Raw genomic sequence first — 141,558 nt, forward strand, 5'->3', positions numbered from 1 at the left:
AAACCAAACCAAACCAAACCAAACCAAACCAAACCAAACCAAACCAAACCAAACCAAATAAAAATGGCCATAGCCAACACAATGTATAAAAAAAAATGTTTATTTGGTTTACAGTTTCAGAGGGTTGAGTCTGACGACAGAGCTAAAGGCATGTCTGAAAGAACACTGAGAACTTACGTCTCAAAACTGCAAGCAGGAGGCAGAAACTGTACCAAGGATGGCCTGTGGCTTTTGAAACTTTAAAGTTCCCATCCCCAACTTCAGTGACACCCCTCCTACAACAAGGCCACACCCCCTAATCAGCTCTCCAACTGGGACTAAGCATTCAAACACCCCCCTTCAGCCAGAAGGTATAATGTATAATGGTCTTGATTTTCATTGTCCTTGTTGCTTTCTTTCTTCTTCTTCTTTTCCTTCTCCTTCTCCTTCTTCTTCTCTCTCTAATCTATTTTTGGCTATGGTTCCGGAACAATGCTTCTGTTTTGTTTTATTTTGTTTTTTCTATCTGAGACAGGTTTTCTCTGTGTCACCTTGGCTGTCCTGGACTCTATAGACAAGGCTGGCCTCAAACTCATAGAGATCCACTCGCCTCTTCCTCCCAGTTTGCTGGGATTACAGGCGTGCACCACTGCACCTGGCTCAGCACAATGCTTCTACGCTCATTTTCCTTTCCACTGTGATTTTTGTTGTTGTTGTTGTTGTTGTTTTTTATTTTCGAGACAGAGTTTTTCTGTGTAGCATTGGCTATCTTGGACTTGCTTTGTAGACCAAGCTGGTCTTGAACTCACAGTGATCCACCTACCTCTGCCTCCCAAGTGCTGGGATCAAAGGCATGTGCTACCATAGCTGGCTTATTCATTGTGATTTTTGCCTATGTGAAAATTCAGCAAAAATATCTTTTTTGTTGTTCTTCTTCTTTAAGTATGCTTACTCTGTAGACCAGGTTTGCCTTGTGTTTACTAGATAGCTCAGGCTAACTCCTCTGCTTATTGCCTGGAATTACAGGCATGTATCACCATACCTGACTTCAAAAATTACCTTAAAGGTGTTTCTATTTTTTTAAATTTTATTTACCTTTATTTTGTGTGCATTGGTTTGCCTGCATGTATGTTTGTGTGAGAGTGTCAGTTGTGAGCTGCCATGTGGGTGCTGGGATTTGAACCACCATGTCATCTGGAAGAGCAGCCAGTGCCCTTAACTGCTGACCCATCTCTCCAGCCCCTTAAAGGTGTTTCTTATAATATTAGTAAACGTTTTGGGTTATAAGTTGGTAGTTTCAATTCGCAAACACACACACACACAAATAAAATACAAATTAAAAAAATCAGTGAGAATTAATTGAGGGAGAACTTTCAGACCTAAGTTTTGTAATTTTACTTTAAAAGTTTACCAAATCTCTCCTGAAACAATACCCTCAGAAGTTTTCATGAGGGCTATTCAGTGATTATCTAGATCTTTCATAGATAAGCTAACCGCTGTAGATGAACTGATTGCTTAATAGAGATATAAACTTTCTTCTGGATTCCAAAACACAAACGTGTTCTGTTGGTCAGTAAACACATCCCGCTGCAGTTCAAAACCCCATAAACTGTGGGGATGTGGCAGTTCAGAATTACTTATTACCTAGATTTCTATAATAAAAAATGGGGTTGTTTGAATTAAAAGTCTTATACTTGTAATTAAACTTAATGAAACAGGGAATGTGTTTCAGTGTGCTATCCTGGAACTTTCTCCACAGACCAGGCTGGCCTTGAACTTGGAGTTCCTCCTGCCTGTCTCCAGATTGATAGGATTAAAGGAATGTGCCACTACCGCTGGCTTCACTTTTTATTTCTGGGCAGGGTTTCCCTGTTTCCCAGATTGGCCTTGTACTCAGCTTGGCCTTGTTCTGCAGCCCAGGCAGGCCTTGAACTTTCGATTCTGCTGCTGCCGCCTTCTGAGTTCATAGGATTCAGGCCTGCGACTCACTGGGCTGGTTGTGTCAATCTCCTTGGCAGCCTGCACTGTCTGTCACCTTGCCTTACTTATCTTCTCCACTAAAACTTAGCTTTCTAAACTAGTACTAATAGGCTTGAGTTCATTCGAGTAAACCAGTGAGGAAGAAAAGGAAAAGTGAGAGTAATATAAAAATGAGTGGGTCTGTGTTACATCTACTTAGTTTCTCGGGCGCCAGGGACATGGCTCAGGGGGTAAGAGCTGTGCAGACACGAGGGCCTGAGTGTGAATCCCCAGCGCCCATGCGAGTAAGGCAGGTATGGTAGTATACACCTGCAGCTCCAGTGCTCAGCTCCAGTGCTGCGGGTAAGAGGCAGGCAGGGGTTTGCTGGCCAGCCAGCCTGGCTGAAGGAACGAAGTTCAGGTTCAAAAAGAGACCCCCTGCCAGGAGAATAACACACACACATCCATACGCAGCCACACACACACACACACACACACACACTCACACTCACATAGATATACATTCACACACACACAGACACAGACACACACATACACACATTCATATGCACACACAGACATATACACATAGACATATATACATATTCACAGACAGACACACACACATTCATATACACTCATTCATACAGACACACAGAGACAGATGCATACACACATTAACACACACATTCATATATACACAGACACACACATGCACATATACATACAGATACACATATTCACAAATAATAACTTATTGTGTTTTTTCTTTATTAAGTCTTTGATTAGTCAACATTTAATGATAAAATACTTTATAAGTTGTTTTTCTACAATTTTGTGATGCTCCACATTTGCTTTTAAATCTTTATTCTTGCTTTTCATCTTTATTCTGATCAAATAAATGCTTTTCCACAGTGATTTTCAATTTTGTTTTTTATCACATTTTAGTGTGTGTGTGTGTGTGTGTGTGTGTGTACAACTTGTGAGAATTGGTTCTCTTCTTCCACCATGTGGGTCCCAGGGATTGAACTCAGGTTGTCAGGTTTTTGCATCAAAGGCCATTTCCGCTAAACCATCTCATAGGCTCTCACAGTTACCTTTTTATAAAGTGTTTTAACTTTTTGGTTTATCTGACAAATTTTCTCAAAATAAATTCTAAATTAAGTTTTTGTTTTATTTTTATTTATTTATTTATTATTTAATTTTGACTGTGCCCCAGGGATCTAGGTAGACAGAATACCTTAAGCCAACTAGGCTCATTTGAAATGCTGACTTCTGTGGCAAGCATTACCAAATAAGACAGAACATTTGACTTTGAGTCACAGTTCTACGAACACATTAGACACTCGTGTTCTAAACCTGAGTGAGATTCCCAGCGGGTAGAACATCTTGATGCATAGTGCCAGTCACGGTTCCCGGTTACTGTGCTAAGATGTGTGTCACAGAAATGGTAAGATGGTCTCGTCAGTTGCTGATTATAGCAGACTATATCTGACCTGGTCCGTGTTGCTCTATGGCTTGCTCATCTGCAGTGATTTTATTTCCACTGTAAAAGCACTTGGGGTCCTTGTCTTAGTTACTGTTCTATTGTTGTGGAGAGACACCATGAGCAAGGCAACTCTTATAAAAGAAAGCATTTATCTGGGGGCTTCCTTACAGTTTTAGAGGGTTAGCATTGATCATCATGGTGGAAAGCAGATAGGAACGATACTGGATCAGTAGTAACTGAGAGCTTTTCATCCTGACCTGTAGGCAACAGGCACAGGATGGGAGGAGAAACTGGGCCTGGCCAGACTTGTGAAAGCTCAAAGCCCGCCCCCAGTGACACATTGCCTTCAACAAGACCAATGCTAGTCCTTCTCAAGTAGTGCCATTCCCTGAAGACTAAGCACTCAAATAAATGAGGGCTATTCTCATCCATATGGGGTTGAACTAATGAAGTGTCAGGATCTTTGTTTGGAACATTGACTTTTATTTCCCAGGTTTAAGGAAACTTTACTGTTCTGAAAACTGTCCACAGTTTACAGCAATTTTGTAAGCATTAGACTTCAGTGAGCAGAATTCAAACATTTGGTCTCCTCCCACAAATTTTTGGCAATATTTTTAGTTTATGAAAATATATTTATACAAATAAAACAGGTACTTGTTTTCTTTCTAACAAGAGCCAGTCAGAAATTCAGGCTGTCCCCACCAGAGTTTGACTAGCAGCCGTGGTCTCAGATGCCACTAGATAACTTTAAGAAACTGAATTTGACTTCATGGTGTCAGTTAAAATCCCTTGGAACAATTTGCTTTGTAACCCTGTGTATTTAGTTCCTATAGTTGCCTTATGATAAAGAATGTCACCTTATGCTTCAAAATATTTTAAAAACCCCAAGAAGAGAGGAATTTAGCCAGATGCTGCAGATGAAGTGTGATGAAGAGCCCTTGGCTTGGTTTTCTAGTTTCAAAAGGCTTTTGAAAGCCAACTCTAAAGTCCTTTATGGAAGGTTCTCACAAATCAGATCGGAGACAATCTTCACCAATCACTACTTATAGATAAACTTATATAAATTCTCAGGCCAGGTTTAAAAAAACATATTTACAAATTATTATCTTGCTATGATTATCTTTAATAAAAGAGGAAAATTGTTGTGCATGTTTGGAAAAGCGAAAGTCACTTGGTCCCTACCTGCTTCAGGGCGTGGCTGGCATTTCCCACCCTGTACCCTGAACTTTCCAGCCCAGGGGCAGGGCCTTCCCTTCACTATATAATCCAGACACTTTGGTTCCCCACCCACCTCCTCTGTCCTCCTCTCTCTTTCTGTATCTCTCTTCTTCTTCTCCTTCTTTTCCTTCTCTCTCTCCTTTCTCTACATGTTCCTCCCCTTCCTCCCCCTGCACGGTGGCCAAGAGCGGCTTCCAAGAAACCTGCATTTATATATTATAACTTCGTCTCTGCAATGAGCTCGTTTTACCGTTTCAATCATTCCTCAATCTTTTCAAGACTGGGTGGTGACTCATGTCTATAATTCCAGTACTTGGGTGGCAGCAGGAATTCCTCAGGACCAGGCTGGACTAAGTAGTGAGTTCAAGGTTAGCCAGGGCTGTAGTGTGAGAGCCTGTCTCACCCCTCATTTACCCAACAGAGAACTTTTAGATGCTGGCAAGTCCACAGTCAAATCGTTAGCGGATTCGGTATCTGTCACTTACACGTCACTCGTTGCTGTTCCCTCATACCCTCCCCACTGCTAAAGGACTCCCATCACGGGGGCAGCACTCATCACCAACCTTTTCCTAAAAGGACCCACCTCTAGTGTCCCCCATGACGAGCACTAGATTTCAGCATAAAAACTCTGAGGGACATCAATATTCAGTCCATAGCGCAACCCAAGAGCACTTCTCCTACTTTCCCTCCTGAACAGTTAGCTCGTGGGCTCCATCTGGAAGCCAGGTACGTCACCTACGCTCGAAGGGCACAGATTTCTTGCCATGCTTGAGAGCAGTGATTTTCGAAGGGCGATTCTGGAGTTGACAGTGGCAGCAGAAAACGGCTCCACCCCCACCCTTATCTAATCAGAAACTGTGGGACTTGGGCTGCGGCCCATGATGTGATCTGCTTTAACAAGCTCTTCAGGTGCAGGCTCAGACTTGAGAACCTTCACCTTAGAGACACTTGGGGCTTGTCTTGGGAGTGTTCAGCCAAAACTCATGTTAGAAGACATCAGTTTCTAAATGCCTGTCTTGCAAAGAAGGTTTGCATCACGACCCTCTTCTAGGACAGTGTAGAAACTGCAGCCCAGACAGATGTGTGGCTAATACTAGGCCTAACAGATGCAATGAGAACAGACTTGCTAAAAACGGATGAAGCCAGCCAGGCATGGAGCTGTACTCCTGAACTCCTAGTGAGACAGTAGTTACACCCCCTTAGGCAAGGGAGTGGTGGCTTATGAGCCAGTCACATGCATACCCACTCTCTGGATGAATGACACATAGTCACTTCTCTGGTTGGGAGCATGCCTAAGGTGTGCGGACCCTTTACTGGCTTGGCTAGTGATGTGCTCTAAGATGACCAGTCTCAATAAAGATGGCCTCAGTAGCCAATTCTGCCTGTAAGTTTCCCCCACCCCCTAAAGGCCACTAGACAAGACAAAAAGGCAGTGTTTCTCCTCTGGAACATCTAATTTTGGGATCTCTTACTTTTTCTTAATTTATCTACATTCACACTTCTCACTCTTGCCCACATGTCCTTATTCTTCTTGGGAATGAGACAAAGAACCCTAAAGCCCATGACTTTGGTATCTGATTGCCTAGCACGTTAACTACAGAGTTAATCTCAGTAAAAGCCAAGACTGTTGCTCTTATCCAACATCACTAATATTTGGGAGGTTAAAGCAAAAGAGGATCACGAATTTGTGGCTATCCTGGCTTCAAAGCAAGGTCCTGGGTCAAAAAAATCAAACAAAAGTGCTCAGTGGTTAAGAGCACTCTTGCAGAGGGCCTGGGTTCAGTTCCCAGGACCCACAAGGTAGTTCACAAACATCAGTAACTTCAGTTCCAGGGGCTCTGACACCCTATTCTGACCTCCTCAGGCACCAGCACGCACGTGGAGGCAGACAGACAAAACACCAGATAAAGTAAATAAATACATCTAAAAGAAAGAAAAAAAAAAGAAAAGGAGAGAATTATTGGCTTATTGTGACTATGCATAGCATGCCACAAGGATGTCTTTAAAAAGATGAGAGTATTCTTCAGAATTTGTGACATATTTGGAGTTGGGGACACTAAGAGACCTTAGTATATGAGGGAAAAGAGATCAGAGAAATCAAGCTAGAACAGAGGAAGAAGTCTTGAGGAGTCCTCCTCAGGAGAGAAGTTGTGCAGAGCCCATGGCTGTTGACATCACTCCTTCTGATTGGCCACCGAGCGGAAGCTCTAAGCTGAGTTTGCTAGAATGAGTGGGTGGGTGGGCAGGGCACCCATGCATAACACTTTGAATTAGGTTCGTTTTGAAACCTCGGTGTAATAGTGGTTTGATGAAGGTAGCGACTGGTCCACCATTCATGCACTAGGAAGCTAAAGGTTGCTGGGTCAGAGAGACTGTTGTGGCAGTTCCACAGTCCTCAGGAACCCCAATGTTGTGTTCAAATATCCCAGCGTTTGTCTTCCATTCTGATGATATTACCTCATGGTCCAATAGGACAGAAGTCCCAACCATTGATAATGTTTTAGTCAATGAGAGGGAGGCAAAATGGGGCTCATTTTAAACAGCCTTCTTGAAAATCAATTGTAATATATCTTATTGGCCAGCACTTATGTTCTCTCTCTCTCTCTCTTTTTTTTTTTTTTTCACTGTGGGCCAAACCTCCCAATCCTCCTGTTTCCCCCTCCCAGGCATTGGGGTTATAGGCATGCACCACCATATCACCACACACAGATACATTGTTTCTCCACCTTCCTAATTTTTGCTGCCAGCATGAAGCGTGGGCACTTGTGTGTATGTGTGTGTGTGCATGTGTGTGCAGAGTTTCATATACCTCAGGCTGGCCTTGAACTCCTTATGAAACCAAGGGCGACCTTGAAATTCTGATCGTGCTGCTTCCACCTCCCAAATGCTGGGAGTGCAGACACATGCCATCATGGCCACTTTATGCAGTACTAGGGATTGAACCCGGGGTTTTCTGGGTTCAACCTAGTGAGCACTCTAGCAGCTTCTAGCCCTACACTGGCTATTTTTAGTTCCAGAGAAGACTTTGGAAATGTAAGCTTTGACATTGTACTGTCTTTTTGTTGTTGCTGTTTTTCGAGACAGGGTTTCTCTGTGTAGCCCTGGCTGTCCTGGACTCCCTTTGTAGACCAGGCTGGACTGGAACTCATAATCCTAACTGCCTCTGCCTCCCAAGAGCTGGGACTAAAGATGTGCGCCACCTCACCCAGCTGACACTGTGCTGTCTTATATAAAGATCAGATTCTCTTATTCATGGAGGAGCAAAAGGAGCATGAAGGACAGAAGGCAAAGAATGGGTTGCAATAGATTTGCTCCTATTTATTGGTCTTTCTTGCGTTTCTTCAACACTACCTGGAAGTCACATATTGCCAAAGTGAGTCTTTGGGTTGTTGCTTTCTTCTTCTAACGGTCTCCTCTAAGTGGGAAGGTGATTAGGAAGATGGGAGGAGAGGGAGAAAGAAAAGAGGAAAAGGTGAGGAGGGAAAGGAAGTAGAAAACAAACAGCAACTAAGCAGGGCAAAATGTATACTTAACTTAAATTTCAGGCTTCGGAGCAGGGCATGCATACTCGTGCCATGCCTGTAATCCCAGCACTCAGGAGGCAGAGGCAGGCAACTCTCTGTAAGCTTGAGGCCAGCCTCAGCTATAGAGCGAGTAAAGGACAGCCAAAGCTACACAGAGAAATGAACAAGCAAAACAACAACAACAACAAAATTTCAAACCTGGACTAGCTGCTGAGGTGCCTATTTAACATATCAAAATGGACCTGGACTCCAGGTTTTCCCAGCATCCCTCAGTCCCTATGTGATACAGGGTATAGCTGGCACACCCAGTCCTCTACCCTGAACTCTCCAGCCTAGGAGTTGAGCTGTCCTTTCCCTAGAAGCTCTTCCCTATGATCCAGACATTTTGGTTACCGTGCTCTTTCTTTTGCTCCTCTTGTACTTTTGGCCTCCTGGCTGCTGTACTTGGTTTCTCTTCCTCTCCTCTCCCTTCCCCTCCCCATCTATGCACATGGTTCAAGGAGTATTATCACTATGAACACTCCCAGATGCGTCTGGCTAGGCTCTCCCACATATCTGTAATAAACTTTCTCCCCCACCAAACCTAGGAGCAGTCATGGCCCTTTCCTCCTTTTTTTTTTTTTTTAAATTCGCTTACCTTATGTCAAATCCTAAGTGTCTCATTTTTCATAATTTTGAAAAAAAAAAAGACGTTAAAGACAGTCATTCTGTTTATTACATTACTTTAGAAAACAGCATCTTCCTTCCTTCCTTCCTTCCTTCCTTCCTTCCTTCCTTCCTTCCTTCCTTCCTTCCTTCCTTCTTTTCTTCCTTCTTTCCCTCAGTTCCAGGGTGCTGGAATGCCCACTGTGCCCAGCTCTACCACTTCCTTTGTGTGAATGCATGTACACTTGTGTGTGGAGGCCAGAGGATGACCTTGGCTGTCACTCAGGGGCCACCCACCTTGCTTCCATTTTCTAAGAGTGCTAGGCCAGCCTCAGGGCTCTGCTTATCTTTGCCTCCTCAGCTGGGGTTACAAAGGCTTGCCACCAAGTCTGACTTTTGAAAAGTGAATTCTGGGGATAGAACTCAGGTCCTTGTGTTTATATGGCAAAGCCACCTCCTCATCCCTGTATTATTTAAATCTCCAGCGTTATTATGGGTTATGCTAATTGTGAGAATTGGCACCGCAAGGTGCAAACAATAATCCTTAATGTGCTATGAACTGTATGGATGACGTGTTGCTGAGCATCACAGATTTTAAGCAAGGCATGAAGGAAGTAGATTCAGGCAGAGTGATAAGTGCAATCAAGACAGTCGGAGGGTTTAGCAGAGTGTGGCAGAGGTGTAGGGGCTGTAAAAGAAGGAGCTTTCCTCCAAGAACCGAGACAAAGCCATTCATAAACAGGGTTTATTACAATCTCTGCATGGATTTGAGCTTCTCTCACACAAATGAAGATGCAATTTTTATTTAAATCAAGCATCAACAAAACCCCTGGGTAAAGAGTCCATGAGTACTAAGGGTGAAATTGTCCTCAATATTAGATTCTTTTGAAACAGAAACTTCTTGAAGTGTGTGTGGCTTTAAAATGAAATGATTCCTGCAGCGTTCTTACTTAATCCCTATGCTTGTCAAGTCAGGAAATGGACTATGTGAGTAATCACACTTGTCTATTAGAGTACAATGATTCCTGGCAAGGAGAGTTCTGTTTACCAAATGAACCCATTCTAACTGTTCATGGGAAAGAACTGTTTCATATTTATCATCTGTGATCTTCTAAAGCTACTCATATGCTGAAAAAGAAAGCTGACATCTGCTAAGAACAAAAAAACAGAGACTAGCTGCTTATTACAACTGAAGTGACATCGGCTGGCAGCACACACAGCTTCAGATTTAAGCTCTGATCTAAGTATTCAGCAAACCTCCACCAAACCCAAGCTTGGAGAGAGAGAGTTTTTGAAAAATTAAACCTGATTCTCATTATAACACAATTATGTCACTAATTAGAGCTGCATATTTTGAAGTCTCTTGAAAACTGGAGGAGCTGAAAATAACAAAGCATATAGGAGAGGAAGTCACCAATAAGATAATTTCCCATCAAAACATATTACACTAACTTAGGAAGCAATGAACTTTAAAAACCAGCAGCGAGTGTGAGTAATAGTGTAGAGTCTGGTCCCAGACAGGAAATCTAGCTTCAGAAAGTGAAGCTTAAACAGGAAGTGGGGGTTGGCTAAAAGGGTGATAGATGTCATTAAATGCCTGTTTCTAAGCAACTTAAGAACGTGTTTCTTAGCTGTGTGTGGTGGCACACGCCTGTAATCCTAGCATTCTGGGAGTCAGAGACAGGCAGATCTCTGTGAGTTTGAGGCCAGCCTGGTCTACAAAGTGAATCCAGGACAGCCAAGGCTACACAGAGAAATCCTGTCTCAAAAAAAACAAACAAACAAGCAAACAAAGAATGTGTTTCCTATACCAGCTACACACACACACACACACACACACATATGCATATGTTTATATGACTATATGTAATTATAAAATTCACCCATTCTAAGAGTACAATGAAATAATTTCTTTTTGAGCCAAGGATCTATGTAGCCCAGGGTGTTCTCTAACTTGATATATAGTGAAAGAAGACTTTGAGCTTCTGATCCTCTTGTGTCTGCATTCAGAGTTGAGATAAGAGCCCAGTCACCACACTGGCTCTCAGCAGAACTGGGGTACGCCCAGGCTATCCTCCATGCTAGTTGAGCATTTTCTTGGCTAAACTACATCTCCAGCCGGGAAAGTGCTCAAGTCGTGTCTGTCACCTCAATCAAGCCTCTTCTTTTCATGTTACTTACGGGTCAGGAACTGTTACCAGCCCTAAGTATGGCCTGTGCCCCCAGCAAGCCAAGTTCAATCACCTGCATTTTCTAAGACAAATTAATAGTGAAAAGTAGAAAAAGGAGGTTAAATCAACGTGGGCACATTGAGGAGAGGGACAAAGAGATTCAGAGATGGTACTGGGTCTGTCTTTGGCAGGGAGATCCTGAAAGGCAGCTAAAATTTCAGTAAAGTGCCAGAGGCATGTGTATCCGGGCAGCCCAGGGCAAGGTGTGGTCGCCCACCCTTATTTTTGCAGAGTGGTAAATCTCTTTCTGAGAAGTTTCCCACTGGCCAGTGGTTCTCAACCTTCCTAAAAGCTTCGACCCTTTAATACAGTTTCTCATGTTGTGGTGACCCCCAGTTATAAAATTATTTTTGTTTAATTTTTATTTATTTACTTCACAACAACTGTAATTTTGCTACTGTTATGAATCATAATGTAAACATCTGTGTTTTCTGTTGGTCTTAGGGGACGCCTATGGAAGGGTTGTTCTAATACAGGTTGAGAACCGCTGTGTTAGGATTTCTCTCCTTCCAGGATGAGATAGATTCCTGAGGGGAGTTCTGATTTCTTTAGATCCATTGCTTTGATAGTCTGAGAAACAATTAGAGGGACACGTGTGTGTGTGTGTGTGTGTGTGTGTGTGTGTGTGTGTGTAAGACTGTCATTATCCCTGCCAGTGGTCTGGTTACAAAATTGTTTTACATTTTTAGTATATAGGTGTTACTAGAATTTTGAGGAGCCCCTTCATGGTATCTAACCGATACTGAGAAACTCCTCTTGGGTTTTTGTTTGTTTGTTTGTTTGTTTCATCAATAAAATAATTTAAAAATGGACTCAAATGGAAGTTAGAGGACAATTTTATGAGACTTCATATGAAAAAGTCAAGATTTCCAGGACAGGGGAACTGTAAATCTGAGCAGCTGCCCAGAGGAAGAAAATGGAGAAGATAAAGAAAAAAACCCAAGAAACTTTTAAGCCATCCTGGAGGTGAGATACATGATGGGGAGGGGCTACGTTTGGAGAACTTAGACTTAGGAAAGAGAATAAAAGGAAAATTTTGCTTTCCTGAATAATTCAGAAAAGTGGGCATACGCATTGAATTGTCTCATTAAAGAAAGAAGCATTCCACTTACTTCTTTAACATGGCTTCAGGTGAGCCGGCCTTTGAAGGGGTGGTGTCTTAGCCAGATGGGTTGACATGCCTCACAGAACTCTCAGTTCTCCAACCAGGCTAGAGATTGTATTCTTTTGAAGGAGTTTTCCCTTAACAGGCCTTCATGCTGCTGTGTCAAAGGTACTTGGAGACAATAACATCATTAAGCTGGTATCAAGGATGCCATGGTGAATCACGGGAAATGTGTGTTAATAGGCCTTCTCCCAGCTAGTCTGCTGAAACCCACAGGGAGAGGGAGGCTTGGCTCTAGGCACAGAGGCAGGCTATCAGCCAGCTGCCGCCGCCAGACTGCTGCCTTTCTGATTCAGGCGTCGCTGTTTTGCTTAGCTGCCTGACTTCAGAAAAGTGATTTAACCTCTGTGCTTCAGTCTACTCATCAGTGCCCCTCTTAGAGTGAGACAGAATATCCAAGGGTCCCAGCCCACTCCTAGCACATGGTTAGTTAAAAATTAGCTTGCTCTCTTTATGTTTACCGACTGACAAGCAGCATTTCATAAATCAGATATTGACTATGCAAATGAGCGATACAGCAAGGGGGGGGAAGGGTGATAGAAGTTTGGTGTCTGCTGAACACCGCAGAACAGGGACAGAAAAATTTGGGGGTGGTCTACATGGGTGGGGTGTTTTGTAACACTCATCAATTATGCCCTTAGGGGAATTTAAAATAAAACTGCCCCTCAACCCTAAAGTATGTAGTTTTAACTTTTCCAGTTGGATTACTCAGTTATTTTGCAAGTCGGAAGCAGGAATCAATTTCTAAATACAGTCAACAGATACTGGAAAAGGCACGCGAGGCATCGTTCTAGGTCCTGGGGATACAGCCTTGAAGGAGACAACACCCCAATCCTCATGGATAATTCAAGCACGAATTATATCTATTAGGATTTACAAAAGGGCTGAGGGCGAGACGCCGTCGCAGCAAGAATAACCTGGACCACCTTGGGAGATGTTCAGGGCTCTGAGCTACGCTGAAGCCGTTGCTTTGCCAACAGAGGCAAAAAGAGTTCTTGTCTCTTGAAGAGGATGCTCCTGACAGAGCCACTTGGGCATGTGATGTGTCAGATGCCTCTAGGTGACCAGTGACCCCTGGCTGTCCTCTAGCCGCATCTGCCGGACGCTCTGCCGTCTGGGCGAAGTAGGCGCACGGGTTGCAGACCAAGGGCCAGGTGGTCCACTAGCCACGCAGGGAGCGCAGCCACGACCCTGGGCTGTCAGCTCGGGCCGCTCCGGTGTGGGCGCCAGGCTCCTGCCAGCCCTCCAGGGAGGCGGGTACCCCGGAGGTCCTCTCCGCGAGCTCCCGCTGCCTCAGAGAGGTGACTCCGCCCCGCCGAACCCGATTGGCTGCTGTCTGAGGGGCCGCGTGCGGGGGCGGGGCTGGCGGGCGGGGGGGCGGGGCTGGCGGGCGGGGGAGGCGGGGCAGCAGCCCGGCATCCGCTCGGGGACTGGGTGCGCAGCGGGTGCCGCGGCGCCGGGGGCGGGGACCGCTCGGTCCAGTCGCGCGGGGCCGCCCGGTTCCTCCTCCGTCCGCGCTCGGCTGAACCCAGAGCGGAGGCAAGAGTCGGTTCTGAGTTCCCTGCGGGTGTGCGGCCGTCGCGGAGGGGATCATGGCGCTCGTGGACAGTCGAGTAGAACTGGACGCGGACGAGGTGCGAGGACAGGCAGAGCGGGCTGGTCCCGGCGCCGGCGGGCGTGGGAGGGATGCGGAGCCCCTCGGGTCCCGGCTGTCCCGCAGGGTGGGCAGGGCTGCCCTTCACCCCGAGGAGCATCCCGCGGGGCCGGGCAGCGAAGCCTGGAGCCGACCCGAGCCTCCCTGGACCCTCGGGGCGTTTGCGGAACCGTCCTGGACCCGACTGTGGTCTTCTGTGGAAGTTCCGCGGGGTGTCCGCCGGCCGGGCGGGGCAGGGCTGCCTAGTCACCCCGGGCCCAGGGCCGGAGCCTCAGCCCGGCGGCCGGTAGACCTCTCTCCTGATCCAGAAGCCGGCGGCCTCGTCTGGCTGGGCTACCGAAGGGACCCGCCGAGCCGGCGCGGCGTCGGGGTCTGGACGCTCCCGGGCGGGGGCGCCCGACCTGTTGATTCGAGCGCTTCCTTAGGCGCTGCGCTGCTGCGGGGAGCGCGCTCAGTGCTCTCAAGTTGAGGGTCAGGCTCCTGCCGCGGCTGCTGCCATTTTACCTGACTTGAATTTTACAAGTCGTGGCCTGAGAAAGCTTTGGTTTCACATGATGCAATAGATGGATGATCTGGAGGAGGCGAGTTAGGATTCTCTGTTTACTGCTAGAAGATCCTGGCAACCAATAAATACCGTGCTTTAAATGTTGGCCTTAAGAACCGACCACAAACCGAAGGACAGATCTTTAAGGTACTGAGAGTTAAGAAGGCGAGCTAAAGCTTCCTTACGACCCGCCTTGCAGTGAGGGCCCAAGACCACACACCAGGGAACTAGCGCTTGCCTAGCGCACAGATATGTTGCGGGACTTTCTCACTACACACAAGTCAAACCATGGGGTAGCATATTTGTCACTATTTTCTTCTTTGACGACTTTTATTTATAGCTTTAGGCTGTCTTTTTGGTATGACCTGTTCCCTGCCCTTTTAAATTTTACAGCCCTAGATATTTTCTGTAATCCAGTTAACAACATCTTTACAGTACTTTGACCATCCATGACTTCCTTAAAAGTTTGTGTGGCTCCGTCTTGTGTATCCGTTAAATATCCATACCCTTGGTATGGTAGACTGTCTACAGTATGGTCTCAGTTGCTTATCCCAGGCTTGTCTTCAGCTGCTTCCCTGTCCCTAACCATTTAATTGATTTTTATTGAAAAACGAAGGAACAATCTTGAGCCTGGTGATAAAGGTCTGTAATCTCAGCACTCAGATGGCTAAGACAGGAAAAATCACAAATTCAAGGCTACCCAGGACTACCTGGTGAGTTCCAGGCCAACCCAGACATAGAGAGACCCAGACATCCTCATCCACTAGTGTGGATTGTTTTTTTTTTTTTTTTCCTTCCCTAATAAAGAAAACAAAAAACAAACAAAAAAACAAGACTTAGCAGCTCATCACTGTGGAGTGATATTTCTGATCCTTTCATTGTTGGAGCAATGCATAATGCCATAATGACATAATGGTAGGTGTCAGCTAGGGTTGTCTTGGCATATTGAGACAAGTGTCAGCTGCTAATAAGGCAAACTCAAGAGAAGATAGCTGGTGAGGAGGGTTTCAGCTCATGTGGAACTTAGGTGTCAGAGCAACGGACAGTCTGGCACAACAACTTGATACATGTTTGTTGAGTGAATGTGTGGCTGTAGAAAAGATGAGGCTTGAGCAGGCCTCAGTTTTTGCCTTATTGTTGATTGACTACTAAGCTTCTATTTCATGCTAGGTATTAGTCTTAGGCAATGGACAAGGAAACATCCCAAATGTGCTCTTATCCCTCCTGGTGTACAGGTGTGTTGTCATAACTTCATCCTCCCTTTACCGGGTGCTCAAGGACTCTGTGCCTACATTTGGTACCTTAGAAAGGGAAGATACAGTTTTGATTGTCTAGGTCTCTCAAAGTGGGGTGTAGGGATAAGTCATGTGTGAAAGAACAATTTATGAACAATTTAGGGCAGGTAAACAGTTATGCATTAGGGTGTGGTAGGTAGTATTCTTGAGGTACTTGTAAACGGTCTCTAATTGTAAGTGGACTAGTGAACTCCACCGTGCTGGTCGGTGGTGGCACACGCCTCTTTGATCCCAGCACCTGGAAGGTAGAGGCAGGTGGATCTTTGAGGCCAGCCTGGTCTACAGTTCCAGCCAGGACAGCCAGGCCTATACAGAGAAACCTTGCCTCAAAAAACAAACAAACAAAAAACAAAATAAAACAATAACCCAAAAGCAAGCACAAAAAGAACTCCACTCTGAGTGTAGAAGGCTGTTCCTGTTAATTTCCCCAGGTGTGTAGCTGGGATGCAGTTTATTCAAGGTTCCGTTCCCCTAAGAACACTTTACTCTCTTCCTGGCCATTATTGATGCTTTTGGGAAGTAAAAAGGGACATAGCAGTGTGGCCCAGAAAGCACTAATCTCCTTGCCTTACCTATGTGTATATGTTTGGGGTTGACTTGCCTCTGGTCATTCAATCATTCAAAAGGCAAATGTGATTATCTTAGGTGCCAAGTCAGAAGGGCCCTTGTTCTTGACCTGTGGACCTTGACTAACAAGTCACTCAGCCCTGAGGGCTTATTCAGTTTTCTGGTCCTGAAGAGTTAGGGCTTTGGACATGTAAACCATCTAGTGTTGAGACAGAGTTTCTCTGTGTAGGCTGTCCTGGAACTCACTCTGTAGCCCAGGCTGGCCTTGAATGATGCTGGAAATACACACTTGAAGGAGGTCCTACAAGAATACATACCTTAGTAAATGATGGTTAGTTACCCAAGGAAGCAGTTCGCCTTTGGGTCAGGATGGGATTCAAGTAGAAGGATTCCATAATGTAGACTTCAGAGCAGGCGTAGTAAGACTGGGGTGCACTCAGTACAAGAAACAGGGAGTGCTGGCCACTCTAGTTTAGGATTAACAAAGAGGTGTATTGGGGCTAATCAGAACTCGACTTGGGAGGGGTTGCAGCAATTTATTAAGAGATCTTTAGCATCGATTTAAGTGTGGGGATGAAGAGAAACAGCTGCTCAAGCTACTCCTTAAGAGGTGCAAAGAATCCCCTCCTGGCTTTATAAATGACATCTCTGGAGATGCCTTGGATGGAGTTGTAACCTGATAAGGTAAAGCCAGGAGCTACTAGAGTCACACAGGGGTTGACAGGTGTCTTTTCCCTTCCCTCTTCTCCCCGCCTCTCCCATCCCCTTTTCTTCCTTCTTTTCCCTTGCCTTTCTTTAATGAGACAAGGTCTCATGGTGTAGCCTTGGCTGCTTGGAACTTGCTGGTTTCCAACTCACAGAAATCCACCTGTCTTGCCTTTCTAAATCCTGGAATTAAAGGCTTGTGCCACTATGCCTGGCAACACCTCTTTTTATTTTTAAATTAAATTTAAACAATTAGCTAACTAACTAATTAATTAATTTTTGAGGCAGGGCTTCTCTGTGTAGCCCTGGCTGTCCTGGAACACCTGCCTCTGCCTCCTGAGTGCTGGGACCAAAGGCATGCGCCATCACTGCCCGGCTCACACATCTTTTTATTATAAATAGTTACTGGTGAGATTTCTAGACAATGCCAAGGAGACGACTGTGGAAGGAGAAAGGCCTGAAGGAAATGCTAATTGTGCAGAGTTCTTGGTTCAGGCTTCGACCACATCTGAAGTGAAGGCTTCTTTCCTTCTCACGTCTTCTGTCTTGTCTCCTCAGCCTCAGGAAGATGAGATTGTGGGATTGGAGGCTGGAGGGGTGGCAGGAGGCTGTTCAGCAGTTCAGCAGTTCAGGTGGGTTAGGGCGAGCACCGAGGTAGAACAGAGGTGTGGGCTTGGAGAGGAGAGGCTGAATTGCAGGGTCTGATTAGGGAGAGCCTGGAGGAGGACTTGGCTTGGGGCAGAGGTGTGGGAGAAGGAACAGCCATGCAGTGGTAATTCTCGTTCCTGCGTAAGCTCAGGTGGGGTGGAGGTGATGGCATCTAAGCAGGAGGAGAAGTGCCCACTCCCATTCCTTTGGATGCTGTATACGCAGGGAAGGAGGCAAGCAGGATAAAGCCTGTGGCTCAGGAAGTTTATTGGGGGAGCCTGGGCTTATGACACCAAGGTGGTTTATCATCTGGTAATGCAGGTGAGTGGAAGGAACCGGTCTCAGTTACCATCAGTCCAGCTCAGGTTAACAAGCCGCCCGCCAGCTGAGATGTTGGGTGCAGAATGTCCTTTGGAATCCTAGCTAGTCTTGGAGCGCTTCTTTCTCAGCAGAACTTTCCTCCCTGTGCCCCAACCCTCCACAGACTTGGGCACCTCCCTTCCCTCTTTCAAGTTGGCAGCGCAGCCACGCTTGCACCCGTGAGCAGTGTCTGTCCTCCAGGTGGTGTTTGTCTCCTTAGCTCTCTGCCTGTGTCTGTTGCTAATTGTTTATAGCCAGAACCTGATACTGCGGGTCCCCGAGACTGCTGGTGTCTTTCTTTTTTTTTTAATTTTTAAAATTTTTATTATTAGTTACATTAACTCTGTATCCCACTCCCTCATTCCCTCCCAATCCCACCCTCCCTTCCTCATCTCCTCCCTGCCCCATTCCAAGTCCGCTGACTGGGGAGGTCCTCCTCCCCTTTCGTCTGACCCTGTTTTATCAGGTATCTTCAGGACTGGTTGCAAAGCTCTCCTCTGGCCTAACAGGACTGCCCCCTCCCTTGGGGGGTGGGGAGGTCAAAGAGCCTGCCCTTGAGTTCCTGTCAGAGATAGTCCCTGTTCCGCTAACTATGGGAAACCAATTGGTTACTGAGCTACCATGTACTTCATCCGAGCAGAGGTTCTAGGTTATATCCATACATGGTCCTTGGTGGAGTGTCAGTCTCAGAAAAGACCCTGTGCCCAGATATATTTGGTCCTTGTGGCGCTCCTATCCTTTCCACATCATACTAACTCCCCCTTCTTTCATATGATTCCCTGCACTCTGCTGAAGGTTTGGTTTTGAGTCTTAGTATCTGCTTTGATACACTGCTAGGTAGAGTCAAGGACATTTGCTCAACCATGTTTGTAGCAGCTTTATTTGTAATAGCCAGAACCTGGAAACAACCCAGATGTCCATCAATGGAGGAATGGATACAGAAATTGTGGTATTTTTACACAATGGAATACTACTCAGCAATCAAAAATGAGGAAATCATGAAATTTGCAGGCAAATGGTGGGATCTAGAAAAGATCATTCTGAGTGAGGTATCCCAGAAGGAGAAAGACACACATGGTATATACTCACTTATATAGACCTATAAGATATGATAAACATAATAAAATCTATACATCTAAAGAAGATAAACAAGAAAGAGGACCCAGGGTAAGATGATCAATCCTCACTTAGAACGACAAATAGGATGTTCATTGGATGTAGGAGAAAACAAGTAACAGGACAGGAGCCTACCACAGAGGGCCTCTGAAAGACTCTTCCTGGTGTCTTTCTTGTAGTCTTTGGGCAGTTCCCTCGAACCAGTGAGTCTTAGTGGAGTCTCCTGGACTTACTTCTATTCACTGTCACACTTGGGATGTTCAGGCAAGGAGGAAGACAGTAAGGGAAAGGCCCCTGTTGTCCATTGTTGCATCAGAACTCCTTTTCCATCCCCGGGCCCGGTGAGCCTGGGCTCCCTTCTAATGCACCAGACTTCTGCACCGCTGTGGCCAGACAGCCTTCTTGGTGAGGTCATCATAGCTCTCTAAAGGCACTCTTGAGGTGTGGGCTACCTGAGAGTTCATAATGCTATCGTGAACCCTTAAATTCTTCACTTAAAGGCCTAAAGACCGTGTGTGTGTGTGTGTGTGTGTGTGTGTGTGTGTGTATAGATGATGCTTTTTTGCTGTGTTCTGTGGACAGGTACCTTGGCATTTATAAATTATACTGACACCTGTATAGGGCCTACATATTTGAAAATATTTCAGTAAAGGATATTGTGCCTATTCGTTGAATCTCATGGTAACTAATAAGCGGTATAGTCTGTCTTGATGGGGAAATGCTAGGGATGTGAAACTCCTTCTCCAGGTGGGGCTCTGAAGGGTGGGTGTGGGCACACTGAGAACCACACTGGAGGGATGCCAGAGGCACTGGGGACAAAGGGCATCTCTCTGGAAGAAGGGTGAAGTTTTCATTTACAGGATGAATAAAGGTTAACTTTATTCATTAGGAATAAAGTGAATAAATTCCTTTATTCACAGGAATTGGTGTGAAGGGAGTTCAGTGTGGATGGTCAGCAGGGTGTGGTTTTGAAGGTGTGTCCAGCCCCCCCAGAGAGAAGGGAGGTCATGACTTAGTTTCCAGACTGAGACCCCCGAGGAAGGGCAATGACTTAATGTCCCTTAATCCTTTGGGCCTTGGGTTTTTGTTGGGGGGGGGAGGGTTGCTGGGGGGCTTGGTTCTTAATGGGCAACAAGCAGCTTGAAGTGCATGCTGTTCCTGTAAATTCTTTCTGGTTTTGATGTCTGTCATCTAGAAGGTGACGTTTGCACAGGCTTCTTCGGAGGTGGAATTCCAGTAGCCAGCGTGGTAGCCGAGAGCCTGCAGGAGGTGTGGCAGAAATGAAGCTGTAGGAGCAGTGTGTGTCTGTCTGTGGCCGAGGGCAATGGAGAACTGAGCTTAGGGCTGGGACTGTGTTTTGTCAGGTTTTGATAGGCCTTGAATAGCTTAGCTGAGGTGGTTGTTGTAGCTTCCCCCTCCCTCTTCCCCCACCCCACCCCCAATGCTATATGGGACTTTTAAAGTTTGTTTTGAGTCAGTACCCCTGTACAGTACTCCTCAGTGGGGAGATGTGCGAATCTGCCTGTATCTGAGGATTGTTTTTTTCTTTTCACCTTTTTGGGGCAGAGTACATGGGGTGTCTTAGTTTTTCTGAGACAGGGTTTTTCCGTGTAGCCCTGGCTGCCCTGGAACCCTGGAACTTGACTTGTAGACCAGGCTAACCTTGAACTCAGAGATCTGCCTGCCTCTGCCTCTCCAGTGCTGTGGTTAAAGGTGTGCACCACCACCACCCTGCTTTCTAGGGCTTTTAAAGTTTGTTTTGACACTGTCAGCCATCTACAGCATTAATACAGAATGTGTTTTCTTGTAGCAAAACATTAGCTGGAGATTCTTTACAAAAATACATAAATAATGAGCAGTGGTGGCCTTCCCATTGAGAGAGCAGCCAACATTGTAGGAGGCCCTTGTGGAATCTGCCTTTTTCATCTCTAGGAAAGTTCAGTAAGGTACTCAAGCTCTGACAGAATGGGAGGTGAGGCCCAGAGCCCAGCTACTGCTCCATGCCCTCAGAAGCCAGCACTACACACGTAGAGGGCAGCAGGTCTCATGAGCACCTGCTGGGCTGCTCTGCACTGAGTGGTCCCTGGGCTTCTGGGGAGGGCTTTGAAAGAAAGCCTCACCATCCTCCTCAGGACTCGTTCCTTCCTACTCAGCCTCATTTTGCCCACTATGTGAGGGTAGTTTCCTGGGTGCTCAGTGGCCTGAGACAGAGTGGGAGGAAAAGGAGAAACCTTGGCTGGTCCTAATGCCAGGGACTCATGCTGGCCCTGCCCCAGAGACTGAGAATCAGGTGACAGCCTGTTATTTCTCAGACGCGTCTGACCCTGCCTGGTCCTTGCTCACTACCTCAGGTTGTAGCCATGAGCCCTGCCTTGTTCCTAAGAAATGAGACTGAGGACTGGGAAAGTGAAAGTAAAGGATGGGGCAGTCATTTTTGCTTCCTGTTTTAAAAACAAAACAAAAAACTGGGAGGACAGCACAGGAGGTTGGAGGTGGTGTCAGAAAAGAACTTTTGTCTACACAGAAGGTTATACCTGTAGTTCCAGCTACTTCAAAGGCCAAATCGCTTGTGCCCAGGATTCCCAGGCTGGTTTAACCTGGACAGCATAGTCAGAAAGGATTGTGCAAGGCCCCCCGCTGTTGGAGGCAGAGAAAGGTAACTCTAAATCCAGTGCCCTTTCCAGTAGGCCAGGGGCCTCTTCTGTGGAAGGCCAAATGCAGGTGTTCACCCACCCCTCTCTTGCCTATTTTTGTAAGTGAAGTTTTAAGGAAATGCAACCAAGTCCATTTGCTTAGATACTGCCTGTGGCTACTTTTGTGCTATTGAGTAGTAGGGACATTGGTCGTCTGATTGTTAGTACTTAAATTTTGTAGGTCCTTTACTGGCCCTTGTACTGGGTGATTTCTAGGAATATAGTTTATATATGTTGAAGAGCCTGTCAATTATTTGCTTACTTCTTTATTACTTAGATAGCAGAACCTAGGAACAACTAATCTGTTGTTCCTAGAAAGGGTGTGTGTAGATCTGGAGTCTGGTTTAAGTGGGTTTGAATCCTGCTTCTTGTACAGAAGTGGGTAAGTTATTTAACCTCTCAGTTTCTTCATCTTAAGGAGAAAAGGGCTCATCCTACGTCATAAGATTACTGTGAAGGTGCAGGGCCCAAGGGGAGCCACAGTGCTGGGCATCAGTGCTGGCTCAAATGCTGGCTCCTGGCGCTGTCTTTAAGAGCAGTTGTTCGGCATTGTCCCCAGACCCTGCATGGCAGCCTTCTGCTGGGGGAGTCCCTTAGGACAATGACCCTGCATGGCAGCCTTCTGCTGGGGGAGTCCCTTAGGACAATGCAGTTTCCTTGAAGTTAATTCCCAGGACTCCAGCTGGGTAAATGGTGCAGATCTATAGCCCTTCAGCTTTTCTAAGGGAGAAGAGTGAAGTCAAAGGGCCATCTGTTCTAGCTCTGTCCACCCCGGAACAGTGTCCGAAGGGGAAGTGCAGTGTCTGTCGTTTGGAAGTGGCATCCATTCTTTCACCGACACAGCTAGATGACCGGTGGTGTCACCTCCACGTGTTCTGGACGTTGTGTTGTGCGGCCCCACTTTCCATTGGTGGATGTCATTGTTCTCATGGGGTTTTCATGCGGTACCTTTGGAAGGGGCTAGGATTTAGGAGAAGGCGTGTGTGTGGTCACTCTTTCCCGCTGTTACTGAGATGGTAACCCTGGCGAGCAGAGGTTCAGTTCTTACAGTTCTGAAGTCTGAGATTCAAACTTGTGATGCCACATCTGGTAAGGCCCTTCCAGCTGTGTCTTAACATGGCTTATGGCATGATGGAGGGAAAGAGCGTCCTTGCTTGAGTCAGGACCTCATGTATGCAAGGCAGGCATTCTACCTGAGGCCATATCCTCAGGCTAACAACCCAGGACTGCCAGTAAGTAAGCCACAACAATTGACATTAACCTGTCTTAGTGTTCCATTGCTGTGAAGAGACCTCATCAAGGCAACTTAGAAAAGCATTTATGGGGGCTTGCTTACAGGCAGCAGGGAGAGGGAGAGGTACTGAGCCTGGCATGGCTTTTGAAACCTCAGAGCCCACCCCCAGTGACACACTTTCTCCAACAAGACACACCTCCAAATCCTTCCCAAACATTCCACTACCTGGGGACCAAGCCCACTCAGACATGAGCCCATGGGGGCCATTCCCATTTAAATTGCCACAATCCCCATATTGTAATCATGTTCTACAGATCCTGCATCTCAAGATAGTTGCAGTAGAGACTACTGTGTGGCCATCTTAATCTGTGGCAGTTATAGTATAAGAGGTTAAAGACAAAGGAGGTGACAGTGTGTAAGAACTCTTGGGCACTGAAGGGCAGTCTGGGTTCTCACCTTTTTTTTTTTTAATTTAAAGAACCGTCTTGTTTTTATTTCTTTGTTATTTATACAGTATTCTGCCTGCATGTGAGCCAGGAGGTCAGAAGAGGGAACCAGATCTCATTATGGATGGTTGTGAGCCACCATGTGGTTTCTGTGAATTGATTCAGGACCTTTGGAAGAACAGCCAGTGCTCTTAACCTCTGAGCCATCTCTCCAGCACCCTCACCTTACTTCTTAAAACTTTGTGTAGGTGTCTCATTGCCTTTGAGATAAAGCATGGTCATTTTGTCATAGTGGCTCAGTGGTTCCCACACTTGAATGTGCATAAAAGTTTCCTTGCCAGGGAGCAGGTGGCTTGTTAAGATGGGCGTCCTGGGGTTTTCCCACCAGTGATTCTTACTCAGTAGGTCTGAGGCCGTCCTAGGAACTTGGTTTGCTCACGTGGACTTTTGCACTTCTGTTGCAGAGTGCTTATACCACTTGTCTCATGCCCCAAGGCTGATCCTTCCTCACATCCACTTGTTCCTCTGCAGTTCCCAGGCAGCCTTTCATCACCACGTCAAGCCCTGCAGCTGCTAGCCCTCCCACAGCTTCCCCTGCTGGCCCCTAGGTATTTAGCAGTCCTGGCTGCCACAACCAGGAGGAGATGGAGGTCCTGGGATTCAGCAGGAACCCTGGCCTTTCTTCCTAGAAGTTAGCAAATCCTAACAGCATGGTGTATCCTCTCAGCCAGGAGAGACGTTCCTTCCTGGAGTCAGTCAGACTTCTCTGTTATGGTAGTGAAGACACCTGACAAACAGCTTAAGGGAGGACAGCTTGCTTTGGCTCATTGTTGGAGAGGGTTCATCCTCTAGTCACTTGGCTTTGGCCCCCAGGCCTGAGACAGCACATTATGGCTGTGGGAAAGTGTTGCAGACTCTCTTTGGCATTCAGGAAGCAGAGAAAAGGTATACAGAGAGGGTCCAGGGCAGTAGGTAGCTCCCAAACAGAAACCCCAGTCACTTACTTCCTCTAATTGTGTCCTGTCTTTCACTCTTCACTACTTCCCAATAACGTCTTCATATGACTCCATAAAGGATTAACTTATTGATCAGGTCAGAGTCTGTTGGACCCAAATAGTAACTACACGCTCAGCAGCCAGCGGCTAAGCCCCTGAAACATGAGGCTCTGGGGGACATATCACATTCAAACCCCAATACTTGCATGGCCAGTAGCACTGTCTCAGGACAGGCCTTCTCACCTCTTCTTTCAGTTTACCAGACCTGTCTGTAGTCTCAGCACTGCAGCGGGAGAGACGGGAGGATAGAGTTCGTGGTCATCCTTGGCTACACAAGAGCAGACAAGCCAGCCAACCAGCCAGCCAGCCAGCCAGCCAACCACCTAGCTTTATTGAGCTGTGATTTACACACCATAAAGTTCACTCCTTCCTTTCCTTCTCACAGTGCTAGGAATCTAATCTGACTGGTAGCTCACTTCTCTTGTATGTGCTCAGTGACTTTTGTCTTTTAGTAAATTTAGAGTTGTGTAGCTATCACCTCAATTCTCCCTGAAAACATTTCTGTCATCTCATAAAGATTCTGTATCCCCATTTCTTAACTCGTTTTTTTTTTTAACGCTTTAAATGACTAGAGAAATTAAAAATCACCAGGAGAAAATAAAACATCCACGTGTATTGAAACTGAGCCTCTGTGCAGAGAACAAAGCAGGCTGGAGATCCCGGATGCATTTGGATTGGGCTGGGCTGGCCCAGATACTGTGACGTCATAAGGAGGCTTGAGGGCCTCATGAGTTACCGCTGCCCGCCACAGGAGAAATATCCATGTGCGATAAGACATGGATAGGTGTTGAAGATGATGGCCAGCCCTAGTTTTCCAGTTCCTTCCCAGTGACAGCTGCTGCTTATCCAGCTGTTTGGACCCTGCTTGGAGGGTCACACTTCAGGCCCTGGCCTAGTTAGAAAACTGGACTGTCCCAGCAGTGAGGAGACAGAGTCAACCCCCATCACCTGCATCTCAGACATGTTCTGTTTCAGGCAAGGCTTTCAGGAGGGAGGAGAGAACCTGGGTGGGGTAGCTTAGTGGATGTAGGTGGGATTCTACCAGTGGCTGAGTGCATCCCAAGGCTTTGCCTCTGCCTTGCAGGTCCCCAGTGTTTAGACCACTGGGAGCCCTAATGCTCATCTCTGGTTGCTGGGGGCCACTCTGGTGGGTCAGTAGGTGTCCGGCATGTTCACCCTCTTGACTGCACTTCTGGTTTACTTACTAGGTGTCCATCTTGCTCTTTATAAAGGCTTCCATTTGTAAGGATTTCGTAGGGTGGGATAAGCTGTAGTTAGCAGTGTTTTTCCAGAAATGCAGCTAGCCACATTGTGTCAACCTCGCATATTCATTCGAAGATAGTAATTTTAAAATGTACTTTGAAATATTTTTGTTTTTATATCCAAAAAAAAAAAAACCAAAACAAAACAGAAATCCTCTTGGAGAACTGGATTGTGTTAGTATTTATTTAAAAATGATGCCATGCACACAACAGATATTATACAAAAGAGATTTGTTGGATGGAGGTGGAGAGATAGAGAGGAAAGAGAGAGGCACACTGGGGGCCCCCAGGAATGAGCGAGGTGGAGAGAGCAAGAAAGGAGAAGAAGAGGGAGACAAAGTGGCGGGTTGCTCCTTTTACCAGCGCCTGCCACACTCTGGTGGGCCACATGTGCTGACATCACAGGTTACTAGGCAACCCAGAAGCAGGCTGCCTATACGCTAGCAGCTTATGCTGGTTAATTTTATACCAGTTAGGGTCATCTGGGAAGAGGAAACTTGTGGTGAGAAAATGCCTCCACCAGATTGGCCAATAGGGAAGTCTGTGGTGCATTTTGTTGATTAATGAAATGGGAGAGCACAGCCCATGGTGGGTGGGCCATCCCTGGGCAGCTGGTTCTGGACTGTATATGAAAGCAGGCTGAGCAAGCCAGTGAGTAACCCTTCCTCTGTGGTCTCTGCTTCAGTTCTTGCCTTGACTTCTCTCAGTGATAGACTATAACTTCTAAGCTGAAAATCAGTCCTTTCCTCCCTCCAGTTGGTTTAGTCAGTGTTTTATCATAGGATACCAGCTCAAGCCGGAGAAGTAAGGGAAAGGCCCCCCTGAGCCTGTTTTCTCCCTCATAGAGCTAAACGAGGCAGTGGAGTTCGAAGCAGCTCAGCACCTGGGGTAGCCATGGACCATTCACAAAACAAACATGACTGTGCTTTAGCCTAGGGTAGTGTAGAGGGTGCTTACTTATCTCACATCAGTCACACACAGGAGGCATTTCTCACAGCTTTTTAAGGTAGAATGGTGGAAAAGAGACTTTGCTATTTCCTCCCATCGTTCCTTAAGTATGACGTTAGTTTGCTTTGGAGTTGCATTGTGCTATGCTGCCTGAGTTTAAGAATTGCTATTTGAGTTGCTGGCTTTGGTTTCATTGAAAAACATGTTAGCTGAACATGGTTTGGAATTAGGACAGAATTTCCAAATATTTCTGAAATGGCCTAAACACATTTTTTGCTGTTTTATGCTATGTTTTTATGTGGTGTTCTTAACATTGACTGTTATAAATTCAAAGTATTTAACTCTGAAAAATGCTGACGATGTTCAATATCCTGCAATATCAAATATTCAGCCATTCCTTATAGAAAAATAAATGAGCACATCTTCCTTATTAGTATGCAAGTTTGCTTTCACCTTTATTTATTCATTTTTTTATACTTTAAAAAAATTCTTTTTATGTATATGAGTGTTTTGAATGTATGTCTGTGCATCATGTAATGCCTGGTGCCCTTAAGAGTTCAGAAGAGCATGGGATCCCCAGGGACTGGAGTTATAGATGTTTGTGAGCCACTGTGTGGGTGCTGGGTATCGAAACTTGGTCCTCTGTAAGAGTAACAACTGTTCTTAATGCTGAGCCATCTTTCCAGCCCCCTCATCTTTAATAAATCATAAAACTAGACGTATACTAAAGAGTGGTCTTTAAACAGATTTTTTGATGATTAATTATCAGTGTTCCATTTGTCTTCCTATTTTGTATACCTGTATATCTGGTGTTGCATAAACAGTGCTTGGGCAAAAAGAGCTTGTTAGTAGAGAAAATTTAACAGGCCTCCCATTAGAAAGTACAGAAGCCCAGTCCACTGGAGAATTAGGGTGCGTGTATGACAGTAGGTTAGATGTGAGCATTTTAAGGTTGCTTGAAGAACCCTTGTCCATGTGCTGAAGACCACAAAGCCCTGGCTTTCAGCGAGGCCACTGGAGACTGTCATCCTTTTGTTATTGTCTCAAGCAAACAGAGGGCATTGCAGATGGGTTTAGAATGACACCACATATCCAAAGGGATCCTGGCGTCAGCCTTCATCCTCCGTTCCCACCTCTGTTTGCCCCTTCTCTGCCATCAGTCACTGCTGTGGAGTCTGTAGCTCCATCCTGGTCCCCTTTGCTCTCACTGTGGCCCCCAACTTAGTCTTATACAGTGGTCTACATGGGCCCCACCCTCTGAGAGAACTCCCTGTTGGTGTCCTTGCCTCTTCTTTGCTTTCTGTGGTCTGCTCTCCACTCTGTGTCCCCACCAATCTTTCCCAGACATTGATTACATGTTTCTTCCTAGTGTACAGATTTTCACTGGCTGTCCATAGTAATTAGAAGAAAGCCACGCTCTTTGTGACCAGAATAGTCCGGCTTTTTGTCTTCTTCCAGCTGTCTCCTGCCCTTCTCTGCGCCCCCCCCGCCCCGCTCCACACTCCAGCTCCCATTCAGTTTCTTGGATGTGCCAAGTTACTCCCAACCATAGTGCTCTGTGTGAGTGCTTCCTGGCCAGACTGACTCAGCCATGGCCCGATCCTGAACTTCCATCGTCACCACAGAGGTCAAATTTCCAAAGAGCTTGCGCTGCCTAGTTTTTTGTCAACATGACACAAGTTAGAGTCATCAGAGAGGAGGGAGCCTCGGTTGAGGAAATGTTTCCCTAAGATCCAGCTGCAGGCTGTGGCCTGGAGAGATGGCTCAGCAGTGAAGGAGCACTGGCAGCCCTTCCAGAGGACCCAGCACCCACATGGCAGCTCACATCTGTCTGTAACTCTAGTTCGAAGCGATCTGACACCCTCACACATGCAGGCAAAACACCAGTGCACATAAATAAATAAATCATGTAAATAAATTATCTATCTATCTGTCTACTAAAAAAATCCGGCTGTAGGCATGGCTGTAGGGCATTTTCTTAATTAGTGATTGAAGGCCACTTCATTGTGGGTGGGGCTACTGGGTTCTGTAAGAAAGCAGGCTGAGTAAGCCGCGAGCAGCAAACCAGAAATTTGCACTCCTCGAAGGTCTCTGCTTGAGCTTCTGCCTTCCAGGTTCCTGCTGTGTTTGAGCTCCTGTCCTGACTTCCTTCAATGACTGACTATAATGTAGAATTGTAAGGCAAATAAGCCCTTTCCTCCCCACTTGCCTTTTGGTTGTGTGTTTCATCACAGCAATGATGGAACACACACACAGACAGAAACTTTACTTGGTTCCTATCTTCAAATCAGCTGGATATTTACTGCAGAGCCCTTTTGTTTTAACTCAGCTGTGGTCATTATCTGCATAATCTTGTTTGTTCATATCCTTTTTGTTATCTGTCTCTTCTATCTAATTTTCACTGAAGGAAACAGCAGTTGCTGCAGGCAGTTTGAGGAGGAAATGCGGTACTTGGAAGGGCCACAAGAGTGTTTGATCTAGGCTCCCATTCAGGCATGACCCCCAGTCCTAGCTAGAAGTGACCCACTTAAGGAAGACCTGGGCACTTTGGGCTGTGTTGGTCAGCTTTCCATGCAGTGACAAGATACCTGCAATAAATCACTTAAGGGAGGAAATGTTTATTTTGGTCTCAGTCTGTGGTCAACTGGCTCTATTGCTTTTTGGGCCCCAGGCAAGACCGAGCATTCTAGTGGGAAGATGTGCATGCTGCTGCTCTGGTGGTGAAAAGGGAAGAGAGAGAGAAGACAGGTAGGTTCCAGTATCCCCTACAAGGACATGCTCCCTCCTCCACAGGTCTCCACCGCTTACCGCTCCACCATAGCCCGGTAGGACTTTAGTACCAGCAGTCCCGTCCTGGAGGATACGCCTTCAATACAGGAGCCCCTGGGATATTTAAGACACAAACCATCACTGAGACTGGCTCACTCTGTAGTGAGCTACAGTAAATGCCCAGATGCTGCTGTTGACATAACCTGTTCTCACCTCTGCTGGGCAGCAGGAAAAGCCAGAAATGGAGCAAGATGGCCCCAGCCCTCTAGATGGCCAGTGCATACTGACAGAAGGAACCTTAGTTTTGTTCTGTGTTTTCATTGTTTAGCCCTGGCGAGCCTAGAAACTTAGGTTCCTTTTTCCTCCAGTCCACACCTCCAGAGTCTGGGAATACAGGTATGTGTGTACCTTAGCTGGAGGAACCCAATCCACACCCAGGCATTTGGAGGAGTTGAGAGATTAGCTAATGGCAAACAGACAGCAGCAAACCAAAAACACTCATAAAGTCCTTTTGAGAATGTACATTGCTGTGTCAGATACGAGAGTGAATGGCTGCATACCTCGGTATACATGAAAACCGTCGGTAAAATAATGCAAAATCAGATATACCTCAGATTCACACAGTTAAGAATTCTGATGCAGGAATTCTTATGACGTGCAAGCACTAAGTTTTGGAGTTTTCTCAAGAGGGAAGTCTGAGAATTTACAAGTTGTTGAGGCCATCTTTAGGACAGTGAGCACCACAGTGGTTAAGGACACTGGGTATATTGTAGAACATTCCATGCTGGTGATGGAAGATAAGTAGCTGGCTGTGTAGGGAAGGAGAAGGGGCTGGCTGTGGGAGAATACCACAGGGAGATTGGAACAGGGGCTGATGCAGTGTGCAGAGGCTGATAGAGTGCTTCAGGAATCTTCTGTGGAGGCCCATGATCCCAGAGCCTGGGAGGACAGGTCAGGTGGCACTGTCCTAGGTGCTGAGTCGGGGGGCACATTTGGGTGAGGAGTGTGGTAATCACGTGAGCTTACATGCTCTTCTAACAATTTTTTTACTTTAATTAATTAACTAATTAATTAAATCATTGTGTGAATATGCGTGGCAGGCAGAGGAAGGCTTGCGGGAGTCAGTCCTGTCCTGGTATCAGGGACTGAGCTCAGATTGGCAGGTATGGTGGCAAGCCATCTTGCTGGCCCTCATCATGAACTTCTTAGTAATTGCCAAACAGAAACAGTCATGGTGGAGAAATGGCCACTGTGTTAGATGATTAAAACCAACACCACTAGCGGAGGGGGGTGTCGGGGCAGAGGTTACAGGACCCTTGGTGTGGTACGGGAGCGCCTTACTGTACCAACAGAGGCCTGTGGGAGAACGTTAGTGATGAAGGCTGTGAAGAGGAGAGAAGAAAAGGAAATGGTCAGCGTTAGAAAAGATAATGGTGTCAAAATCCCAGATGGCAGGGCAATGGCTGGCTCTGGGCCGGAGGCCGCACTGCAGGATTCACAAGTGCTGTGGAGATGTTTGTTACTGGGCCAGATGACACATGGTAGCTGGACAGTGACAGAACCGGGCTTCGCAAGAGGCGAGCCCACGCTGCAGGCTGTAGACCGCACTTAGTTGTACGTGTGTCACGCCTTACTCTCAGGTGGCTCAGAAAAACAGAGTGTGTGGTTAGCTAGACAGGAAGCCAGGGAAGGAGGCAGGGGGAGAAGAGCAGGTTATGAAAGCAGCGTGACAAAGGGCCAAAGATGAAGGTAAGGGACACACAGGCATGCCCTGTGCTGGTAGCCTGGCGACTAGTGTGTAAGGTTGCAATTCTTTCCAAGTATGCCGTTTAAAAAGTTGCCAGAGTGAAAAGGAGCAGGTGAGTGGCACTATCCTGGCATTACTGCCTGAGCATGCTGGGTCTGCTTCTTAAAGAAACAGTGCCCCTTTTTATAGTCCAGATTGTTCATGCTCTGCCTGAGAGACACACAGGCATGCTTGTAAAAGTTTTCAATCACTCAGAAGTAAACATGGCTTTTCTCTTTCCTTCCCTCCTACCTCAGAAGGAACCTGCTGTGCCTCCAATTACTTTTTTTTGATTAGCATCTTCACGGGGGTGACATTAATAGAAATAGAAAGTTATGCTGTTTCTTCCAGGACTGGGATTTTCACTTAATATGTCTTAGAAATAGTTCCAGTCTTGTTTTTTATGTAACAACTGAAGAGAATTGAGTGACATAAGATGACTTGATCTGCTTTTTTTATTGATTATTTGGGACTCTCACATCATGCATCCCAATTGTGCTCACTTCCCAGTCCTCCTCTGTCCAGTCCCCTCCCTATGACTACCCCCCTACCCCCCAAAGAAAGAAGAAAGGGGGAAAAAAGGAAAAAGTTAATTTTGTGTTGACCATGTACTCACTAGAGTGTGGCCAGTGGCCAGCCCCCCTTCTCCTCGCCCAGGGAGGATGAGCCTTTCTCTGTCTGCATTCACACCAGAAGCCATGGGCTGAGGACAACAATGAGCAGCCTGAGAGGGGCAGGGCTAGCTCTCCCACCCCGAGCCATCAGGCCAGCTCACTTGATCGGAGGGAGCTTATGTACAAATATTTTTATTACATTTATTTACTCTGTGTATGTGCGTACATGTGAGAGTGAGAATATGAGTGCACATGTGGGCACCTTCATGCCACATGTGGAGGTCAGAGGACAACTTACAGGAGTCTTTGCCATGTAAGGCCTGGGAACTGAACTCAGGTCATCAGGCTTGGCAGCAAATCACCTTTACCCATTGTAGCACATTTTAATAATATGAAGTTGAAACATTATTGTGGTATGACTCTGTTCTGTTTAATTTAAAAATACTCCCATTAATGATAGTTTCAAAAACTAGAACTAAGTCTTTTGATTCTGCTTGTTGTCCTCTTTGTGTAAAATTATTCCCCTGCTCTTTGTTCCAAAAAAAAAAAAAAAAAAAAAAAAAAAAAGTAGGCCCTAGCTGTTCTATCAACTGTGGGTAGGTTAGGTATTGGTTAGCCCAGGAAGACAGGGGTGTTGATGTAACCAGTTATTTGCAAGGTTTACTTTGCAACCATAACAGTAATAGCCAAGTAATGTCAGTGAAAGTGAAATAGCTTGTTCATGTCTGCTACATAAATTCAGCATCTACAATTGTAAAAGACTTACCTTTTACAAGTGTACTTTGTTACATTCTGTGCTCTGCAGTGTGCATCTTTTAGAATATCTTTTATATATTCTTTCATAATTTCATACATGGCCATAATGGATCTTGATCATATCCCCCCTCCATGTAGAACACATTCTATACATGCACATATAGCAATTATAGATTATACCTAATATACATACATTATAACACATATATATATATATTATAGGTAATTTTATATTTTATAGCACATCTGTTATATGCTCATTGTTCCATGGACTCACTGTATGTACTGTCTTGGCAATTTAGAGTATTAATTTTGTGGTAATCTTGATTTTGAGTGATGTTTTAAAAAGCCCTGATGGTAGGACTTCTCCCTTGTGAAGCAACAGCTCCTTATAAAGTTAGCTTTCACTTTTAAAAGCTCATCTGTGGGTAATGGAAGCTAAAGCCTTGTTGTCCCACTCTTTCCATAAGAGCGACATCTGGTGGTTGGTTTATAATCTCTTTGCTTCCCTGTGCTTGTTAGAGATTCCAAAGCTTTGTGTGAACTGCTTTGTTGCTTGGTTGTCACGCCTGCCCGCCACTCCGGAGGGTCAGGCTGGGGTCACCGGTACCCTCAGACTCCCAGCAGCCCAGGGCTCCATCTGGATGCGTCACACTAGCCAGCGAGCCCTGAGATTCGGGTGCATGTTTGAGAAGGTTTTTCTGAAATGTAATTCCAAGAGTTTATGGCTTTGAAAATGTGTCAGCCTCTCCACTTTACTCCTGAGGAGGCTGGGTGTGTCCGCCAAGGTCACACTGCTCCCTGGGGACCTGGGGTCCTTGTGCCCAGGGGTTACACTTTCATGCTGTTTAAGAAGGGGCTGCAAGGGAACGATTCATTTGAGAAGGGAGGGCAGTGGCTGCTCACGTTTGGGAGCATCTCTTTGCTACACATTGTTTTTTCCTCCTTTCTAGGAGAAGCTCAGAATCTTGGGCATGAGAACTGTGGTGAGGGATTCCAGCTCTGTCTTCAGGAGTGAACTGACTTATCTGCTTTCTGAGGATGAATACCCACGTAACTGTCTCGCCAGATCCTGTTTTGGGTCAGGCCTGCTCTGTATGCATTGAGTCCCTGAATCCTTGCAGAACCCCTGGGAGGGCGTTGAGGTTCCCGTCATAGCATCAGGAAATGGAGGATTAAAGGGTAGACTTGCTTCAGGGAATCAGGGTGCACACCCAGACAGGTCTACCTCCCAAGTCTACCTCCTAAGTTGTATTTTCCACTGTTCTCTACTGGCAGTGTAATGAAGTCACTAATGCATATTTACTTACAGTGTTAGTGGTCAGAGACAAACTTGCCCCTTAGGGTTAGAGCATGGGAACAAGCCTGTGACCCATAGACTTTCCTCCATGAAGCCCTGTACAAACCTATAAGAGTGTTTTTGCTGAGTGCTGGCGGGGAGCTGGCTCATGCCGTCAGGCTGTGGGCACTGACAGTCCTTGGCTCCAACTCCGACCACTTGATGGTCCTAATAACTGTCTCCTGTAGGTATAGTGAGTGTATCCCCCACTCCCAACAAATGCTGACACTGGAATGGGTTAGGGTTTTCTGTGACTCGAGTGTGCCTGGCTTGTGTCTGACCCTTCTGTCCTGAGATGATGGACCTCGGGGCAGTGGGGGTGTACTTGACACATAGCTTCCGGCTCAGAGGACCTGCACACCACAGTGGAAGGGCCGGTTAATACTGTCGTCAAGTCCTAGTAAGTTACGTCTGCACGTTTCCTCCGTGTTCCAGGCAGTAGCAGTAAAGACGAGGTAGAAGGCTCCTCTGCTCGTCAGCACCGGTCTCCGAGGTTGGTGTTCCATGCTGTTGATACCGCAGCTGTATCTCACATGTGTGAAGGGAAAAACACTTCAGTGCTTTGACTTTTTTTGTTTGTTTGTTTTAATGGAGAACCTTCACATCATTGTATGTGAGTCATGTTTCGGCTGCTTTAGAAGATAATCAAATCATCTGAATAAAATAGAACTCACCAAAATGAAGCAGCTGCCTACTAAAAATGAACTCATTTATCTGTTTGTTTGGTTTTTTTTAGTTTTTTTTTTTTTTTTTTTTTTAAACTTTTTGAGACAGGGTATCTCTACAGAACCCTGACTGTAGATCTATTGAAGGCTGGCCTTCAATTCACAAAGAGCCAACTGCCCCTGTCTCCCAAGTGCTGGGATTAAATGCATGTACTTGGCTATAGTTCCTACATTTATAGAAAGTAACCATTCTCATCATTTCCACCAGAATGACTCAACCTATAACCCCAGATTTTTGCTATCATATCTGTGAGTTTTAAAAATGAATGTTATTTTAAAAAATGAAGCTTTAAGCATCAAGAGGCTTACACCAAATGCTTGTAGTCTCAGCTCTTGGGAAGCTGAAGGGGTGGGCCTGGTGGGCAGATCCCTTCAGCTCCAGAGTTCCAAATATGCCTAGACAATGCAGTAAAAAGTTGTCGGAAAGAAGGAAGGAAAGAGAGAAAGAGAGGCCAGACATAGTGACTTTTAGTTTCAAGTTCAAGGCCATCCCTGTCTACACAGTAAATTTTAGGTCAGCCAGGGTGAAACCTTGTTTCCAAATCAAACTGAACCAACTCTATAGAACTTACGTAGGTAATAAGAGAGCACTTCTTGAGAGTAACTAGAGAACAATGCATTATAAGGTCACCTTTGAAGAATTTGTGTTATGTTCAGTCACAACAGTGTCCACGGCACACTTTGTCTCGAGGGGGGTGATGTTGTTATTGCATGATTGGACTTTTGCTTTAAGGAACATTTTGGTTTTGAGATAGGGTCTTGGAGTTCACTCTTGAATCTTCAGTCTTCCCGCCTCATTCTCACGAGTGGGGGAATTAGAAGTGTCTGCCACCACATCTGACTGAGAATTTTTCCGAAGCCTGTTCCTATCAGCTGAAAGCTTTCATGTTTGTCTCTAATAAAAGTCAGATTTAAAGACCTGTGGGTCAGAGGCTCCACTGCGCTGCCTGCTTTTTCTTTTCTTCCTTTTAGTCTGCTCTGATTGAGAATTAAGTGTGTAGCCCTGAAGCCTTGAGAAGGCTGCGTTTTGTTCACTGCAGAGCTAGGAGCAACCACAGGTAGACGTTTGGAGACAGTCTGCAGAGTATCAGCTTCTATCGCTGCGACCAAGAGCACCGTGGTTCACTTCAGGCTCGGAAACGACTTGCTTTGATTTATTTCCCTTTATTTATTTTTTGGGACAGAATTTTGCCTTGGCTGGCCCGGAACTCACTTATGTAATAATGTTTTACATTAGATAATAGGATTTATAACGACTCAGAAAACCGGAGAACAGTTTTGGAGTTTGAGAGGGAAAACAAACAAAGAGACAGACAGGGCAGGCAAGCTGCCAGTCTGGGGTAGGTGGGTAAATAGGAAGTCAAGCCTTTTGAATTGCAGGCCAGAGAAGCTGCGGGCTCATTAACGGACATGTGCAGGCAGCTGAATAGAGCGTGCTGCCTGTGCTCAGGGAGTGAGACGCCTGGAGTGTCAGCCACACTGATTTAGGTTTGCCTGGTGTCTAGAAAGGAGATGGAAGGAAGAGGCCATGACTGAGTTAGAACATGGAACGTAGACCGTGGAGGTCTGTGGCAGCTGCGCTGAGATGGCGACCCTGGCCCGGAAAGTACATAGCTCACTGTGGGGATAGTTGTTCAAAGAAAATGTTTGTGTGTATCTCTCTGTGTACACATGCCTGGGTTCAGAGAGTGTTGGAACCCTTGGAACTGGAGTTTCAGGTGGCGGTGAGCTCCCTGAGGTGGGTGCTGAGAAGCAAACCAGGCTCCTGGCAGGAGTGGCACACACTCCTGCAGCCTCATGCTCATCTTTTCGTATCTTTCAGGTGTAACGGAGCGATTTCCTGCAGGTTCTTTTCTTGTACAAATGGTTGACAGGCCCGTGTGGATTACCTTTAAGGGAAGGGGAAGTAATATTTCTTTGTGATTTTATAATATTTAGAATGGCATGTCACCACCCAGGACTAGAGACACAACTAAGGTCCCAATCTTTTTACCAAAAGCCACAAAACAGAGCTGTTACAAAGCTTGAAAACAAAACAATACAAAATAATAGCCAGGCTTTACCAGAGGGAGTGGCCTTCCTTCTCTTAATAGACATCAGCAAGCCCCACCACCTCCACCTCTGTAATTGCTGTGTTGAGTGGATGCGAATGGAGCTGACATGTGGGAGCATGTGCCCGGGCACGGCGTCAGAGAACAACTTCGGAATTTTTTTCTCTCCTTCTGCCTTTTGTGGGTTCTGGGGATTAACACAGGGCAGGTTATGAGGCTTGCCGGTAGCTCAGTAGGGGTCCCACCCCGCCGCTCATCGTCCGGCAGACCTTAAGGTCTGTTTTCAGACCTTAAGGCAGGCAGTTGAGGTGCTTCCTGCTTTCATATGGTGTTTTAATTTAGTTATTTGCCAAGTGAACAAGGAAGGTGATTGTTGATTATAAGTATTGTGGATGAAATAAGTCAGATGATGACAAATTATAAGTTGCTGTTCTTGATAACTTTAGTTAGTGTGAGCAGAGACAGAACCTTGAGAAAATGACTTTCTGAGCTGAAACGGAACGATGAGAGTCAGCCCTGGGCCGTCAAGAGATACACGGGAGGAAGACATAAGTGAGCACAGCCTGTTAGAGGAGCAGAAAAGAAAGAGCCGTGCCAGGAGAGTGGGGAAGGAGCAGGGTGGAGCATAACCGAAGTTTTGGCTCTGATGTTGGGTTCTTTTATCTGCCTCCCTACACCATCCCTATCCCTTCCAGCCCCCCCAGTACTAGGTAGGAGAGAAAGAAGGTTGGAGGGGAAAGGGGCCATATCATTAGGCTACTTCCTGCTGATTAGGGGTGTGGGGTTCTTTGGGGTGAGTTTGCTCCTTCATCGGAAGGATATCTCCAACCAGCTCTTGTGTGAAGACTGAATGGAGATAGGGAGACCAGCAAGGGGATACTTTGACGTTGAGGTTTTTGGGGTGGATCCCAAGTAGCTGGCCGAAAGTTCCCACTTGACTTTTGCATCTATCGGGGAAGTTATTGTACATATGTGAGTTCTGTGTGAGGATGTGTGTGTCTGAGTGTGGAATGTATTGTGTGTGTGAGAGAGGGAATGAAGGGGAGAGAAAGGAGGGAGGGAAGGAGAGGTAAATGGATATTTACCATATTTTTGTTTTATGTTAATTTGACACCCCCTCAACTGGGGGCGGGGGCCCTCAGTTGAGAAAATGCCAACATAATATTAGGTTGTAGGCAAGCCTATAGAACATTTTCTTAATTAGTGATTGATGGGGAAGGACAGTTCTGGCTTCTATAAAAAGCAGGGTGAGCAAGCCTCGGGGAGTAAGCCAGTAATCAACACCCTTCTGTGGCCTCTGCTGTTGCTTCCAGGTTCCTACCCTGCTTGAGTTCCTCTCCTGACTTCCTTCAATGATGGGCAGTGATGTAGAACTGTAAGCCAAACAAACCCTTTTCTCTCCAAGTTTCATCACAGCAATAGTAACTGTAACTAAGACAGAATATGTCGATGCTTTTGAGCAGGCTCCTGGCATGCAACAAGGCGTGTTGGTGGTGGGAAGCCTAGCTCAGGATCAGAGCGTTGGCAGGTAGGTCCGAGACGAAGGCCTGGAGGAAGCTAACATGGCCAGTCATGGAGAAAATGAAGACTGTTTTGGGCATGTCTTTTCATTCATGAAGTGTTCTACATTTGGGATGAATGAAACTGAGGAGTATAAGCAACTGTGTAAAAGAAGCCACACTCTTGAATTAGGCGACTGTGACTGTGGCTGAGTAGTTTAAGCAGAAGGAAATGAATCTCACCTAAATATAGAGATTTCTGTGAATAGAACTCCACAAGGAGCTGTTACTCCACCCCCTGCTCATCCTCTTCCTACCCCACTCCCCATGCATAGACCTATTCCTTTTCACATTTGAAAGTCTTCATTCTTGACAAACTCACTGTATTTTTTACTCCTTTTCAGGACATCTTTGAAGATGCCTTGGAGACCATCTCTAGGTAAGTAATAATCCAGTAAACAAAGTGGAGCCTGGTGGTGGTTGCTCATGCCTTTAAGCCCAACACTGGGGAGGCAGAGGCAGGCAGCTCCTGGCCGACCTCCCATCTTAACCTGGTCTGGTGTCGGTGAAGTATGCTCTCTTGCACCGTCTACTGCTGAGGCAGTGTGGTTTAGGCAAAGAGCTGTAACACTGCTGTTCTGAAACAGCTGGCCCATTCACCTGAATCAGGTCGGGTTTCCACTGCCGCCTGTCTCGGCCTCAGACCTGAGCTTCCGATTCTGTTTAGTGTTGGCGGTCCAACTGAAAGAGCTGTAACCGGTAGCTGTGGAGGAATCTTATTTTCCTGCATCACGGGTCAGACCCGACATCACTCTTTGCTACTCTGCCTGGAGACTGGAGAAGCGCACACTTCCGGCTTGGTGCTCAGAGCCTGTCTGGGCTTTCCACACTCAATACTGCGAAACCACACTCAACTATATTTTATTTCATGAATTGTTAAATAAAAGAATGCTTTCCAGCAAATTATTTTGTTTATAGCTAATGTTCTAAACATTTGTTCCATATTACTTACACAATTAGCATTACTATAGACTGTTGCTTTTGGTTAATGTTTAATTTTAACTGCATGTTTAAGCCTGAATGGATTTTGTAATAATTTAAAGTAGTTAAATAGTATTAGATTAAGTAGGATACTGTAGTTAGCCATGTCTCTATTTTTAGATGTTTAAGCTGTTACTGGTTTAAAAACTTATTTTTTAAAAATTTTTATTTATTTATTTTTTTTATCCACACAGTTGTGGCACATGCCTTTAATTTCAGCAATTGGGAGGCAGAGACAGGTAGATCTCTGTGAGTTCCAGGCCAGCCTGGTCTACAGAGCCAGTTATAGGATAAACAGGGCTACACAGAGAAACTCTGTCTTAATGCCTAGCACTTTCAAAAGCATTTGTTCTGTTTATGTAGGTACCAGTCCTATGTGAGTGATGTAGACTTTAATATTACCACAGATTATAACCTGAAGAATAATCACACTCTGTCCTACTTACGGTTACTGCTGTCATGAAACACATGACTAAAGCAGCTTGTAGAGGAATCTTCCAGGTAGCAGCCGATCACTAAGGGAAGTCAGGACAGGAGCTCAGACAGGACAGGAACCTGGAGACAGGGACTGTTACAGAGGCCATGGAGGGGTACTGCATTTTAGCTTAGTCCCCATGGCTTGCTTAGCTTGCTTTTTTATAGAATCCAGGACCAACAGTCCAGGAATGGTCCTGCCCACAGTGGGCTGGAGAGGGCCGGGCCCTTTCCCATCAATCACTAATTGAGAAAATGCCTTACAGGCCTACCTACAGCCCAATATTATGGAGGCACTTTCTCTCTTGAGGTTCCCTCCTTTTAGATGACTGTGCCAAGCTGACATAAAATTAGCCACTCTACACTCCTTAAATGATACCTGTTTTAGTGCTCAAAACTTTTTTCTTCTCATTGAAAGATGTGCATAACTTCTTTGAACCTGTTTACTTTTATTGTTATTGTTTAGAGGCAGGACCTCTAACACTTGATCTTCCTGTCTCCGCTTCTAGAGTGCTAGAATTACAGGCATTTGTCACCAGCCTGGCCTTCTGTTGTGTTCTTATGGACTTTAAATTATATACATCCTAATCTTTATTTGCTATGGTGCACTTAATACTTTTATGTTAGAATTGTAAATTTTTATTTTGTCTACAAGTTTTAATGTTTTTGTTGTTGATTGCCTATGAGACTAAAAAACAAACAAACAAACAAACAAACAAACAAACAACTTTAATCATAATGAGGATTGGAAAAGCCCAATTTTGGGATGGCTTCAGATGCAAAGATTTTCTGAAAAGTGCACAGAGAGCTCTCAGGTACTCTGTACTTGGCTTTCCTCATTATTCATTTATAAACTAGCACATTGTATTTGCTAAGTCAACATGGACCGTGCTAGAATTCAGATCTGGAGTGTCCCCACATGGCTTATGTTGTGGGCTTTGTCATCAGCCTGGAGCTCTTGTAAAGTATTGGGAAATTTTACGAGGTGGGACATAGCAGGCTTTGGGTCTTTGGGGGTATGCTGATGGAGGAAATTATAGGTCCCCTTCCCTTTTTTCCTCCTGGCTACCACAAGGGAAATGGTCTTCTTTTGCCCTGTACATCTACCAAGATGTACTGCCTTGCCACAGACCCCAAAGTAATGAGGGAAACCAGCTGTGAAGTAGTCTCCAAAGTGTGAGTCCAAATAAATCTTTCCTTATTTCCAGCTGACTGATTTCCAGCATTTGTTGTAGAACAGAAAACCAATACTGATCATTTTTAGTAACTGTAGTCTGTCCATTGTTCTTATTTCTTTAGATTTTTACTTAGTGTCTCTCTTTTCTTGTTATCCCAACCAACATATGATACTACTTTAGTCAGCATTTCTGCTTTCACTATTCTATTATTGCTGTTGTTATTATTGTTATTATTACTATTGAGACAAGCTCTCACTGTGTAGTCTTGGCTGGCCTGAAGAAAAGTAATGGCACATGGACTGTGTCCTTGGAAGAAATTTAAATTGTTCATGAGTGTTGTGACTTGCATGGCATGAGGAGGCACGCTTTTAGGAGGTATGGTCAGTTAGGCCCATCTCAGAACATGTAGAGATCTTTCACATGTTTTACACACAGCTGTCTACCCGCTCTCCTCTGGGACTTTGTTACTTGCTTGAACCTTTGATGCTGGCATGTGTTCCTTGGCGCACTCATGACAAGCTATTCTTTCCCAGTTTGCATGCATACTGTTTTTGATGGTACGTGAAAGTTTGTTCATAAATCACCTTGGCATGGCATGGGAAGAGTACAGAAAATGCTCTGGGCTGGAGTTGATAAAGAGTGTGCTTAGGATGCGCACTGCCTGAGTTTTATCCCTATAGTCAGTAAACTAGGTGTGGTAGCACAGACTTGTAAATTCAGTACATAAGAGAATTAAGTTCAAGATCATCCTTGGCCACATAGCAAGCTTGAGGCTAGCCTGGGCTACATGAGAACCTGTCTTGAAAAGAAAGTCTTTGGGGCTAGAGAGATGGTTATGGATAAAGACCAAAAAATGGGTTAATTTTTTTTTCCTGGTAGTTAAAAAGAGTCTGTGGACATATCACATTTATATTCAGACTGTTAGAACAGTTGTGAGTTTAATGTGTTCTCAGCAATGGCTTCTCATGCCATAGCACCCTATTAAAAGTTTGAATTAGCTGGTGGTGGCACACACCTTAAATCCCAACTCTTGGGAAGCAGAGGCAGGTGGATCTCTGTGAGTTTGAGACCAGCCTGATCTACAGAGCAAGTTCCAGGATGGTCAGGGCTGCACAGAGAAACCCTGTCTTGAAAAAAAAAAAATCAGTGTGAGTTAATCCCAAAGTAGGAGTTTGTAGGTGTTTAATGGATGTATGAATTGGCGATGGATGTGTCGATGGGTAAGACCTTCTGAGAACTTGCCATCGTTGGAGAATGTGAAATAGGTAGGTATTTTTAGCTAGGCAATTAGAAGCTTACAGTGGAAATAAAAACATTTTTGTGGACATCTTTCCTTTCACACACCTGTTCTTTTATTTTTTGGTTTTTCATAACAGTGTCTCTGTGTAACAGCCCTGGCTGTCCTGGGCAACCTTTGTAGGCCAGGCTGGTCTCAGATTCACAGAGATCTGCTGCCTCTGCCTTCCCAAGTGCTGCCAGCACCTGTTCTTTTTCAACCATAAGCTGTCGATTAGTATGGGGTAACATAGGGCCATTGTCCCCCTTATTTGCTTTGATCAGTTGGTAGTAATGTGTTGTTATTGTCTGTTTAAGGTTTTAATGGTAAATGTTGGCAAATAATTGTTAGAAACTATTTAATTACTTTTTTCATATTGGCTTGGTTCATCAGGCACTCCTTCAGTGGCAGAGGAGAGCAGAGACTGGAAGTAAAGGAGGCACATGAAATGCAGGCAGGGACCCTACAGTTTGTTTCATGGTTCCTTTAGTTACTTTGTGGGTCCAAGTAAGGAGCAGAAGCCTGTGGAAACAAACCAGTCAAATGCACATTATTTCATAAGGGCATGAGGGTGGCGCTCTTAGGATCTAATTGCCCTTCAGAAGCCCTGGTGCCCAGGTTTTGGATGTCCATAGATACTCAGGTAAAGCATGCACTTTTGGGAAAATATACTCAAAGGAGAATGTAAGGATTTGCAGTATATTAAAAAAAATTCCAGCCAAGAGATAGTTAAATGGTTAAAAGACTAAACTGTTCTTTCAGAGGACCTGGATTCCCTTCCTGGCATCCACACTGCAGCTCACAACCCTCTGTGGCTCCACGGCCAGGTGTTCTAATGGCCGTTGGTGGCTTCTGCGGGCGCCAGCCACACACTTGAGGCACAGGCATACATGCAGGCAAAACACTAACACATGTGAAATGAAAACTCCTGCCAATGCTGAACATTTTCCAAGCACAGTATAAAGATTGACTAAAGGAATCTTTAAAATGTATACTTTTCACAAAATGATGATTTTTGGCGGCCTACGTGTGTCAGCCTGTACAGATAATCCGATAGTGTGCAGTCTGCCAGTGTGAACACTACCCAGTCCGGAAGGCATCATTTCTGCCACTTCTTAACCATTGGCTGACTCAGTTCTTAATCTAAGCTTTATGCAAATGACCTGTCAGTTCTTAAGTGATAAGATGAGCTCATTGCCCTTTCACTTTCACTGTCTTCTTAGCTGCCTTTCCCTCTGGCATGTCAATCCGTTTCCTTTTTCTACCTTTGATAAAATAGTCACTTAAAGTGACTAATAAAGATTTAAAAGCAGATACTTGAGAATTTAATTCTTTGAAATGTGTTGCCATTGCTGTTTTGAAAATTATTTCACGTCTCTCTGACTCACCCTCTCTCCCACCTTTTCTCATCACGCTCATAGAACATGCAGAACTCCTCAAAGGCTTAGTGATACTTGGCTGAGCATCCTCTTACTGTGTGTAGTTAAGTTAGTGCTGTGCATCGTACATATCTATTAAATCTGAAGATTTAGCAACCACTAACAAATCAGTTGCTGAAAACTGAAGAGGTCTTAGGGGACGTTGTATAACTTGTGCTGTTGTGCAAAGTAACTTCCCTGCTATTTACTTTATTTTGTTGTTCAGACTGGAAGCGTTGGGGGCAGCAGCGGGTCTTCTAGCCTGTGATCAGAGCGCTCTCTCGGTGTTTGCCTGCGGCGCCGACAGATGCCCTCCCAGGGCTGGACCCTGCAGGCGGTTCAGGCAGAAGCAGTGGGATTCTGTCTACTTTGGCAGCCTTACCTTTGCTTTTGTGCACTTAAAGAAAAGTTCTGTGGATCAGCTCTCCAGTGGACTTAAGGGATTGTTTGGCATTTAAAAATTGTTGGTCAAATCTGAAAGAAAATCATGTCCAGAAGAATGTATGGTTTGGTGTAGTTTCTGGAAGAGAGTTAATCCCTTGCTTAGTTGTTCAAAGCAGCACCTGAGCATTGAATGAGCCCTCCTGAGGCTCCAGCATACATGGATCCAAATACATGGATCCTGTATTTTCAATAGAACTTAGTCACTAAAATAGTAGGTGATACTTTCCACGTAATTCCCTATAAATAATTATTACTTATATTTTGTAATCATACCTTTAACCTATGAAATAATTGATTTGAAAGTGTTTTGTTAACTTGGATATAAAACACGCTTCACAAGCTAGCCAGTGTGCAGCCATAGATACTAAGAAAGCACTGCTGTTTTTAGAGAACCATTATACCACCCAAGATGTGAGACATTTTGATTATTTTAAATGCAGCTTCATAACGGTTCTAAAATTAAATGTTTTCATAAAAGGAAAAATACTGTTCTTCTAAATTTAACAAATGAGAACTTAATTTTGTATGTTTCCCCATTTACCTCATTAGACCATGGGTAAAAGAATGCCCGCTTTGCATGGTGGTGATGCCACTGCCCCCCCCCCCGCTCCTTCTTCTAGTCCTCCTCCTCTTGCTCCTCCTCCTGTTCCTCCTCCTCCTGCTCTTCCTCCACCACCTCTCCTCTTCTCCCATTACTAATGTTATGAATTAATAAGACACTAACAGACATCTGTTGAGCACATTCTCTATATCATAGGGCATTTCTAGTTTGGGGAAAGCTGATTGTATATGGATAAATGTTCTAAGAAGTCTCATCTCCCTTAGTTGCTTTTTGTTGTTGTGGTAAGATACATACTGAGGCAACTTATAGAAGAGTTTATTATGGCTTACATTTCCAGAGGGATGTCCACAGTGGTGCAAAAGGCATGGCAACGAAAGCAGGAAGCTGGCTGACACATCTCCAGACACATGCAGAAAGCAAAGGGAGGGAACTTGATGTGGGGACAAGGCTATAAACTCTCAAAGCCCACCCCTACTTCCTCTAGCAAGGTTCCTGAGCTCTCCAAACAGTGCCACCAACTGGGGCCCAGGTAGGGGACATTTTCCTTCAAACCACCACACCCTGATTGACATCCTCCTCCAGCCAAGCCTCAGTGTCAGCACTCCTGGAGTGATGCGGCCAAACACATGTGGGTCGGGTGGCTTGTCATGCTAAAGAACACATACTGGGACGTCTGTTGTGTTATGTGTTATGAGTAAACAGAGGCAAACAAGTGTCCTCATTGGGTAGAGAAGCATGTTTTAAGCCCGGCACCAGTGGGAGGTAGGGAAATGCTGCGTGTGTGAGGAAATACATAGATAAGGCTATTCAAAGGGGAACTGAAGGCTGGAAGGCTAGGGTCTGTCTCAGCGGTAAGAGCTTACCTAGCCCTTGTGGCTCTGGGCTTGACTTTTAGTGTTCTCTCTCTCTGTCACACACACAGCCATGTAAAAACGTCGTTTTAAGTTGTCATGTTTTTCAGTGTTCTTAAAGGAATCTTTAACCTTCCTCAGCTTTTGAACATGTCAGTTAGGTTTAAGTTGGAGGTGCTTAGAAACCTGTGGTCCCTGACTGCTGAAAAGATTCCTGGAGTTATGTATATAGCCTACCTCTTGTAATTTCTTAATTGTTAATTCTAATTGATTAAATAGGTAAGAATGTATACGCGTTATACCAATTATTCTGATATATATTGCAGTCACAAAATATAGTTGAAACCTATATTTAAGTTTTGGTGTAGGAAAAAGAAATATTAGTTGAAAGATATTAATAGTGATGAAAAGCAAAGCTGTGAATTTTGCAGTTGCATTGCTACTCTCACCCACATCAGCCTTTGCAAGAGCAGGTCTCTGATGTGTTCTTGGGTATCTGTAGGTTTTTTGTTTTTTTCTCGTAGTGCAGTATTGATTACATCTGGTGAGTATCCAGCTTCTCTTTTGCAGAGAACAACAATCGTGTTTGCCCTGCTCACAACACCATGTAACACAGATATATTATAGATGCACAGATATATTGGCTATCATTGTACGTACTAACTCTAGTGAGCACTTTTAGAAATCTGGTGGTTGAGCCACCAGGATGGCTCAGTGGATAGAGGTGCTTGCTGCCAAGCCCGACAGCCTTGGACCCACTTGGGAGAACAAACTCTTGCAGGTTGTTCTCTGACCTTCATATGTGCTGAGTGGCATGTGTGTGGACCTCCCTCCCCAACAAATAATAAACGTGTTTAAAAGAAAGAAATATAGGTGGTTAGCCATAGGTCACATATATGGGCAAATAATTCTATTTGTATGAAGCGACGTTGTGTATGTAGGGAGAATGGAAGCTGGTAAGATCTAGAAAGCTGATCCTGGGCACAGTCAGGATGGCTGGGAGATTCACATGGCCCCTCCTAAAGTAGTGTAAGCGGGAAACAGCTGCTAGAGGAAGAGGAGAGCATCTTCCATAGCGGCCTACAGGTTGGTCAGAAAGCCCTAGATACAGTCTCTCAGGGGTTTTCATCTACACTGGGTAGAGCTGTTAGGGTGACTGCAGTGGAGTCTTCTCCTATAATTGACCTGGGTGAACTCATTTGCTCACCAGGCAAGACTCAGTTGGAATGACTTCTTTGTTCTGTGTCAGTTTCTTATCTGGGATAAATTTGTTGACAGCATCCCAGGGAAAGTCATGCGACACAAAGACAATACATAGAAGCATGGGAAGCAATATTATTAAAGAAAAATATGTTACTGTTAAGCTCCATCCATATGACATAGGAAGGAGAAAAATATTTTATGTAAGATGTTACAAAATATTGGCAATGATTATCTCTTACTGATGGGATAGTGTCTGGCTTTAATTTTCTTCTTTTCTTAGTTATTATTTATAATCTGGAAATACCAGCTTATTTTGCTTGATAGCAACTTTTTAAAGAATATTTTCTGAGACAGTGTCTTATATAGCTTAGGCTGTCCTGGAACTCACTATGTAGGTGAGACTGGCCTTAAAATCTTGATTCTCCCACGTCTATTACAGGCATGTGACACCACATCCAGCTACTGATTTTATAATCAGAAAAAATAATGGGTTCCCTAAGAAGACAGTTTCAGTCCTACTGTGAACAGAAGCCCTTGTTAGAGGAAACTAAAGTCATGGAAGGCCTTATTTCCAGAGAGCCTTTGCTCTTCAAATTAAGACAGCGTAGTCCAGCTTCAGGATCTTGCTTACTTAGGGTCCCTGGAGTGGAGTTCTTTAAGCGCGATGTTTTTGGTTTTGGCTTAGCCAAATCCACTCCAAGAGCTGGGCTTGATAACACATGCCTATGTAAGCCTAGCATTTGGGAAGAGGAGGCAGAAGGGTCTTGAGTTTCAGGCTAGCCTGGGCCATAGAGTAGGACTCCATTTCAACCATCAAAACACAAAGATAAAACAACAACAGCAACAAAAACCACAACTCTAAACACAAACACACTTGAAATAATATTAAACGCCAGTTTGAAATTGGCCTTCCCAGCAACCGTGATATGCCTGTCGTGTGAGATGTATTTGTCACTGAAATAACCCACCAGACTGAAAACTCTAGAGAAACCGATTTTCCCTTATTCTGCGTCCCTCAAGTGTGTTTTAAGAAAGTCCAGGGTTAGAAAATGTGAATCACGCCTGGAAATAACAACTTGTTCTTTCAGCTCTCTTAAAGTAAGAAAGCAATTCATGCTATTCTTTGATAGATGGAGAAATGCCTAGGCTAGGTGAAAACTCATTGGAAGGTCCTATGATTTTTATAAACCCAGTCCATTTGTACCTGTCTTGCCTGTTCCTCTAGGATAATTAAACAGTGATGGATTAGGACTAGGCTGCAGCAGGGATTGGGGGAAAAAATCTCCCAGCATCCCTTCCTGCGGAAGCAGCCACCGCAGCAGCGAGTGTAGCTGCCACTGTAACTGACAGGTCTTAAATTCACCCCTGCAGTGTGCTCTGGGAGGCTGTCAGGGTCTGGCAATTGAAAGTCTCTTTGGAGACCGGGGGTTCAGCAGATGTTGAAGAACTCTGTTGGTTTTTATAGTGAGGAATGACTCTTTATTTGGCTGTTAAAAAGATTTTGTAGAAGAGAGGGAAAAGCATCTTCACAGCGGAACCCTGTTCTGTCCTCCGAAGTTACAGCTGCCGTGAGCCCGTGAGTGTTGTATTTATTTAGCAGTTCCAGGGGGACGTTTGCAGGGTTCTCTGTAAGCCTGTGAGGAATTATTTCTGGAAAGCTTTAGGGGTAAAAAAAAGAGTTTAGTTTCACTGTCGACCTACAGGTTTTGTTAGATGACATTGTCCTCTTAGCGGCTTCCTGTCAAGCTTGCCGGGGCTTCCCTCCCCCGCCCCCCTTTTTGAATCTTCCTGAGGGTGTGCTGTAATTGCAGAAAGCAGCTCTGTGTCTGTGTGTGTGTGCCCTGCCTGCCCTGCAGAGGCTGTGGTCTCCGGTGCCATGGCTGGCTGACCACTGCTGCTAGGTGTGCCCTGGGGTTCCCGAGGCTCCCACAGCAGAACAATGGCAGCAGAAGGAGGCTCACTTGTGCTTTCTGTGTTGTCTGAGGTCCTCTGCTGCCTTCTTCCTAGCCGTTTTTTGGTTTTGTCGTTCTATGGTAATTAAGACTTTGAAGGTGAGTAAAGTGCTGTTCATTGAGAAACAGCTTGTGCGGTTTATCCTAGACCTCCGCCTGGGTGGTGCCGGCTTCAGCCAGCCTCCGCAGCAGATCACAGAGAATGTGAGCTCTGCTTCATGACCTTTCTAGGTTGTGCACGGGAATCAGTGCTGACTTGTGTGTGTGTGACGCAGATCCTGAACTCAGAACATCTGTCCTGAGTCATCATGTCCCTCTTTCCTGGCTGAATTCACCGAGGCTACCCTGTTTCTTTGCTGGGCATTGGTGAAGCACAGAGGTTGATTTTGGATTCCTCCTGTGACCCCACATGTGCTTGATGGGTCTTGTGAGCTGATTCATATCAGCTGGCCATTGATACCCTCCCGGTATCTTAAAACCACATTAAAGTGATTTTTAGAAGTGATATATTAGAGGCTGGTAGTCAAAATACTTTTAAACACAAACTGGTAGCAGTCATCTTTGTATACGGAACAGGCTTAGGCGGATATATGCATGAGCTTTTGGGTGCTGGTATTTGGTTGATTTCCTGCAGAGTAAAAATAAATGAAGGGCTGCTTTTTTTTTTTAAGAAGATATCTCTGCCACCTAGAGATCAAACATCTGCTATTTTTATTTTTAAACATTTTGTCATACCTAAGTACAGTGACTTGAATTTAATTAGAAAGGGTTGCTGAATTTACGACACTCTGCTTTTAAGCTTGCAAAGAGCATCTTCCATTCATTCATTCACCAATGTTTGCATTTGTTGCAAAGCTTTTCCTAAGCTCTGGGGATTTGATGTTGAATAAAGTACTGTATTTGGACTCTGGGAACATATATTTTTAGCAGGGTAAAAGAGGCAGTTAAAAATGAATTACCAAGTTATTTCATTAGAGCGGTGGTGAGATTTTCAGCTACATAACCACAGGCTACTTTGTGAGCAGCCTTACATGGGACACATAAAAGCTTGGAACTAGGGCTGCCCCGGATGTCAGTCACGGAGTCTTTGGGTGCTTAGCCGGTGAGGGATGTTAGAAAGATTCTCAATAGTTCAACAAGCACGCTATAGGTACTGCAAGTATAGGGTTTAGATTAGAAAGAACTGGCTTCTGCTTTGGTTAGTCCACTGAGGAATGGAGGAAAATTGGTTATTATGTACATTCTGTGCCATCATTTTCCTATCTCACAGGAGAAGATAGAACTAGACCCTTCTTCAAGTGTTTTCAGGGCCAGGCCCAATCCTTCCTCCACCACTTCCTCCTTCTCTTTTTCTTCTTTCTTCAAACTTATAGCAACTGTCCTGTCACTGTAAATCACTAATGAGGAAAATGAGGTACACAAAGGTCAAACCCATTGTCCAGGGTCAGTTAGAATGCTGATTATAATGACATGGTTAAACCCATTGCCCAGAGTCATCCAGAGTCCTGATTATAATGACATGGTCAGACCCATTGCCCAGGGTCATTCAGAGTGCTGACTGTAATGGCATGGCTTGTAAGCTGGCAAACCTGTGCTCCTTGGGGTGATTGCACTGTGTCTCTTTGCTGGAGATTGATTGTGGGGAGCTTCCCACAGTTTCTTCTTCAGTATAAACTTCAGTGTGTTTCTGGAAATCATGCATCATGAAAAATAAAAAGTGATTATCTCCTTTGGCCCCAAGCCCAGATCTTCCTATCATTTATACTTGCTTTCCTCTTTCGGACATATGCTTATGTCCTCAGCTCCTTTTGGAAAGGCAAAGGCTGTGAATGGACAGACTGAGCTTCAGGAGTGGAAGAGGCTCATCGAGAAAAGGAATGGTAGTGGGAAGAAGCCAACATTTCTTGCCCTGCATGTTCAGACTGCTGTCTGTCAAGTTCAGAGAGCCATCAACCTTAGCGGTGCTCTCAGAGTCCCACAGCTGACACAGCAGCGTGTCAGCTCCTGCAGTGCGGTGACAGAGGCAGAGGGTGACTTTTCAGCAGAGACGTTCTCACAGGTCTCCCTTGACCCGCCGCAGTCTCTGCTTCTTGGTGGGAGCTGTGACAAAGAACTTGTGACACTCCACACAGCAGTGTCCTCTGTGCTGCCAGTTAATTCCCCACCTCAGGCCCCGCAGCCCCGGCTGGCTAAGTTGGGTCTGTTCACCCTGCAGGCGGGTGGTTCTCAGTCTACGTGTTCACAGTCTGTGCTTCCAGAGTTCCTCCTGGCAGCGCCTGACTGCTGTGTCCCGTCCGAGGCACCGCCAAGCCTTTGACTGTACCCACACTGCCTGCACACTGAGGACACGTGAACAGGTTGGACAGGTCAGGCCTGTGGATGTTGGAGACCCCTCTCCAGACCCACACCCAGGCATTAACCTCAATGCCACGTGGCCCGAGTGGGAGTGGAGAGGTGGCAGTGCTGTTCTAATGGAGACTTCGTGCTTAGCCTGTGGATTTGTGTGAATTTCACGTGTGGTTTCCTCTTCGTTTGCTATTTCATTATCCCACAGGTGTGGATGTCCTTAGTGATCATTCACATGGCATGGATTTAGTGATTATTTTAGATTCGTGCACTATAGAATACTTTGAAATCATTACAGGTAACTGCATTTTAGAAAAAGAAGATCCTGGAGCTAAGACTTGAATTTCACCCGCGGTTAGGGCTGTGGTCATTTTCTTCTTAGCGAGTAAGGCAGATTTTGAGCCTTTCAATTATCCAGGACCTAGCATAAAACATTTACCTGCTGTTCACCTCTTAATAGCTTAGGGCTTTTCTTTTCTTTCTACGCCCTCCCCTGCTCCCCTGCTCCCCTCTTTCTCTCAAAGCAATAGCATCAGGTTACAGAAGCCATTCTATTTGATAGCTTTGTATCACAGGCTGAATAAATACAGCATATCAGCTAGGAGAGCATGGAACTGTGGGAGGAGAGTAAATGCTGGTGCTTAATCTCTTAAGCATTTATATGCCTCTCTTCCCATGCTAACACACCCACCAGCATCTCTGCACTAACATATTCCTGTGTTCACTTCATAAACTGCTCACTGCAACTGAAATACAAGTCATAGAGCAGACATGAGGTAGTCTGAGAAAATGGTTTTTGTATGACCTTTATTTTTTTCTCTCCCTCCTGGATTATGAGGTAAATGAAAGGTAAACTTGTCTTTGCAATTGTTTAAAGACACTATTTATGCTGTGTTTCAGTTGTAAGTTTCTTCTTTTTAAAAAAGTGAACAACTTCTTCCTAGTCAATTGTCACACCGAAAACCTGTATTTGCTCTGCACCCTGCAAATATTTGCTTCCATGTTGGGAGGGGCATGGTAATTGGCCGACAGTGCTTTTAGCAGCCTCTGCCCAGGACTGCCGGAAACATTAGGCCGAACTGCTGAGTAGCAGGAACGCCTTGGTCTGTGTAATGGGAGGCCCTTGGCTCCCCTCACCTTAAGTGGTCCAATACCATCCCCACCACTTACAGCCCCTCATCGTGTTTATGTGGTGTCTCAGTTCAAAAGGCGATTTTACAGATGGAGTGCCTCTCCTGCGGGAACCTCCCGTGAAGTAGACTGAACTGGGAATGGGCTTTTCTCCTCTTGCTGAGGCCCATCATCAAAATTGCTGACACACCTGGGGTGGCAATCCAGTTTTGCCTTGGGTCCCAGCACACCATGGCCTCCTCTGTCTCTGAGGTATTCTGATGAGAAAAGACAAGTCAGAGATGAAGGAAATTTACTGCTAGGGCCAAGGCCTCCCATAGAGGAGAGATTTTTTTCTGTTAAAAGAACGAGCAGAGGGACCCAGGGAAGCAGCACACATCTCCTGCCAATCTGCCACCCTGTTGTCTTTTGTTTCAAGTAACCCAGGAAATTTGATTTGCTCCGTGTAAGGACAGAAGTTGTAAGGTCTCGGTTCCTGCTCTTGGGAGTTTGCAGCATCTTGGGCCAAGGAAAACAGCACTCCTTGGGGATAGCTTCTTTTCAAAAGGTAGTGGTCTGCTTTCTGTTCCCTTAGTGAGTCAGCTCTGAACTGGTTTTTACTCTATGTGGAAATGAACTTTTATTCTTTTCAGATGGTCTCACTTTGCTTGTAAGGGCCCCATTCCCACCAGGAACAGAAAACAAACCAATACGGAGCCGGCAGCCAAGCTGACTTTCAGATCACCAGTACTCCTCTTTTGGAAGGATCATATCTTGGGGTGTGTTGGCGAGGGAGGGTGGCTGCCTAGTGAAGAGGGAACTGAATCTACCTCCTTTCTCTCCTGCCGGGGATAAGTGGGAAGTGACTGGGGAGGAACCCCTGGGTGGGAACCGCTGTCCGGCCTTCACACTGGCTGCTAGTGCTGCTGTCTGTCTGTGGCTGTGGGAAGGTGGAGGCCGGGAGGCGGTAGTCATAGGCCCTGTGGGGCTGAGTGGACACGGCCTGGATCCTGGGGTTTAGCATTTTCTCTTGGTACTGCTTGGTTGGCCCACAAGAATCCTGGATCCTGAAGAGCTTTTCACACATTTTCACTAAGCTAGTCCGAAAAAAAGCCTTAATTTTTAGTAATTCCAGACATAGAGAAAAAGTTCAGTAATCAAATAAAGGAGCTAATGAACATGCTTAATCTAGTTTCAGTATTTCGTTATTTATTTTATTATTTCCTCTGTAAGCCTGGTGGTGGCACACATCAGTCCATCCTGACTGAGGCAGGAGGATTGCAAGGTTGAAGCTGGCCTGGGCTGTGTGAGAATAGGATGCTCTCGAAGGGTGCATGTGAATCTTCTGAGTAACACAGCTTTTTATGTGCTTCTGTTTTCTCAGTTTTCTGCCTGTGCTTCTTGCTGTGAAGTTAAAACTTTATATCCTTGAGAAGCAGCCATGAGTGCAATCTTTCCCTGGCTGTCGGGTTTTGATTGAATTTCCCATAGCTGGTCTTAACGCAGTGAGCCTGTCTAGGGTGGCTGTTCTGCTCGGGAGGGTGGTGCCACCCTTTAGTTGTCCCCTGGTTTCTCTATCCAGTCAGCATAATGTTAGTTGAAGCTTCCTACCTGCAAAGGCAGGGCTGGGTGCAGAGACACTGGCCTTCTTCAAGATGTTTGCTGTTCCAGGAAGAGACAGTTATATACAAGTGGCTTTGCTCATCCTAGATGTTCCATCTTTGTTGATACCATTTAAGCGCGTCAGTTAGCATTCTTCCCTGTCATCAGCTCTCCTTTAACTAATTCACAGCATCTTACTACCATGTTGCTAAGCCACATAGCTCTTAAAAATTATTTATTACTATCATGCATGTGTGTGAGATGTCTGTGAGTTCAGGTGCACAGTGTGCATGTGTGGGTCAGAGAACACTTTTGGGAGTCAGTACTCTCTTTTCACCTTTATGTGGGCTCCAGGGATCAAATTCAGGTTGTCATGCTGTGTGGCGAACACTCTTACCTGCTGAGCCATCTCTATGGATGCCAAGTCATTCTTCCTCCTCCTTTTGAGACAGGGTTTCTCTGTGTAGTCTTGGCTGTCTTGGATTGCCTTTGTAGACCAGGCTGGCCTGGAACTCAAAAAGATCTGCCTGCTTCTGCCTCCCTGAGTGCTGGGATTACAGGCATGTGCCACCGCACCTGGCACGTGTATAAGTCATTGCTTCTTTATACATTTGGATTTTGTTTTGTGTGTTTTCAGACACCATTTCTCTATAGAGTCTGAGCCAACGTCAAATTCAAACCTTGCTGACATTTACATAGTCTCAGTGTACAAGGTTTTCTGGTCTCCAAACAGAGGAAATCAAGGTTGCTAGTGTACCATTGCTTACTGTCTCTCCAGGACTACTTCCCTCAGCTGGGCCCTGGGGAAGGGCTGGTCTTGGGAAGAAGACTGAGAATTCAAAGGCCTGACTGGGCAATTTAGTGTAAACCTGTCTTGGAATATTTATAGCTTGGGGACATAGCTCAGTGGTAGAGTGCTTAGCATGGTCCGATCCCCAGCACAAGTAAAGTGGGAATAAATTATAGTACATTTTCAGCAGAGGCAAACAACAGTTAAAGAAACCAGGTTGAAGTGGTACGTTAATAAATTTGAAAACAGTTCAGAAGTATAAAAATGAACTATTTTAGTTTGATTCTTAAAATAGTGATGAAGCCTGTGATAGTGGAGGAAACAAAAAAGGTCAAATTAGAAAAAGCCACAAAGTTTAAGAATTTTGCCCCTTTAATGGAAAATTGAAAGGTTTCTGAATGGTCTAAAAGGATGAGGGAAGAGTCATTGGGACTTCACCTGGGAAGGGCTAAAGCAACACATTATACTGTTCTGGCCTATTTCCAGCTCCATTTTGAGCTGTGTGTGATGAATGGATGTTCAGAGTTTTTTCCTTAAATTAATACTTGAATGTTGTTTTTCTGTGATTTGAGCCTACATATTCCTTTTCCTGATTATGAAAACAATGCATGATTATGTCTGAAAATTTGGAAAAGACGAGACAGAATGAAGCCTAGCTATGTCCCAGAGATAACATTAAGATTTTTTAGTTTTGGTTAAGGAGATTTTGAATTAAGTCGTAGAGGAAGGATATCTTGGTTATCAATACATTACTGTCATATCTAATATTTTCTTATTTCAGGGTATATTAATTATGTTCTTGTCATCCTGTGGCTTTATCAATATTACTTTCTTATAAAGAGTCAGGGTGAGAAGGAGGGGAAAAAGTTGGAATGATGCTTTTCTGATTCTGATAGCAGTGGTGCTAGGCCAGGTGAAATGTGAAGGTTGAAGGTAATGAAAGCACTGCTGATTGACATACTGAGTTATGGGTTCCCTTTCCTCCCCCCGCCTGCCCAGCTGTGTGTATTTGCTTCTGGTTTAAGTGAGAAGAGTTTGTGTATATTCTGTGTCTGTGGTACAAGCTTAGCCATGTGTGTGCAGGTGCTGGGAGAGGGTGTCGGATCCCTGGAGCTGGAGTTAGGGGCAGGTGTGGATTCTGAGAACGGAGCTTGGGTTCCTGGAAAAGCAGCAAGTGTCCTGAAGCACTGAGCTGCCTCTCCAGCCCGTTTTTTTGATTAAAAACATTACTTATTTGTGTGCGTGTGCGCATGTGCACCACACCTGCCATGGCATGTGTGGAAGTCTGAGGGGCTTCCGGAAGTCCAGTTTCTCCTTTCACTGCGTAGTTTCTGGGATGGAATCCAGGTCAGTAGGCCTGCTGGCACGTGCCTTTACCCCCTGAGCCCTCTTTGAGATTTTGAGATAGAGTGTCATGTGGCCCAAGCTGGCATTGAATTAACTATGTAGCTGAGGCTATCTGAACCCCTGATCCCAAGCACCAGGATTACAGGTCTGTGCTACTAAGTCTGGCTTTGCTCTTACTTTCTCATTCTCATTACCAGCACTGGCCTCTTTCATTCATCACTGGCCATGAGCTTGGCTATTTGAAGAGCCCACTGTTGGGTCGACCTTGGCTTGTGAGCAGTTTTAACTGTTCTATGGTCAGCAATAGGAAGTAATGGATTTCCAGGCAAGTGTGTGTGTGTGTCAGAGTCCTCTATACTATGTCTCTGGAGGACGTTGTAGGCTCAGGACGCAGCATGTATTGCTGCCTCCTACAGTCTATCAGGTGGCCTCTGCTGGGGAGAGGCTTGAACACTGATAAAAAAGCTCAAAGAATGCTAAATATGTTTTATTAATTTTTGAAATGTTATTGTTTTCTTTTTAAAATGGTCTAGCTTTTCTTTCTTTTATTTCCCCCCAGGAATGTAGCCTATTGTTTTGGATTTGGAGGGGGGCAAGTTAAATTTAAATTGGTCCTGCAAATTTTTATTTAAGAGAAAAAGCATAAAAATATAGCTGTGAATTTCTTTGAAAATAGTTCTTTGTAGTATTTGAAAATTAGAGTGGTACTAAAAATCAATAATAAAAAGATAACTCAATTAGAAATAGGAAAAGAATCTAGAGAGTTCTCAAAGAAGATACCCCAAATGGCCAACCAAGTGCCTTAAAAGATTCTTAATGTCATCAGCCGTTAGGCAAATGCAAGTCAAAACCACAGTGCAAGGGCTTGGCACAATTAAAGTGTCTGCTGGGTAAGCATGAAGGTTTGTGTTTTGAACCCAAGTACCCCAGTGTCTACTTACATTACACAAAACCCCAACGCACAAACAGTTACCACACTTAACCAAAATGACTACCATTAGCTAAATTGTAGAGAAATTGAATCTTTTTCCTCCCTGGAGACAGGGTTTCTCTGTATAGCCCTGGCTGTCCTGGAACTTGCTCTGTAGACCAGGCTGGCCTTGAGCTGAGCAATCCACCTGCCTCTGCCTCCTGAGTGTTGGCCTTAAAAGTGTGCACCACTACCACCAGGCTTAAGCTGTCATATTTTATTGGTTATATAATAAAATCATATAACCACTTTGGAAAACAATTAGTGGCAATTCTTCAGTATCAAATGTGGAATTATCACATGACCTAGTCTATTATATTCACATAAATCTTGTACATGAATATTAATAACAGCAGTCTCCATGATGCACAAAAAAGTAAAATTAAAGTCCATGCAGTATGAACAAATGAAATGAAAACCAAATCCGGCGTATCTCTACAGTATCATGTTACTTAGTATTGGACATGATGAAGTATTGTTAGCCGTTCCATACAGCATGAGTGAATCTTGGAACACGGAAAGTGAAAAAAGCCTGTCATCTAAACAACACGTATGGTAGTTGATACTCATGCAGAAAAATCAAATGCAGATGCAGAAAGATTAGTGTTTGCTTAGAATTTGAGGTGATACAGGACATGAGTGATGGTGAACAGGTTGCCCTTGCGTGATGGGATGTTGTGAGTTAGATTGTGGTGATAGTTGGATACCTCCAAAAAATCTGTTTAAAACATTTAAAAAAGAAGAGTGTCCAAAACAATGCAAAATAAAGGCACATTTTTCTTACACACCTTTAGTCGAAATATAATCTGTGACCCTTAGTCACTGTCAGTGAAATAAGAGTGTTTTTTTTCACTATTTGAAAACACACTTTCTAACCTGAGTATAGTAGTATGTAAGATAAAAGGAAGCATTCAGGTAAAGTTTAAAAGCTGTGCTAGTTGTGGTGGTAGATTTTAAAATGGAGCAGCATGAAGTTTTAGTGTTGTTCTTTTACAGTACGTGGATATCAGCACCATGTTTATATACTGCTAACCTTTATTGACGGAAACAAGCAAAGACTGAATAGTCTCTGTATTAGTCAGCTTTACATTACTTCAACAAGACACCTGAGGTAGCTAATTCATACAGATAAAAGGTTACTTAGTTCAAGGTCCTAGATCAGGAAGTCCCATTAGCCCCAGTCTGTGGTGAGGCTGGCACGTGGACAGTGTTTCACGGTGGCAGTAGGAACATGACCATATCCTGAACAGTGGTAGAGAAAGGGGGTGGGCACACCAGGCTTGCTCCTTTTATGACGTTATCACGAGAAACCCAAAGGTCGCAGGTGAACCACCTGACACCTTCAGTGATCTAAGGACCTCCCAAGGGTTCACCATTTGCTACTTGGAAGCAGGTCTTTAATCACAGTGGACTTTGGAGAGGGCAAAGCAGACTGGAACTTACCAATGTATGTAGACATAAAAATGCAATATTGTGTTCTCTAGTAAGGGGAACAAGGACTGTCTCTGACATGAACTCAGTGGCTGGCTCTTTGACCTCCCCACCTCCGAGTAGGGAGCAGTCTTGACAGGCCACAGAGGAGGACATTGCAGCCAGTCCTGAAGAGACCTGATAAGCTAAGGTCAGATGGAAGGGGAGGAGGACCTCCCCTATCAGTGGACTTAGAGAGGGGCAGGAAGGAGGGTGAGATTGAGAGGGAACGAGGGAGAGGGCTACAGCTGGGATACAAAGTAAATAAACTGTAATTAGTATAAAAAAAAAAATTAAAAAAAGAAAAATGCAATATTATAACAAAATTTTTGGGGCAGATTTCCATAATAATATAATGAAACCTGAATTAAAAAAATTCCAGCAAGACTTTTTGTGAAACTTTATAATTATCAAAATCAAAATTTTGACAAAATTTATAACTGTCAAAATCACATAAATGAGAATGACAATATAATAAAAAGATCCTCAAATACCAGTTAGAGAAGCAGATGACTTATTTCTATCTCTCTCCACTTCTCAGAAAGCTGAGGTAATGGTAAGCGTGTGAAGTGCAGGTGCACTGGATACGGACAATAAAGGTGTGTTCAGAACCAGCCTGAACACATGGGCACTTGCTCTCCGTTAGGGGTTGCCGCATAGTGCAGCACTGTCAACAGATGATAACTGCAACATAACCCATGCTGCCGGCATGGTGGTCAACAAGGGAGGTCATCGAGGTATAAAATGCTTCCCAAAGCACTTGGGAGACTGAAGACAAAATGTTGAGATATCATTTTTTAAACACAAAACTGGTTTATTTGTTTATCACTGGCTATGTGATAAAACATAACGTTTTCATACATTTGTGTATTTATTGTAGTAAAATAGCTTCAAACTAATGTCAAGTTTAAAAAAAGATTTATTTACTTTACGTGTATGAATTTTTGCCTGTGTGTATGTGTGAGCCTGGTGTCCTCTGGGGATCAAGTGGGGACATTTGGTACCCTGGGAACTGGAGCTGTGGTGGCTGTGAGCCATCATTTGGGTGCTAAGAATCGAACCTGGGTCTTCTCTAAGAAGAGCAGCAGAATAACTTCTGGCCCATTTCTCCAGCCCCAGTGTCACATTTTCTGGAATATAATCTTAGTAGTAACTGGTCAGCCAAGCAAAGGCAAGCAGATCTCCAGAGGGTGAATATTCCTGTGTGCCTGCCAGTGCTTTAGGATCTTGAGAGGACTTCAGTCTTCTTTTTGTCTCATTTCCGAGCTAACAAATGGCTGGAGGATGAGTTATTGATTGCCTGTCTTTGGAGGACTTGGGGATGGGAGTTAAATGTAGTTCACACTGTTCCCAAAACCGTATTCCAGATATAATGTATGCGTTCTTTGCTATTCTTCTTCTTCTTCTTCTTCTTCTTCTTCTTGCATTTGAAACATTTTTAACATAAAAAGAGGGAGAAAATAGGTTCTTCATGCTTGTTTGATGAGAGCTTTGGTTGGGAAGTGTCATGCTGAAAAGGATGTGCGGAGGCCACCCAGGTCCTGAGGGAGGCAGGATTCTGCACCACAGCCCAGTTTCTTGCCTGGTTCTCCAGAGAGCCCTGCTGTTCCATCATCAGCCTCCTTCTGAGAAGGCAGCATATCCTGATTCCTCTGCCAAGAAACTGTTCTAGAGAGCAGTAGAAGAAGCCCTAGAGGGAAAGCTGGAAGAGAGAGGCCAAGGAGCTGTAGGTAGAACTGTGCCTGCTGGCCGTAAGAACAAACAAGATGACATGGCCCTTGTCAGCATGTTATGACCAGAGCCCCAGAGCAGCCCACACAAAAGAGAGGTGGCAGGCATGCATATCTCACTATTGATATGTGCAACTGACGTTTGTTACAGAACACACAGATCCTATCCTAGAAAAACAAATGCTCCTGAGCAAATACTGTTGGTTAAAACTGTAGTTTGTGGTATGATGTTGTTATATTAATGTAAAACTTAAAACAATTCTGGGACCTTCGTGTGCATAAAAAGATAAAGGGTGGGAAGGATGTAACTTAAATGTTTGTTATCAGACTCAGCCAAATGTTTGTTGGCTGCTCACCTAAGCCAACACTTAGGATATAAGAGGGAGGAAATTTCAATTCTATTGAGGAGCTGGAATTCAGGGCTGGCATGGGAAAATACACCTCCAACCCTGGCACTCACAAGGCTGAGGAAAGGGTTGTGTTTATAGCCAGTCTGGCTGTAAAGAAAACCTTTGTCTTTAAAAACAACAAACAAACAAACTTTGGGCTGGAGAGAGAGCTTACTGGTTAAGAGCACTGGCTGCCCTTTCAGAGGACCTGAGTTGGATTCCCAACATCCATATAGCAACTCCTAACCATCTGCAACTCTATACTCAAGGGATATAACACCCACTTTTGACTTTCTGGGTCTCTAGGCTCTCACACATGGTACACAGACATACATGAAGGCAAAACACTCATACGCATTAAAACAAAAACAAACCCAGAATCCTAAGAAGATGGATAGCTGTTGCCTCAGAGCTTCATCTTACAAATGTAATAACTATTTTAATAATATTCTAATAAAAATAAATATAGCTTTACTTGGGGAAAACCTGAGCCATGCTGAGCTTCCTCTTACAAATATAATAACTAATTTAATAATATTCTAATAAAAACAAGTATAGCTTTACTTGGGGGGAAAATCCGAGCCATGCTTGGTGTCTTATATTTTTAATCTCAGACTTGGGAGGCTGAAGCAAGAAGATGCTGTGAGTCTGAGGCTGACCTGACTTTAGCTATAGAGACAGACCCTAGCTAAAAACAGAAACAGAAATATCTGGAAGACTATACATATAATGGCCTTGGTCAAGCACAATGACACATTCTTGATCCCAGCATTTGGTACACAGAGTCAGGAGGATCTCTGGACATTTGAGACCATCGTGATCTATATAGTGAGTTCCAGGCCTGTAGGACCACGTAGCCAGACCCTGCCTGTCCTGCCCTCTTTCTCAAGGGATGGGGGTCGGGAAGGGGCAGAAGATAGAAGGCTGTGGGCCAGCAGTTCTTAACCTGTGGGTCTCAACCTCTGTGAGGGGGTTGAATAGCAGATATTTACATTATGATTTATCACGGTAGCAAAAGAACAGTTTTGAAGTAGCTACCAAATTATGGTTGTGGGTCATTACAATGTGAGTAACTACATTAAAGAGTTACAGCATTAGGAAAGTTGAGAACCACCGCTGTGGCTTAATTTAATATTTTTTTGTATGTTAAATTATAAGGAAAAACAGTAAATCTCCCAGTGGTTTTATTTCAGAAATATTTAACCCAAAATAGAATTATATTACTTGCTTTTCAAATTGAAATAGAGGTGAGCCATATAAAACGATTGATGGATGTGTATTGTGCTCTTATGTCTGTGCAGCTCTTTCTCACAGAACAAAGAACTAAAAATCTCACTGTTTTTCAATCAACAGATCTCCCTCGGACATGGCAACAAGCAGCTTCCCCTTTGTACCAGGTGACACTAAACGGGCATCCAGACAGCTTGGAGCATCTGCTGTGGGAAGGTCAGAGGGCGTGTGGGGACTTTGGGGACTCTCAGGAGACTGTAGTACACCAGTGAGGTGGGGGTGGGCCCAGGCAATTAATAGAGAAGTCAGAGAAGAAGGTTCATGCCAGGGGATTCACTGGTACAGTAACAGCAAAACTAAATTCAACTTTGGGGACATAGCCTCTGCTCCTGAGAAGCCATTAGCATTATTTTGTGTATGTGCATGGCGTGAGAGTGAGCGCCGTAGCACACGTGTGTAGGGCAGAGGAGAACTTGCAGGAGTTCGTGCTCGCCTTTCACTGTGTAGGTCTCAGGAACTGAACTCACAGCCTCAGGTTTGGCAGCAGCTACATTGTACTGGCTTATCTTTAAACTTTAAAACTTTCGTCTTATTTGCTTTGCTTGTTTGTATGTTTGTTTATTTGTAGCCTGGAATTAGCTATGTAGCTGAAGATAACCTTGAATTCCTAATCCTTCTACATGAAGTTCTGGAATTACAGCAACCATACCTGACCCACAAGAGATTTTAAAAACTAATGTGTTACTATTATTTCTCTTTCTTATATCTTCTCACGTCCTTGGCTTAAAAATGCATTTTAAGAAATATATCAGTTTTAGAAACTCAAAAGCCACAGAAAGTATAAAGAGAGTGAGATGTAATACCGGAACCTTGTATTCTTCTTAGTTACTAAATTGTTTAATTGGGATCATGCTACATTGTTATGTAGTCAGCTTTTTAAGCTTACTTATCATTATATTTTCCATTCTTAATAGATGTCTTCACACCATCACATTTAGTTGCCAGTTATTGTCCTTTTCAATCATTCTGAATGTTTGTGTGTATGCACGTATGTGTATGTTTGTGTGCATGAGTGTGGGTGCGGGTGTGCTGTGGTATGTGTGTGGCGGTCAGAGACACGCTCAGGTGTCAGCTCTTACCGTCCACTCTGTTTGAAGCAGGATGTCTTTTGTGGGCTGCCTACGTCAGGCCAGCTGGCCACAAGCTTCTAGGGATTTACCGGCCTCTATAGCAGCACAGCAATTCTGGTATTATGAGTTACAGTGTCTGGTGTTACGTGAGTTCGGGGGAGATGAACTCAGCTGAGTGCTCTAGCCACTGAGCCATTTCCTTAGCCCTGAGTTGTTTTTTTATGAGTTTTAAGGCATTTTGTTAAAGGTGTCTTAATACCCATGAGAAAGTACTTTATATTCTGAGCTACTGGCTTGTGGAGCTTTTAAATTTACATATCGGGTCTTCATTTTAGGTTTTAATTGGAGTTAGTTATTTACAAGCGTGTTCATTGTACTCAGGAATTTGGCGAAACTGTCATAATATGGAAGGGGTTGTGAGATGGAAATGAAGCTGGAAATAACTTGTAAGAATCTTAAAGTTTTATTTTCCACATTACTTTTTAAAATTCTAAATGCTCCTGCTCAAGGAAATATGACGTTTCTTTCTTTATTTTTTCAAAAAATATTCCTTTCTCATAGTTATCCTTTAATTCTGTTTCCTAGGTAACTACTACATCAACATTTATAAAGCTGTGTTTGAAAGTTGTAGTAAAATAAAAATAATTGAAAGCAATAATAAAAAAAGGTCACAACTTCACTGAGGTTGTGGCCCAGGAATCTTAACTTGGAGGCCCAGACTACAAATGCTGTTTCTGGGAGACAGCATGATAAAAGAAGGAAGAGGTGGAATGCAAAAGAAGAGGTGGACCTTTGGGAAGAGGGAAGCATGGCAGAGGGAATGGGTGTTCAGCCAGAGCCGCAGGCTTGCCGAAAGATGGACAAGGATTTGAGGGTGGTGGTTGAGGTCTGGAATCTGGTCTGTAAGGCAGGTGTTCTAAAGAGCGTGGGTGGATGCAGGCTGGAGAGTGTCCTTTGTATTTTGTGGTCGAGTTTTGAAGAGAATGGAGGAAGTTGGGGGAGGAATCAGGCTATGGTGACAGATACCAACCTTGGAGTTCTTGCAGGAGAGAGGGAGGTGTGCTACTTTTGCTACTATAAAAACTACCTGAGGCTGTCAACTTAGAAAGGTTCATTTTCTCTCACAACCTCAAGTTTGGCGTTTCTCGCCTGTGATGGGCCAGCCCCACTGCTGCTGGCTCTGTGGTGAGGCCGCACATTGTGGAGGGAGTGTAGCCTGCGTGGCAGGACAAGGCTGCAAGTACATCATGGCCAGGGAAGAAGAGAGGAGGAGGGAGCCAGGCACCACAGTCACCTTTAAGAACATCTGTCCATCACCCAAGGGTCTCCCACCTGTTAGAGAGCTTACCATCCCAGATAGCACTTCTGGAGACGAACACTTTAACACATGGGTCTTTGGGGACATTCCACATGCCCCCATGTCATGGCCAGCAGAGAAGCCACGGTAGGAAAAGAGAAAGGCGAGGATAAGTTATTTCCCTGTTTAGTTTGCTTTTAAGTACAGGTGATTGAGATTTGTGCTTGTGTCTGAGATGGGAAGAGGAAAGGTTGGAGATACACATCCAGGAATATATGGAGGTCAAATGTGGGAAGTGATGCAGAGATACTTTTGTTACAGCATTGATGCTTGCAGATTTCATAGCCCTAGCAGTGCCCCCACCCCGTCTTCATCACAAGGTGCTCTGCTGACGCCAGTGAAGCATCAGCCTCTCAGAAGTCTGTGGGTGTCTTTGGGGGAATCCTAGCACCATGAAGGAAATTTTGGCCTTCCTACTGAGGAGGTAGAATTCCAGAGACTGTTCAGTAGGATGAGGCTCCTAAGTGGCTTAGTCACTGGTTGTGGCAGAATGTTGAGTTGAGGGGGCTGTGAGAATAGGGGCTTCATTTGCATTGCTTTGTAAAGAATGCAGGGCAGAGAGCCACTACTGGTCAAGAACATGGGCTCAGTTTTGCAGGTTGTTAAAGTTCTAGAGAGTGCACAGTAGTGTGGCTATAGTGGGTATTGCAGGACCATACTCGAAAGTGGTTATGAAATTTCATTACAGATTTATTTATTATTTACTTATATTGTAATTTCTAAAAAAAGAAGGAATAGGTTGCTTAAGCAATTGAGTGCAACCTAGCTCCTCCTTTCCTTTTAATAATTAATAATCTAATTAATTAATAGCATGCTTGTTGGGGGAGGGGTTGCACGTGCTCACAGGACAACCTCAGCTGTCTGTCTCATAGAGCCTTTCTAGCTTTTGTTTGAGGAAGGGTCTCTCACTGGCCTGGAGTTCCACTGTGTAGGCTAGTTGGTCCGTGAACTTTCAGGAACCTACCCCTTTCCATCTTCCATGTGGATTACAGGTGTGTTCCAACGTCCTGCTTTTTCAATGGTTTCTGGGGATCGAGTTTGCAAGGCACTAGCTTTACTGACTGAACTGTCTCTACAGCCTTTGTCACCTTGGATAGCACATCTCACCATGTTGTCCAGACTGGCCTTGAACTCACTGTCGAGACCAAAGTGGCCTTGAGCTCTCAGCAGTCCTCCTGTCTCAGCTCTCTTATTGCTGGGATTACAGGTGTGCACCTGCTTTGGATTAGAAGGTGGTGTATATGACATTTACCTTCCTTTCTATTGGAGGGTAGAATGCTCACCAGTGCCGTGACAGAGCCCACCCATATGCTCTGGGAAAGCCCCTTTCTAGTTTAAGAGGGGAAGCTTTCTGAGCTCAGGGAAACAAAGGCAGGCTCTTGCTATGCATCTCCTCTTCTCCATTCACTTCCCCCATTCCAGTTGTTCCTTCTCCGTGCTTCTTCCTAACTCAATTGGCATTTACCCAAGGCACTTGACTTATCAGTATCTAGCATCTTCACGCATAGGCTAAACCAGGTAGTTCCCAGTGTTTGTCAAAGAGCCATTTCAAAATAAGTTAATTTTATTAGTGACATATTAGACATTGCAAAAATAGCATCATCACACTAATGAAATATTAAAGAGCAGCTCACTGCTCCTTACACTTAAATAAGCCAGGAGAGGAAGAGATGGCCGTAAAGCAGATCTAATTTACAGGAACCTGAGCCATCCTGCCTCTCCTGTCAGTGCGCAGATCTTCAAAATAGATACGCCATGAGATGCTGCAGCATAGCGGTGGCTCTGCACTGGAACTCTGCTCTCCTCTGGGGTCTGAAGAATGAGCATACTATACTGTTCATCGTTGCTTCATCACTTACTTTTGCTGCTGTCATGAATCGAAATGTAGCTATCTGGGCTTTCCGATGGTCTTAGGCAACCCCTGTGAAAGGGTTGCTTGACCACAAAGGGGCCCACAGGTTGAGAGCCTTGGGGATAGAGGCCCTTGAATATCAGTGAAGGGTTCAGACCCAAGAAGACCGAACTCTTAGCTTTTTGATTCACGAAGACCGCGTGAGAGCATGTAGGCTTGGTCATGTGGAGACCTGCTTTGGAGATTATGTTTGTTTTGTTTTTGCCAGGTCCATGTGTGATCTTAGGCTCAAAATTGAAGGCTTTGAGGGCGATAGAGCCTGCTTTACGTAGTTCATTGTCTCACAGAGAGAATAAATTCCACATGCCTTATTTTTTTTCTTAAGAAAAGGCTGGAACAGAGCTGAGGATGTAACTGGGTGGCAGAATACTTGCCTAATATTATGTAATCTTGGGTTTTAATCTCCAGATTCGAGAAGGGCGGGGTGGTGCTAGCAGCTGCAGCGACTGTGCCAGTCACACCCACTCACCCACTCACTTTGCCTTCTCGGGTCACCAATCATCTACTCACTGGATTTGAACTTGTGATCCTTCTGCCTCTGGGCCTTCATTCTACCCTGGGGAGGAACTGGGCAGAAAGCAGATCAACAAGGTCCCTCCCCAGGGAATGTAGGAGGAGGAAGTGCTTGTCTCTTTCAGATGTTAACATAGGAAAGGAAAGAGTGTCTTACTGTCCATAGCTAGGGTAACGGTTGAGGAATCTAGGAGAGAAAACCAGATAACCGAGGGTAGAAACATACCCAGAGAAATGAAGTGGTGCTGGGTGTTTGTGATCTGGTTATTTAGGGCCTTAGTCTGACAGAGTTGGTGTCGTGTGGGAAATTGTGATATAGCCCTTGAAGCAAAGGAGCCCGTGAAACTGGAAAAGTGGAAACTTTTTTAGCTACACGTGGTGAAGACTCCAACGTCCACTTTTCTCTCTGTCACCCTGGACGTAAGCCTTCATTCCCATATGCTCACACTCTCACATCTTCACAAAGGCAAAATTCTCACACATCAGCTCCACTCTAGGCACCATAGTCTCTAAGTTCCAAATGACGAGTTTCTACTGCTAGTGGTATGTGAATCCAGCAAGGTTTTCACTGGGGAACTCCTCAGATTTTCTGAACTTTTGTTCCTCTTCTCTTCCATGTTTATATTTTATTCTGTCTCCACTCTGGCATTAACTTGTCTGGTATTACACACTGGCTGGACCCATGAGCAAATGACTCTGAATTACTGAAAGCAGTTAACGATAGTAACGAAAGAGTGGCATGAGTAGTTGGCATTATCCGAGGAATTCTGCACAGACACTAAGCTAATCCTGTCACATTGGTTAACAAGCAATTTAATATGGTCATTTTTACTAGATGTATCTGTGGATTAGGAAAACTGGGTACTGGGGAAGAAAAGTGTCTTGTCATGGTCGTATTTAGGATTGGGGTGAGGTTAGGAAAGAAGCCAAAGCGTCTGGCTCCAGAGCCTAGGTCCTTATTCACTACAAGGCACACAGCATTTGCAGTCAAGCAAATTAAGTGATTGTTAAAGGAAAAAAAAAAAAAAAAAAAGACTTGGGATGTAAGGGATACCATTATATCATTCCAGATATTTGTTATAACTTAGTTAGAAATAGGAAGGAATCTTCACTTCATTGAAGGTATACAGCAAGAAATGGGAAGGGCTGCAGCAGGTCCAGAGTTGCGACTGTGTGGGCTGAGCCCCCGTAGCTTTTGCAAGATACACAGCTGTTAATTGACATGGAGCAGGGACGCTCACAAAGCATGCCCATGGCAACTGCGGCCTCTGTTTCTTTCAAACAGGTTGTGGTTTGTGAAAGCACCGGGGTGTAGATGGGCCAGGGACTCAGGGCACTCTCTGGAGAATGTCAACATTGACTTTTACTTCAGGTTCAAGATTCTTTTCATTCTGTCATGCCAGGCTTGAGGGAAATCCTGTGTGGATTCCTCTGGAGAGATGCCTGGTTGCTTTTAAGGCCTTGCTCATCCTTCTTGTCTAATTGGACGGGCTTAGTGGGAATGTGTTTCCTGGGCTTTGCTGAACTTTATGTGACAGCCATTTTATGGTTCTTAATTTGAGGAGACAGTGTTGAAGTCTGGGGGTTGTATAGAGGACAGATTAAAGCAGAATTGGGCTTTCACTTGAGACAATCCCAGGCCTACTAGGTCAGAAGCTCTTGAGTGTGGGGTCCAGCATTCTGCATTAACAAGCCCTCAAAGGCATGTCTAATGCCTGCTTAAGATTGAGCATCATCAAGTCAAAAACATTTGTCATCAGGAAGGCCTTCTTGGGAGAGCTTTAGAGTGTAGGTCTGAAGGGATAATCGTCTCCACTCCTGGGATGGCTTTGGAAACTGAGAAGGATGAGTGTCTCCAGGATGACTACTGACCAAGACAGAAGCATTAGAGCACTTGGTAGCAGCACCAGCCGTCTGCTGGTCTGCTGGGAGGAACCAGGTTCAGCTCCAGGCAAACAACTTTGAAGAGCTGTGGCTTTTTTGTTTGTTTGACCTGGGCTGGGACAGGTGTAGGGATCAGATTGCAGCTGTTTGGCAAGGAGAGCATCCTGGTCACAGCCCATTTCCTGATAGGAACTGGGGGAGTGGGATGCAGAGCAGGTGAGAGGAGCCTGGAACACAGAGGGGCAGGGAAGGGAAGGAGCCTGCTTTTGTTTGTTTGTTTGTTTGTTTGTAAAGGCAGGAGGGAGCTACAGGGGGGATACAAAGTGAATACAGTGTAATTAATTAAAATTTAAATAAATAAATAAACAAAGGCAGGGTAGCCCTGGCTGGCCTGGAGCTGCCTATGAGATTAGGCTGGTTTCAGACTCACAGAGGTCTGCCTGCCTCTGCCTTCCCGAGTGCTGGGACTGAAGGTGTGCTCTACCACATCTGCTGGGGACAGGATTTCTGAGACAATGCACTTCCCTTTGTTCTTAGAATAGAATCTACCTCCTCCTACACTATGCTCTCAGACTGTGGCCTAGTTTTTGTCATTTCTGTCATCTTCTTTATTGCTTGCTGTACATGCAGCATAGAATTCCTCCTCAACCTAGATATTCCCCTGAGTCACTGTATAACAGGAACATCTTTCCATCACAGTGCTTCTCAGAATTAGGCCTCTGAGTGTGTGACCCCTTCCCTCCCAAATCATCAAGTTAGTGGCTACTATGGGCAGTGTTTGTAGGTCAGTCCCTTCCTTACAACAGCCCCAGGAAATAGATTGCCATGGTCTCATTTTACAGGTAAGGAAGTTGAGGCCCAGCTCTGTTATACAGTGAGTTGGTGTTGTTGGGACTTAGAAAATGATGCCCCAGAACATAGGGGTGATGGTGCACGCCTGTAGTCCAAGCACTTAGGAAGCCAAGGCAGGTGGATTACCATCACCAGGTCTAGGGCGGTCTGGGTGACAGTGTGAGTTTTAGGCCAGGGCTACAGTTCAAAAAGAAAGAATGAAAGAAGGTAAAAAAGGAAATGGGAGGAGGTCAGAGAGACCTGGGTTCTGAAGCTCCTTTAGTAATCAGCATGTCAAAGCTTGCACTCTGGGGTGTCCTTTCCTCTTTGTTGTTCCCTCTGAAGAACAAGGAGGAACCCGTCTTTGAAGTGCCCCTGACTGTAGAGAGAATGCAGTACTATGTGCCCTCCTTGTATACGCATCACTTAGGAAGATGAAGCAGAGGACAGAGGGCTAGAGTAGACACTCTCTCCACAGTCCACAGGATCCATCTGTAAATGGAGTCCAGAGGTTCATGCCTGTAGTTATAGCTCTTGGGAGGAGGCTAGGGCAGGAGAACGGCCTTGAGTTCCGAGCCAGCCTCGACTATAGTGTGAAACCCTGTTTCAAAGAGCAAACCTTAGATGAATAAAATCATTTGTTGTCTCTATGGCTCTACCTTCCTCTCTCCTCTGCGTAGGTTTATCTGCTTTTCAATCTTAATGAGAGTTTTTGGGCACTCACTGTTCGTCCTTGCCGTGCACCTGTCTGAGCAGCATAGGTGTGTGCCTTTTTTTCCTGCCCACCTGTTTCCTACAGACTCAGAGCATTGGCATTCCGGAGGGTGGGGGAAGCTCCTTTGAGAAGTGACAGTTTCTCAAAGGCGGAATTTCAATTGGTCTCCATCGTCCCCTCCCCTTACTCTTTGGGACAAGGCCCTAGTAATAAAATGTACAAAAATTCTATGTGTTTTTCTTTTTTCCTTCAGTTCATCAGCCAAGGTGGATCTCAAGAGTGGCCTGGAAGAGTGCGCAGAGGCACTGAACCTATTTCTAAGCAACAAATTTAAAGATGCCTTAGAGTTGCTTCGTCCCTGGTAATTAACTTTATTTCTCATCAGATAAGATATTTTCATGTGTTTCTCTGATATCATGTTTGTATGTTAATATGTCTGTATCTGCCTCAGTATTTATAAGTTAATTTGATTGAGGCCCCCATCTCATCAATCAGCTTTCAAGAGATGTCTTTTCAGATTTAATCAATAGAAAATTTCTGATGCTTTGTTTTAGTCTCAACACTTGCTCAGATGTAGTATCTGTGGTTTGGGAGCTGTCATGTTTGTTTTCTTAAGTGAAGTCTTCTCGTGAGCACTCTCTCCAAACATCACTGAATTAATTCCCTTTGAAACGAGCTGGGGAATAACTAGAGAAGCCTAATACCAGTGCCAAAAGTCAAACTTAAGATGATAAGAATATGGGTCAGGGCGCCCTACTTCTGTCACAGAAGTTACCGGCACTGAGTTTTCAGGCTTGGCAGCACCCTTGCCCATAGGGCCTGCTCAATGGCCTCAGCTCTGCACATGGCAGGCTTTGCAGAACTGATCTTGCAGTGATCTCCAGACTCTGTTACTAGAGGAAAATTTGACATCGAAGTTGGGGAATCCAATTCCTCATGTCATGTGTCCAGTAATGTCCCTCTGACTTCATCTGTCACCTCTGTCTGCCTGACTTTGTCACTCTTCAGTGCTCTTGCCTTCTGACTCAGCATCTCTACCTGCGTTCTTTATTCCTTTTTAAAAACAGATCTCCTTTTTCATCTCTACCAATGCTCATAAAATAGGATACAAATAAATTATTGGTTTCATAGTCTCTGAACTTTATACATAGTCACTGTTAAAATCCCCTTGTCACCCCACTTTAGTGTGAGGTTTGCGCAGTCCCCTCATTCAGGACAAAGGCTCTTTAGACTCTGTCCAAGGTGAATGAAAGGAATGATGTTGGATGTGTTCTGTATAGCCACAGGATGTTGAGCCACAGCACTTAAATTAAAACATTCATATTTTAAACATAGTCAGCATAAGCTTTACAAAGAGCTAGCAGCCTCGGGCAGTTATAGAAAGCTTGATAACTGTAGCTATCAGATAACTGAAAGCTTGATAACTGAGCTTTAATCAGGGTTCTCTGATAATAGATCCTAAGGGTTACTTTAGTCAGGTCTCTGTGCTCAGGACCTAATTTATTGTAAAAATCCTGTTTCTGCTTGGCCTTGAGCTGGAGAGGAAAGAAGAGTTTTAAAGCAACTTTTCTCTGCATCGCACAAAAACTCCAGAGTCTCTGTCTCTCTTTTGTCTTTCTTTTTTCTTTCTTTCTTTTTGTTATGTTATTTTTTATTTTTATTTTTTAAATAGGGTTCATGTAGCTCAGACTGGCCTCAGACTCACAGAATTCCAGACTCACAGGCCTGGAATTCCTGAACTCCTTTTCTCTACTTCTCAGGATGCTAGAATCAGAGTTGTGTGCCTCCAAGCCTCACTCATTTCAGATTTTAAGGTGGTACAGTGTCCCCTATTCAACAGGAAAAAATACTGGTTTGCTTTCAAACTTCTTCTTGGAAACAAGTCCACAGGCTGCCCCCTTGTGCTGAATCAGGGAAAGGCACATTGTCCGCAGCACTTTTTTCTGCTGTGTGGGTATAAATTTAGTTTTTAAAACAGGCCTTTCAGAGCTTGTGTCGTTTCAGTAACTACGGAGCAGAAGTTGAGACAGGCACAGTGAGAACTTGGTATTGCTGGTATCAGAAAACACCTGGGATGTTGTTTCTGTCTTTTTCTTTCATCGCCCTCAGATGTACTCACTGGCTGTGTTCTTTCCAGGGCCAAGGAGAGCATGTACCATGCCTTGGGCTACAGTACCATCGTGGTGTTGCAGGCCGTCATGACCTTTGAACAACAGGACATCCAGAATGGCATTTCTGCCATGAAGGACGCTTTGCAAACGTGCCAAAAGTACGACTGAGTAGTTCATCTCTAAGTTTCCTGCAGTAGTGCCAAATGAATGCAGTCTGCTGAGCTATGGTGTCAGTGTTGGAAGCTGTGCAGAGCTGCGGGACAGGACTTCAGCTTCAGAGTTTCTTGGCCAGTTCAGTTCTCTGCGGTGGAATTCACCAAGTTGTAATATGGGAGTTGTAATATGACTCCCATTCAGCACCTGTACCCTCTACTGGATACATGGGGTGTGAGCCATGGTGAAAGTCTGAGGGAGGCCTTAGAAGGGTTAGCAGAGTGCATCTTTGTAGTTCTTTTGAGGGAGGTCAGTTAAGAATTGTCAGGTCAAGCAGGGAGTGTGCTTCTTCTATGTGGAAGAAACCACACATTCGGGCGGGGGGTATTTGCCTAAGGGTGCCATTGAACACTCTTGGTTGATCAAAATGAGTGTCAGTTTTAAGCTTTGTTCTCCCTGTAGAAGCCCTTAGTGAAGGCTGTTATTTGTATGGTGAATTTTAATGTGGATAAAATGAATCTTCGTATAATTATGCTGTGAATTCTCAAATGAAGAGCATTTTCTTCACAGTGCACCTTTAGTTCATCTTTCCCCTGTAGAGACACTTACCACAGAAATTCTGCTTTTATCCAGAAAAAAGGAAGGGAGGTTTCTGCCAGGTTTTTGCCCGGCGTGTTTGTGGGCTCCTCTCCACCATGCTGGTTAGGTGGAGTGCCCATGGTTGGCAGTGCAGGGCTAGGCACTGTGTGTGCAGCATGGGGAGGAGGGCCTGGCCCTGCAGGGGGCTTGGAGGCCCAGTGTGGTGACTTGTAGCTGTGACTGAAATGATGGTCAGTGACAATGAGCTTTGTCTGATGGCATCTCCTCCTCTCTGTTCTCTTTCCCCTGGCCTTCCTCAATGCAGATACAGGAAGAAGTGCACAGTTGTAGAATCTTTCTCAAGTCTTCTGTCCCGGGGGTCGTTGGAACAGCTGAGTGAAGGTAGGAGCACATTGGAAGCTTGGCTCTTTGTTTTAGAGGTTCAGGCCCCCAAATCCATCACAGAAGCATGGAAAATGAGTGTCAAGTGTCCTTTTCTCTTCCCAGACCCACCCTGGTTAGTGGTTCACCAGGAAGCTGTGGACACATTTGGTACATCAGAAATGTGTGTTAGGGACACATGGACTTTCGTTTTTCATTTGTCTTTTGTTCTCCTGCAAGCATTGAACCACACACATGTGCTACAGAGTGATCTTGACCCACATCAGTGTGTGCACGTGCGTTTTGCATGTTTGGAGCTGTGCAGTTATGAATGGTCTGGTATCTCAGTGTACTTGTTTGTTCCTTATTGAAGGACAGCTACATGTCTTTAATTTCTTCACTGTTAGCAAATATTGCTGTTCTAAAATTCTTGTTCATATGGGTTTTTTTCTTTTATTCTTTCAAGTATTTCATGAGACAGTTTCCTAAAAGTAGAATTACTGGAACTTAGGGCTTGAAATTTTACAATACTTATGTATATTGGCATTTTTTTCCCCTTAAAATTATATTCGATCATCTTGGAGTGATCCATTTTTGACAGACTATTAACCCTTTTCCAACGTAAAAGCATTTTTTGTTTTTCACAGAGGGTCTTCCTGTGTACTCCTCACTGGTCTGAACTCACTATGTAGATCAGGCTGACCTTGAACTCACAGAGATCCACCTACCTCTGCCTCCCGAGTACTGAGATCAGAGGCGTATGCCACTATATCTGGATAATTATTATACCTTTAAAATAATGCTGTCTACACAGCTGATGAAGGTGTTTGGTTTGTTGGCTTTAAGAATAGTCAGGAGTCCAGGAAAGTACTTGATCAGATAGATGGGAGGAAACATTGTCAGTTGCTCTATATTCCCTCTGTGAGGAGGGCAGAAGTGGCCCTCATCAGCCCTCTGCAGAAGGGTGGCCCACCACCAAGGGGCACCTAGGAAGTCCCCAGAAGCCGCACTGTCTCTGGGGAAATCTGTGTCTGTATTGTCATTTCAAAGGCTGTTCCTGGAGAGGTGGTTAGTACAAAACGCTGGAGCGGCCATGGCTGGGGAAAGCCAGCGTGCCCTGAGCTGGCTGTCAAGCAGTCCTGATGACAGCAGATGTTGCACGACGTCAAGTGATGTTTACCACAGGGCTTTGTGTGTCCTGTAGGTATGTTGTCAGCTTGTTGGGGATGTTGGAGCAATTAGGCACATTTGAGTGACTCAGCTTTGAGTGTTGATTGTGAGGACTGAGACACATCACATGTCTTTAGGACTTCCTGAAAAGGGGTGTAGTGTTGTCTCAACCGTGACAGAAACATGGAATTGTGTTGGTTACTGCTCACAGTTGGAAAGCCATCTACTTTTTCATCAGAAACTGACCTCCAAGTACTCGTAAGGAAAAAAGCTGGTACTAGTAGGCCTAAGGTGTTCCAGAGACAATCCATGAAAGATTAAATTGGCGTTAGTATGACTCTTGCATTTGTAGTTTTCTTCCTGGGTACCAGTAGCTTCTCCCCTGGTCCAGTGACTCCTGCTTCCCTTTTTTTTTTTTTTTTTTTTTTTTTTGTAGTATGAAAGTGACATTGGAGAATTTTAAACCTTAGTTTTAATAAGAATGATATGGTATTTTTGATGTGAATATAGAAAAAAAATTAAAATATAATAATGTTCTATTTTTTTAAAGTGTCCTCTGTGTGCCAGGTACATTTTTCTGCTTTCCTTAACATTAACCGACCTAATTAATGTGTTTAACTGATGTTCACAGAGAATAAGAGGCCAAGGTGACCCAGCTCTCAGCAGCATTTAAACTGGTCTGCTTCCCCTAAACCACTAAATCACTGCTCTTCCCCCATTCCCCTGCTCTCCTGTAGGGGGCTAGGAAACATCTTACATGGCTGATGGAAACATTGGATTATCTGGAAAATCAATGACACTTCTGGTTTTTCCTCATTGTGTTTAAACATAGCACTTTAGGAAATCTGGACTTTGTACCTAGTTATTAAAAAATTAACTAGCCCATGTCTGTAGTTTCCCTTGAACTATAAATATCTTTAGACTTACAGAATGGCTGTGCTTAGCCAGGATTTGGGTGCACTGTGAATTTTTTTTCATGGGCTAAGGAATTTATAATTAGGAAGTGCAACGGTTGAAGAAGTTATCCAATGTAAGTCAGAAATGATGAAGGAATAGAGCTCAAAAAATTAAGTTGTATGTTATTCCCAGGGCCTTTGGCTGTACTGCCCCCTCAAAATACGTTTTGTATTTGAGGGGTATATAAGTCTTTATGTTGGTGTGAACAAGGGCATATTTGGCTTATATATTACAGACCATTAACAGGGGATGCCAAGGCAGGAACGTGGAGGCAGGAACTGAAGCAGAGATCATACTGTAGAGGACTGCATACTGCCTTGCTCCCCATGGCTTGCTCAGCCTACTTTCCTGTTGGTTAGTATGATGGAGGTTATTTCTGTGATTGAATTTCCCCTCCATGGATAACTAGCTCATAATAGCTCATAAATAGCTCACAAAAAAAACTAACCAGATCAACAGGCCATGGCGAACGCTGTGGCTTTAGTATAGGCATTGTTTACCTGTTGGTAAGTTTTGTTTACGTTGCCAAGTTTCAAGCTGTGTTCAGGAGTGAGTATACTACATGAATGTGGAACACACCAGCTCCTCTCCTCCCATGGGTCACGTGGCTGGATGGCTCCAGGTCGACTGACTCCGAGAGTGTAATGCTTAGGATGTGAAAGAGATTTGATAGGAAGAATACTTACCTGTGAATTGCAGAGTTCAGATCTCTCTGCTTTGTGTTGTAGCCTGTCTGTCTTTGGTCTGACTTTGGTCTAGTTGCCCTTCTGCTCAGATCTTGATAAGGACCTGCTTGTTTAGTCTACCGAATCAGACCAGCTGTAACATTTGGCACTGCCCTTGTGGCAACTTGACCGGCCTTTCTACCCTGCTGCCATCTCCTTTCTTCGCAGACCTCAGGCAAAGGAACTCCGGTTGCGCTTTAGGGAAGGGTGCCTGCACCTTCTCTCCTTTCTTCTGGTCCTATACCAGTGCTGACTTGTCCCCTAAACCTGCCGCAGGCCAGTAGTCTGTTCCTAAGGTGGCCTTTGGCATTAACAACCTCAGAGGGTTGCCGCTGTGGCAGTTACCTAGGAAGAGTCTAGTCAGGTGACAGAAAATAATCTGCCTGTTCGAATTCCCCAGGAGGTGCGGAGACAACCAGGAGGCACACTTTGAGGGAAGCTGTCCTGGAGACTGCAGTCTTGACTGGTGGCAGCGCCAGGGCGCGCACAGCACGATGCCCTGGTGTTGTCCTCCACCCCATCTGCCTGTCTGTTGCTGGGGAACTTTGTGTGTTACTTCTCATAAACTGAGCATTTAAGTGACGTCTGTAAGAGCCCGTGAGTTATGCGTGTGTAAATGAAGAAAAATATACGTTCTTACCTAGTTTGGTCAACACTGTTGTCAGTGACACAGGTTTCCCCAAGTTGTCCCATCACTTGTACTGAAAAGGCCTGTGCATTCTGAACCCTTACCAGGAAGCACAGACGTGGGCCAAAAGCAATGATGGTGAAAGTTGCCAGCACTCATCTAGGCTTCCTGTGCCTGATAAGCATTACAGGCAATCCTCATTTCATCCTTGGTTGCAAAGTAGAGGCATTATTAGTGGACCATATAAATGAGGAGACCAGCAGAGAGGGAGGGCAGCCCTCACAGTGCTCCACAGTAGCTCATGGCAGAGTGTTTCCTCCAAGCTCATTTACTTAAATAACCCAATTGGCATCCCATGGAGAAAGGAATCTGATGATTTTGTTTATGTTGAAACGTCAAGATCTCTTTCCCTGATCTCTGCAAATATAGTGGATTGTGTAGGATGCCAGGGCATGTTTGGGGGGCTGTACACGTCCCTGAGCTGGCATGGCCATGGCAGCTCTTTTTTGAGAGCTTGTGTTCAGGTCTGAGAACATTGGTAAGTTGGAAAGTACAGCCCCTTTTCTGTTGTTTCTAAGAATCCCTGCTTTATGCACACTGATGTGCTTTTCCTACATCTGTAGGGAATGGCTGCTTTCTGCCTGATCAGTGTCATGATACCCAGACCTTCACAGTTTAGAAGATTCATACTTTTAATGAACTTTTTCATTCTGTCCTGCTAGAAGTTTATGCTACTATTTTTTTAAAGGTAGTTTTTCTTCTCTCGAAAGAGCTTTTGCAATTTCTCAGTCAGGCATGGTGATTCATGCCTATAGTCACAGTATCAAGATGCTGAGGCAGGAGGATTGCTATGAGTTCAAGGATAGTCTGGGCTACTGAGTGAGTTTCAGACCTACTTTTTTGCTCCAAGGTCTCAAACATACAGTTGTTTTCCTCTTCTTCCTGCTAAGGTTGAATGGGGCTGAAGATGGCCCCAATAGTTCACTCGTTCCAGGAAACTTTTACACCAGGAGTAAGAACAAGTCATCCTGTTTCTCTGGAAGCACGGAAGCCATGTAAGCCCTTGGATCTCTCTGGGGCTCATTTGGCTTCCAGCCTTTCCAGCATGCCGTGAGCAATGCGGTGTCTTAACATAACTGTATCTGTTTTTGACAGAGGAGATGCATGCCGAGATCTGTTATGCCGAGTGCCTCCTACAGAAAGCGGCGCTCACATTTGTGCAGGTAAGGGGCGTTTGCCCGGGCGTCGGCGCTGGGTGGGGAGCCTGCCGACACTGTACAGAAAATGGCGGACATTGCTCAGCCTGTTTTAGCACTGAGACTTAGAGTGGTAATGAAAGATTCTGTTATCCCGATATCATTTGCCTGAAAGAAGGCTCCAGAGACTTGTGTTCCCATTCAGATATGCAGAGTGTCTGTTTCAGATAACTTGTAGGATGCTTCTTGTGTGAGAACAAAGATGACTCCAGGCTGAGGAGGCCCTCAGACCTTTGCCCATCCCTTACTGTGTCACCTGCTTCTGCGAAGCTCACTTCCACACGCATAACCACTCTTTTTTCAAGGACCCTTCACATTTTTACCCACTCCCACCCGTTTTTTCCTCATTCCCCTTTCTTGTTTCTGTTGTAAGACAAGGTCTCACTATGTATCCCTGCCTGGCCTGGAGCTTTCTATATGACCAGGCTGGCCTTGAACTCATGAAGATCGCCTGTCCCTGCCTCTCAAGAGCTGACCACTTTGCCTGGCCAGAACAGTTTTTATAAGACAGGAATCCTTTTCTTATGAGGTACTTAAATCCTGCCTGCTGCCTCCATGTGTGTGCTCCAGGGCTTTTAGAGGTGTGAATTTTACACTGTGGCCCAGTGAGGGATAAGAGTAGAGATGATAAGCAGGCAGAAAACAATCTCAAACTTTTAAATTAGTTTGAAAGTTACTTCTCTGTTTTTCTGGGTGATGGTATTTTTGCTTAGTTTCTGGTTCAGTAAAATGAAATCAGTGTGATCCTTTTGTCTGATTCTCTGAGGCCCTGTGCATTACAGCAGCCTTATCACATCAGTAACATCTTAACATGAGTCTTTAAGACCCCTGATTTTTTTTCTTTTGTATTTTCTAAGTGGGGATTTGACAATCAGATGTTAGGGTTACAACTTTGTTTTATAACTGAGGATTTGTCCACTAGCTCTTCCTCATGTCTGCCTCTGGTCACTTCAGTATCTGTGCTTTGGCTGTTAAGAATCTGCAGCTCCGCCTTTCCTCTGTGTTCCTCTGGCTCACCATTGTCTGGTGATGCTCACTATTGTCTGCAGGATTGATTGTACAGCAGCTGAGGGACTGTCCCCGGCCTCTCTTTACTTTTCGCTCATCTTGCATTCTGTGATTGAGGACTCATTCAGAAATGAGCCTTTCCACCTTGTTATTTTCTGCTTCTGCATTTCATGGCCCTCTCGGACTCTGTCAGTGTTCTGTATCAGAGTGTCATAAATGGGGAAGGGGTTTCCAAGGTGCACTTGTGCCTCCCCCCAAGTCTGCCACTTCTCCCTTATAGTTGTCCTCCTGCTCTGCTCCTTTCTTCTCTGCAGTAGCTGCTTTGTTAGCTCTCGTCTCTGGACTTGCGGCTGGCCCCACGTGGTCTTTCATGCTTCCTGGTACGTCAGCTGAGGTTTCCTTTGCATATAACCTCAGGACCGCTTTGCCTTCTTTTACCTGGTCTTTGCTTGTCCTTTCTTTGTGCTAAAAGCACCGATGCATCCAGGGCGGTTTTCTGGCTGACGTCATGCCCCACTTTGTGTTTTCATGACTCCCCGTGCATGCCCCCATCACTGTGCATGTTAGTCACTTAGCGCCATGTTGTCTCTGCGTCCAGGTGTCCAACACAAAATAAGCATTTGCATTATTGTTGGGATTATAGTCAAGTGCAGCTACCTCACTAGGATTGGCTTTTAAAGTTATTCTTATTCTATACAATTTTGCTCACCAAAATTCTTAAGAGCTCAGTGTTTGCTGAATCATGGAATAAAACTATTAGACTTTAATCGAACCCAAGACATTTCTTTTTGGCTTGTGTAAATATAAGATTTCTTAAAATAAGAAATTTAAGTTTCATAGTGAATTTTGTACTTACTGACTTGTATAATAATACAAGTAGCTAACGAGAATATTAAACTAAAAACAGTTTCTCTTTTGCTTCAAAAGCATATGAGATCCTTAGACTAGCAAATCTTCTTAGGATAGTGAAGCGAGGGCCTGTCTCTTGTCATTAACATAATGTCCTTCAGCTGGTTATTTGGTGCAGTTTATTAGGATTCTCGTTTAGAATGCTGGTCTTGAAAATGCCATTCATTTTGACCAACTGTCTCAGTCTCATGATTGAGAAACCTCAAATAAAGAGAAGTAAAATGGTCCCTTACCCCCATGTTAGTGACAACCACGTCAGAATTTTTAGATCAGTGACTTTTGGTCTGTAAATTTTTAGAAATGAAATTTATGCTGTCCAAGCACTACTGAAAGAAGAGCTGGGTATGGTGGATGAGAAAGCTTAGCCTGAGAACAGATCTGTGTAGCCAAGTGTTCTGTGTACCGCTGATCCCAGAAGAGTGTTACCCAGTAGATGATGCTTATTGAGGTAGCTTTGGACTACATTTGGCTCCAAAGTTTTGAGGATTATTTTCTCAAGATAGTAGAAGCGTTTAAAAACGTGTTTTCACTACCTTCAAACTTCTATGAAAATTACAAAATGACACATTTCAAATGCAAAGTAAGAATTATGTATCGATTTTAAAATTATGCACTCAAAATTTAGTATTTGAGACTAGGGATGTAGCTTAGTAGTAAAAGTGTTTGTTTACCCAGCATGCTCTAGGTTCCATTCCTAGAAGCACACACAGACACACACACAGACACACACACACACACACACACACACACACACACACTTTTCTCTCATTATTCAAATATATACTGGTTTTTTTCCCCTAAGTGCTCTAATTATTTAATTGTATTATTTTCAGGATGAAAATATGATCAACTTCATCAAAGGTGGACTCAAAATTAGAACAAGTTACCAAATATATAAGTAAGTTATAAAGTAAAATGTGACTGAAAGTGAAATTAAATACTTTTGAAGACAGGCTCTTATTCTGTAGCTAGGCTAGCCTGAAACTCGTGATTTTTTTGCCTCAGCTTCTCAAGTGTTGGGATTATAGTCAAGTGCAGCTACCTCACTAAGATTGGCTTTTAAAGTTATTCTTATTCTATACATTTTGCTCATCAAAATTCTTACGAACTCAGCATGGCTGGATTTCTTCCTTTGGTGTTAGTAAGTGCACTTGGTTCCTTCCTGAGTATACTGGGTGCTGCTGGGCAGCAAGGCTTAACTTTACCTTCACTTCCAGGAGCAGATACTGGAAGAGAAAGGGGCAGACACAGTTTCTGGTTAGATAACCTTCATTTAGCTCTCCTTAGAATTATTTGTATATTTTGTATTTATGTTGTTATTTGTGTGTGTGTCTTTTTATTTTTTTATTCATTAATTCGTTTGTTTGTTTATCTATTTTGAGACAGGGTCTTACTATATAGCACAGCCTGGCTTTAAAGCCCTTTTCTCTTGCCTCAGACTTTGGAGTGCTGGGATTATAAGCACATGCCACTACATTTGGCTTGCTTTAATAAAAACTTTAAAAAAAAACCTACTATAATTTTGTGTCTCTAGTTTTTATGGATAATGTAGTGATTATAATGTCTTTCTTGGTGTATTGCAGTTAGCTTACTAATACAGTACTATTATGTGTAAACTGTAAGAGCTTTGTGAAAACATAGTTTCATTTGCTACCAGTTGGCCTTTGTTCTAGCTTCCTTTTGTTGCTGTGATAAAACTCTTAGACCAAAAGCAGAATAGGGGAGGAAAGGATTTTTTTGACTTACACTATAGGCCACAGTCCATCATTGAGGGAAATCAGAGCAGGCTATCAAGCAAGAACTTGAAACAGAAACCCTAAAGAAACAACGCTTGCTGGCTCACGGGTATGCTTGTGCTCAGCTTTCCTACACAGCCCAGGACCTTCCCAGGGAATGACGCTGCCCACGGTGGGCTGTGTCTTCCTATAGCCCAGTAATCGAGACAATTTCCCACAGACTTGCTCACAGGCCAATCTGTTCTTGATAATCCTCAGTTGAGGCTCCCTTCACAGGTGACTCTAGGCTATGTCAAGATGAGCATTTATAGGACAGCCTTCTAAACTATTCTTGTGTTCTATGTTACCATTAAACCCGTGATACAGGATCATCTTGTTTTAAAGACCTTTGCCTTACTCTGCTCTGCTTACCATTGCATTTGACATTGTTTCTGTTCACCTTTATGCTGATGAACTTCTTCTAACATTTCTCATAGTATCAACTTTCCATATTTTCTTCTGTTTTCACTTTTTTGAAAATCGGTTTATTTTGGCTTTTACCTTCAAGGATATTCTTGCTCTGTATAATGTTCTGAATTGATAGGGTGTTTGTTTTTTTCAGTCCTTTAAAACCACCAGTGTTTGTAATTGTTTAGGACCACAGCTGTTTGTGTAATTGTCTCACATATTTAATATGTCATTTTTCTCATCTCCTTGAAGAACGTGCTGTATCTTTGAATTCAGCATTTGGAGTGTGGGCTTAGACTTTTGTTGCCATTATTTTTCTCAAAGTTTTTTTTTTTTTTTTTTTTTTTCCTGAGTCTTTTCTCACTTATTCCCTCTAAACCCACAATTACACACTAGTCAGCCTGGATTGTGTTCAGTAAACTACATACATACCCACACCCACTTTTTTATTTTAGCCCAACATGTGGGCCATCTTGGAGTCAATTTCTATTCATTGCTTTTTTTTTTTTTCTTGCCTGCTTGTCATGTTCTCAAGTGGGATAATTTTAAAATCATATCCTAGATATTGATGCATTTGTAGAGATGCTGGATTCTGTCATCCTTTCTCTGAAGCGTGCCAAGCTCTGTCCTGGGAGCATTTAATTTGCTTAGACTTGGGCTCCCAACTCTGACACTGGAGGGGCACGGCACCTGTAGCTCTGCTATGGCTCCTGTTCTTGATAATCCACATTGTCTTACCTTGGACCCTCTCCTAGTCAGTGAAGACTTCTGTGTTGTTTTGACACAGATTTTGCTGTTCCCATTAGCATGGTTCTCCCAGCTGTGTATCCACCCAGCCCCTCTAGCTGCCTCAAACTCAAGTCTTCCGACTTTTCAACCCAGCGAGGCTGTGGCTTGCCAATTGTTTTGTGCACCCATATGGAGTGGAGCATGCTTTCAGGCACATGGACACGTAAATATAAAGTTAATTCATGAGCTACTTCCTGCTTTCAAATTTAACTCTTCTCCTGTTTCTGCCTATTCCCCCAGCACCTTCAGTTTCCAAGCCTGCAAAAATATTTTAACTATATATTTTTTGTGTATTTTTCAGGGTTTATAATTGTTATGTGTGGGAAAGCAAACCTAACATAAGCTTCCTGGCATTACTGGGAACAAATCCCACTACCAGAAGCAGAGCACAAATCAGTATTTTAATAGGCACTTTTACTCATTATGAAAACCTGGAATTCATTTTTAAAAAATCTTGAAAGCGGGAGTAGATTTGGGAAACGCATCCTAATGTTTTTAGATTTCCTTTCCAGGTATTTTTAAGAAGATTAAAAAGTTGACTGCTTTTCTAGTCATTAGAACTTTAAAGATGAATTTCGGTAGTCCCGTGGTGGCAGCGACAGCATCAGTGCAGTGGCAGGATTGACAACAGGGCTTCAGTGTGTTGGGTGTGTGCGCATGTACTGGTACACTCAGATACTTAGCCAGAAGTTCACACTATCCCGAATTCCTATTTGTGCATGAATTCTTTTGAAATAGTGCCGAAAGAGAAATACTTTAGGTAAATCCTCTTTTGAAAACTGTTTTAAAGTAAAACCACGATTAATCAAATAATTTTTTTTTCCTCAGGAGGCAGAAGCAGGCGAATCTCTGAGTTCAAGGCCAGCCTGGTCTACAGAGCAAGCTCCATGACTACCAGGGCTACACAGAGAAACCTTGTCTTGAAAAACAAAAAACGAAACAGACAAAATTTTAAGTTATTAGGAAAGAAGATAAGGAACTATTTTATGATCTCAAAATTAAAAGCCTGGGGCTGGCGACATGTCTCAGAGGTTAAGATTGTCACAGGACCAAAATTTGGATCTCAGCACTGGGATTCACATCAAGCTGTCATGTCTCTTTAATCTCTATTTTGAGGCATGTCTCCTTCTGTAGCCCAGACTGGCCATGAACTCATTCATAGCCCAGGAAATCCTGGAAATCCCTCTGTTTTCAGCCTCCTGAGTGCTGGGATTTTAAGCATGTGCCACCATGCCATTGGTTTTGGTTTGTTTGTGTGTGTGTAAGAGAAAACAAATATGATATACTGGTGGTTTAGGGCAGATGACAACATGGGAGGGTTGGAAGTTGGAAGGAGCCTGAACCAAATTGGCTCCACTGGTCAGTTAATCCTGCTTATAGAGCAGGTTAGCTCTGAGCTTGCTAGACTTGGCTAGAAAGCATCATAAGGGAAGCTGTGTGCCTTACAGACTTGTGTTCTATTGGTGACGGGTGATTGGTGCTCTTTGGCACTGGAGATGGAACCTGGGAGGGGGACAATATGCAGATGTCTTGACACTGAGACACGCCCCTGCATTACCTTCTCAAAAGGCTGTCTCCCAGTTCAGCAAGCAGTTACCACTTCCTGCCAACGTCCACGCCTTTGATTATTGTCTTTTGAGGATGGTCTGAAGTCCGGGGGGTGCAGCTTAGCAGTAGAGAGCCTTCCTAGTGTAGGAGAGCCCTGGGCTCGGTCACTTCCACCACCCTCTTTGCTTCTGCAGAGGGACAATATAAGACAGATGACCCAGTTGTGATGGGAATAGCCTCAGCAAGCTCTGCTGTATCTGTGTGAGACTGTGGCAGCCGCATGGAACTGAAATCTTTTCGCCTGTAGTGTTCGAGTTTGAGGGTAGAATGCATGGCTGCCGAGTGCTCCTAGTACCCAAACTCTCCTGAAGTCTCCTGGAAAATGCTCCAGGGAAGCTGAGATCGAAGCCCTGAGGTTCTGTGGCTCCTAAGCTGAGCTGATGCTTGATCCCTCTATCCTAAACTCTGTAGAAACTGGTGTTCCCTTTCTCCTTAGTCAGAATTGCTCAGGAGCCTAGGAACAGACTAGCTTAAAATCAAAATTTGCATTTTTGTAACATTTTAGGTAATGACATTTATAGTGTACTAGTGTAAAATTTGACTAGCATGTATTTGTCAGAGTCATGGAAACTTATTCTCTACCATTTTTCCCCCCTCAATCCAGAGAGTGCCTTTCTATCCTGCACGTAATTCAGAAAAACAAACATGAGCAGCACTTCTTCTATGAGTTTGAAGGAGGAGTCAAACTTGGAACAGGGGCCTTTAATTTGGTAAGGAAACATTTATATAGAAACCAGAGTCTTTTTGTAGGTGAGACCAAATGTCCAGTATCTCTCTGCTATGTTTGAACTTCATCCCAAGCCTCTCCTGGCGTTTGGTTGAAGAGCCACTGGAGTGAACTGGTTTTCCTGTGCTGTCAATGTTACGAAGTTCTGCACGTGCCCGGAGTAGCTTTAGATCACACAGGGCAAGGGACGCATGTAGCACCCTGGTTGAACTAGTAAGGCTTTTAGTAACGAGGAGCCTAGAACCTAGTTCTATTTCTGCATCGGAGATAGTTGTTGTGGTGATACTGGCTGTGAGTTAAAAACGGGAGGGAGTGAATACAACCTGAGGAATGATTGTTGATGGTCTCTGGGTGAGATGGAGAGTTCAGTAAGACATCAGAGTACAATGTGTTATTTAGAGATTTGGGCATTTTTGAAGATTTAACTCGTTGGAAAATGAAGTAGTGAAAAGAATCATATTTAGGAGCCTATAGACCCCAGGGCTGTGTTCACGAGCCCATGTGCAATGCAGTGTCTGGGGTTAAGGTGGACTGACTTTTCTCCATGGACTGCCATTCTGTCTGCTTGGCTGTGAAACCCTCATCATTCACCTGGGACACAATGTCTCCCATTCAGAGAGATATTTCCAGAACCCCTAGCTCCAACCCATTGCTACAGCCATGAATTGGTCTATCACCACATAGATGGCCATTTCTGGGAGACTGTTCTCTCTCCACTGTCCTTCAGGGATGTCCCAGGAAGGAGCCGCACTGCTGTGGCTGTCTACTTCCATTAGTGCTGGTTCATTACTCACATCTCCTTAGCTTTGTTACCTTCCAGAAAGGAAGCTGAAGAAAACTTTGCCTAAGCCAGGAATGGTGGCTCATGCCAGTAATCCAGCACTCGGGCGGGAGGAGCTCACTGTAAGTTCAAGGCCAGCTTAAGCTACAGATGAGGCCCTCACCCAACAAAACAAAAATGGAAAGGAAGAAAGAAGCCTTACACATGATTGCTTTTGTGTCACCTCATTTCACACGAGAAGATCCAAGTCGGCGTTTAGAGCCTCATGGGAAAGCCAGGCTTCATTGTCTCCTCACTGAGTTGTAATCAGTTTAGACTTGGTTTGGCTGCTGGGGGCTTTCAAACAGTTTAGGGATAACCAGTGGGCTGTCTATAGTCAGTCTCTCACATAAGCACACTCACATTGCTATTTTTTCCCTTACAGATGCTGTCTCTTTTACCAGCAAGAATTATCAGATTACTGGAATTTATTGGATTTTCTGGAAACAGGGTACAAATGGCATTTTGTGTTAAAGTTGCAGAAATTTCTGTTGTTCCCTGTAGTGGTGTTTCTTCCCCACCCAGCTTTTGTCAAACGATGTTCTCTCAAGAATGCGTCATTTCTTAGGTTTGGGATAAGCACCCTTTCACCCAGTGCTCCCTCAGACTTGCAAACGAGGCTCAAGCGTTTCTAATTTTGGGACTCATGTATTCATCTTTCTGATGGTGCCCACTTTGCTCCCTGCCCAGGGATCACATGGGCTGTCTTCTTTCGTCAAGCATGAAGTTATGAGCTCCTGCTCCACCTTTGCTGTTGAGTGGCAAGGACTCTGCAGGGTAGAATCTTGTATTCTTGCCCATCATAGTGCCTTCAGCTTGAACCTCTGTGGTTTTCTGTGGAGTAAAGCCAGGTCGGGCTTTACTCATGCTTGGTTAAGTGCTCTACAGTTGAGACAAGTCCCTAGCAGCTTAGTGTGTATATCATTAATTTTATCAAAGAAATACAGTATTTCTTTGAAACGAGCAGTTTATTCTTCTTGATAGAATCATGTAACGGGTATAGATTAGTTTGATATCTGTTGCTATGATGAAACAATATAGGGGAGGAAAGGATTTATTTCACCTTATGCTTCCAGGTTGCAGTGCATTGTTGAGGGAAGTCAGGGCAGGAACCTGGAGGAAGGAGCCGTGGTGGAAGCCTGCTTCCTGCCTTGCTGTCTTGCTTGTAGGATCGTGCTTGGCCAGCTTCCTTCTACAGCCCAGCAGCACCTGCCCAGGGATCACAGTGGGCTGTCTTCTTTCGTCAAGCATTATCCCCAGAAGACATGCCCACAGACCAGTCTAAACTAGGCAATTCCTCAGTGTAAGCTTTCCTCTCAGATGACTCTGGGCCTGTGAAATGGACAATTAAAGCTAACTGGGGCTATTATAAAAAGACCTACCAGATTGTCTTATGCCAGTTTAAAACGTGACTTTTTTTTTTTTTTTTTCTATTTAAACAGTAACATTATTCCAAGCTGGTGGAAAATAAAACCCTAAGTTCATAGAGGGCAATACTCAGGAACAAATATTATATTTTCGAAATATAATCTTTTTTTCAGTTAGATTTTTTTCTGTCTGTGATGCAATTGCTCCCTGCAGGACCTGGGCCTTCTGCAGCTACGGGAAGGCGCCTCAGGGAGCAGCATGCGGTCCCCGCTCTGCTGCCTTACCATCCTGGCTTTCCATACCTACATCTCCCTGATTCTCGGTAAGAGCTAGTCGTCTCTGTCTGTTTGCTTCTGTTTGTTGTTTTTGAGTTAAGATGGAAGATAGTGGGGTTTATCAGAGTGATCCTTGGCAGAGGCACTTGATTGTTTCCACCGAACATTTTAAAAGTTGCTTATATGGGGCTGGAGAGATGGCTTCGCAGTTAAGGCACTGTCTGCTCTTCCAGAGGTCCTGAGTTCAATTCCCAGCAACCACTTGGTGGCTCGCAACCAACTATAATGGGATCTCATGCTCTCTTCTGTCATGCAGGCATACATGCAAATAGAGTGTTCATATGTATAAATAACATATGAAATCTTTTTAAAAATTGCTTATATGTATTTATGTATTTTATGCATACACATGTTTTGTCTGCATGTGTGGACCACGTGCATGCCTGTTGCTCACAGAGGCTATTAGATCCCCTGATACTGGAGTTCCAGATGGTTGTGAGCTGCCATGTGAGTGTTAAAAATTGAACCTGGGTTCTCTTCAAGAATAGCTAGTGCTCTTAACTACTGAGCCAGCTCTCTAATCCCTTATTAAACATTTTAAAAATCTAGTCTCAGAAAAGATTTATGCATTAAGTTGTTGTATTTTGCCATATTCCTGTTAGATTTTTATTATATTCATGTTGGATTTCCATTTTTTTTTGGTAGAAATTAAATTTGGAGGTAAAGTAAGTTAGCCTTGAAAAGTAGAAATGTCAGTGGGAGTCTGAGATAGCCACCTCTATTCTTAAGAACTCATCTGGCCTAGAGCTCTTTAAGTCAGACACTTCACAGATGAAAACAAAATAATCAGTGCCCTTCCTCTTGTCCATGAGTGTCTGCTGGGGGTTAGTGGCATCTGGGGAGTTGATTATAAATACGCGCCGTAGCTCCTGAACACTGAGCTGTGTTTGTTCACTTCCAGGTACAGGAGAGGTCAATGTTGCGGAGGCGGAGAGTCTCCTCGCACCCTTCCTGCAGCAGTTCCCAAACGTATGCTTCCTGTTCTGTTGTCTGTTCCAGCCGAGACTCGCGGCCACCACTGTCTGCTGAGTGTGTCCTTTGCTCTCTCCGCAGGGCTCCCTCATTCTGTTCTACCATGCCCGAATTGAGCTGCTGAAAGGCAATGTTGAAAAGGTAGCCACTTTAGCAAGGGTTACGTAGGGGCGGTGTCTGTGGTCAGACGGCATCACATGGTCATTCAGCATGAGGCAATGTGGTGACACGGACTAGAAAGAATAAACTGGAATGTAATTTGGAAAAGCTGAGCCTTTACTTTGTGCATATATGCTGTCATATTTAGTAACTTACCTCAATGCGTGTTTACACAGAAAGTACATCAAGTGTTTCATGGTGGAATGTGTAACAAATACTGAAAAAAAGAATGTGTAAGGCAGGCACAGTGTTGCATGCCTTTAATCCCAGCACTTGGAGAGGCAGAGGCAGGCAGATCTCTGTGAGTTCAAGGCCAGCCTGGTCTACAAAGTGAGTTTAGAGCAGCCAAGGCTACATAGAAGAACTATTCCCCCCATAGAAAACAAAATAATATATAAAATAATACATGGGCAAATTAAGAGGTTTCAGAAAACTTTGGCCATTATCTATTTCTCCTTTGATTTTGGAAACTATCTTTAACCTTTGTTGCAAGTGCTGCACTGTTGTTTTTTTTGAAGAAACTAGTTGATTAATTACATTGAAGTAGAAGAGAAAAGTGTGTGTGTGTGTGTGTGCTGTGTCTATGATATCCCTCCATACAAATGAGAGGAAACATGTTTTTGTGCTTTTAGTGAACTCTAGGTCTTCCTCCAGGTCTTTATGTTTGAGTCTGCCTCTGCTCATTTTGAAGGCTGGATTTTCTTCTGTGAGGTGGATATTTTATACTTACTAAAGGGATCTAGTACTGGTGACGGGCCACGAAGCCGTCATCCCTGTGGTGCCCATATATACAGGCTATAGGCACTCACACATACAAATAAAAAATGAATCTGTAAACACATGGGAATCCATATTTCTAGTGTTCTTTGTTAACTTGGGAAATCTCTGTCCTTAAAGTTTTTTACCCATGTGATGGGTGTTAAAAAAAATGAGGTTTTTTTTATTTTTTATTAATTACACTTTATTCATTTTGTATCCCCCCATAAGCCCCTCCCTCCTCCCCTCCCGATCCCACCCTCCCTCCCCTTTCTGCATGCATGCCACTCCCCAAGTCCACTGATAGGGGAGGTTCTCCTCTCCTTTCTGATCAAAAATTGAGTTTTTGACTTCATATTATTATTACTATTATTATTTGTTGTGCTGGTCAAGTCTAGGGTTTTGTGTATGCTGAGCAAGTGTCTTACCACTAAACTATGTTCCTAGCCCAGTTTCAAGTTTAGGTAGTCAGTTTCTGAATTTGTTATATGTTTATTTATTATTCTTTTCTCTGACTTGTCTGGCACATCTTTACCAGATTTTCGGACAAGGGCTTGGTTAACCTTTGCCTGTAATGTAAGCAGTGATACCTTCTCTTTGCCTGTCCAGTGCCTGGAATTTTGTTTAAAATGTGTTTTGTCTAATGGAGTTTCTTACACTATAATAGTCTGTGTTTTAGGAAAGAACTTTGGCATTTCTATCTTACTTGGAAATGGGCTTTTCCATTTCTGTCTTATAAAGTACAAGGTCCTATCACAAAGTGAAATAAAGCAGCAGAATCTAACTGTGTCATCACACGGAAGGGAGAGAATGTAATGTCATATTGAGTGGCTTAATGAGTGATGATATTTGTACAAAGTGTTTTATGTATTTTTCCATTAGGTTATTATCTCCTTGTCTAATATCTGGATGATCAGCTTTATGCAATTGACTTATAGGCTCAAGAAACATTTCGAAAATGCATTTCAGTTCAAGAAGAGTGGAAACAGTTTCACCATCTCTGTTACTGGGAATTAATGTGGATTCATATCTACCAACAAAACTGGATGCAGGCGTATTATTATTCAGACCTGCTTTGCAAAGAGAGTAAATGGTCCAAGGTAAGTGTCCTGCTTTATTCAGTGTCCTCTGTCTGCTACATGGCCATGGTACTTTGTCCTTTAAGACTGATTTTTCAAGAATGTGGCATAGACACTTAGAAGGAAGTGGGCAGTGAGTAACTAGTATGTAATTGCAGGTACTGACCTCAGCATTCAGGCTTTAAAAATTTCCCCAAAGTGCTCTCCAACAAAGGCATTTTACCTCCAGCATAAACTGCATGTGTGATTACAGTCCTGTGGATCAATACTGGAATTTTGTGGGTTTTGTAGTCTTTTTCATCCCTAGTAGTCAAGTTTTTGGTGATAATTAAAGTTAATCCAGAGCCAATTTTGAGAAGTTGGGAGGAAGAGATCATGATCTTTTTTGCTCATTCTGCCCTCTTTCCCACCTATGGTGGCACAGGGGAATGGTCACATTAACTGAAAAGTGTTGCTGTCATCTGAAACAGACTTAAAAAAAATAGTTATTGATATTTTTATTCAGTTTTGAAAATTGTGTAGTTGTGCAATTGTGCAATGTATTGGAGCATCTATTCCTTTTTCTTTTGTTTTTGGTCTTTTGAGACAGAATATTACTTTGTAGCCGAGGCTAGCCTGGAACTCACTATGAATCCCAGTTTGGCCTTGAACTTGTGGCAGCCCTCCTGATCAGCGTCCCAAGTGCTGGGATTATAGACATGTTGTTGGGCCCAGGTACAGCAGAGCTTTTTAATCACTTCAGTTAGAGCAGAGAACTAACGCCTGTGTTTGCGTCATTTTTAAAAAATTTTATTTTTATACAATGTAGTGTTATCTAGTGTCCCCTCCCCTCAAATCTTTCCTAACTTTATGTTCTCCCCCTTTCTCTCTTTAAACAAACAAACCCATAAATCACAAAAATGAAAATCAAACACGCAGAATCAATAAAGCAAATTTCAGAACAAAACAAATGCCCTCCCCCACCAAAAAAAAAAACAAAAAACAAAAACAAAAACAAAAAAAAAAAACCTACAAAACAAAACCAAAACCAACTAAACGACCAAACAAAAACCAACAAAAATGTTGGCCAGTTTCTCTTAGGCATGAGGCTACATCCTGTCTGGAGTATGGTCAATATACCCAGTGATGCTTCTTGTAGAAAACTGATTTTCCTATTCCCAGCATGTATCAATTGCAAATAGCTTCTTGGTTAGGGATGTGGTCCCATATCCACTTAACCCTCTTGGTATTGGGACCTTGATGAAATAGACAGTCAAACTTTATACTTTCTTATTTTTAAAGATTTATTTATTTAATGTATATGAGTGTTCTATCTGCATGTACACCTGTGTGCCAGAAAAGGGAATCAGATCACATTATAGATGATTGTGAGCTACCGTGTAGTTGCTAAGAATTGAACTCAGGACCTTTGGAAGAGCAGCCAGTGCTCTTAACCTCTGAGCCATCTCTCCATCCCACTTGATACCTTTTAACCTGATATCTGGATGGTTTCTAGATCACTTCTGGTTTGCAAGGTTAAAATGTCATGTTCCCATGAATGTTCTCTCATGAGCCCCTTGTCTTTTTTCCCTCAAGGCAACATATGTCTTTTTGAAAGCTGCCATTTTGAGCATGCTTCCAGAGGAGGATGTGGCAGCAACTAATGAGAACGTGGTGGCTCTGTTCAGGTGAGCACAGCGCTGTTTCTGTCACAGAGACCTTGGGGGTGTTAGACGCATCTGAGTTTTCCTTTCATGCTCTGTTTCCATAGTTTGTTATTTCCCTACTCACTGATACAGACACATTTACTTAGAATAATGCATTTAGCTGAAAGCCAGCATGTCATTCATTTTTTGAGGCAGGGTTTCTCTGTGTAGCCTTGGCTATCCTGGAACTCACTCTGTGGACCAAGCTGTTCTCAAACTCACATAGATCCACCTGCCTCTGCCTCCCGAATGCTGGGCTTAATGGTGTGTGCCACCACTGCCTAACTAGCATGATTTAGCATGATTTTCAGATGTGTTTGCATGTCTGGGAATCATGAATATGCACCGTTCTACTTGTTTCCTAGAATTAGGATTTAGATACCAAGGCTCTGCACCTGCTCTCTCATATTGGCCTTCTTTTCCTCCTCGTTTGGTTCTTTCGGTGATGTTATTGGATATTTGCTCCAATCCTTTTCCTTGTTTATGCATTCATAGAATTATACATAAGAAGCAATACCAAACATGTGGTCTTCTCCCCACAAACATGTAGTCTCTTCATCCAAGTTTCATTTTCATGTGCTTAGATTGTGTGTGTTGAATGTACATAGGGGTGTGTGTGTGTGTGTGTGTGTGTGTGTGTGTGTGTGTGTGTGCATACCTGTACATGTGCAGAGGACAGAGGACAACAACAGGAGTCCCAGTCTACTCTCTCTGCCTTACTTTCTTTCACAAGGCCTCATTGAACCTGGAGCCATCCTGCTGGCCAACAACTCCCAGTGACCCTCCTGTCTCTACCTCCCCATTTCACTGGGGTACAGGCTGCATAAACTAGCCTGGGTTCCCAGCACTTGAACTCAGCCAGCACTCTTGCTTGCTGAGCCGTCTTCCAGCCCAAATTCCTTAGCATTTTGAAAATACTAAATCCTAAAATGATTACTTACAAAGTTACCTGTGCTTTCTTAAATTACGCGTATGAATGGCTGTCTTTTAGACGTTATAGATGTGTCCGTTCCTACAAATACTAACAAGAAATGTACTAATTTATAGTGTTCCCTCTGGATGGGTAAATACTTGGGGCTCTTTTCTCCTCATTTATGGAAATTAACAATTTTATACCTAGATTATCCTGGACTATGTTTGACAGACATAAGACACTAGCTAAGCAGACTGGAAGGAAATGTGTCAGTTAGGGGCTCTCATGGACTTGTACATCCATATTACCATCCCAACCCTACACTGCCAAATTCAGATCTGGGTAGAGCCCAATAAGGTGCACTTGGGGCAGGTTCCCTGCTGCTACTGGCCTGTGATACAGGTCTGAAAACCTCAGTTGTGAATAATATGTGTGCTCACTGGCCTTTCCATGGGGATCTTCACAGACAGGTTGATGGCTTGAAGCAGAGAATCGCTGGGAAATCTCTTCCGACTGAGAAGTTTGCTGTGAGGAAGGCGCGGAGGTACTCACCCTCCTCAGGTGCCCCAGGAAAGCTAGTCCTGCCAGCCCTGGTATTTGCTTTTATTCACCGTTTATGTGCTAGAGATAAACTCATGGTTGAGAGCATCAAAGAACGTATTTGCCTTTGCTTATGAACCTTATAGTTCAGTTAAAAAGTATTGTATATTTTTATATTTATTCATTAATTATTTAAAAAAAATGAAAATTTTACCTGTTGTGCCTTGACTAGTTAGTATGTTCTAGACATTGTAATAAAGGCAACTTCAAAAAATCATGTGATTTCATTATAATTGAAAGTAATCTCACCAATTCCATGTTTCAGATGAAGTTTGAACATAAGTGGAAAAGGTGATGTTACTAAAATAGAACTGAACAACAAAACAAATCACAAATTTAATTTTACATTTTTTAATAGTTATGTGAAAAAGTGAAAGGAAACCTTTAAAGAATAATTTTTCAAGAATACAGTTTGCTTAATCTGGGCATGGTAGCTCATACCTGTAATCCTAACACTTGGGTGGCTGAGGCCAGAGAATTGCTGCAAATTTGAGGCCAGCCTGGGTTGCATAGTGAGTGCTAGACCAGCCTGGACTACAAAGTGAGACACTGTCGTATAAAACCAGCTGCTTCCCCACCCCTAAAGTATTATTTCTAACCCATGTAAACAAACCTTTGCCATTTTGATGTGGAAGTGTAAACAAGGCTACTCGTCCCTGAGCCGTGCCACGCCCTTTGCACCGCAGCCTTCCGTAGACATGGGTTTCCTACCAGGGATGAACCTCCCTTTGGACTAGCATGTTGTACTGCGGAGGAGCCTCCGGGCTGGAGGCCACTCTTGTCCACTGGAGCTCACCCTCCTAATCACCTCACTGTTTTGGCAAAGCCCCTTTGAAAAACATGATTTGATTTAAAAATTTTAAAAAAGCTATCTTTTGAGAGTGCTGAATGTGCTATGCCACCATGAGTCCAACTGTTTTCCAACCGGAAAGATGTTGAGTGCACACTGGTGTCCCAGTCCTCCTAGGTAGTTATCTGAGTGATTATTTAATCATTCTCCTTTGAACTTCATGTCGAGTTTTCTAGTTTTTACTGTCAATAGCCATAATACGGTGAACATCATTTACATGTACATGTAATTCCCTGAGAGTGTTTTCAAAGAAACGGAATTCTTAGTTTAAGGTGTTGTATGAATGTTTGGGTAGATAATGCTAAGTCTCTACCTCCCCCCAAAACAATTGTATCAATTGAAATGACGGATAATACTTTTCTCTTTTAATTTGCATTTCTGGGCTGACACTTGAGTGTCTTTCTGTGCTCATACAATTTTAGTCTTTCTGCATTGTCGTTTGTGTCCTTCTTTAGTTTCATTGGGTTATTTTTGTCTTGTTGCTGACAAAACACAGACGTTCTTTATGTATTTTTAAGAGGAATAAGAACATAGCCCCTGGCAGGGGTCAGAGAGGAGCTAACCTGCAACTAGCCTGGAACCCTGAGATTAGACTGGGTGAGAAAGAAATGTAATGGACCTGTAATCATGTCCTGAGCACAGACAATAACAAGAACACTGTGCTAACACGGAGACCTCCTCTCCCAGACCTGTTGTTGCCTAATTAGCTTTAGCTCTGTTTCTCATTCATTTATATCAAGTGGTCTGCACTGAGGCTTTTCTATGTCAGAGAACTTTGCAGAAACTTTACTGAACCATTCTGTTTCTTTTTGTCTACATTAGTGCTTAGACACTGTTGTGTATAAGACTTTATCATGCTTTGAATCAACTGAAGGTTGGGTATAAAGTGACAAAGAATTGACTGGAATTGGTCACATGTAGCCTGTTTTTCATAAAAATCTCAAACCAAGCTTGCCTCTCCTTTTGATAAATACTACATCAATAAAAAATTTAAATCATCACAAGGTTAAAAATACTGTTATTGAGTTGTGTTCTTAGCTTCCAGTGCCATAAAGCAAACCTGATGCCATCATTTCCTGCCTCATTTCCATGGATGCTCTGCTAAGAGAATTATCAAATAATATCTGTCATAACTTAAAATTCATGCTCATCGTATATCCTTTAAAACGTGAACTACACTATCTGGACATTAGAAAAATATTTTCAAGCAAGAACACATTTGCTTTTGATCCAAAAAAAATTCTCATCTGTTAGCCCATTAAATAATCTGCAATGAGAAGTCATTAGTTTACATTTCAGGAGCTGTCATTCAGCCATATGGCCTTTAAACAAACGTGTTTTCTGCATATTGGATTGCATTACTGGGCCGACACATGTTTTTAATGATATAAAAGAACCTGAGCCCAGTAAAATAAATATTCCAATGATCATTTCTAGTGATATGCTTGGAAACATTTTATGTAAACAAGTAGCAGACATTTTAAAATATTTCCCTTTACTTAAAAGTAACAACAAAAATTTACATTAAACAAAGTTGTTCCTGGTGTCAGTTTAAAATATTATTTTGCTTCTGTATCTATTTTTCTATCCAAAGGATTGTATGCTAGCAGATAATTAGTATGTGTTTGTTGAATGAATGAATGAATTTTTAGTAGGAGTATAAGATACATGAGTACTTACCTCAGAGCATAAAACACAAAAGGCGTATGGTAAAACCAGGGGCAATCGTCACTAAGGTCCAAACGAATAAAGGTTAGACACAAAACACCTCACATGTTGCCAATGAAACCCTCCTTCTTCCTTAGGAAATGATGTACGTCTGGAATGGCTTTTCAATAGTGAGCAAAAGAAAAGACCTTTCTGAAAGCCTCCTGGTGACAGTAGAGAAGGCTGAGGCGGTTTTACAAAAGCAAAGTAAGTGTGCAGGGTCCTTATCTCTGCCTCGTCTCCTCCCCTCTCTCCCTGGTGCACATCTGCCTGTGCTGATCTGTGTTCATCTCAAGAGCAAGGCTTGAGCCTGTGGTTGTCATCAAGGTAAAGGACATCTCTTGTTATGCCAGTGAGTTTTGAGATTGTTATTCTGAAAGGACAGCTGCTACAAACATGCACGTAGGCTGTGACTCCATATTTTATGGCATAGCTGTTGTGGGCCAGTAGTTAGTACTTTTGTTGTTAAGGAACTGCCCTTTTTATTCCTGCAACTGTAACGGAATATCACAGGCTGGGTGATTTATGAAGAAAAGGAAGTATGTCTTCCACAGATCTGGAGACTAGGGGTTTGCAGGGCAAGATGCTACAGCTGATGAAGACCTTTTTCCTGCCATAGCATAGCAGAGGGCATGGCATGGAGAGAGAGGCACACTGCACACATTACCACCTCTTAAAGTTCCTACCCTTCAACACAGTCTCAGTGACAATAGAGTCTCAGTATGTTTGGAAAGGAACACTCCAACCATTAGCACACTGTGCTGTGTTCTGAGTGGCCCCTTTGCTTTATATTCTGACCCACAGTGCAGTCTGTGCTCTCTCTCACATGGGCACCAGGCATACACGTGATACACAGACGTACACAGAGGCAAAACACACACATAAAACAAAAGAGAGTAGTAGCCAATCTAATGGACATAAGGCAGTCTTTGCTATTTTATTGTGAAACTGTTTTAAAAAGAAAAATGTTTTATTTTGTATGGAAATCAACACAACCACATCATTTTGAAATTGAAATAGAGTGGAAGTTTGCTTAAGCTTCCCTTTAAAATAAGATTTCGGGGCTGGAGGGATGGCTCAGTGGTTGAGGGTACTTGCTACTCTTGCAGAGGACCCAGGTTCCACTCCCATCATCTATGTGGGAGCTTATAGCTGCCTGGAACTTCAGTTTCAGGGCATCTGACCCCCTCTTCTGGCCTCCATGGGCATGCATGTGGTGGTATATATTACATGTGGGCAAAACACTCCTACCCATAAAATAAATACGAGTATTTTTAAAAACGAGATGTCGTAAGATGGCCTGCTGCAAAAAGTTTAAAAATTTGAACAAATTCAGTAGCTCTCACTGTTGATCAGTGAATTTGACTAGTTTATTGATTTGCTCATTCAAACTCCCTTAGTATTTCCATAGCTGACATAGACTTAGAATAGGGAAGAAAGATAGCTCTTGCTGTTACAGGAATTTTCTAGAGTAAAGCCTTCATGTCCGCAGATTAATTGGATGAATGAATGTTAATGTGGAAACTGGAAAGTAAAGGAAGCCTTTTGGGAGTTATGCAAAAACAGTTGCAGGGTGCTTTCCCTACAGAAAAATAGCCAGCATTCCCCTCTATTTCCTGCTTCCCCCAGATTCAGTAGGGTACATTTCCATGCATGAACCCCCAGGCTCTGTGATGTGCTACTGTCTCCCTGCCCAAACCACAAGGCCCGGAATCAAAGGCCCTGAATTTGCAAATCATTGTCGGGTTCTTCTCTGAAGAGACCCTTGACCCTTTGGTTATTTTGCCCTCTATTATTGGAGAAAAAGAATTAGAGGAGTAATGCTTGCATCGTGTGCTCATACATAGGAAGTGCTCAGAAACCCAAACCACAGCCTTTTCTGTTTCTGTTTCTAATGGCATCTTCAGATGAGAGGCCTGAGCGAGTTCTGGGTAAATGAGCTGAGACCTGAGCTGGTTCACCAGGCTCACCCACTGGCCTGTCCTTCTCTGTTTTCCCTCTGGGTAAAAGAATTTGTTTATTGTCAGCATTACCAGATACTGCATACTAATGGTTTAGTGTTTTTTAGGACCATTGTTTTATGTAGGAACATTATCTTCTCCTCCCCCCAACTCCTGACTCTTATTAATTAGGCTCTTGTTCTTCAGAGTGAGGGTGGGGACTCTGTGATGGGCAAGCTGAGCAATACTGAGGTGTGAGGACTCTGACCATTGTTAGATATCATATCGAATGTGGTTCCGGTTTTTGCTTTGTCCATTGTGGCTCGAAAACACAGGGGAGAGGGTACTGTTGACCTGCTGTAGTGCCTGGCTCTGGTAGGTAAAGGTTGGTCACCTTCGTAAAGGGCACAGCCTAGACACAAGAGCACTTGGTGACGTGCTTAGAGTCGGCACGTGGTATTAATATCTGTACAGTTTTTCTTGGGAGTCTAACCAAATTCATCCCATAGCCAGAAGTTGGCAGCACATCCACTTTGTCTATCATTGCGGTTAATTTGTGTGGCGACATTATATAGCAAATAGAATCAGTTACATAAGGGGTAACTCAGTCAGTCTGGTGGCCTTTCACGTTTTACTTGGTGTTCATGTTTCCCTCCTGGAACATTACAGCAAGTTCCTAAAATTCTCAGTAGATATTTTTGTAGATTTCAAACCTCCCCCTCCACATTCAGGACATCCTGCAGCCTCGCTGTGCCGCACACGAGCTGGAGCATCATTATCGTGATTACAAAAGCTTTTCAAACATTCTTTCTTTTTCTCTGTGTGTGGAGGTAAGGGGCCATCTTTGTGGGCACTGGTACTTTCCATCTGCCAGGTGGGTTGTTGAGATAGAACTCAGGTCATTGGGTTTAGTAGCAAGCGCCTTCACCCGCAGAGCCATCTCCCCTGCCTTGCTGCAGTGACTCTCTTGAGATTGTGAATAACGACAGGGAGTGATCCTGTGGCAGATGGCATGCTGTGGTCAGGGGAAACGATGGCTTTACTTCTGAGGTTTGTGGAGGAGGTGGACTATGAACCCCTCTGTCACATTGCTAAGTTAAGATCTGCACAGAGTGACTTCACTGGTTTTTCAGTGGCAGTTGTCAGTGCCAGCTCAGAAACCATCACTCACTGAATGAGCAGATGTTGTCAGAACACAAACTGTCAGGAAAATGTTTCTCAAAGTTCAATAGAACATACAAAAATGACACTAAAAACTAGCATCCAGTGTGGACCTTAAGGCTTTGGGCTCAGGCCTGACTGGCCTGCTTCTCAGCAGACACCTTTGACAGAAGCATGGATTAGGGTAGGAGGGTGTTGGGAGGGGGTTCTAAATAAGTTGTAGGAAAGGTTAGAGGTGGTGTATCAGCACCTGACAGAAGTTGGAAGTGCTCCTAGGTGGGTCAGCGGCACTGTTACCACCCTTGGGGGGTAAGGCTCTACAATCAAAACACCAGCACATGTCACTGGGGACGTCTGAAGCTTGAACCCAAGGCTTTCAGGGTCTAGTCAGTTTCCTTTACCAGCCCTCCACACTGTTGTCACAGCGCGACACGTGTAAATTAGCAGTCTGTCTTGCAATGACTTGTTCGCATGTCACTTGCAAAAGAAAAAAAAAAAACAAACAGAAAAACCTCACGCATGGAACATGTGGCATGGCTACCTTTGTCACATAGCCGTCACACCATGCGGTTCACTCTGCCTGATATGTACCCAAACTGAGCTGTGAAGGCGGGGTTCCACGTGGGGAAAGGAAATACTTGACATTCTCCAGGAGCATGGAAGTCCGTGGGGACTTAGGTGCCTTTCCTGTATTTCAGAGCCATTTCATGGCATAATTTCCCCCCAAAAGGACATAACCTGGGAGAATTGATAGGTTGTAAACATAACGATCTGGAAGAGAGGTTTCTGCTTCCTGCATTTTGAACGGGTGGGAGGCCATCTGCTTCTCCATATGGAGGTGCTATCCTCCCCTGCGCCCGCGCCAGCATAGTTAGAAGCCAAAACAACAGGAGGAGCCTGCCTGCTTCCTCCTCCTTTACCTCTGAGAGCATTAATGAGCCCGTTCTTTATTTAGCGTTCAGATTTGCTGTCGTAGCTGAGGTCACAAAATTCAGAATGGCCACCTGAGAAATCTGCCCGTGAATGCCCCGGTAATAAGGGCTGTGCTGCGAGTAAGCACCACATTTTTCTCAACGATTGTTTTCATTGTGTCCTGTATAGTGAGTTTTAAATTGTCTCCCTAAAGCCCAGCATCAGTCAGTTTCCCTCTCAGTTAGAATTTCTTTTTGAAAGTATTTTTGGGCCAGAGTCACACCTCGGAGAGTTTGCCTCATGTGTGTGAGCATGACACCACAAAAACTTGTCCCGACACCACAAAAACTTGTCCCGGCACCACAAAAACCGGTGAACTTTCCTCTTTTGTTTTTGTCTCGTGTTTCAAGACTTTATTGACTACTCTGTGGATGATGAGTGCTTGGTGAAATTACTAAAAGGATGCTGCCTCAAGAACTTACAGCGGCCCTTGCAAGCTGAGCTGTGTTTCAGCCATGTGGTGGAAAGGTAAGAGGCATTCTGAGTACAAGTCATAGCTTGAGGGGAATCTCAGGGACAGTGATGTGCCAAGCCTTCATCCTCATGAACAAAGCTATGGTTTGCTCGGAATATGGCTTCACGTATTTCTGCTCAGTGTTGAAAGATAACTCCAAAATGTAAACTTAGGGCCAGGCTGACAGTTGGTAAGTGCTTCCATTGAACTGCTGAGCTTCCCAAACTCACTTGGTCTCTGCCCCTTCTCCTGTGTGTGTTTGTGTGTGTGTGTTGCATTCTGCATGTGTTCGAGCTCCCTGGATGACAGAGACAGTACAACCTAGAGATTGAGTGTTCCATCATGGCAATTTGGCGGGGAAGAAAGACATGATAAATACTGCACTAGTTTTTTTGTCAAAAGCCGTTTCTTCTTTTATAGCAATGGTGGTGCTTCCTCATACTTTTCAGAGAGTTAGAGCAAGGGAGAATGCCTGTCTGAGCTGGTAGCCACAGTGCTCTCTCTGAAGACTGTAACCACTCACTTTGCACGGTGTAGGCCCAGTAGCAGTAGTCTCACTACTTTTCATTAAGAAGCTGAAGCTACATCTAACATCCGATCTGATTTTTCTTTTCCCTTTTAAGTTAATTAATTGGTTGATTGATTAGGTCTCCTGATTTGTAAACACAGGCTCAATGTTTTTGAAAACCGTAAGCTAAAGAGATAGAGGCCGTATAGTGTGCCACTTGACACCCTGCTTTCCATGCCATGTGCCTTTCCATGGACAGCCACCTGGACCCCTTCCTCATGACAGTTTTTATCAGAACGTGGGGCACAGTATCTAGTTCCCAAATAAGGTAATATACTGTGTTTGATGAACACACTAAGGAAGTATATGTGCAGTTCTAGTTTATTGGTGTTTTCATAAGGCTCAAGGGCCAGTGACAGCAGTGACCATGCTACTTGCTTTGTTTTGTTGAGTCTCATAGGGAATCCTTTACTCCTGTGTTTTATAAGTTTTGAACTGTGAACTCACCTTCAGTGGGGCTGAGTTGAGGAAGGGTTTTCCTATACCACTTACCTAGGCCTCTGCCAAAGCTGCTGTCATGTTAAAACCATTGTTCAGCACAGCTTAAATATGAAATGCAAGTTCCTGTGAGAGCTGGCCTATTTGTTGTTTATGTCCACGGAGATGTGTTTTGTTTTTTCTGTATGTCAAAAGTGCAGGCGAAAGGAGTTGTTGTTCCTTGCCAGTGAGTGAGTTTCTTCTAACCTGCCCTTTCTCCAGAGGACAGATCCTATGTTCTAAGCTTAAGGGGTCTCAGCTCCAGCCACCTGCTTCTATGGGTGTAGGACCTCATTTCCTGTGAGTCCATTGAGATACCAAGTCTGAGGGCTCTGCTGAACCCAGGGCTCACACGCCAAACGAGTCCTGCCGTCTTGATTTTACTTCTCTTTGGCATCTGAGAGTAGTTTGGGTTATAGCCTGCTAACCTGAGCTATCGATTATTGTCATTATGTTTATTTTAAACTTCATTATAAAAAGTTGCAAATAAAAATAAAAATCATACACTGAAATTAACCTGATACAATACTATACAAGTCAGTGAATAGTCAGAGTATCCATTCAGAATGGAAACTGTGGGGTCTCACCTTGTATTTTATACTTTTGTTAATGAATATATTTTTATGCATTTATCCATCATCAAAAATGAAAAATCCATTATTGTTAGAAACAATTCGCTCTAGATTTAAGAGACTGTTTGTTACTTGGGCTTTTTTCTGAGCTTCTCGTTCTTACAATGATGCTGAAACAGGACTTCCTGCCACCTACTCATTGACATTTTGAAGAATTCTCAGACTTAAGTGTGAAGGAAGTTGATGCTTAGTTAAACACAAAACCAATGCTACTTCCTTATTCTTCAGCTTAGAATCACGAGCCTGTGAAGATGGTCTTGGTGACTCTGGGTTCATCTTGTTGCAGGTCTGTGTGTTGATCTGCCTGAGAGGTCATACCATAGCAGTGTTGGCCTTACCGTAAGGAACAAAAGAATAGTGTGTGAAAGCATACTTTGTCCTGTAGGTCGCTGAGTACCATATCTGTGTGGCAGTGGCCTTCCTCTGATAGTCATAATGCTGTCTGGAAAAGGAAGACTGGTGTGTCCTTCAGATGATTCTCTTTGTGTTCTCTTAAGATTTCCGTTGATTTTCCTCTGTTCTTGTAGTGAAAAGCTGCTGAAGTACGACCACTATCTGGTACCATTCACTCTGTTTGAGTTGGCATTTTTGTATAAAAGCCAAGGGGAAATTGACAAAGCCATAAAGGTCCTAGAAACTGCAAGGTGAGTACTGAAGGTAACTCGTCCTGGTGGCGTGGAGCGGGAGACATCAGTGCCATTGCGAGTGCACCGGTGCCTTTGCACTACTGAAAGCTAGTGAGCTCATGCAGGTTCAGGGTGCACTTTCACTGACTTGGGCTCATTTCTGCACGGGAGATTTTGCCACATTTGTGCTGTTTCCAGCCCCTCAATCCATTTCTCTGTGGCTACCTAGAGATATGATTGTGACCACCTAGTTGACTGAGCAGCTTCAGCTTCTCTGTATCTGGAGTTGGGAAACTTTGTCTGCAAATGGTCAAGCAGTGTGTATTGGCTTTAGAGTGTAAGGGGTCCACTGACAGCACATGATATTTTGTAAGGAGCTGCAGTGTAGAAGATAAGTGAAAACTGGTTATGTTCAGAGCTGGTCTTTATCTGACCAACCACTGTTCTCCTGTAAGGCATGCCTGCCATTTCCTTGAGGGCCCTCTGATCATGTGAATTCCTTCCCCCACATTCCCGTCTTTCTTCTATGGCAGCTTTAGCTGTCTCTTGTCATTTCTGCTGCACAGTGACTCAGACTTGTGATCCTGGCTCACTCTCAGCAAGGCAGACCCCTGTGGTCTATTTGTCTGGAACACTTGGGGCAGAAAGAATGCCCACTCTAGTTAGGTTGAGTGCAGTAGCTCACACACAAGTGTAATCCCGGGCAGCAGGATCTTTGCCACAAGTGTGAGGCCAGCCTGGGTTACAGAGTGAGACCTAGTGTCAAAAACAAGCAAACAGAACAAAAACCAAAGCAAGACAATATAGGTCATAAAGAGCTTCGTGGTCACTGTTTATTTTTTTAGACTCACTGAATGCCTGCCATGGGCCAGATACAGTGAAAGCCATGGAAAGGCCGCTAGGAACTCAGCCCAGAATGTTCTGCATGTTAGCTGGAGGGAGAGCTCAGAGAATCAAGTGCATTCTCCTGAAATGTACAGTGTTGATCTGGGCTGCCTCGACGTTGATTGAGTTGAGTCTTGGGAGGAGGTGATAGTGTAGCTAACACCCGCAGAAGTAGGTAGTTCTGGAAAGGTCAGTCATCAGGTCATACTGCGCAAGGTGTGCCCAGGCCTCTGGGTTGTGCAGTGTGGTTAGTAGGTGGACAGTGCTTTTTTTTTTTTTTTTAACTGAGTGTGGCACTCAGAAAAGAGACACACCTCTCTTAGGGCTGCAGTATTTGGAGGTGGCCGCTAGGTACACACATAGAAGGGTGAGCTGGCCATGATGTGTGCAGCTGTGTTCAGTGCTAAAGTCAGGGCCACAGGGCCTTGAGCCAAAGTCCCCAGCACAGAGAGAGAGCGACTGATAGCCAAAGCCCTCGTGCTTGAGGTCATTAGGGGAAGCCAAGAGCTGGAGATGGAGGTCTTGAACAGTGCCTGGAACATTCCAGTCTCAGGAGTAAGCTGTAAGACTTGGACGATTAAGATCTTAATAAGATTAGGTGGAGTTAAGAGGATGTTGTTAAGTTGTTGTTGTTTAATTTTCTACATATGTCAGGATTTAATTAAGGTTGTTTCGAAACAAGTTCAGAGAGTCAAGAACTTGCCCACAAACCCAAAAACCTGAGTTTGATTACTAGAACCTACATGAAGCTAGACAGAAAGAACCAGCTCCACAGAGTTGTCCGTTGACCTCCTCTCAGGCTCTGTGTCATGCGTACCCCATGACCTCCTCTCAGGCTCTGTGGCATGCGTACCCCACCAATACATGAAATAAATGTCCAGTAGTAACAGTGATAAAATCAACCTGGAGTCTCTGAATTTGTACAACTGGTTATCAGCTAAGAAGCATTCAAGTAGGAAGAGCCAAAAAAAATTGGAAATAGTGAGAATGGTTGCTTATGAGTGCAGCTACCAAAAAGTCAAAGATAAGATCAGAGCTGTGGAAGTCATGCGTGACCTTGACAGGGAGATGAGGCGAGAAACAGACTCAGCTACTGTAAGGTAAGATGTTAGGGATGTTTGCTGTAAATAGAGTGTCATAAGGAGGAAGAAGCTTTAGGGACGTGGTGTCACCAAGTACTTCTTAAAAGAGAACTGGACGCTGCAGGAAGAAGCCGCTTTCGAAGGTAACACGTTGGGCATGAGAACAACTGCTGTTTCAGCTGTGACGTCTGTCTATCTTCAGCTGAAGCCACGAGGGCGCTGCACAGCAAGCGCTGCTGCGTCAGGCGTCACTGCTGGAACACAGTCAGCACCACTCAGGGCAGACAGAGCAGCAGGCGATGTGGAAGGACAGCTCTCTACCACCAAAAAGCTCACGGTGCTGCCACTAACCCAGACAGTGTTTCGGGCAAATGGAAACACGCTTTCCCGGGACTTCAGGGCCATCTCTGTCTGCAGTTCCCCTTTGTAGGGTGGGCTTTTCAAAGTGGCCAGAGCCTTTGGCCAGACACTGAGAAAATACTCAGTTTTTTGATACATCTAAGTAACAGGTTTATTTTAATTTGTGAATATCAGAATATGTCATACTAACACTCATCAAAGTTACCAAGAAAGTGTAAAAGTAAAAAGATAGAAAGAAACTACTTCAGAGTAGGCATCGGCTGCTGACCTGCCAAGGCAGTCTATGAAACCAGAGACCTAAATCGAAGTGTCGTATCCACTTTGCCAACTCCTATTTTATCAAAGAGAGGTCAACATGAATGAGTGAAGTCTTTGTCTTAGGGGGCTCCAGAAGTTAACACTGGCTCTTCTTCCAAAGGTCCCGAGTTCAATTCCTAGCAACCACACGGTAGCTCACAACCGTCTACAGTGAGATCTGGCTCCCTCTTCTGGTGTGCAGGCACACATTCAGACCAGAATGTTGTTTAAAAAATAAATAAATAAATATTTAAAAAAGTCTGTGTCTTAGGGTTTCTATTGCTGTGAGGAGATACTATGACCATTATGATTCTTACAAAGGAAAACATTCAGTTGGAGCTGGCTTACTGTTTCAGAGGTTTAGTCCATCACCATCATGGCGGGAGGCATGGCATGCAGGCAGACATGGTGCTGGAGAAGGAACTTGAGAGTTCTACATCTGGATTGCAGGCAGTGGGAAGAGAGACCGTGGGCCTGGCTTGAGCATTTTGAAGCCTCAAAGCCCGCTCTCAGTGACACCCTTCCTCCAATCATCCACACTCCCAATAGTGCCATCGTCCATAGGCCTATGGGGGCATTTTAATTCAAACCACCATAGTCGGATTTTTCAAATAATCTTGGGATTTTGTGCCCCCTGCTTTTCTTTTCCATGGTTGTGGGGACTGACCCCAGGACCCCTGTGTGCCCAGAAAGTTCTCTGCCACCTTGTTCCACTCCTTGTTTCTTGCTGTGTTTTACCCCTTTTCTTCTGTGGCCCCTTCTGACACTGGTATAATTGAGATATTAGTAACAAAACCACCAATAACTTGCATGAGAACTGGAAGAAATGGTATTGGGGTAACAGGGTAACCCTGCTGTCTGTTTTAGGGTAACTTCATATGGGCTTCAAGGTATTTTCTGTTGAATAATGGATTGTTCATGATCATTGTATTATATGAACCTGCCTTAAAATTTCCCCTTTAAATATGACAGTTGAGCTGTTTAGCAGTACTTAACAAAATGTGCCCTGCCCTCATGACCTTGCTATAGTTGTGGTTTGGTAATTAGGGTGTTGCTACTCAAAGTGTGACCTTTTAAGTCACCACCAGGGAAGCCTCTGGAAGCCAAGCGTGCAGACTCACTGTTCACGTTGCGCGACAGAAAGAGTCTGCTCTTTACTCCGCTCCACTGATGCATGTTCAAGTTAGAAAGTAGACAAGAGATCAGAGGGAGGCAGAGGAAGGAAGGTGGTACCTTGCGAGACAGAGAACTAAATGCTCACTGTGCAATTTTATCATTCACTGCCTTCAGAAACAACTACAAAGACTATTCCTTGGAGTCCAGACTACACTTCAGAATTCAAGCAGCTCTTCATCTCTGGAAGAAACCATCCTCAGAGTGATCAGGAACCCAGAGGAGGCCACCCTCCCCCCAGTTAATGCAGACTGTCACTGTGGAGCTCAGTCCCCGTGTCAAGGTGGAACCCTGATCCTTCAAATAAGAAACAGAAAACCTATTGTCAGGCTTTTCCTGTCACTGAAGTGGCTACTGTTGGTCTATATATTTTTCCCTATGGAATGACAGTCAATACTGTATAGAAATTCTTAAACTCTGCCTTTAAAAAGAAGTTCACATTAGATTTCAATTGAGAGGGAAGTCTTTTAAAGACTGGCAGGTCCAATAAAGTCTAGTTAGATTATTTATTTTTTTAATGTGAAAATTAATATTGTTTAAATAGCAAAAGGCTCTATCAGCTGAGCCATTTTTAGATTGGCTTGTCCTTTAAACTTCAGAGATGTTTTATTGCTTCATATTTAATTATCACAGCTAGAATAAAATAGCAGTGGGTTTCTGAAGAGGCTGGAAATGTGAAACAAATGGCCTGAGGTGGATAATGTATTTCTAGGCTGAAGGGACCCGTATCTCTACAAGATGGTGCAGTTCTAAGTTTTTGGGTTTCCACTCCTCTGGATGGCTGAAGGTGGTGGCATTTTTCAGAAACTGTCTTGTATTTGAATGTACTCATATCTGATCAGTAATAGCTTTCAGTCATACAGACACATTTCTTATGTGTGTAAGAAAGAAAAGGCTGTATTTTAGAACTCCCCAACCTCAGTGCTGAAGCCTGAAATGTAGACTTTGATTACTTACAGGAAGGAAGACTTCCCGCTGCTTTAAATGATATGTAAACTATCAGTCATTTTCACACCTATGTCGCCGCTGACCCAGTGCTGATGGTCCCTTTTGAATTTCTGGGCTGCATTTTGGTTCTGAGTAGGAAACAGAATCAGAGCATGAACAGATGACCTTTCTGGAGTCCTCACACCTGTCAATCACCCCATCTTCCTGTTTGTGAAACAAAGAAAGAACGGGTGGATTTAAAGTTATCCTTGAGTGTTATAACCGCGCATCTGTGTATTAGGCATTTTCTACAATGTTTAGCATTTAATCCAAACTCTTTCCATTTAGAATGTTTCATAGTATTTTTCAACTCCCCCCTTCCTCCCCAATCAACTGCCTGTCATAGGTATTATAGCCAAAGGCCAGTGATGAAAAGCAGTTCATGATTCCATGAATCTGGGCTTTTGTTCCATTTTTCTTGTTTCAAAGACCAGTAACTTGTCTAGACCATAGACAGCTCCATCTTTCCCAGACAGAGCCCCATGTTGTAGGTACGACCCCCTCTCTGTTGGTTATTAGTTAACAATATAAAGCAAACCACTTACCCTTTCTAAGACCTGGATTTTCCAGTGGGAATGGCAGGTAGCACTCAGTGCTCTGAGGCCTCAGTTAGTTCATGTACTTGGTAGGTCTCTGTGAGCTGCAAAGGCTGTACACAGGAGTGAGTCTGATAATTATGGCTTTGATCATGGATTACAGTCCCTATGCAAGGGTCTCAGCTGAGTCTTTGTCTCTGCTGTATAGTGAAATGAATATGAGCATTCAAATACCTTTCAGTTTAGCGATGCGTTTAGCGATGACCGCGGCCCAGATTGCTGAGTTGTTCCCGCCGGCCTCTACTGCAGTTCCCCATGCTTAGCAGGCATTGGTGTTGTGTTACTTCCTGTACCATTTCTTGACCAACATTGAAGTATTTTTTAAGAAAGATGATTAATACACTTTGAGTCAGAGGACCATTCCTTCAGACAGGGGCAGATATCATTATATCACATTTATATGAATTACATTATTAGCTACAGATAGAAGGGGAAAATTGTCATGATACTATGGAAATATGTTTGATAATTATATATATCCTTGGAGAAAAGTGTATAAATTATTTAGAGAGCTTTGATAGCATTTAAAAAACAATATATTCATACTATGAAAGAATGGTGGCACAAGCCTTTAATCTCAGTACTTGGGAGACAGAGGCAGGCAGGTCTCTGAGTTCAAGGCCAGCCTGGTCTACATAGTGAGTTCCAGGCCAGCCAGAGCTACACAGTGAAACCCTGTCTCCAAAACCAAAGCTAACCAAACAAAAAGAATATGTACTCATATTTTGTGAGAAACTGTCAGCTTATGGTCTGTAACAGTAAATTCCCATTCCGGTATAAAATGAAAAACAGTTACACTAAAATGCCTATTTGAGGGGCTAGAGAGATGACCTAGCAGTTAAGAACACTCTTCCGGAAGGTCAGAGTTTGTTTCCCGGCACCCGTGTCAGGCGGTTCTCAACTGTCTGTACTGCAGAAAATCTGACCACGCCTTTCTGGCCTTTGCAGACACCCAAACACACAGGGCAAACAATCACATAGAAAAACACACATTCGCATAAGTTGATAATAAATCCTTTTTAATGGCTATTTTCACATTATAAAACAAATTTATCTATGCTATTATATTTTGTTTTCTTTCTTTTGTTTCTATTGTTCATATTTTCTCTGTCATTTAAGACTCTACCCAGTAACTTCATAAATACTGCAATAGAATTAATTCAGTAGACACTTGCCTATTTACTGTCATATTCAAGATACTGTATCGGCACCAATTTCTTAGGATGTTTGTAAGAATCATTTTGTAAAATCTGTTTTGTGATTCAGGATGCTTTGTGAAGATCAAGTGCCTGAAAGAACATTTTATCAAATCCTGTTTTTGAGAGGCACATGTAGTGGGCTGGGTTTCTAGTATGTCTGATAACAGTTTATATAGCCACTGGCAAAATTGCCTGTGTTTATTTTTAGATAGTGAGGCAGTGTTCTGATTGGTGCTTTGTAAATATAAAAGTTGTGTTTCAGAGCCATGGCGAGAGGGATAGCCTGATTTCTGTTCAACAGTTAATGGAAGGTTAACTCCACCAACTCCTGTGGATATTTGAACACTTGCTCTGCCTGTATGTAGAAGATGCTCCCAAGTCACACAGCGGACACTTGAGTGGCTTTCTGCTTGTTCTAAGGACGGGGGAGGAGACAAGTAGGTAGGAGCTACAGGGAGAAGAAATTCCAGATTCCTAGGTGTGAGGGACAGTCATGAGAGCAATCCAACAGTCTAGCCAGCTCCTTGGGAGAGGGTTAGTTTAGCAGTTCTGTGTGGCTGTCATTCCTCCCTGGTGGAGTGTCTGGGTTAGTTGAATTGGAGGTCAGGTTAGTCCATAATTCTCTGATCAGGGCCTAGAATCCGAGGTGTGGAGGGGTGAAAAGCAAGTGCCCCTTCAAAGAGAAGTGCAAGTTCTTCTGTCAGTCGTTCTGCTGTGACAGGCACCAGCAGCATCTGCTGTTGGTGCTCATGATTCTGTCTCGTCCGTCCTCGTGATGTCTATTGTGGCTGTATCTTTGTCAGTAGAGCGCTCTCCCTTTAAATTATTATAGTAAAACTAATTTAAAAGGTCTTTATGACCAAGTGGAAAAATTAATTCGGGAATTATTCTGGTAAATTCTCCAGACATTTGGTTTTTCCTATTTCTTTTCTACCACCTTTTTGTAGTCCCTGTATTCCTGAATCACCAGTTCTGCATTTAGTTGAAATCAGTTAATGAAGTGATAGAAATCCTGAGTGTTTGTGACTTCTCAGGCCTGGGATGGATCTGAGGAAATGCTGTCGTCCTCCTCAGCCTCTGAGCATACTGCTTCTCCTGACCTCTCTGTCTGGTGGTGTAGCCACTTGTCATTGGCGGTAACACCCTACAGAGATGGCCATGGCTGGGGCCTCCCTGCGGCAGTTCTCAAAGGTATCCTGGGTTCTTGTCCCTGGCATTCTGGCATTTACCCGCTGTCCGCTGTGACTACCCATTCCGCATCTGTTATATCATCTCTTTCCAAATACCTCTCAGTAGTTTAGTTTCTCTGTCCAGTGTATTCGGCAGATGCTATAGCTAGGTGGCTTGTGTGAACATTGGTCTCACCCACCTCATGCCCCTGTGAACTCCTGGTGTGCCAATCTAAAAGTCCTTAATTTTAGTCTTATTTTACAAACTATCTTTGCATGTCACAACTGTTAGGGTTTCATAGATTTCATGAGTAAGATACTTTCTGAAAAACTTGGTGAACCCTTTGTGATACTTTTGCATTATCAACATGCTAACGTTGATCCTCTTAGCTAGCCCAATATATTATTTAAAGATTTTAGGCACAATTTATCCACTTTGGTGGTAATGTGGAAGGTGATTTGACTAAATTTAAATATTTTATGCCTTCCAGTAGTTTACTGTGAATATTTTGAGTGTGTGTGCCTAAGGGATATACATAAATATAAATACTAATCTCTTTAAGCACCTCTTGATTAGATACAGTGATAGATCTAATGTATCAATAAACTGGTCTATAGATAAGTAATATAAAATAGCCCACATTGGATAATCCTTCATGCCCTTTTAGGAGTGAAATGGTCTCTCCAAATTGCTCTCTTTCCCAGAGCCCAAATATTTATGTGTTTTTCTTTATATTAGATTTCTAGAACCCTGCCCCTCTAGTTAGTATTTTGGTCTGTCGTATTTGCTGTTAGCTTTTGTTATTTTAGAATGTTCAACTTGAAATGTAATGTAAAGGACAATCAGACTTTATCATCAAGGAAGCTCTGGGCAGACTTTCATATGGGGGACAATTTAGGCCCATCTTAGTCCATTTATCAAACTTCATCACTACAGAAGGAAGCGATAGAAGAACGGTTCTGTGTATTAAGATGGCTGAGCAGGTTCTCAGCCTGAACCATGCAAAAGGAGATGTAGATTTAGCATCAGAGGAAGCCTAAGCCCCATTTTCTCTGATTGCAGTATAAAGTGATGTGTGTTCAGCTCAGCGATACTGCAGAGATAAAGCAGCTGCCTAACTGTATTTAAATAATAAAGGATGTCTACACATGCCTACAGGCTGAATTTTATTTTGTTTTATTTTTTGTGGTGCTAGAAATGGACCTCGAGGGCTGGTGTATGCCTTGTAAATGCTCTTCAGCTGAGCCACATCCTCGGGTCCAGGTTGAATACTGAATAGGAGAGGTACAGTAATAATATACTTACTGACAGTAAACTCACAGTGCACCTTGTATGCTAACCCAGTAGTTCTTAGAAGTGTGTAATTTAAAGGATGAATTTAGGGGACGTGCATATTACATTGGGTGGATTTGTTTTATTGCACCTTAACTTTTTTTTTTTTTTTTAACTTTGGATTGAAATTCTTGATAGTTTGGGCACCAAAAGAAAATAAAAAGAAGTTGTTTTCAGTGGACCAGTACTGAAAATGAGGGTATCTGAATAATTGAACACATTAAAGAATAACACTTACATTTATTTTTGAAGGAATTGCATTGTTCTGAGTCTGAAATATACTTAGTTTGAAAGTGTGGCCCATTCTGCTGAAGAGAGTATACAGGCATCTTCCTGCAGTCTTACCTTTAATGGAGCAGAATGCCCAGGCCACAATTTTGGAGATGGTAAATGAGTAGAAATGATTTTCACAAACTCCCTTTTTCTTGAAGTGCTTCCTCCTCCTCCTCCTCCTCCCTCTTCCTCTCCTTCTGCACAGTAGACAGTTAGATGCTTTTAGTACATCTCTCCTCCTGCCCACTCCTGTGCTGGGACTTAAGCCAAGGGGACCGGCACACATGCTAGTGGGCACTGAGTACCCAGCACGAATGATTTATTTCTAAGGAAGTAATTTACACAAGAGTTAGATTGTGGTAAACATCTTAAATCACAGGGTTTTGGTTCTGTTTAAGGACATAAGAAAAGAGCATTGTTGGGTCCAGATCACCCACTATGTATAGAGAACAGGTGTGTGAGCCTCTGGCTCATGCTGTATTGCAAAACACTGTGTGCTGTGCTCAGTTACCAGGTCATGGGGAATCCTAGAGCCAAGTGTTTGTTTTTCATTGATTTTTGTGGTTGTTGATTGTTGGCATCTGAACACCTGAGTATCAACTGTCTCTTTATTTAGCTTACTATTTTAAAATCTTTATTTCAGATGTTCATAGGCCACCAAATTTTTGATGGAAGTTATATACAAAGGCAAATATATATTTAATAACTGAGATGTATTATTTTATTGCACAACTTATTTTCCAACGCAAACTTACTTTGTAAGTGTTTGTCTTTTGAGATTGTCTTTTTAATTTTTTTTTTTTTTTTTGCCACAAACTACAAAATGTAAGCTTGTCTTTTCTTCTAGTGTAAGTGGCTTTCATGGTATTTGTTTTTCACATATTTTTGGAGTAAGCAAAAATAAGGCATTTGTAAACCAATTTGGAGTTTTCAAGTTGAATCATTGGAGCTCCCACCTGTACTTAGGATTTAGTATTGTGCTGGTCAAACTTGGCAGTGTTCCCTTGTCTCAGTTTTCTTATGGCATTTGAGCGTGGTCTCCTGTAGTTCATTTTCAGCAATCAGTTTTACAAAGGAAAACAGTCTTAGAAATTGAACTCTTTGTAAAATGAGTGTGTTATTAATATCCGCCCACTAATCAATGGAATAGTTTCGGGTCCTAGAGAAGAAAAAAGACCAGCTAGAAAGCTTTCCATCAGTCAAGGAAGAAGAAGAAAAGTGTGAACTGATATTTTTCATGTAAAAGCTGTGTTCCCCATGACTTTTCATATGCTGATTTTATGTTATCACCTGTGATGTGTAAGTGAAAGGATATAAAGATTAAGTTTTCAACATGAAGACAATTCCTGTTTCTATTTTTACTATTTAGACAGTTTTGAAAAACAGATGTCATATTAGAAATAGTATTTTAAAGTGCAAATAAATCATTTTGAAAGTCAGTGTTTTCCTTTTACTTCCTTTGTACCTCACAGAAGGTTCTGTGTTATTAGATATATGTTTAAGTTGCCAGATTGTTTTCAGAATTCTATATTTTCATATTGCTGTAACCAGTTTACCTACAATGTGCAATTGGAGTGTTATTTAAATAAATGACACTTGATGGAATTACAGTCTTATTCTAGTTGGTCTATGTGTGAAAGTTGGACACAACATCCATTTGGCTGGCCCTTAATTGTCATGTGATTGTGATGTAGGCTTGACTTTTTTGTTTCCTGGCAAGACTTCCCTTTTTCTCCTTTCAACCTTACAGGCAGATATGAATGCCCTTTTTAAAGCTGTGTTCTTGGCTGAGCCCTGGGCATGAAGTGAGAAATGGGATGGATCATTGACCTTGAGGGAGGGGTGCCAGCTCTTTCATCCTTGTATAATCTTTTAAGTAGCCCAGAGGACTAAATTAGCTGCTGACACACCCAGCTGAAGCATTCTTTATAGCAAAGTAGACAAAGTAGTGGTCTCTGACGAGCAGGTATGTTTTTACACTAGACTTGTCTAGGTCATTGCATGAGATTTCCCTAGCAAAGCACTTGACCATGACAAACTGCACTAAACTCTAATGTGAAATAGGAATGCCTTTCCTACTGCATTCAGTGCTAAGGAGAACCATCACACAAGGACCACAGTGGACCAGTCTAACATCAAGTCCTTTTGTACCATGAGCTGTTTCCTTTGTTTAGAATTTAGGTTTTCATTCACCTACTGAGAAAAGAAATGGAGAAGGGCAGTTCAGATGTGGGCCCAAGAAATAAGGAAATGAAGATGCTGAGTAGTTAAGCTGTCTGTGTGTTGTCATGGTTCTTTGGAATTTGGGAGGCTATCTATGAATTCCTAAATCATGGCCCCTTAATTTGGGCTTTACAGTAAACTCTCTTAGTCCCTTTGAGATGAGAGCTGTGGTTGGTTGTGTTTGGACAGTAGAGCTACAAACACATTAGGTATAGCTCTTGGGTCTTGAAAACAAATTAGTGTAAAAGCAACAACAGGTACTGAATAGAAAAAGGGTTTTGTGGGACATGGGGTACAGATATGGGGCTTTTCAGGATGCTCCTGATGTCAGAAAGGACAACTTCCTGAGACCTGGAGGTCATTTCCTTTAGTCACTGCTTTGTTTATAGTAACAAACAAAAACCCTCTTTCTGTCACAATCCATCTCCATTTCAGCCAGTGAGTCAGGTCTACATTGTCCTCATCTAGTCCTGGACTGTCAGAGCCACCAATCTGCAGAACACATTTTGTGTATGATTTCAGTTTTAGAGACGGGGGTGGGGGGGAGGAGGGGAAGAGGGAGAGACAGAGAGAGAATATTTGTGCATAATGCTGCTTTTTCCTGGTAATTAGGAGGCAGATGTAGGCGGACCTTTGTTACATAGGGGGAATTCCAGGCCAGCCAGCTAGGGCCATATAGTGAGAGTCAACAACAGAAACAAACAATGGAAACAAAATAAAAGAAAAAAACAAGATTGTCCCTTTCCTGGGCTTGTTGGCCAGTAGAGTGAGAAGCCATGAAGATTTTTGTAACACAGGGACTGACTATTTATTAATCCTCAGGCGAGCTGCCAGCTTGTTGGTGTTGTTGTTTGTTTTTATTGTTTTAGTTTCTATGTATGTTTAAGTTCTGTTACTAGAACGTGGCCAACCTCCTGCTTATTAGCATATTACCTGTTACTGCTCTCCCACTATGATTAAGTCAATTCAACAGGAAGCTTAAGGACTTCAAGCTTAAAATGTTTGCTCTCTTGTCCTTAAAGGCTTTCAGTTACCCTGCCTTCTGTAGAAGCTGGTAAGTGAAGTAGGAAAAACATTAGAGTCGAGTAAAGGGGACTTGGCAGGTTATGGTAGGGAAGGGATCTGCTGTGACTGTTAATGCTCTGCTCCCTGAAGGGCTGAGAGTAGAGAGTGCCCTTGGTGGGGAGAGCAGCCAAACAGTGAGAAATGGGAAGGCTTTAATGACTACTGCACCTTACATCTTCTAGTCCTTGAGCAGATGTGCAGCTGACCTGGAGGGAGAGAGCTGAGCCTTAGTACAGTATGAAATAAACAGGAAGGCAGAGACTCCCAGTCAGCTAGCAAATTTAGCTTGCAGCGTTGTGTGGATTCTGGCAGAACTCAAGACAGTCCAGAGTCAGGGAAAAACAACAACAAACAAACACATCATTTCTCCCATGCTACCGGCAACAGTTTGCCTCCCTTCTCTCTGCCCTCTGTCCAGTGGGTGGCACAAGAGGGGCCAGGCAGATGCTGTATCTGCAGTGGATTTTTGTCATAGCCCAGTAACCCCAAAGTCAGGGAGCCTGGATGCTTTATAGGAGATAGCAAACCTACCTGTCCTTGTAAGGGAGACATTATCTTTGTCACACTGGACAGGAAACACGTCAGAATTGTGCTCACGAGGGAGAAAATAATTTACTTTTTATCTCGAGAGCTGATCAGGGTCTTAACACTTTAGAAAGGGCAGTCTGGAGCTAAGGTAGTTAGGGCCTTTTTCTTGGAGGAATAAAAGAGAGGGAATGTAAAACCCTGTGGAGGAGTCTCACAGTGATGAAGGGAAGACACTGTGTGTTCTAATGGAGCCATTTTAAGAACCTTTACTCTGCAGCAAGGAGCCATTTGTTTTCAGCCAGTGAGTGGAATGAGCTGGGAGTGGGGTTAGGAAGTCTGCGCTTCATGCCCTGTTGGTATTAGGTGTGTGGACAAGGTCAGAGCTGGAAGATTGGAGCCTACAGCTGAAATCTAGCCAAGAAGTAAGGACCCACCAGAGTGGCATATGGAGTTTGAAGTAGGAAGATGGAGCTATGTTGGCCAAGATGGGAGATGTGGCCAAAAGTAGACTTATGGAGAAGGTTCTCTCTATGTAAAAGCACAGCTCTCACCTCAAAGGGAAAAGAAATAGTTAATTCTGGAGAATTCCAAGCAACCACGGTGCAGGAACACAGATTTAGTTACCCCAATTTTACGTTCCAACGAGGCAGCAATTTTTTAAGCTTTTTATAGTAACAGGGCAAAGAAGGCCAGTCATAAATCAGGTGCTTTTCAAATACACTGGTGGATACGTGAGGGAGGCAGGTTCATAGAAAGATGGAGAGAGCTCTGCCATAGGCTTAGCTGTCCAACTACACACTTACCCTTTGACTACTGGAAAAGTAGGTGGGTTTTTGTTGTTGTTGTTGTTTTGTTTTTAAATTCATTCCCAAGGAATATTTTTCTTTATATCTGTTAGGATGTTAGGTCCCACACATGTGGGCAAGAGGGTGCTAAAGATGGTCTGAGATAAAGTGTAACCAAGCTCTGGGCTTACAACCTCTCCACAGGATGGCAGTTCTGCTCAGTGGGCTGGTTCTTTCCAGGAGTGCTTATTCACACATCAAAAGTCAGCTTGGGCCTAAGTTGGAGCTCTCTTAGCTGTCATGAGATTGTGAAGGCAGCTGTGTAAATGACTCCAGAACTTGGGATTGAGGCTTGGGAACCCTTACTAGCATGGCATTAAAAACCTGGTTTGTACAAGGGGCCAGGCTTCCTACCACCCTTTGATGGTAGCTGCCACACACTCAGGAGTAGAAGTTCCCCACAACTTCCCAATGTTGAAAGAACTGGAAGCAAGCTAGAAGGGAGTAGGAGATGGCACAGTGAGCTGGGGTGAAGGAGGTAACAAGGTCATGACACATGAGAAGATGAGGAACGATAATTAAGCCTCCAAGAACAGTTTATGGAAATCAAGTACAGCCTTAAAACAGTGTGGATTTAAATATCCAGAAGCAATCCTTTTGTACAAAAATCCTTTCCGTTACAATTTGTAGCACAAATGAATATGGGCAGTGTTAATAGTTACAGTGGAGGCGGTGGTGGGAAGCGAACCCAAGAGCCATGTCACTGGCAGTAGAGGGGGAGGCAGCATTCCTCCATCACAGGGCTCATCATGGATTATGTTGAAAGAGAACATGAGGCTCCCCCACCCACTAGAAGGACAGTGTGACAGCAGTTAACCACCAAGAGACCTTCCCGCCTGATCTCAGCACTTACCATTTTCCACGGTGATAAATTTTCTCAATACACCTACAGACCTCAGATAATGGGAAGAAAGTTCCCACTCAAGGACAGTGTGTCCTGAGGTGCTGTATATAACACTATTTTTTTTTGTCACCCTGTCAAGTGTAACCACTGTCCACACAGCTGAGCTTCTGGGATCAGGAACCTACATTTTAATGGGTTCCCATCTGGAGGCACAGCTAGGGCAAGTCTGAACAAACATGTCTCAAAATCGCTTGCTGCAGGCCTGGGTGTCTTTCTGTCCCTCCTTACGTAGACGGGAAAACTTCCCCAAGCAGCTCTGAGGACCACTGTTTTCTTAAGGGACACCCTGCGCTGGCTGGTCTCATGTTAACTTGTTACCATCTAGAGCAGAGGGAAAACCTCAAATGAGAAAGTGCCTCTATGAGGTCCAGCTGTAAGGGATTTTCTCAATTAGTGATCAATGCGGGAGGGTCCCAGGCCATTGCAGAGGTGCCACCCTTGGGCTGGTGGTCCTGGGTTCTATATAAAAGCAGGCTGAGCAAGTTATGGGGAGCAAGGCAGTAAGCAGCTCCCCTCTAGGGCCTCTGCATCAGCTCCTGCCTGAAGGTTCCTGTCATGTTTGAGTTCCTGTCCTGGCTTCTTTCAGCGATGACTACAACTTGCTTTTTGCTCACGGTGTTTTATCACAGCAATAGAGACCCGAACTAAGACATGCCACTTCCGAGCCATCTTGCTGTCCCCTACGTCCATCTCCTCCTCCTGAAATTGACCTTCGGTGAGGCGTCTAGGGCTTCTGTTTCTTCTCCCACACCTTTATTTAGGGTTGCCACTTTTTCTGTTCCTCCTCAGCTCTCTTGTTCCGAGTTACTACTCAACACTTTCACGAGCCATTCGTGGCCAGAGGCCACCTGCTGAGGCTGAAAGAGTCTCTCTTCCCTCTCTTAGCTCCAGAGCCACATTCATTCTCTCACCACCAGCCTGGGGAGTGAGTTTCCTGTCCTGGATTCTGCTGCTGGGCACACACGTGTGCGTGTGTGCGTGCATGTGTGTGTGTGTGTGTGTGTGTGTGAGCGTGCGTATGTGCATGCCTGTGTGTTCACTATCAGCTGACGTGCTTTGAGCTCAGTCTCCAGGTGAACAGAGCTGTCACCAGAGTGACTCAGACCTGCCAGCACTCTGAGTCCTTGTTGGTTACACCTGCAGAAAAGCTACACAGAACATAAGCACACGCCATTCTGTGTCCATTTCTTTCCCTCTGGCTGCTTTGGCCTTAAACACTGAAGGTCTGAACAGGGCTCCTCGGATCATTTGGCCCCTCAACAGGCCTCGTGTGGACCTGACAACTTGAGCAAGAGGCCCCTGCCTGGACACACTCAGGATTCTGTGCTGACACAGCTCCTCAGACCCTTGGCAGGGACCCAGGGTACGCTGTGTCGCACGGTTTTGGATCTGTGGGCCTCGCCTCCTGGGATGTTGCTGCATTTCCCGCTGTCTGCTCAGGACCACTGAATGCTGAAGTGTGGATGCATGCTGAAATAACGGCAATTCTTTGTGCATATAAATGTATTTGTTTTTAGCTTAGTATTTGTGTGAAGCCTTTTTTTTTTTTTTTTAAAGAAGCAGCAACTATCAAGTTTGAAAAGCAGTTGATGCTTCCATTGGTGTTTTGAATGAAAACCTTTTCTATGGGTTTAACAACCTATAATCGAAGCTGAACAGCATTCCACAAGCAGCTCCCTTCCTCATCACCTAAATTTAACAGAAGAAAAGCATGTGACAGCAGACAGGAAAACTACAGAAATGCATGCGACATTTTACTGGTAATTAGGACCTGGGTTTAATTATATATTCCGTGTGCCCTTAAAGGGAAACCGATCCTGTTAGATTGGATAAAATAAAACACATGACTAGTACCAAGGCCACATGTAAAAAGCAAGGTCTGTTGATAAAATTTGGAGGGCCTTTGTCTGAGGTTTCACACACTCCCATATGTCTGAAGGATTCAGGGTGTCACTTGAGCATTAGGGAGAAGGGAAAACCTAGCATAAAATCTCCAATCTTAATTGAGAAAAACTGGCAACGCTGAACAAGAAGCAGCTGCAAGGGGGAAGATTTAGACGCATTTTTTAGCCCCACTTTGAAAGGCTCAGAATGTCTTTGGAGCAGAATGAAGCAAATTGTCGGGAACCTTGTTTTCTGAGCAACCGGTTATGTCAACATTGCCGCATAGCTCCACCAGCGCCAGCGTGCCACTGCCACAGCCAGCATGCCAGAAATAACATGAAAGGAACGTCCACAAGTCTATTTAGAGTCAAGCCGGTGACTTCTGCTTTTGTGATCATTTCCAAGAATGTCCTTATCCAAATATTAAATGGAAAACTGGAAAAACTCATTCTAGTCCTGCAAGCTTTCTTTTTTCCCCCTTTTACTTCACTTATTAATGATTTGTGTGACTATGCTATAAATACTTTTAAAGAGAGCCCAAAGCATATAAATAATGAAGAAACCATGTTCTTTAGTTTCAGTTAAAGTCCCAGGATTTTAACCATTTCTGGATCTGTCCTTCATTATCAAATGATAAATCTCATTTTTTTTTTTTCAAAAAGATTTTTTTGTTTGGCCAACTTTGGGTAAAATGTGGGGTAGTACTAAACCCTTTCCTTTATTTGTGGCATGGCCTTTTCAGAAAGAGCTGGATTCCTTTATTTCAGGAAACTGTTCTTTTTACAAAATTTATTAATTACAGTTTATTCACTTTGTATCCCCCTGTAGCTCCCTCCCTCCTCCCCTCCCAACCCCACCCTCTCCACCCATGTCCCTCCCCAAGTCTATGGATGGGGGAGGTCCTCCTCCCCTTCCTTCTGATCCTAGTCTATCAGGTCTCATCAGGAGTGGCTGCACAGAGGGCCTCTGAAAGGCTCTACCCTGCAGGGTATCAGAGCAGATGCTGAGACTTATAGCCAAACTTTAGGCAGAGTTCAGGGACCCTTATGAAAAAAGGGGGAAATAGTAAGACCTGGAGAGGACAGGAGCTCCACAAGGAGAGCAACAGAACCAAAAAGTCTGGACACAGGGGTCTTTTCTGAGACTGATATTCCAACCAAGGACCATGCATGGAGATAACCTAGAACCCCTGCACAGATGTAGCCCATGGCAGTTCAGTGTTTAAGTGGGTTCCATAATAATGGGAACAGGGACTGTCTCTGACAGGAACTGATTGGCCTGCTCTTTGATCACCTCCCCCCTGAGGGGGGAACAGCCTTACGAGACCACAGAGGTAGACAATGCAGGAAACTACGTTCTTAAGTGATGGCTGTACAAGGCTTGAGCTGAGTGAGCCTCCTTTGTGTTTTCTCCATTTCCTTCCCTCATTCCCATAGTTCCCTTACTAGATGCATCTGAGGACCATGCACACATTTATAATGCTTCTCTGTCTCTTAGGAAAAGTGTCTGTTTGGACATTTTAGAGCTTGGGGATTCTTTTAGTTCTCTTAGGTCGTTGCCTGAGATTCATGCATAGTTGTTATCAAGTATGAACAAGAACACACTCCTTCACCGCCCTTCCTTACAAAGGTGATCTTACTAAGGCCCAATCTGGGAAGCTTTTATCTCATGGGGACTTACTGTCAGAAAGATGGAGGCTTACGTGGAAAGGGGCCTATACTAGTTGATTTTCTGTTGCTGTAATAAAACACCATGACCAAAAACAACTTAGGGAGGACAGACTTCATTTTAGCTCACAGCTGAAGAGGGCAAGAGTCTGTATGGCAGGGAAGACATGGCACGGTCATGGGCAGGAGGCTGACAGATCACATGTTCATCCACACACAGGAAGCAGCGAGAGAACAGGAAAGCAGAGTGGGGCTACAAACGCTCAAAGCCTGCCCCCTGATGAACTTCCGTCAGGAAGGCATGTCCCCTAAAGGTTCTATGATTTTTCCAAATTGTGTCACCCACTATCAAGGCAGTGGAGAGGGTGCTTCCCATTGGTGTACCTCTCTGTACCCCCGGGGTGACCTCCTCCTCCTCCTGTCTACAGGAACTCCGTGCTCTTTCACTTAATTTACATGTCCACATTAGGAATGGTAAGTGCCCATGATTTTCATCAATGTCTAGGACTTTACACTCATTGGGTTGGGTATGAGTGGTGGAGAAGTGACCTAAACTTTCAGGAAAATTGTCCCGAAAGATGAGAGATTGAGGAGGGGAGGCATGGGGGTGAGAAATAAAGAAGACAAAAACAAAATATGGGATTGGGAGGTTTTGTGTAAGCTGATGGCTTATGCCAAGCAAGTTTGTTAAGGAGTACAGCATCTTATATACGGCTCTTTGCGGGAGAACGAGCCAAGGTCAGCAGAGAGCTAAGTCAAACAACACTGGCAAACACAGCATACTTCAGACACAGCTCGCTAGCTGCCTTAGGACTGATAACCAGAGCTAAGTCAAACACCACTGGCAAACACAGCATACCTCAGACACAGCTAGCTAGCTGCTTTAGGACTGATAACCACACCTTTCATGGGAGAAAGCTAGGTTTCCAGGAACCTAAAGCTCAACTCCTTCAAGGCCCAGGCCCAGACTGGACCTTGCCAAGTCTGCTCTTGAGCCAAGGACTCTCAATTACCATTTCTTTTGTCCTTTCATCGGGGCCTCTGAGAAAGCCTGCAGTCCAGTGCCTAATAGAGGAGCATAAATCTACAATAACGGATGTTAAAACCCATGTTCCCTATTTGGTTAGAGAACAAGGTAAGGCCAGGTCAACAGAGTTTCTCGGCATGTGTTTTCATAGTCTTTAAATGTCCAGCTCATGGGGAAGCACAAGACAGGATGGGGGGTGAGAACCATAGGGTGGCTCTTTCGGCTTTGGGATGATCAGAACAAGATGAGGGCTGTACATACGCCTGAATTTGAACTTGAGGAAGGGAAGGGAAGGTGGGCCTGCTTCCCTTAGTAGGTTAACTTTCCTGTTCGATATCCTCTATTGCTTCTCTTCTCCATATCCTCTGTCATCATTTCTCAGAATATTCAAGACTCATTGAGTGTCTCTTTAAAAAAGATACCTGAAATTGGTCCAAATCTTAGACATTGTGACAGAAGTTACTTTGCCTTACTCCTTTCTCGCCAGTTTCACCGTAGAGCTGATTTTCTGATTTTATTTGAGCAATCATTTGCCCTACAATAAAAGGTTCTGTATAATGACTCCAAAGGAAAACAGCCCGTGTTCTACGGCCAGCAAATTTCCTCTTCCAGATGGTCTACAGCAATCAGCCAGCTACCACCTGGCCCCTCCTCACTGCCTCCGTGAGCCCGGTTCATGCTGCTGGCAATCCCTGGCTCTCCAGCTGCCTTAGATCTTCTGGCAGTAGCACCTTCCTTGGGGAGGATGTGGAGAGGAAGGAAAGGCTGCCTCCTTTCCTGTCTTTGCTGGAAGTGTTGCTACGGCATGTCATCGGCCGCTCACATGTAAGCTGGCGATTAGAGTGAGGTTGGGTTTCCAAGCTGCCCTCTGAAGACTCACAGAGGTCTTACCCATCTCTGGAGTTGTGGTTTGCTCACTCCTTTTGTGTCTTTGGATTTAACATAACTGAGGGAGTCTGCACTAGAATTTATTCTGCTACTCACATAAAGGAGGTGTTTTGCATTCATTTGGGGAGTTTCTAAAGCCTTTCATTCTGTACTGGGTTCACGTTGTGGCGAATAGTCAAGATGATTTTTGTTACGTTGTTTCAAGTAAATGTTTCTTTTTCCCTTTTCTGTGATGTTTCGTTTTGCTCTAGTAGGTTGTTGAAATATACCGACCATAAATGAACATGTATCTACTCAAACAAGACTATACACTAAAAGCAAATATACGTAATCAAAAGGATGAAAGTAGCTATTTATTAAAGAACACATATGTATCCAAAATGAATCTACTGTTAGGACCTTGCATTCTTTCCGTGAAGACCATGGAACCCTGCAGTGGAAAGAGCACCTGCAGCAAAGCTGTTGGCCTCGCCTGTGCCTCGAATCTCCTCTTACTGAGTTTATGCCTAGAGCAGAAGCAAAGAGGACATGCAAGCCTGCAGCTCTTTGCCTTTCGGTCTTTTCATTTTAGGAAGGCACAGTGGCGGGGACCCGGCTTGTTATGTCTAGGATTGAGTGCGCCCCCATGGTGTGCCAGCCTGCTCAGCAGGACAGCAGTTTGCTCTCCCCGACAAGCTGGGGGTGTGAAGCCTCGGGGATATTTCTGGGTAGGTCTGTTTGAGATGGTGTACTTGGGCAATTTAAATCAGGTCACCTGGGCAGCTGGTATGACAGAAGGGATGGGGGCGGCGGCGACCACTGCACAGAAGCAGCAGCTCCCTGCAGGGTGAGAGGCCATAGCAAACGTCTAAGGAGCGTGTGTAGTGTTGGTGAATTCTGGCACCTTTTTTGTTTTTTGAAAAATTGATTGTGTGTGTGTGTGTGTGTGTGTGTGTGTGTGTGTGTTTTTTGCCCACATGTATATAATGTGGTCCACATACTTGACTGGCAAGCTCAGAGAGGGCATCAAGTGCCTGAAACTGGAATTTCAGACAGTTGTGAGCTGCCATGTGGACGGTAGAAAATGAACCAGGGTCCTTTGGAAGAGCAGTGGGCGCTTTCAGCCACTACGCCATTTCTTCAGCCCCAGAAGTCCTTTTAGAGGCACTTTTCGATGTGCCTTCTGGAAGCAACTCTGAAGGAAGAGGGTGGAACGGCTGTTGGGAGGGTGTTGATTCCTAGGCTGGCTAGTCTCCAGAGACGCTAGTAGCTTCCGTCACCGTTTGGGTTTCTCGTGGTGTCTGAAGAACCACGTGAAGAACGCATGGTTGAGCCTTGTCCTCTGGTGATGCTGGTGACTTCAGGACCAGTCTCTACTGTAAGCCTGTGAGGTGTTGGATGACCTGAGGCGACTCTGTGCTCCCATTGAGCCCACTCAGAGGTTAATGCTCATGGGCTGTTTTCTAGCCTGGGGCTCTTCTCTGTGGGATCTTGCATCTGGCCATGGAGCAAGAAGTGACACCATCAGGCCTGGAGGCTGCCTTCCTAGCTAGAGGAAGGTTAGGCTCATCATGGAAGGTCATGGCAACACCTGCTTTAGATTCTCCTGTGGTGGGCCAGCAAGATGGCTCAGTGGATAAGTGCCACTAAGTCTGAGAACATGAGTTACGTCCTAGAACCTACACAAAAAGCCAGTGCAGTGGTCTGCACTTGTAATCTCTGTACTTATGGGAATAGGAGAAGCAGAAACAGGAGAATTGCCAGGAATCTCACAGGCTACCTGGCCTGGAGGGAGCAGCTTGCCGGAGACAAGAGACCCAGCCTCAGCAGGGTGGATAAGGTGGGAAGTGAGCTGATGCCTAGAAACTTGACCTCTGACCTCCACACTTGCAGTGTGACCTGTCCACGCATGTCACACATCCACACAATCATGCACACACATGTACTCACGCATGTGTATACACACATAGTAAATAAAGAATATCTTTGGAAAAAAATACGTGAGACATTTGGCTCTTGTGCAGCAGAGGTCCATGCTCCTTACATAGCCTTCTGAGCCAGGCTGTGGCTACCTGGATTCGAGCCCTGGGCCTCCCTTCCTTGTGAATGGGTCACAGGCAACTCCTTCAGCTTGCTTCTTTGTGTCCATTTCACAAGAGAGGCTGTTTGTCTGGTCCTCCCTCCCCACGCCCCCAGCTCTTCTCTTGGTGAAATGCTTATCAGTTGAGGCCCATCGTCATCTCTCCAGAAGCTGAAGTACCTAGTTAGTCCTTGAACAAGAAACGAGAGATTTTTGTGTAGGAAAGTCACAGACTTTAGCGGGAGATGCAGGAGATCTGACCGAAAGCGGAGGCTGCACCACGCTTGTAAGTTCAGAGATGAAATGTGGCGGGAGTGTCTGTGTTTCTCAGTGCCCCCTGCAATAAAAACACGGAACCACACGAGGAACACACACTCCCCTACGGACCTGGTTTGCAGATGAAACGTGAGACCTATCCCAGAGCTCATCATGTGCTGTTTTTATTTCCACAAGTACTTGGGGTGGGGGGTGGGGGTGTCTTGTTTCAGCAGGCCCAGGACCTAGTTTGTTGGTATTATGAAGATGTAAATGCCTATGGTTTGATTTTAAGTTTGATTTTAGATTAAATAAAGAATATACAAAGTATGAGAAATCATCTCGACGTAATAAAATAGCTCAAATATCTAAAAGACAAAAACAAACAAACCTAAAAAAACACTGGTGGTTATGATAAGCAAGCAAGAATTTATGAAAGTTACAAGTCTCTTGCCCATGAGCTAATGAAATATAAACCTACCAAACCTTGGAAAAGCATGCTGTATACAAAAGAAATGACAGGAAAATGGAACAAGTATGAGAGTCCTTTCACAGGAGTCACCTAAGACCATTGGAAAATACAGATATTTACATTACAACTTATAACAGTACTAAAATTATAGTTATGAAGTAGAAATAAAAACAATTTTATGGTTGGGGGTCATCACAACATGAGGAACTGTATTATAGGGTCACAGCAGTAGGAAGTTTGAGAACCACTGCGCTAAATGAAAGAAACCCACATAAAAAAGTGCATCTATGCTATCATTTGGTTGATATGAAATGTCCAAAATAGAAAAGCAGCTTAGTGATTGTCTAGGAGACTGAAGTGGACATGAATCAGTAGCTACTGGGTTTCTTTTGGGAGTGATGACATATTTTGGCATTAGACAGTGGTGATGGTTGTCTAACTTTGTGACTAGACTAAGACCCACTGAGTTGTAAATTTTATGTTTTGTGCATTACTCTAAGTCTGTTTTGTGTTGCTCTAAAAGATTACTGGAGACATTAATATTTTATATAAAGAAAAAAGGTTTGGGATTCACAGCTCTGGGTGGCTGTGGAGCCAAAATAGCATGATGCTGCATTGATCAGGAAAGAGAAACAGAAAGGAAAACAATTGAATCAGAAAGTGTGTGCGTACCTCAAGAAGCAAGAGGACAACAGGTGTGGGCTTACTCTTTTATTTAATGACCTGCATGAATTACACGAGTCCCTTCCAAGCACAACCTCTTAAGGGTTTATCATCGCTCCAGGGGGCCTCCCTGGTAACTGAGCTTAGCCTCTAGACCATTCAAACCGCAGAATGTTGCATCTCTGTAAAGTGGTACTGGAGAGACTGATGGAGTTATCCTCCAAGATAAAATGTGAGGAACCAGTTCCTCACACCTTTCGAGACACACATGAATAGTAAACTTCTCTAAATCTAGCAAGGTCTCTTCATGGAAGTTATTTTCTCAAAGGACAACACCAGCAGACTCTACTCTAGAACTCTACAAACTGTAGACTCTACTATAGGAAAACTTTTATATGTCAAAATGTCATAGAATTAAACAGTTGTGATGTGGGGCATATTTTTTTCTACTATGTGTAATAAAGCTTTAACTTTTTAGCATCTTGATCAGGCAAACATTCTAAGACTGGTAGAAAAAGAGAGATAAGCTATTCATGAATTTATAAGAAATATAAATGACTACTAACACCCAAAAAAACAAAAAAGGAAAATTTAAACTAATAGTGACTTTGCTTCACAGACGGGTATGTTTGCTTATTTGTTTCACCCCCAGCACAGCTGGAAACAAAATGTGAGCCTAGATTTGCAATTAAAATGTTGAAACAGGAGGGTACATCTGCACAGATGTTAGGTACCCACCTGAGTTAGAAAGTATCCAAGGACTGGAGAGATGGCTCAGTGCTTAAGAGTTGTTCAATTGTTAGCTCTCCTATAGTGGCTCAGAACCGTCTGTAACCCTGAGTCTAGGGGGGTTTATTCTCTTTCTGTCCTCACAGGCACCAGGCACACATGTGGTGCACAGACAAACATATGTACATACAAAGCACCCATACACATCAAATAATTAAAAGAAAAAGAGCTCTAGGTGTACAGGTGCCGCCTGCAATCCCAGTGCTGGGAGGCAGAGGAGGAGGGCATGCTGACCAGCCAGCCTTGCCCTCTTGTCGAGCCAATGAGAGCCCCTGTCTGGAGAAAGAAGGTGGAGTTTTCTGGGGGAGAAAGAGGAGCTGTTTTTTTTTTTTTTTTCCCAATGAAGTATCTAATAGTAAATAAGTTGCCCTTGCTTAAGTAAATAGCCCAGGACACATGCTTATGTAAGCAAACATAATTGAACGCACACACATGTGCCCACAGGTGTGTCGCAAGAAAATAAGAAAGGGTCTCGTTGGGAAGAAGGGGTTCAGAAAAAGGGGCAAGGGATCCTGGGAGATATGATCAAAGTACAGTATCCATACATATATAAGAAACAGTGAAAGAATAGGGAAAAAAAGCCGCACAAACAAAAACAAGGTGAGAAGATTGAGGAGAAATAATCCAACATCAACCGAGGGCCTCCACAGGCACATGTTCTGTCCCAAAACACACCCCTGTGTACACACACATACACACACAACCACACATACATACACAGAGAAATAAAAACATAAAATAACACCAATGTGCATGATTTCCACCTTTCAGCTTAACTACTAAAATGTAACCTGACAGAAGCTTGAATGTTAGCCCTGAAAACCCTACTGTATTTTGAGTTGTTTGGTTTTTTTTTTTTTTTAACGTGTAACATGCTAACAAGAGCTCAAAATGATTTAGCATTATAATGTGGTACTTACACTTTATCTCATCACTTATAAGGGATGCTGAATGGTATAAGCAGGATTCTTACCTTTTCTCATTTGAGTTGATAGCAGACTATCTGTAAGTATACATGTTTTTAGTAGAAGCAGTGAAGGTGAGGTCAACAGACTTCCTCTATCTAGGATGTCTTCGGGCTCAGAAGACAGTGAAGGTGTTAGCCTAGAGCTGGTGATTTGTTACAACTGCTTCGGCCCATCCTTCCCTCCTCTAATCCATGCACATTTGGGTCTATGTTGTCTCAAACACATCCCAGACACCAGGAATCCTGACGAGTTCTACCCTATATTAAATGTGACCTAGGAAAACACAGTTCCTTCCTTACATATGGAACATTAGTTTATTCACAAGCTATCAGTTAGCATTACCTCAGTGTGAGTGAATGGCCCATGTCTTCCTATGCATCATAGAAAATGTCAGTATCTTGTCTTACCTGGGTCACTCTGAGCAAGGGGTTTGGGTAGATGTTGCAATGATGGTGTGTAGGAGCATCTACACAAAGTTTGGGGAGAGCGAGAGTTGGCCTTTTGTCTCTCTCTCTCTCTGTCTTTCTCTCTCATCCTTGTTGCCTAGCTCAGGCTGAATCAGGATAATAAGGCTGTTCTATCAGAAATCTGTGTTAATTAGCCACGATTTCTCAACATCCTTGGACTGCCTTTGAGCTCTAATTACTGGGAACCAGAGAGTGTAAGAAAATACGCACCCTGAGGACACCTAGTTAATACACACCCCTCTATCAGGTGAGGATGGGACAGGACATTTAATTTCCCTAAAGAGAATCCTTTGGTTTTTCCCTTCCTCATCTTTTAAATTTTTCTTTCTTAACAGCTTTGTTAATTTAGGTTAAGTGGTTTGGTTGCCATGGAAACCAGTATTCCTCTCAGGCTGATTGTGTCAAAGGCATCATTAATCTGTTTTCTCAACTGCCTCTTCCTCATCCATCTAATTGCAGCACCCCTCCTCCCCCTCCCTTTGGATGACATCATTTTGGACATTTTTAGGACACCATATGTGAGATTCAGCACAATTTATCTTCTATTCAAATTCTGTATCACTACATTAATTGTAATATTGCCACTGCAAAGAAATAGCATGGCTCCCCAGGTGGGTGCCATGAGTCTCCGTGGGTGAAGGAAAAGGCTCCTATTTGTTTGCCTCAGGTGCAGCTGAATATCCCACATAAAGGAGGCTTTTGAAGCCATGCCACCTCCGCCTTCTCACCCCTTCAGTTTTTCATTTCCAAAACAGATTCTAAATAATTAATTGTGATGTTTTTCTGGGAGCCATGATCTTTGAAAGAGTAAAGAGCCTATCCTATTGAGATTATGTAGGGGAAGCTAGCCTGGGGAGCAGGCTGGCCACCATCCTGCCGAGATGGCCTTGGTCCAGGGGAGGGCGTGCAGGACTCATTAACTTGCTTAGTTCTCTCAGGAACACAATGCTGTGCCTAATGGCTGTGTGTCCAGTTTTACACTAGTCTTCCCCACCGCTCTGAGCCACAGAAAATTCTCAACCCGTTTGCTCCATTTCAGTTGGCGCACACCTTCCTTACACACGGGCATCCTGTGAGAGCTTGCTAGCTAGAGTCCCTGCCCAGCAGCAGAGTGGGTGAACAGGCGCTGGAGTCGGGGCCACGTGACCCTTCCACGTGACCCCTCCACTCTGCTTCCTGATCCTTGCTCTTGAAGAACTTGGACAACTGATGCTCTTTTCACCTTCCTTTCTGGGAATCCAAATCTTATTTTTTCCCTGTCTGGCTAATGTTTCTATGGCTTATGAGGGAAAGATTGAAATTAATTGAAAATAATTTCAACCATATAACATTTTACGTACAAACCGTGTAGTAGAATGAAAATTTCATTTAATAACAATATATGTCATAACAATTAAATTAAGTCCCTTATATTTTTGGTGTGGTGTTTACTTCCGAAGGTTTACATCCTGATTCCTATTCCTGAGATAAAGTTTATTATCAAATGCATTTTGACAGTGACAATTTTGAATAAGACAAAATAAAATAAAACATTCATTCTTTTAAAACGTTTAGAAAAGTTTTGTCATTACTAAAAAGTAGCTGTTATAAATTAACTCCAATCATCTCAGTGTGAAGGGGGGACAGTTACCTTCATCTGATTAATAAGCCATGAGAGAGGAGAGCTTCAAGCTCTACAGTTTCAGAAATGTGAGCACTTTACAGTTTAGCCTTCCTACTAGCGTTAGTCAGAACGAGAGTTTCTTCACCGTCTTCGACGTCAGAATCCAGATTTCTTTCTTCATTGTAGATGAAATATAGCCAGGGGGCTGGAGGGGGGAATAAGTAGAGGCTTAAGTGTAGGTTCTCATGGAAATAAGTGTAAGAGTCTGAGGAGAATGAGAAAGTGAGATACAGCAGTATTAATGATGCTCTAAGTTCCAGTTTCCTCCTTTTAAAGATAGTATTAGTGGCTCCTAACTAGTCTGTCAAGTTATTTATATTTTCTTTATGGGACATTGTACTGAAGGTGAAGGGACATTTAAAAAAAAAAAAGATAGCTCCTGTTCCCTCCCCTATCAGTGGACTGGGGAAGGGGCGTGGGAGGAGATGAGGGAGGAAGGGAGGGCACGAGTGGGAGGGGATGAGGGTGAGGGCTACAGCTGGGATACAAAGTGAATAAATTGTAATAAATAAAAAAATCACATTAAAAAAGTTTTAAAGCACACTTATTTATTTATGGTATAAGTATGTGATAAAGGTGGCAGTTACATACTGTGACACCTGTGTGGAGGTCAGAGGACAACCTGCAGGAGTTGGCTCTCTCCTCCCACTGTGTGTGTCCCAGGAATCTAACTCAGCTCGTCAGCTTGGTGGCAATTCGCCATCTTGCCAGTCCTCAGCCACTTATTACAGCCCATATTTCATTTAATTATAGTTAATTTGAAAGTATGTCTCTTCAAACATGAGCTATTTAAATCACATCTCTTATCCTTCTGCCCAGCAGAGTGTCTGACACATCACATTTAGTCAGAGTATTTGTTGGATAAGTGAATGTTGACTTAGGACAAAAACAGTATTGATTCCTGTCTAAATCAGTTCACAATAGTTAAGAAGACTTTGTGTTCTTAACTGTCAGCATGGCGGGAGACCAGAGAAGACTCAAAACATTGACTTATTTTTTTTTTCTTTTTTCCTTTATTTTAATTTTTTTAATTTATTACAATTTATTCACTTTGTATCCCAGCTGTAGCCCCTCCCTCATCTCCTCCAAACCCCACCCTCCCTCCATCCTTTCCTCCCTTCCCCCTCCCCCAGTCCACTGAGAGGGGAGGTTCCCCCCCCCATTCCAGCTGACACTAGCCTATCAGGTCTCATCAGGACTGGCTTCTCTGTCTTCCTCTGTGGCCTGGTAAGGCTGCTCCCCTTCAGGGGGAGGTGATCCAAGAGCCAGTTACTGAGTTCATGTCAGAGACAGCTCCTGTTCCTATTATTGGGGAACCCACTTGGACACTGAGTTGGACACTGAGTTGCCACGGGCTACATCTGTGCAGGGATTCATGGTCCTTGGTTGGAGTATCAGTCTCAGAAAAGACCCCTGTGCCCAGACATTTTGATTCTGTTGCTGTCCTTGTGGAGCTCCTGTCCCCTCCATGTCTTTCTATCTTTCCCTTCTTTCATAAGATTCCCTGCACTCTGCCCAAAGTTTGGCTATGAGTCTCAACATCTGCTTTAATATCCTGCTGGGTAGAGTCTTTTATATGCTCTCTGTGGTATTTTCCTATCCTGTTCCTTGTTTTCTCCCTCTTCCGAGGTTTATCCCTTTTGCCTTTCTGAGAATTGATCATCTTACCCAGGAACCTCCTTCTTGCTTAGCTTCTTTAGGTGTACTGATTTTAGTATGATTATCCTATATTATATATCTAATATCCATTTATAAGTGAGTATATTTCATATGTGTCTCTGCTTCTAGGATACCTCACTCAGGATGATCTTTTCTAGTTCCCACCATTTGCCTGCAAATTTTATGATTTCCTTGTTTTTATTTGCTGAGTAGTATTCCATTAGGTAAATGTACCACAATTTCTGTATCCCTCAATTGAGGGACATCTGGGTTGTTTCCAGATTCTGGCTATTACAAATAAAGCTGCTATGAACATGGTAAAGCAAATATCCTTGTTGCATACTTGAGCATCTTTTGGATATATGCCTAAGAGTGGTATAGCTGGGTCTTGAGGTAGCACTATTCCTAATTGTCTGAGAAAGCACCATATTGATTTCTAAAGTGGTTATACAAGTTTACACTCCCACCAGCAATGGAGGAGGCTTCCCTTTTCTCTATAACATCTCCAACATGTGTTGTCACCTGAGTTTTTTATCTTAACCATTCTGATGGGTGTAAAGTGAAATCTCAGGGTCTTCCATACACTGGAAAAAAAATAGCATCTTCAACAAATGGTGCTTGTCTAACTGGATACCTACATGTAAAAAAAAATGCAAATAGATCCATACCTATCACCCCACACAAAACTAAAGCCCAAGTGGATTAAAGACCTCAACATAAAACCAGACACACTAAATCAGTTAGAAGGAACAGTGGGGAAGAGCCTTGAACTCATTGGCACAGGAGACAACTTCCTGAACAGAACACCAACAGCACAGGCTCTAAGAGCAACAATCAATAAATGGGACCTCATGAAACTGAAAAGCTTCTGTAAAGTAGAGGACACTGTCGTCAGAACAAAACCACAGCCTACAGATTGGGGAAGGATCTTCACCAACAGAGGGCTAATATTCAGGATATATAAAGAACTCAAGAAGTTAAACAAAAAAAAAAAATCAAGCAATCCAATTAAAAAATGGGGAACAGAGCTAAAGAGAGAATTCTCTGTAGAGGAATATCGAATGGCAGAGAAACACTTAAAGAGATGCTGAACGTTTACATTGACTTCTTATTTTTTTTTTTAGCATTTTTTTCTCTTTATTAATTACACTTTATTCACTTTGTATGCCCCCTGTGGTTTCCTCCCTCCTCCAGTCCTAATCCCTCCCTTCCTCCACCCTCTGCATGCATGCCCCTCCCCAAGTCCACTGATAGGGGAGGTCTTCTTTTCCTTCCTTCTGATCCTAGTCAATTAGGTCTCATCAGGAGTGGCTGCATTGTCTTCCTCTGTGGCCTAGTAATGCTGCTTCCCCCTCAGGGGGAGGTAATTAAAGAGCAGGCCAATCAGTTCATGTCAGAAACAGTCCCTGTTCCTATTACAATGGAACCCACTTGGATACTGAACTGCCATGGGCTACATCTGTACAGGGGTCTTAGGGAAAGGCAAAGAGGATGGACATCAGAAGAAGGAGAAAAGAGGGAACAAGTCAGGAGCCTGACACAGAGGATCTCTGAAAGGCTCTGCCCTGCAGACTATCAATGCAGATGCTGAGACTTATGGGCAACCTTTGGGCAGAGAGCAGGGAATCTTAGGAAAGAAGTAGGAAACAGTAAGATCTGGAGAGGACAGGAACTCCACAAGGAGAGCAACAGAACCAAAAAATCTGAGCACAGGGGTCTTTCCAGAGACTGATACTCCAACCAAGGACTATGCAAGGAGATCACATTGACTTCTTAAGAAGCATTTCCATCTAAGGCCAAAGGAATGAAGTAGTGTGTGTGTGTGTGTGTGTGTGTGTGTGTGTGTGTGTGTGTGTGTGCACACTTGTGTGTAATAACAAAAGGAAGGGTTGTGGCTATGAACAAATCTAGTGACACCAAGTTGGATGTGAGGCATGAGAAGATGTCTATGATGACTCCTGGCTCTCTGGCAACATGGGGCTTCTTATGTTTGGATAGGAGGATTTCAAAGATGCGAGAGCTGACTTGAGTTTTAACAAGTTTAAACTAGCAACAGCGAAGAACCTTTCCGAGTAAAACACAAAGAAGGTTATGGTCTTTTTATCAGATGGCTGAATCTTTAATGCAAAGTGTCCATTGTCTTCTGGTCTAATTAAGAAGCCTTGTCTGGCAAGGCTGTTAAGCAGATAAATAAGGAAAATGGGACACACAAGTACTTAAGAATTTATAGCAAATGGAAGCAAATTCAGATTTGTCAGAGAAGTTTAATATTTTAATTAGGAGAAACCAAGACTGTTTTGTGTAGCTAGGAAGTCTCTCATTTCCTCTCTGACTTTTGCGGTGTGTGTGTGTGTGTGTATGTTGCTGAGATTGAATATAGGGCCTCCCACATGTGAGGCAAATGTTTCCAAGTCCTCTTTCTACTTTGTTTTCTTGTGAGATCTGGCCTCCTGAAGTTGCCCAGACTGGCCTTGAACTTGGATCTCCCCTACCTCAACCTCCCAAGTAACTGAAATTATAGGTACAGGCCACTAGGTCTGGGTTTTTAAAAATCCATTTTACTAAACATTTATTTATTTTACATATATGAGTGTTTTACTGACACATATGTCTGTCCACCATGTGCCTGCCTGGTGCCCTTGGAAGTTAGAAGAAGACATCAGATCCTCTACAAGAACAAGTGCTCTTAGTTGCTGAGCCATCTCTCCAGATCCCTATGTCTGTCTTTAAGCAAACAAATAAACAACAACAACAACAACAAACGATAATCAAATAATTAAGCTCAAAGAAAGGTAGTGCCTAGAGTCTGTTGATCCAGCCACTCTCTCCATCACTTTCCCTGCTTCTCTCCCATGCCTTCCGGCCTCTTTTTTTTCTACATTCTTTTCTTTCTTGATTTATCTATCTCCGTGTTCATTGCTTCTGACTTTTAATAATTTGACTGTGTATGAGGCCTAGGCTGGCTTCTGTGTTGTCTAATTTTGGCTGTCAATTTGACTTCACATGAAATCAACTAACACACAAGCTTCTGGGTATTCTTCTGAGGAATTTTCTTGGTCAGATTGTTTGAAGGACCCACACTACATGTGGACAGCAGGTTTTGGTAGGCAGTCTAGAAAAAAGAACATGGGAGAAGGAAACTTTGCTTCTTGCTTGCTGCCCTCACTCTTACTGGCAAGCCCATCTACCCGTTGTTGTATTCCTTCACTGATGGCAGAACCTACTTCAGGATTCTAACACAGACTGAAGACCAGCCGCCCTCCAGGAATCCTCCAGGCCTTCTGTGTCCGACTACAACAGCTGAAACCTCCGGCTTCATGAGACAAACAACTATTGTATTCTCAGACTCTGCAGTGAGACAGGCATAGTCCCGACTTCCTAGACCACACCCATTTAATATATATTTTAATTTAAGATATATGTTCATCCTATCCATTGTGTCCCTTTAAAGCAGCAGTTCTCAGCATGCGGGTCACAACTCCTTTAGGGTCACCTAACAGATATCCTGCATATCAGGTATTTACATTGTGATTCATAGCAGTACCAAAATTACAGTTAGGAAGTAGCAACAAAATAACTGTACGGTTTGGGGCTGCGGCATTAGGAAGGTTGAGAACCACTGCTCTGGAGAACCCCACCTAGTACAGTTATTCCTCTCCTTCATGAGATACCTTCATCTTGAACCCTCTACAGAGATGACACCGTCTGTGATCATCCCAGTTTCAGAGTTGTTTGTTATCCATGCCATTTTTAAAGTCGTGGTGTCAGAAAACAGGGTGGGACTGTCTGGCAGGATGCAAATTTACCGGTTGTGTAGATGAGGATCCACCAGAGAGCAGTCGACAGGAAACAAATTTAATTCAAAACACTGTTAAGAGTATTCTGAGAAGAGGCAAGAACCGGGTTCCAAAATTGTAACTGTAAGCATGGATTGCTACTAACAGAGGCAAGGAAAACCTTCCGAAGTTTTGAGAATTACAGGCAAAGAAGCTGACGGGATAAGTGCAGGATGAGAAGAAGGATGGGAAGATAAAAGGGAAGAAGAAGAAAATGAAAAGGTAACCCAGGAAGCATGGAGACGGCTGTGAGAGCCCAGCTCGCCGGCACTGCCTTCCACGCTGACACAGGAACCCTAAGCTGGGCTGCAGTTGAACCATTGGGAAGGTGGGGTTCCTCAGGACCAGCTCACCTGTGGCCTGAAGGATAGCCTTTCTCCCAGGCCCTTGGTCTCCTAGCTTAGCCTCTTCGGCAGAAGGAAGTATGCTAAGCACAGGGCGAATCTTTGTCATTGCCCTGCTGTACGCTCGCGTTCTTTGTTGCTCGGAGTCTGTACTCTGCGGCACAGCACCTACTAAAGCGAGAAAGAGCACTCAAATGTCAACGAGGGGCAAGGAAAGACATCTGTTTGGCTTAGGGTCTCAGATTCTTCGATGTTCAGAATCCATGTATGTTCTGAGTTTAAGAGGTCTCAAAAGCAAGCTAAACAAGTGACTGTGGAAGCTTCAGTATCTTCCTTCTTTCCTTCCTTCCTTCCTTCCTTCCTTCCTTCCTTCCTTCCTTCCTTTCTTTCTTTCCTTCCTTCTTTCCTTCTTCTATGTGTCTAAGCCCACCAAGCCCACCTGCTCACTAAGGCTTCCTGTCTACATGGACAATCTCAGTGACTCTGCAGACCCTGTCACGACTGGGTTACATATTTGCGCAGACGCTGTCAGATGTAAGCTGCAGAATGTGGGTTCTACCAGCAAGGGCGGCATCTGATGGCATCTAGTCCCAGTGCATTTCCCTAAGTCAGGAAGTGAAGGTTGAATTCAACACAATAAATATTGAGGGAAAACCCAAGGGTGACCCCTTGAGTCTGGAAAAGCCCCCTAGAGATGGCACAATTTAGCCTTTTCTGCTGTGGTGCCCACTTGTTCCCTTCTTCCTTTGCTTCCCTTTCCTTTGCTTTGTTTGGCTTTCCTTCCCTTTCCTTCCTCTTCTTTTTTCTTCCCCCTCCTCTCTTTCTTTTTGTAAGAGAGGGTCTCACTACATCTCCCTGGTTGTCCTGGAACTCACTCTGTAGGCCAGGCTGGCCTTGAACTCACAGAGGTCCACCTGCTTCTGCTGCCCAGGTGCTGGGGTTAAAGGCGTGTGCCACTATACCCTGCCTCCCAACCTTTCTTAGCCAAGAATTTGACACCACACATAATTAAAAACAAAAGCTAAAGCAATCAAGTAGAATACTGTGGGTGAAATAGCTCTTTTCTATGATATCCTTTACATTATTAAAAATTAATGTTGGATTGAAAACAAAATTGAAAGACTTTCTTCCTCTTGGACAGCTTTCACTGCTTAAAATTGCTGCAGTTTTAGATTGTGAGTTTAATATTTGTCACGTGCCCAGTATTGTCCCAAGGATGTAAAGTCCCAAGGATGTAAAGACCAATATGACATAGCATTTTGTTCAAAAGGCAACGGAGAGACAAACCTGACAGGGTTATACCACTTAACTCTTATCCTTTTAGTTCTGATGGCTAATTGAATGTTTCCTGTCCTCTCTCGGTACTGCCTGGAACTAAGTCTTAAGTAACGGTAGGCATAATTAGCCCTTTTTAAATGCTCTTAAGTAGAGAGAACACTACAGAGTGTTTAGGTCCTTCAAACTTTCTTTCCTGTGGATTAAGAAAACTGTGACAAGCCCTGGGTGGTTTCTAATCTAATCTGGGTGGTTTCAAAGCTGTACTTTCGGGTGTGCTGTGCAGTGCCCTGCAAGTATAGGAAGCACCCGTTCGTATCTTCATCTCCTCTGGGCTCAGTTCACTGCTTTAATGTGGCGCTCACTCTCACTGTCCATTTCTTAGGCATCAAGAAAAATGGTGGCTTAGCTAGTGTAGCCATTGCTTCCTGGAGGGAGGCCCACAAGGCTCAGGAAGCTAACTTATCCATCTTGTGAGCTACCAGACTCATAAGGCCTCCCCCTCCAGTGACAGGAGATGTAAACAGAGACTCTGGCAGAGCAAGTTGTTCAGGGCCCTCTAAGGATGCAGCTCTCATGTGTGTCCCCCATGCTGGTGTGGGCTTTTGGTGATGGAGTTAGGTGAGTCACCACAGTTTTGTAAATAACCTTTCACTCATAGGCTTATAAGTAACATTAATACGATTGTTTGCTCTCTAAGATAGACTTGGATGGAACCCATTTCTCTGGGCTGCTGGTGCTCTGTCTGGGGTTAATAGATCTTTGTTCACATCTTCCTAGGAGTTTAGTAGTAGTTGCTTTTTATTTGTGGAGATGTGCATGGCTGATTGGCCTGATCATAAACTTTGCTCTTTCTGTCACTCAGAACTAATGCATGTCCAAGGTCATTAGAGCTCTTGGTCAGAGTTCACATGAGTTCAATGTTCAGCTTATAACATATTGCAAGAATGCCTTTATACATTCACAGTATCTGTGGGGTTATCTTCAACTTACATGAGTCATTAAAAGTAATTTCTCCCCTTGCCTCTCTCACAGTTGTGCCCTCATGTCTCAGACATAGTGGAGTGTGGATGTGAAAGTTGTCAAAGGTCTTTAGAGTCAACCCTAGACCAAAGGAGCCTATGCCCATCCATGGTGATAACTAACCACAACACGATTCTGTCAGCTGGGAACTCTTTCCAGGAGATAGGCATCCACAGTGGCATTGATGGAACCCAACACAGGCAACCACTAGTTCCTTATTATCCGGAGGCCCAAAGTCAGAGGAAGCCCGCTATGAATTCATCTATTCATGCTTCCCCTTGAGAGAATTGAATAACTCCTTAGAAACAGTCTTTTTGAGAAGAAACTTTGGAGGACAGATCTATGATTCAAAAAGGCATATTCCTATCTGGGACAAAAGATGATTTTTAATGTTTATAAAAGTTGAGTTCACAGAGAGGATAAATAATTTCTAAGTAGAATATAAGAAAAATCCTTTTGAAATGTCCTCACTGATTCATGGAGCATACACAGATAATTCCTGGAATGATGACAGTGCCTAGGATTACAGGATTTATTTTCTGCGTTTGCTTACGAGGATGAAATAGGGCTTGAGAATTATTATGCCCAGACGCAAAGGGAAATCAACTAAGCTCTGAGGATGAAAAGACATGTTTTTAAAAAAAAAAGTACCCTGCATGACATTTCAGGTAATAAACCACTGGGGCCAGATGGGTAGGCAGCTGTATTGCACAGAACTCACAGTCATAAATTACTTCTGACGTTAGAGAGGTTTATAAACAGGCCCCCGGAACTGCAGAAACACCCCTGCTTCCAATAATGCTGGCAAGAAAATGTAGGCTGTAAACTCATTTGTTTTTTAATTCTAGCAAAAAAGATTGTGACTGTTAGAGTTATAAAGTACTAAGCAGTATTTACCTTTCCAAGTATATTTATTTTATAGAGATTTCACATATGGGATTTATCACCTTATTAATATTACAAATACTGTGCCAGCTCTCTGAAAAATAAGTATGGATAAAGTCTCCCTAGTAAACTGAAGAGCTGAAAAAGCATTCTTCTCAAAGAAATGGTCATAGAAGCTTTTGTTTTGTTTTAGATTGTGAGACAAGCCAGAATCCAGGCAGAATATATTTGACTTTTTCTTTTCTGCATGTTCTTGGAACAGTTACACATACCTGAAACTAGCTGTATCCTACATACTTCTTAAAGTGTGTTTGGAATAGCAAACCCCAAAACAAAACACAATAAAACATTCCTATGACTCACTTTTGATGTCTAATACCAGGCTTTGTAAATTATAAACTGTTCATACAACAGATATTATGCAATCATTACAAATAATTTAGCTTATTTGACTCAAAACGGTGGACTAACAATAGCAGTAACAATAGATTCCAAGCTAGGTAAGGTGTACACTCCCGTATCTCAGTACTCAGGAGGTGGAGGAAGGGGATTGTGGATTTGTGGTTAGCTGGCATCACATAGAGAAACCGTTTTAAAAGAATGGGTATAGGAGGTGTCTTCTCTATAGGAGAAGTTTTTGTTGTTGTTTTTTTGCCATGTAATATAATGTGTTTTTGTATCTGCAGTGCTCAGCAGGAAGCTTTGTTAGAGGCAATTAAACACTGAGACTGAAGACCCCCGGAGGTTACATTTGCCCCATGTTGCTGTAGCGGGTGTTGGGAGGAAGCACAGGTCTTCTGCTGGGCAGTGCCTTTGAGTCCTTTCTTACAGTTGGCAGACCTGGTGCTAGCAGAGGACCACCACACTGGGCAGGGCAAGAGAGGCTGTGGCGTTCACCTCATATCCCACAAGGGCTGAGCTTTTCTCATATTGGTTTCCTAACCTTTCTGGGTCACATTCCAGCCACTAGAGTCACCATGCTTGGGGAAACCCAGAGCAGCCTCGTATGACCAGGGAGTGGAGTTCATTTACTCTCTTTTCCGGTGTGGATCCATTTGCTAACCCAGGAGTGTTTCTATTGCTTAATATCTGAAGCCAGTCAATCTTGCTTGTCTCTGAGATGGATCTGGAATCAGCTAGGAAACCCACTTCTGAGTGTGTCTGTGAAGGCATTTCAGGAAAGGTTTAACCTTGAGCCCACTGGCCCAGATGTGAGGAGGTCGGAGGGAATAGCAGTGTTGTCTCTCTGCCTTTGCTTCTATTGCTGCTGTCGTCCCTACTGACGTCAGGGCCACAGAGCACTTGACCTTCCAGTGCAGACACAAGAACCACATTCTCCAGAAATCCTCCAGGCTCTCAGCACCTGAGAGCCAGTGCTGAGACATTCAATATGGCAGACCGAGAAGCGACCAAGTTCTTGAGCTTTTCAATCTGCAGATGGTCGCTGTTGAACTACCCAGCCTCGATTGTGTGGGCCCATATAGTGAATCACACATATAGTGAACACATACACACACACACACACACACACACACACACACACACACACACACACA

General features: G+C 43.9%; 1 protein-coding gene across 3 annotated transcripts; it reads left to right on the top strand.

Annotated features, from left to right (window-relative positions):
- The first annotated feature begins 13,724 nt into the window (after positions 1–13,724).
- Ttc39b (tetratricopeptide repeat domain 39B) lies at positions 13,725–114,218 on the top strand. Of its 3 annotated transcripts, none has more exons than XM_055629744.1 (20): positions 13,725–13,844; positions 38,681–38,715; positions 61,783–61,875; positions 70,255–70,362; positions 72,139–72,270; positions 73,170–73,246; positions 77,861–77,928; positions 80,712–80,776; positions 85,063–85,168; positions 86,391–86,456; positions 87,587–87,695; positions 88,610–88,677; positions 88,762–88,821; positions 90,534–90,695; positions 92,250–92,341; positions 93,739–93,865; positions 96,528–96,636; positions 100,853–100,970; positions 103,161–103,277; positions 107,174–114,218. In XM_055629744.1, exons 1-20 carry the CDS (start codon positions 13,803–13,805, stop codon positions 107,262–107,264), a joined length of 1,845 nt encoding a protein of 614 aa, XP_055485719.1. In that variant the 5' UTR covers positions 13,725–13,802; the 3' UTR covers positions 107,265–114,218. The 3 variants fall into 3 exon arrangements, with proteins under 3 accessions (XP_055485719.1, XP_055485728.1, XP_055485736.1); XM_055629753.1 differs by having other exon boundaries at positions 88,616–88,677; XM_055629761.1 differs by lacking the exons at positions 13,725–13,844; positions 38,681–38,715 and adding an exon at positions 48,202–48,299.
- Positions 114,219–141,558: the final 27,340 nt, after the last annotated feature.

Source organism: Psammomys obesus, unplaced genomic scaffold (genome assembly GCF_907164565.1).
Source record: "Psammomys obesus unplaced genomic scaffold, mPsaObe1.curated_primary_1811, whole genome shotgun sequence".
Lineage (NCBI taxonomy): Eukaryota > Metazoa > Chordata > Mammalia > Rodentia > Muridae > Psammomys > Psammomys obesus.

Coding starts and splice junctions, on each gene's coding strand:
- Ttc39b (XM_055629744.1), top strand. CDS start 13,803: ATGGCGCTCGTGGACAGTCGAGTAGAACTGGACGCGGACGAG. Junction 73,247..77,860: donor GTTGGAACAGCTGAGTGAAG/GTAGGAGCACAT, acceptor TGTTTTTGACAG/AGGAGATGCATGCCGAGATC. Junction 103,278..107,173: donor AAGGTCCTAGAAACTGCAAG/GTGAGTACTGAA, acceptor CACTGCCTTCAG/AAACAACTACAAAGACTATT.